The following is a 144,179-nucleotide window of genomic DNA, read 5'->3' as shown; positions in this document are numbered from 1 at the left end:
GGTTATTGGTGAGTAAGTGCCGCTTGATAGCACTGTTAACAACACCTTCCATCACTTTGCTGATGATTGACTGATGGGCGGTAATTGGTCGGATTGGATTTGTCCTGCTTTTTGCGGACAGGATATACCTGGGCAATTTTCCACATTGTCGGGCAGATGCCAGTGTCGTAGCTGTACTGGAACAGCTTGGCTAGAGGCGCGGCTAGTTCTGGAGCACAAGTCTTCAGCTGGCATGTTGTCGGGGCCCTTAGCCTTTGCTGTATCCAGTGCACTCAGCCGTTTCTTGATATCATGTGGAGTGAATCAAATTGGCGGAAAACTGGTTTCTGTGATGGTGGGGATATAGGGAGGAGGCCGAGATGAATCATCCACTCGACACTTCTGGCTGAAGATGATTACAAATGCTTCAACCTTGTCTTTTGCACTCACGTGCTAGGCTCTGCCATCATTGAGGATGGGGATGTTCACGGAGCCTCCTCCTCCCGTCAGTTGTTTAATTGTCCACCACCATTCATGACTGGACGTGGCAGGACTGCAGAGCTTTGATCTGATCCGTTGTTTGTGGAATTGCTTAGCTCTGTCTATGGCATGTTGCTTCCGCTGTTTAGCATGCATGTAGTCCTGAGTTGTAGCTTCACCAGGTTGACACCTCATTTTTAGGTACGCCTGGTGCTGCTCCTGGCATGCTCTTCTACACTCCTCATTGAACCAGGGTTGATCCCCTGGCTTGTTGGTAATGGGAGAGTGAGGAATATGCCGGGCCATGAGGTTACAGATTGTGCTGGAATAAAATTCTGCTACTGCTGATGGCCCACAGCGCCTCATGGATGCCCAGTTTTGAGCTGCTAGATCTGTTCTGAATTTATCCCATTTAGCACGGTGGTAGTGCCACACAACATGTTGGATAGTGTCCTCAGTGTGAAGACGGGACTTTGTCTCCACAAGGACTGTGCGGTGGTTTTAAATTTTCATTAAGTGGGACTTGAACCCACAACCTTCTGATTCACAGGCTACCAACTGAGCCACAGCTGACACCGTGAGTGAGCCTAGACTGTGAGTGCTCGTACTCTATTTGACTGGGGTGAGGATGGGCATCACAACATAGCCTGATTCTGTCCTCACCCAACTGTCTAGTAGGGGCCAGCATGTAACGATCAGGAGCATGGCCCTAGATGTAATATCCCCTCTTGATTCCAGGGATACCGGTGCCGACTGTAGCATAATCTGCCCACTCATCGTAGATCCAATATCGATCCTGGGACCTTTCTGGATTATACGGTTTCACTAACCTGAGCTATCAAGGGAGAACAGCAAACAAGACTGCCACCCCTAAAATTAAATAACTTTCTGCCTTGATTTAATCTCAACAATTATTCAAAAGATTATTACAAAAATAAATGTTGGATTCTATAGCATGAATTAGCACATTGGAATTTCTTACTTGCAATATATTTTTCAAGTTGCCCCTTTAAGAAAATAAACAAGGCAAGCATCATCTTTTTAATTCATTTCCATGCAGTATGTCAATTTATGTGTCATGTATGATGAATTCCGATTCTCCTATCTTTCTTTGGCTGCAGTCCCAGAAACAGACCTAATGCAATTTCACACACTGAGGAGTTTATTGTAGATTGTTAGTGATGCTGCGTTTGATAAATGGTGGGAGAGGAGCCGCGTTCTACTTTACTTCATCTCTCTCAGACCTGGGCAACCTTTCCTTTAAAAGAATAAGTAAAGTATGTCCTGACCTCTCCACTTATCCCCTGCATTGAAGGAAGCTGATCACTAATAGAAAAGCAAATGTGCAATGGCCATACAGAGAGATTTGGTCTCTGCAGAAATGTATTCTACTACATTGCCACATAATTCCAAAATATGTCTAATTCAAAAGGAGATATTTATAACATCAGCATTATCTACTTCTAACATTCCAGATTATGGTCACAAATTTGTAGAATACACTTCCTCTTTAAGAACAGATTTTGGATGCCATGTTGATGGTCTGAAGAATCTGTATGTCTTTGGAATAAAAAAGCCCTGAACAATCATTGTGATTGGGACTGAATATTTTGGCATTATCTGCAAGGCACAGGTAATGCGACAAAGGCCTGAATCTTTGAAGAAAGGTATTACTGTGTGTTTTTTTCATCTCAATAATTTATTTCTGGAGGATTCCCAACAGCATGTATTGCTCAACTTTCCTGACTGGAGGGAACAAACTACATAAATCAGATTTCTGACACTGTCCCATATGCTGCGGTAGGATTTATGCTTTTAGCTCTTCAGAGTTACTGAGTTTCCTTTTTTCCTGCCTTTTTTCAGTCAACCATTGTAAAATATCTGGATTCTGAAAACTCTTATTGTTGAATACTGTTCAGTAGAATTAGGAAAATAAAATAGAAACAGAAGATGCTGGAAATATACTGTAGGTTTTTTAACATCTGCAAAAGAAAGATAATGTTCCATGTGAGACTCTCCATTAGAACTTATAAAAGGTTTCATCTGAATTGTTGGCCTAACTTTTCCCTTTTGGATGCTGACTAGCCTGCTGTATGTTTCCAGCAATAATTATTTTGACTCAGAATTTCTAGCAATCGTTTTTTTCTTTACATAGCTCAATAAAAAGAAAATATTTATCAACAGAGCTTTCCTATATTATCTCTACTTACTGCAGATGTTCCTACTCCAGGGTAGAGGTCCTTCTACAAAAGACCAGAAATCCTGGCTGACCATAGCTCTCTAAACTCCTTCTCTGTTGATGGGCTACACGGAGGGAAAAACATTATGCCTAAACTTCCCAAGGCTTTTTGTCCTCACTTTATTTTGATAAACCACTACTAGCTCCTCAAATGTCGTTGCTATTTTTGAATTAAAGTGTTATTGCTTTCTGAAAATTGAATCTATTTGTACTCTGTGTTTTGATAAGTTTGACTGTATTAGAGGATAGCACCCTGTTTCTCTAAGAAAGGATACATCGAAAGAGATTACCTAAACTTGGATAAAGGGAGTAAACTAAGTGTTAATTGCAGGGAACATTTTCAGGAAAAGAAATTAATATTTGAGATTTGTTTATAGACCACAACTAAAGGACGAAATGGAAAGAAAATTAAAATGGATAGCCCACCGATAAGGGAGCAACAATGAGACCAAATGTTTCCTAAGGCACTGGGCCTGCCAAATTCAAACAGATTAACCTAATGGCATAGATTGGAATCGTGTTGACAGTTCCAGTTCTTGTTTTGCATGCTGACCAGGAATCAAATAAGATAGTGGTGGTGGCGGGGGGCGGGGGGAGGGGTGACTACCACACCTTTTATACTGGAAAAATCAGGCCAGTCCATCAACATAACTTAGGTACGACAGTTGCAGCCTGAGTGAGCACAAGAATCCGCAGTGAGGGACACATCACAGTGTAAGTGCTGGCATGCTCCACAGGCGACCTCCATCACTGACCCCCTCAAATGTTTGCAGGGTCAGGGAAGGTCCCTTAAATTGCATGTGAACATATGGTGCTCGTGCGACCAGGGACACAGTTAGGAGGCCCACCTACCCAAACATGGGGGGGGTGAAATGAAAGTGGATGGTTGCCCTCAGGAACAAACTTACCTCTACCTCCCAATGGGTTCCTTTGCAAGGGGACTGTTTCAAAATACATTTTTCTTTAAATATCTCAGTTTTCTTTGGGGGTCCAGGCCATGATCCTGGCCAGGTTGGGCCCACTTCCACATTTTGGCATTATGGTGTGCATGATTATGAATACCGACTCCGCCATTATAGCTTGCCATGGCCACAAATATCAACTTCTCCGCTATGGTCCAACATAAAATTTACCCTGATAAATTCTAAGGGTAAATATATTCTGTCCTTATATTTAAGTTTAATTTTGTATTACTATTTATAGTTAGATACAACTATGGCAATTTGGGAAACAGAGAAGTAGAGTTGGTTGGAACTTCTTTCAATTAGACCAGGTAAGGTAGTGGAGTGGTTATAATGCTGGACTAATAGTCCAGAAAATGTGAGAACCACCATGGCAGTTTGAGAATTGGAGCTGTCGGATTGTCGTAAAAACTCAACTGGTTCACTGATGTTGTTTAGGGAATGAACACTGCCGTCCTTACCCAATCTGGCCTATATGTGACACCAGTCTCACATCAATGTGGTTGACTCTTAACTGTCCTCTGGCTTTGTAGGCCACGTCATTCAGTTGTATCAAACGTTAGGGATGGGCAATAAATGGCGGCCTTGCCAGTGATGCCCACATCCCGAGAATGAATTTTTTTAAATTACAGGTATGAGGAGCTGGTGTACACAAAACCAAGACAATACAGCAACACCACCAGCAGGAGGTTGCAACTACATCCTGACAAGTTTACACAGGTAGTTTGCATGATAAATGTGGATAAAGGAATTTATAAATGGAAGTGCAAGTAATTTTCAACTTCACTTCATGTGCGGTAATCTAACGGAGCAGATCGCCCACCATTTATGGAACCCATGTGATTTTCATTCCAATGATTTCAATGGAAATGAAAATTGGGTGGGTTCTGTGACAGATGACCAGTTCACTCAGCCAATTTAGCAGTAAACAGTGAAAATTACCGCCAAAAAAAACCAAACTTTTTGTTGATCGACTTAGAAAAAGAAAAAAACTTGCATTTATATAAAGCCTCAACATATCTTCAGGACATCCCAAAGAGTCACTGTTATTAAGAAGGCAAACATAGCAGCTAATTTGCACACAAAGCCCACCAAATAACAAATAAAATGAATACCTAGTTCGTCTGTTTTTGGTGATGTTGGTGATGATTGAGAGGGGAATACTGGCCAGTGCACCAGGAGAACTCCCTGCTCTTCCTCCAATCGTATCATCTACCTGAACAAGTAGGCAACACTCCCTCAATACCTAGATTATGTGTTCAAATCTTGGAGTGAGATTTGGAACCCACAATTATCAACTGAGTCATGCTGACACTTAATAAGAAGAAACACTTTCTAGATGGGACTTTGGTATATTGACCCTCCATTGCGTATACTGTTTCAACAAGAGGTGTAAGGGACTTTTTTTTTTGAGAGTGTTGCACATATGAATACCAACTCCGCCGTTATAGCTTGTCATGGCCACAAATATCAACTTCTCTGCTAGGGTCCAACATAGAATTTATCAGGGTAAATTTTAAGAATTCATGCTCCTAGCGTGGAGCTTCACCTGTCGGGAGCACATATCAAGAATTCGTATCTCATGGATAATGAGTAGGAAATCCCATGGGGGCCTACTGATGGCCATCCTGAATTACAGATTGTGCTCCCAGTGAACGAAGCTCTGCAACAGGGGTATATTTCATAAAATATGCAAAAGATAAAGTTTACAGCACAGAATGAGGCCACTCAGCCCATCATGTTTGTGCCAGCTCCACACTAGAGAAATTTAAAAAAAACAATCCCACTGTCCTGCTCTCTCAGTGTATCAACCTGTACTTCAAATATTTATCTTATATTCCCTCAACCATTCCTGGTGGCAAAGCATTCCAGGCCCCAACAATCTTGTGTGTAAAAGCTTATCTTTGAACCTCTTTCCTCACTCTTTTAGTGACAATCTTAAATTGATGATCTCCTTGTTACTAACTCCTCAGCCAGAGGAAATAGTCTTTCCCTCTTCACTCTAACAAAATCTTCCACAATTTAAAAAAAACTCTACCAAATCTCCTCTTAGCCTTCTTTGCTCCAGTGAAAATAGTCCTAGTATCTTAAATCTCTTCTGATGACATCACCTCTCCCCTCCTTATGGCACTCAATTTCAGATAAGGGGAAGGAGTACTCTTGCTCTGTTGCGATTTAGCATGATTTGATTGCTCATGTAAACTATAGAACCTGTTTAGATTTCACTTGTTCTTGCAATGATTTTCTTTTCAATCTATAAAGAACCTACAAGCAGATTGAAAAGAATGTGTTGTAATTACTTAGTTGGTCCTGTATCACTAAAACTGTCACTGTCTTCTTTCCTAATGATAAATAAGAAACAATTTATCGTTTTATTTGGAAAACATGACTGACCTATCAGAATAGTTTTGTTTAATAAATACTATGAACGTCCCATTTAATATTGTACTTTGTCACTATGGAAATCATAGATTTATACAACAGATCTTAGAAATTTGCTTTTTTCATATTACCTGCATAAGTTACTTACTCTGACATTTTGTACCATCAGAATTTTTTGTGCCACACATCAAATAATACATACTGTTTTAGTGTACCAACAGGGAAGCTGAAAGTTTCCTCTTTCTAATGGTTATAAACGTCCTATGTGAAATAACTTGAGGACAAATTCATCCATCTACAACATAAAACAGCCCATAATTCAGCACAAATTGGCAACTTCATTCAGAAAGACCATAAAAAATGGCTGCTCCAATGGAGAAATATGTACTGATTCAGTACAGCATGTGGTTGTGAGGTTGGAAGTTAAGTACAGTTTGCTACGTCAAACCTTGGATTGGTTGGTGCTGAAATTAGGGGGCAAAAGTGAAATCACATTCCATTCACCAATATTGACCTCTGTCACCCTGCTGAGCACAAATATTCATTTATTTTCTTTGGAAACCCAAAAAATTGAGTTTGTGATATTAGGAGGGTGGGGAATTATATTTCATTAGGACCTCAACTCCAGTTTATCTTGTCCTTCAGTCTTTCCCATATCCTCAGCTAGATAACGCTACTATTTCTTTATTCCTTCATTGTATGAGGATGATCTTGAGAGAACTGTTGATTGCTAAATAAGGAGTGGCCAATACATACGTAGCAAATGTAATATATTGTAGATAGATGGGGGTGCTGATTGCTACATACCTCAGGAATGGGACAGATGGATGGTGAGGCAACAGAGTGTACTTCAGTTCCACAACACTATTATGAAACTGCAATGTACACTCTGCACAAAGTTCAATGATAGATTAAAATCTTTTAGCTGTGCTTTATGATATCGACTTTACCGATATCTCCCTTTTTATTCTGTGGCTTGCTGTTAATCTCTCCATACCCACAGGATTAAGTTCTTACCTTGCTTTGCAATGTAACACTGGTGTATCACTGTAAATCAATAGAAAGTTAATTTAAAAACAAGAACTAAGCTAAACAATTATGACAGTCCTTGCAATCCCAAGGAAAGAAGCATCCTCTTAATCTGTGGTAAGGCTGCCTCACTTGTACATCTATTTTCTGGCCTATTCCAAGCTATTAAAAATATTAACAATGTTTATTTCTGTGGGACCCAAGGTATAAATAGAAAACACATCCAAAGGGAGGGCCCATCACAACCCATGACCATTAATCAATCAGGTCCACAGAGCGGACAAATATATTGGGTCATACTGTGTATTCTTACCCCATGTGCAACCATTTTACTGAATAATAACTTCACTAGCTAGAGTAAAAGAAAGAAAGACTTACATTTATATAGCACCTTACATGGCCTCAGGATGTCCCAAAGCGCTTTACGGCCAATGAAGTATTTTTGAAGTGTAGTCGCTGTCGTAATGTAGGGAAACTACTAACACCCTCCTAAAGTTGGTGTTTCACTGGCTTCTTCTGACTAAAACTGCAGCTGACAGCAAAACTAAATGGCTCCCACTGATGCTATGTAACATTATGTCTGTCATCTTGATCACAAACCTAATGGCAGCCAATTTGCACACAGCCAGGCCCCACAAACAGGGATGAGGTCATGACCAGATAATCTGTTTTTAAAGTGATGTTGATTGAGGGATAAATGTTGAGCAGGACCCCAGGGAGAACGCCCCTGCTCTTCTTTGAAATAGTGCCATGGGGTCTTTTATGTCCACATGAAAGGGCAAATGGGGCCTCAGTTTAACGTCTTATCCCAAAGACAACACCTCCAACTGTAGCACTCCCTCAGTACTGCATAGAAGCATTAGCCTAGATTTGTGTGCTCAGTTGCTAAGGACTGTGGTTTCTAATCTCAATAGTAGGAGCTGCTAATTACATCAGTTGAGGTTATGGATGGATAAGAGCAATTAGAGTCATTTGTAGACTATGAAGGTGGGGGTTCTAATCATAGTTGGCAAGGTACATAAACTGGGCCTCGGATTGCTAATTAAAGTAGGTGAAGTATGGGGCTCCCAATTTTCTCCTTCTTTAATTCTCACCCTCAGTATGATAATTAGAGCAAGAGAAAATGTGCTTGCTAAGTGGGGTAGGTGAAGCTGAGATTGCGAATTAGTATAGGTAATGTCACTTTTATATTGCCAAACTTTCGGTTGGAAGCACTTCATTATTTGAGCTGGATCACTTGCTGCCTTGTTTATACCATGGTGTCAGTGCAGCAACAATAGACAAAATGTACATGCAGTTAGTTCAAGGTCACCTTTTTAGTCAGTCTGACCAAGACCTCCAGCCTTTAGCCACAAGTCAGTCATCAAGATGACAGACCTAATGGTACATAGCACCAGTGGGAGCCATTTAGCTTTGCTGTCAGCTACATTTTTAGTCAGAAGAAGCCAGTGAAACACCAACTTTAGAAGGGTGTTAGTGCCTCTGTCAGCAAGAGTGCTGGGTCATTTATACTACTAGGTTGCCTTCGATAGAGCTCATCAACAACTCTGAAACATGAAGGGGGGCTGAAGGGTATGTTGCTAATTGATGTAAGGAGACAGTAATGAGCCTGGGGCTGTTCATCTAATTTAACGATGTGTTAAATAGGTGGCATTTGGAGCAGTGTAAATAGAGTACTTAAATAATGCTGGTAACATGATACATCATATGTACATGTCATTAAAACAAAGTTATTGTTCAGAGTTTTCTGGTTGTATATGGTGATGCAGTTTGCCCCTTCTGTTTTGTTAATGTGTTATTGAATGGAACCATTAACTGAAGACTCTTTTATACTAGACTTCTTTTGCTTTTCTTAATAAAAGAAACAACTTCCTCCATTTTTATTCCTGATGTGGAGATGCCGGTGATGGACTGGGGTTGACAATTGTAAACAATTTTACAACACCAAGTGTTGTAAAATTGTTTACATTTTTATTCCAGTATAGGTGACAAGACAGAGCAGTCACCATATACAATGACTGGACCAAATCAATCTGGACTAGATAAGTGTATATGAACCAGCCAAACAGATATATAGGGCTTATACCAGACCAGAGATTGATTTCAGAACTAAATACAGATCTGGGCTAGAAATAGAGCTCTGACCAAATCATCCTTATACAACTAAGGAATAAAGAAATAGTAGTGTTTGATGCTCACCATGTCCATAGAAATCAATGTTGAACAGAGCTATGAAATCAACCCATCTACTGAACCATCCCCACTCCTCCTTCGAGTGAGATACATAGATCTTGCAGCTGAAGTACACAGCCCAGATAACATCAAATATTTGACTATACACTCCCATAGTAGGAAGAAATAAAATTAATAGGGCAGCTGGCATGTTAAACAACTTCTGGGACACTGTACATGAGAAAGACAAAAATAACTGATTCTTCCTTCATTGTATGAACCTTTGATCTCAGAGATGTCAAGAGATTGAAGAACAAAAGGTGCAAATGGATAACTACTCAACATATCACTGAATGCCCTATGTAACTCAACAAATCACCTATTCTTCATTAATGACATTGGCATCTCCTTGGTGAGAGTGTAATGGTCAGATCACAATGAAATAAAACAAATTAAAATAAAAGAGTAAGGAAGCAATAAAATTAACTCTGGCTATGCCTTCAGAAAAGTTCAGTAAAACTAGGAAGAAACTTAAGAGTTGGGAAAAAATAAATAATGGTTTAATTAATTTTTTTCCATTGACTGATAAATTAATAGTTTCTCTGAAACACCTTTATAAATACTCTCTGCAGTAAACCATCTTACTTGACTGTCAAAATATTGATAAAATAGCTGGGTGAGAATTAATTAGACCTGCCGCTCCTTAATTACTAAACAATGATGCAATGTTGCTATATAGAGTTGTAAACAATTTTACAACACCAAGTTATAGTCCAGCAATTTTATTTTAAATTCACAAGCTTTCGGAGGCTTCCTCCTTCGTCAGGTAAATGTCAGGTAAACGAAGGAGGAAGCCTCCGAAAGCTTGTGAATTTAAAATAAAATTGCTGGACTCTAACTTGGTGTTGTAAAATTGTTTACAATTGTCAACCCCAGTCCATCACCGGCATCTCCACATCATGGCTATATAGAGTCACTGACCTGCACCAAACCTGACCTAAAAGGAGCATCATTTCACTGGACACAATGTAGCTATGTCGTTGATTCTTGAGTACTGAAGCCCAATTTAAAAAACCTCTGCTACTACCTGTGCTCTGTAACCCAGGAGAAAGGAGTTAAATTACTAATCTGTCAAAGGAAGCCTCGACTAAATTGAATCTAAAAGCTCACCCAGTGAGAGAACAGACACAAGCCTGTGAAAATTAATGAAACCCCTGCCAATTATAAACCACAAATTATGAACTAAAATTCATTCGATTGATGCATCCCCTGGGTGCACTGCACACCTCGGGCATGTTTGAAAATAATGGCAGGGTCAAAAAAAATTTCATGCTACTGTGTTTCATGTTTCTCTCAGATCGATGCCACACGCCTCAGCACTGTGCTGCGTGTCAGCCAACATATCCTCGGTTCTCTTTAATTCTACTTAAATAGCTGTCTGCCACCGCAGCTGAAAGATGGACAGATGTCAACCCATGTAATTATCACCCTTGTCACTGCACCGGGGAAGTAAGGTGACTCCAACAGAGGGCCAAGACTGCCGAGTCCGATTTATTTTTCATTTCTGTAGTTTGTTATTTAGCAGATAGCATCGCTTTGTATATCACAGTCAGGGAGTGCAGGCTGTAGACCTTTGCAATGCCAGAGATTCTCCAGTCTCTCTGTGCTTAGGCTTGTCTTAAGATTTTTAGATTAAGAGACACATGAGCTGAGTATATTTGTCAAAATGCTCGTTGTTTTCTTCTCTTTTTAAACTGAACAAATTTTGAAGATCACTTCATAATGATTTGTGAAACTTACCCGCATGATCTTTTCAATTAAAAATGCAATTGTTGCTTTTCAAAACTAAATGCCAAAAGGTTTCCATAGTCCCAGTCGAAATATGTTTTTTATTTTACACCATAAATATAGACCGAACCTGCTGTGATGGAGTCTTGTTTACAGGGGATGAGGTCAAACTGGAGGTGAAATGAATTATCGCAGGTCAACTCCATTAGAGTCGAAAGCAGCCAATAAAAGAGCAAGCAGATCATTTACAGGCAGTCACAGCAACAATATTCTGCTTGAATCCCTCTGACATGCTTTGTTCTCCCATCAATATATAAACACAATCCTGCTGTACAGTTCCAGGTATCTAAACTGCAGAGTAGCAGTTGGGTGACATCCAATATTTCATAAAAACTTTTGTTGAACATCACAATAATTGACCTGCCATCGTTTCACTAATTAATTGGTAGTGCACAGACTCAAATGTGCATTTACATTGCAGCTACTGGTCTGAGACCAGTGTGGGTACAGTTCAAGTTCCAGCCAGGCAGAACTGTGTTCATACTGCCTGTCTCCTAACTGTAAAAGTCCTGCCAGGAGAGAGTTGTGCCCATGCATGGATACAGTCATGGGCAGAGCTCTCTTCCGACAGTTAGAAACTCCAATGTTTAGAAAGCAGGAGTGGAGAACCCCTACCGTCTTAAAACATTTCAAATTAAAGTTAAGTGGGTTTACAAAATGCACTTTTGAAACCAGGTTTAAGACTGCACTGGATTTACAACCCATGAGGTGTCAAACAGAAGCAGTGCAAGACCTCGCCTTCCAATCTCATTCCACTTCACTCTGGTGTGAGGTCGGACCCTGACTCTGAATTTACACTGCCAGTTTACTTGCAAAGTCAAAATCCCTTCATGCAGGTGCTAAATTTGCAGTGCAAATGCACCCTAAATGGACTCCATTTCAAAAAATGTTAGCCAAACTCCTTTTTGTTAGAGAAGGGAGGAAAGCCAGCAGAGGAATATATCATTTTTACTGTGATGTCATTGCATTTAAGTGAAGTGATGTGCATTCATGTAGTTTGTCATTGAGTCCGTTTTATAGACAAACAAGAAAAGATTTGGCAAACATCTCTCATGAAGACTGTGGCCATTTGCATTTTTAACTTGCATAATCAAAAATAATCTGCACATCTCTTATCCTTATTTTTCCAATTTATCGATCATGGTCTGTGTGAGGTTTAGCCTTTTTTCTATGCTTCCTGCTATGTGGTTGCACTTCTATCCTTTAGAAACAGTATGTTCCTGTCAAATGATCATTCCTAGACAGGGAAATCTCTCCAGGTTTTTCACTCTTGCACTCTTCAATGAATACTTGCAAACTCCTTGCTATTTCACAGGCACAACCTGTTACTAAGGATGATGAGGAACTGGATTATTGGGAAGTTGAACAGACTCAGTGCACATCTTCCACTCCCACCTCCAGTTTAACTTTCTTTTTTAAAAAACTTACTTTCACTGCACATCCCCTATCCCATGAGATCAAATCTCCACTCTTTATTTTAGTTTAGGAGTGAGCCTCCTGTTTGGTTTCTTTTAAATTCCTGCGCTTTGCTTAATTGTGCTCTCACTTCTGCCACTTTCTCAGGCCTGTCTTCATTATCCAGGCCTGCCAGAGCATTGTATGACTTAGATTGATGGGGCAATGTATGAGGACTCTTGAGTGCTGCTGATTTCCTTTATTATTTTCGTTATTTATCCGAGTAGTCAGGGGTGCCATTGGATATCAGTGGCCAGAAAGTGAATGGCATCATTGTTGGGAGTGAGGATGTGGTTGCACCATCCGAGGGAAGAACCAGGAAATAGGAGCTTGGAGCTGGAGCTGGAGCTGGGATCTGAGACTGGAAATTGTGGTCCAAATGACTCATAGAGGATGATACGCGGAGACATGGGTTCCCCCAAGGAGTGTTGTTCAGGGGCAATGGAAGGTGATGGCCAGGGCAGTGAGTGCCAACATCAACAAACACAGCCATTTGGCACCACAAATGTTTAATATCCTTACCAAATCCGACAATGTAAGAGGGACCAGCCACAGTTTTCAAGAATGTACCGTGCTAAGCATGTCTGCCACTTACAATGACTTCCTTCTCACAGTATTAAAGTTCCTTATATTCAAGGCCTTTCAGGTTGTGTGGTACCTTGTACATCCCCAGCCTTTATCTGCAAGCTTTCCTTCACTCCAATCCTTACATGCCTTTGCCTAACAAAAAGTCTCAGGTGGTTTGTCACTGCCTTTTTGTATGCACATGTCAGTCATCGCTAGCTGTTACAAAATTAGGTTTTCCATCGATACCTTCTCAATTTTGGTGGTGTCCATCATTTCTGTAAGTGGTCAAAGAATTTTACTTTTATGGAAGCTGACTGACACTACCTTATATCCACTTATATGATAGTGTAATCCAGAGCCACAACCATAGCATCCCTTATGATCTAGATATTAGTATCTTTCACATGTGTGCTTCTTCAATCACTCCAAAGGTGGGCTGTGCTGCACTTAGTGAAACGATATCTGATACGAATCGATAAGCCGCTTTATTTCACAGTAAGTTCAACACATGAAGAACAGCGATTATGATCGGACTCACTTCATTCAAATAGTACAACTTACCTTCATGTAATGATACAAAGAACTGGCCATGCCTTCCCACGTCAGTGGGTCATCTTATTTTTGACTAAACAAGATGATTGCTAACTGTTCCTCCAGGATTTCTGACCTTTTATTCTGAGCAAAAGATCTCACAGCTTTCTCTTTAAAAACTTAACTGCCTGAACAGCAATCTGTTTCACAAAGCCTCCCTGATTATCTATCAATCACTGTGTTTTTATCTCTTTCTGTTCACAACCAGAAAATGGGGTCAGAGAAATTTCAATAAAATGGATGCAAGGTGTTTATCGATTATTGGGACAAGCTAACAAATTCCTTATTATTCACATTCTATGAAGAAACATCAAAGAAACGTTTTAACTACCTATAAACTCAGGCCCCTTTTTTATTAACTTGTAGGAATCCACAATGCTTTACCAACATTTAAAGTAGCTCATTGCCCAATTTTTTTTCAGTGGGAAAATGGTTAAAGGATCGCCAAATGCGACACATACCTTATGGGCTGCAGGCTGAGAATGGTCATGGTATCCAAAAGTAAAAGAGACATTTTCTGCTTTGTGTTTTAAAATGACAAGATAATCCATAACAGCCCTCATGTCACTGCTTTTACTAAAAGGGACATGTGAGCTCAGCTCCTCAGAAAACCACCCGATCCTTTCTTCCTTCTCTTGATGTGCAAGAAGAAAAGAAAGGAGGATGAGGAGGGATAGCATTCCATGGTCACAGGCAAATAAGATGAGTTTGGTGACTTTGACCAAGATGGTCTCTGTAGTTTGGACAGGGCGAAAACCAAATGGGAGAGACTGAAACAGGGAGTAGTGGACATGGGGTTAGGTGTCAAAGATATATTGCAGGTTCTTAAAGCAGATGGATTAGTGGAGATGGAGAGGTTGTTCCAAAAGGACAAACGGTTGAAGGCAGACTTTTTAAGGGGTGGTGACAGCTGTTTTGAAAGGGGAGAGGGAAAGAATGATGCCTAAGGAAAGGGAGACATTGAGCATGCCGGCAATCATTGGCCTAAGAAGTGGTTGTTAATTGGTGAGAAATTGGGCTGGGAGGAGAACTGAAGGAGCAGGTGATGGGTCTAAAAGAGGAAGTGAGTTTGTTAACAGCTGAGGAGTAGATGGCCATGAGTGATATGCACTCAAGATTTGCTCAATAGCACTACAATGAAATCACAGAAAATTCAAATGTGTTTTATATATATGTTATAAATAACTAATACTAAAACTTGGTGTTCAATTATTCTAAGTATGCAATGGAATTTTGCCCAACACATTGTAAAAGTTGTTTCTTTGATGTCAATGTATAAATGAACCATTCAATTGCATCAGTGTCATACTAATGATAAAATGTAGTGATCTGATTCAGCAATGGATTGATTACACTAAATGATAGAATTTCTAAATATTTTTAAAAGGTTTACAATGTGAAGCCAGTCATAACGACAGGCGAATCTCAAGTGTTGTCTATTTTAAGGTTTTGCAAGGGAAATATAGACTTAAAATTGCAATTCAACATTACAAAAAATACAACTGAACTTTTCGTAAGACTGCCAAAGTTGCAAAAACTACATTTTATAGATTATCTACATCTACAGAAGTATAAGGGTGGCTGTCTTTTTCTAACCTAGCCTAGTATTCTACATAGGAACATAAGAAATAGGAGCAGGAGTAGGCCATAAGGCCCTTTGAGCCTGCTGTGTCATTCAATAAGATCATGGCTGATCTTCAACCTCAACTCCACTTTCCCACCCGATTCTCATATCCCTTGATTCCCCTACAGTCCAAAAATCTATCTCAGCCTTGAATATGCAGAACGAGTCAGCATCCATAGCCCTTTGGGGTAGAGAATTCAAAAGATTCACATCCCTCTGAGTGAAGAAACTCCTCCTCATCTCAGTATTAAATGGCCGACCCCTTATCCTGAGACTATGCCCCCTAGTTCTAGACTCTCCAGCCAGGGGAAACAACCTCTCGGCATCTACCCTGTCAAGCCCACTCAGAATCCTAAATGTTTCAATGAGATCACCTCTCATTCTTCTAAACTCCAGAGAATATAGGCCCATTCTACTCAATCTCTCCTCATAGGACTACCCCCTCATTCCAGGAATCAATCTAGTGAACCTTCGTTGCACCGCTTCTAAGGCAAGTATATCCTTCCTTAGGTGAGGAGACCAAAACTGTACGCAGTACTCCAGGTATAGTCTCACCAAAAGTCCTGTACAATTGTAGCAAGACTTCCTTCCTCTTGTACTCCAACCTCCTTGCAATAAAGGCCAACATTTGTCTTCCTAATTGCTTGCTGTACCTGCATGCTAACTTTGTTTGTTCCTTGTACCAGGACATCCAAATCTCTCTCAATACCAACATTTAATAGTTTCTCACCATTTAAAAAATATTCTGTTTTTCTATGCTTCCTACCAAAGTGAATAACCTCACATTTCCCCACATTATATTCCATCTGCCACCTTCTTGCCCATTCACTTAACTTGTCTATATCTGTTTGCAGACTCTGTGTCCTCCGCACAGCTTACTTCCCCACCTAAATTTGTATCATCAGCAAACTTGGATACATTACACTCGGTCCTTTCATCTAAGTTATTAATATAGATTGTAAATAGCTGACGCCCAAGCACTGATCCGTGTGACACCCCACTAGTTACACCCTACTAACTTGAAAATGACCCGTTTTTCTCCACTCTGTATTCTGTCCATTAACCAATCGTCAATCCATGCTAATATATTATCCCCAACCCCATGAGCCCTTACTTTGCGTAACAACCTTTAATGTGGCATCTTATCAAATGCCTTTTGAAAATCCAAATATACTACATCCACTGGTTCCCCTTTATCTACCCTGCTAGTTACATCCTCAAAGAACTCTAATAGATTTGTCAAACATGATTTCCCTTTCATAAAACCATGTTGACTCTGCCTAATCATATTCCAATTTTCTAAGTGCCCTGTTACTACTTCCTTAATAATGGATTCCAGCATTTTCCCAATGACCGATGTCAGGCTAACTGTTTTTTGTAGTTCCCTGTTTTCTCTCTCCCTCCTTTCTTGAATAGAGGTGTTACATTTGCTACATTTCAATCCACTGGGATCGTTCTAGAATCTAGGAAATTTTGAAAGATCACAACCAATGTATCTACTATCTCTGTAGCCACCTCTTTTAGAACTCTAGGATGTAGGTCATCAGGTCCAGGGGATTTGTCAGCTTTTAGTCCCATTAGTTTCTCCAGTACTTCTTCTCTACTGATATTAATTACTTTAAGTTCCTCACTCTCATTTGCCCACTATTTTTGGTATGCTTTTTGTGCCTTCTGCTATGAAGACAGATACAAAATATTTGTTTAATATCTCTGCCATTTCCTTATTCCCCATTATTTCTCCTGTCGCAACCTCTAAGGGACTAACATTTACTTTTGCTATTCTCTTCCTTCTTACATACTTGTAGAAGCTCTTACAATCTGTTTTAATATTTCTTGCTAGTTTACTCTCATATTCGATTTTCTCCCTTTTTAATCAATATTTTGATCTTCCTTTGTTGGTTTCTAAAACTCTCCCAATCTTCAGGCTTACTACCATTCTTCGCAACATTATAAGCCTCTTCTTTTAATCTAATACTATCCTTAACTTCTTTAGTTAGCCATGGATGGATCACTTTTCCCATGGAGTTTTTATTTCTCAATAGGATGTATATTTGTTGTGAATTTTGAAATATTTCTTTAAATGTCCGCCACTGCTTATCTACCATCATACCTTTTAATCTAATTTCCCAAACTATCTTAGCCAACTCGCCCCTCATGCCTAGGTAATTGGGTTTATTTAAGTTTAAGACTAGTTTCGGACTTAAGTATGTCAATCTCAAACTCTGAAATTCTATCATATTATGATCACTCTTCCCCAGAGGATCTTTTACTATGATATTACTAATTAACCCTGTCTCATTACACAATACAAGATCTAAAATAGCCTGTTCCCTGGTTGGTTCCACGACGTATTGTTCTAGGAAACTGTCTCGAATGCATTCCACAAACTCGTTCTCCAGACTACCTTTGTCATTTTGATCTGCCCAGTCTATATGAAGATTAAAGTCCCCCACGATTATTGCATTACCTTTGTTACAAGCTCCTATTATTTCTTGATTAATACTCTGTCCAATGGTATAGCTACTGTTAGGAGGCCTATAAACTACTCCCACCAGTGTTTTCTGCCCTTTGTTATTTCTTATCTTCATCCATGCTGATTCCATTTCCTGATCTTCCGAGCCAAGATCCTCTCTCGCTACTGTCCTTTTTTGTCATCCTTTATCAGGGCCACACCGCCCCCACTTTTCCATTCTGCCTGTCTTTTCGAAACGTCAAGTAACCTGGAATATTTAGTTCCAAATCTCGGTCACCTTGGAACCACGTCTTTATAATGGCTATTAGATCAAACCCATTTATCTCTATTTGTGCCACTAATTCATCTATCTTGTTATGAATGCTTCATGCATTCAGATAAAGAGCCTTTTGTTTTAACTTTTTACCATTATTCCCTGCTTTGACCTTATTCGCTGATGCACTATTTCCAGTAAACTCTGTCCTTTCCTGTTACACTCTGCTTATCATTACCCAAATCGCTACACTGCTCTATTGCCTGGTCTTTTCTCTTTAAGAATCATAGAAAGGTTACAGCATGGAAGGAGGCCATTCAGTCCATCGAGTCTGTGCCGGGTCTATGCAAGAGCAATCCAGCTAGTCCCACTCCCCCGCCCTTTCCCCGTAGCTCTGCAATTTTTTTTCCTTTCAAGTTCTTATCCAGTTCTCTTTTGAAGGCCATAATTGAATCGGCCTCCACCATCCCCTCGGGCAGTGCATTCCTGATCCTAACCACTCGCTGTATAAAAAAGTTTTTCCTCATGTCACCTTTGGCAAAAGAACCAATCACCTTAAATCTATGTCCTCTGGTCCTTGACCCTTCCGCCAATGGGAACAGTTTCTCTCTATCTACTCTGTCTGGACCCTTCATGATTTTGAATACCTCTATCAAATCTCCTCATCTCTGTTCCAAGGAGAACAACCCCAGCTTCTCCAGTCTATCCATGTAACTAAAGTCCCTCATCCCTGAAATCATTCTAGTAAATCTCTTCTGCACCCTCTTAAGACCTTCACATCTTTCCTGAAGTGCGCTGCCCAGAACTGGACACAATACTCCAGTTGTGGCTGAACCAGTATTTTATAAAGGTTCATCACGACTTCCATACTTTTGTACTCTATGCCTCTATTTATAAGGCCCCGTAGCTCTTATGCTTTTTTAACCGCTTTCTCAACCTGCCCTGCCATCTTCAATGATTTGTGCACATATACCCCCAGATCTCTCTGTTCCTATACCCCTTTTAGAGTTGTGCCCTCTAGTTTATATTATATTTCTAAATTTCCCCTCACCTGACACCTTCCCCCCCTTTTTAATTTAAAGCCCTATCTATAGCCCTAGTTATTCGATTCGCCAGGACACTGGTGCAAGCCCAGTTTAAGTGAAGCCTATCCCAACAGAAGAGTTCCCTCTTTCCCCAGTACTAGTGCCAGTGCCCCATGAATCGAAACCCCTTCCTCCCACACCACTCTTTGAGCCACGCATTTAACTCTCTGATCTGCTTGACCCTATGCCAATTTGCTCGTGGATCAGGTAGTAATCTTTATTACCTTTGGGGTTCTGTTTTTTAATTTGGACCCGAGCTCCTCAAACTCCCTCAGCAGAACCTCATTCTTAGTTCTACCTATGTCATTGGTTCTTACATGGAACACGACAACTGGATCCTCCCCCTCATGCTCCAAGTTCTTTGCCGGCCACGAGGAGACATCCTTAACCCTGGCACCGGGCAGGCAACACAGCCTTCGGGACTCCCGCTCGTGGCTGCAGAGACCAATATCTATCTCCATGACTATACTATCCCCTACCACTACCACATTCCTTTTTACTTCCCCCACTTGAATGGCCCCCTGTACCATGGTGCCGTGGTCAGTTTGCCCATCCTCCCTGCAGTCCTTGTTCTCATCCACACAGGTAGCAAGTACCTTGTACCTGTTGGACAAGGTCAAGGGCTGAGGCTCCTCTATCACTGCATCCTGGGTCCCCATACCTGCCTGACTCGCAGTCACACCCTCCTGCCCCGACTACTGACTAACTCTAAAGTACTACCTAACCTAGTGGATGTGACTGCCTCCTGTAACAATGTGTCCAGATAACTCTCCCCCTCCCTGATGCATCGCAATGTCTGCAGCTCGGACTCCAGCTCAACAACTGCGAGCCAACTTCTCTCTCTATAAAATGAACAGCAATCCTTATACTTTCTGTTTATACTAACGCTACATGTTTATCCATAGCATTATTCCCCATTTTATCTCGGTTAGATTGCTGTTTGCTTTTAAGTCTCTTGCGATATTTGGAAATATATTAAATATTTATATGTGCAATCAAGTTTTGCAAATCTTGACAGCAAATCTCACAAATCACCCAGAGGAAAATCGTGTTCAATGATTAGCAGTCATTAAAATTTACAGTAAGTGTTTTATCCACAAAAGAGGAAATTGTGACCTAAAGTTCTAAAACTTTGCAATATTCAGTCTTTAAGATTTTCTGCTTTTATCTCTTTTAGTTATAGTCATGCAATTGCACAGTTAGAATGTATAAATAAATCAGTTACAGCATTGTATTAGGTTTCATAGAAATCTGCTTAGACTCAGTTTAACATTCGCTGAGGACTATTTACTAGGCCTCAATGAAGTTCCACTGGGAGGTAGACAAGTCTATTTTTTCCAGATTTATTTGGGAAGAAAATGCTTTTTGCACAGTTCGAAACTGTTAATTTACCTATTGTTAGAGCACATATACAATCACATGTAAGCATGACACAATGATGCCCCGGCATTGAATAGGACCAGCGTATCCAAAGTGCTCTGCCCCTGTCCCAAGCCATTGACATGACCCGGGGATATCCCCCCCCCCCCCCCACTCCACTGCAGACCCAAACCCACCCCCTGCCCCCCCAGCTGAGCTTTGCACCTAAAGAATGGGCAGCTCCACGCCAGGTGTCAAATCATCCTAGGTGGGAAAAGCAAAAACTCACTTGCTGCCACCAAGGATCTTCAAGAGTGCCCCCGGACACCCTGTGCACATACTGGTCTGCAGAGAGTCCTGGCGCAAGTTTCAACGCCAGTTTTTTGGCATTGCCTTCCATTTTAGACACACCATAGATGTTTGCACAGGAAAGCAAAGCAGAAAGCCATGGGGTACTCCCTTTCCCCTTCTTTTGCATACCACTGCTGGGCCTCTGCCTTTCCTAGGGCAATTCAAAGGGGATGGAGAGCCGGCAAAATGGGTTCTTTCCTGACCTTTGCACCCAGGAAATGGGCCTTCACCAGGGAAGAAGATGAGAAAAATCTCAGATCTAAGACCACAGAGAATCGTCACCTACCTTGGAATAGCTGTAGTTGCTGTCCTTGCATATAAAAAAACAGCACCAGAAGCAACAAGTGTGAGGATAAAAGAGGAAGTAATTCCGATGTAAAACTTTCAAGCGAAATAATTTAGTGACTGAGGATAAAATGTTCTTTGTTCATCAGAGAAACACAGTCAGAGTAAATTGCAACTTCATCACCTGGGCAAATAATAGAAGATTATGGGGGCAATTTTCATCATAAAGTGTAAATCAGTTCTATCCACTCCAGAGACTTGAGCCCGTAATCCAGGCTGACACGTCACTGAAGTACTGAGGGAGTGCTACACTGTCAGAGAGGACGTCTTTCGGATGAGACATTAAACCGAGGTCGTGTCTACCCTCTCAGGTGGCCATAAAAGATCCCATGACATGACTTGAAGAAGAGCAGGGGAGTTTCTTCAGTGTTCTGGCTAATATTTATCCCTCAACCAACATCACTAAAACAAATTATCTGGTCATGATCTCATTGCTGTTTATGGGAGCTTGCTGTGCACAAATTGGCTGCCGCATTTCCTACATTACAATAGTGACTACGCTTCAAAAATACTTAATTGGTTGTAAAGCCCTTTGGGACATCCTGATGTTGTGAAAGGCGCTATATAATGCAAGTACTTTCTTTCTATTCTAGTTTGGACTGCTTCGAGACATACCATAATCCCACGTGTTAATAGCACTCGGTGTTCATGCCTAGCCTTATTTGTATAATGACTCACAATTCCAGATGCAAACTCCATTTATTTTAAGGACAATACCACTGGTAGGAGGCTAAAATTGCGTGTAAATCAAATTTAACGGGATGGAGGCAAGTTTTCTCCGAACATATCGACTCAGGATCCCTGATGGTATACCCTTTGATGCCAAATAAAGGGAGCTCGAGGCAAAATAAATAAATAGCAGCATCTGGCCCCGAGGCTCGTGAAAGCCTAAATGCTAGATGAAAACAAAAATAAACTACAAGAAGGGCCTTTTAAAAGCCTAATATGTTTACCATTAAAGTGTAGGGGCCTTTTAAAAAAAGCCCTCCTGCCTGCAGGTCCACCCAAGGCCTTGCCCAAATGAGGTTTCACTGGCATATTGGAGATTCGGCATCCAGCATGCCCATGGAGCTGAAAATGACGCGGAGCCCTCTTCTGCTTACAATGACGAAGCCCCCACCTGCTTTGAGCAGGAGCCTCAGACGCGTGCCCCGGCCTAACCCACAAATTGAGTGGGCCCATAACCAACGGTGAATGCACAGAACTGATTTCCGAAAGATTTCTGTTCCTCTGCCATCTCACTATTGTCTGAAATCAGGGCGGCAGCCAGACATAATATCACCCCCATGATTCTGAATACCGTGACAATTCTTTGCTCCACAAATTATTATTTCATTATTAATAAACTCAGGTGATTCCAGTGTCTCTGGGCTTGCTATTTTTTTTAAACACATCAGCCCATGTACTATGAAGCTAAAGCAAACCCGAGTATTACTGTAATGAAGCTCCCTAGATTTCAGGAATAGCTTCACTACTGTGATACTCGCCCTATATAACTAAACATAAGTAGATAACAATTGGAATAAAATACATAATTCTGATTATCCCCTTTTCCCCCTTTATTTTAATTTTACTTTCCTTTCCTTATGTGCTGATTCTAATTTTACTTATTATTTATCTATTACCTATAAATCTTAAACCTTAAACGTTCATTTGCTCCTATGTCACTGGAGTCGTACCTTCCATTTGGGGGGTGGGATCCACATTATAAAAATTGGTTTTCAATCGCCTAAGAACAATTGCAAAGGCCAGTTTTGCAGCCAATTGAGACAAAAGAAAATCAATGTTAGATCAACGTTTGGTGTAGTTTTCGAGCATTGACATTGCTCTGTAGGGTAATCCCACTGCAGTGGAATAACTTGTGAGAAACATACTGAGCATAAAACATGCAAGTCGGAATGCTGTGAACAATTGCAAGGAAGGCTGTTGGGAAACCAAGAGTATGTACTAAAACTAGGCTATAAATTAAAACGAAGGAAAATTACAACCGTACAAATAAAATCACTGGGATTGAGCATACTTTTGGACTAATAAAACAAATTGCATAATCCAATAAAGGTATTGAAAATATCTAGTTTACTGTATGTTGTATTGTGCAATCTTGGAATGAAGAGGGGACTGCAACTGCATATCAATGAGAAATATTTAAATTTTATAATGGGGAACAGAGGCTCCAGGACTGATGTCTTGGCATTGGCTAGGAAGATACAAACCACTGATAGCATAACCTCTAGTTAATCTATCTACAATGTACATCATTATTGTTTACAGACTTCCTTTTCCTGGTCCCCCCTAATCTGAAGGTACTGGCACGATAGAAGAAAGGCCATTCAACCTTTCTGTATGTGTATGTAAATCAAAGGAAGTTAAATGGTTTGAAAGTGCTGGAAGTTACAATATCAGCAGTTCTGTCTTTCACTGAACACAGCTCCCTCGTCTTCTACTATCTAACATCCCCAAGTGGATTTCTCTCAGTTGGTGATTGGGAGAGATGAAGTGAGTGAGGGTATGTGCTGCAGAGGAGTCGCATGGTCAGATGCTGAAGGGCCTGCTTCTTGGTGTTGCATCATATCCAAAAAGAGGAAGAGAGGTTGTGATAGCTTCATGAGGAGCAGAACTTGCATATTACTTTAAATTAAAGAAGTGACATAATGGTTTCATGATATGGTTCACTTACCAATGTCGCAGGATGAAATAGGAAAAGAAACAGAATTTCACGACAAGCCTTCAGCTGGCACATGTTCTACTACTTCCCCCTTTCTGACCATCTCTACAGCCTCCCCATCTATGATCTGCATGATATCTTTCTCATAGAGAGTGAGAGGTTCGGGTCCAGGGGCCTCCTATCATCAATATTTCCCAGCTGTTATATATATAGGTGTGAGGTGGTGCATTTTGGTAGGAAGAATCAGGAGGCCACATACTGCTTGGATAATAAAAATCTAAATGGGATAGAGGAGCAAAGGGATCTAGGGGTACAGATACACAATCACTAAAACTGGTGACGCAGGTTAACAAGCCCATAAAAAAGGCAAACCAAGCACTAGGGCTCATTTCCAGAGGGATAGAATCGAAAAGCAGAGAAGTTATGTTAAACTTGTATAGAACCTTGGTTAGACCACACTTGGAATACAGTGCACGGTTCTGGTCTCCATATTATAAAAAGGATAGAGGCATTGGAGAATGTGAATCTTTTTTGCACTAGGATGATACCAGAACTGAGATGATGTATTTGTCAGGAATGGCTGAACAGGCTGGGGCTTTTTTCTCTAGAAGAGAAGACTGAGGAGTGACCTGATAGAGGTCTTTAGGATAATGAAAGGGTTTGATAGGGTAGATGTAAAGAAAATGTTTGCACTTGTGGGGGAGTCCAAAACTAGAGGCCATAAATATCAGATAATCGCTAATATATCCAATAGGGAATTCAGAAGAAACTTCTTTACCCAAAGAATGGTTCAAATGTAGAGCTTGCTACCACAAAGAGTAGTTGAGGCAAATAGAATAGATGCATTTAAGGGGAAGCTAGATAAGCACATGAGGGAGAAAGGAATAGAAGAATATGCTGATAGAATTAGATGAAGCAGGGAGGGAGGAGGCTAATGTAGAGCATAATTGCTGGCATAGACCAGTTGGGCCAAATGGCCTGTTTCTGCGTTGTAGACTCAATGTATTGAGCTGTCTTGCCCTAGGAAATGAAAAAGGACCCAAATTAACCCGGATACCCAGGAGATGTAGTAAAATCCAGATCTCTGCATGCAGATCATGACAGTTGTAATGACAGGCGAATGCATGAGCAATTGTATTCCATGGGAGGCTTTAGTAAGGTGATTGCAGGTAAGGTTGAGAGTGAAAGAACACTTTCAAGTGAAGGTGATAGGGGAGGTTGTGGTCTAGTGCTTGGGATGGGGATCCCCTATTGGTACATGGCCGGTGAGGTCGTCTGCACCCTTGGTATTTACCTGCTTTTACTTCCGCCACATTCCCGGGCCACTGGAGTCTTCACTGCTTTACCAAATTTTCCATGCTTACCTCCCCCTCTGCTATTCTGCTGTAACCAGAAGTTCTTTGCACTGAGCTTGAAGAACAGAACTAAGGTAAAGAAAGGAAGAAATAACTCACATTTATATAGCATGTTTCATGACCTCAGGACAGCCCAAAGTGCTTTACAGCCAATGAAGTACTTTTGCAAGTGTAAACACTGTTATATATAATGCAAGTTAACAAGGCCATAAAAAATGCAAACAAAGCACTGAGGTTTATTTCTAGAGGATTAGAATTGAAAAGCAGGGACATTATGTTAAGCTTGTATAGAACCTTGGTTAGACCAAGGGTACTGTGAACAGTTCTGGTCTCCATGTCACTAAAAGGATATAGAGGCACTGGAGAAGCTGCCAAAAGGATTTACAAGGATGATACCAGAACCGAGGGGTTATACCTATCAGGAAAGACTAAACAGGCTGGAGCTCGTTTCTGTAGAAAATAGAAGGCTGAGGGGTGACCTAATAGAGGTCGTTAAAATTATAAAGGGGTTTGATAAGGTAGACGTAGAGAAGATGTTTCCACTTGTGGAGCAGTCCAAAACTAGGGGCCATAAATATAATATAGTCTCTAATAAATCCAATAAAGGATTCAGGAAAAACTTCTTTATCCAGACAGTGGTTTAAATATGGAACTTGCTACCACATGGAGTAGCTGAGGTGAAAACCATAGTTGCCGTTAAGGGGAAGCTAGATAAGTACATGAGGCAGAAAGGAGTAGAACAATATGCAGATAAGATTAGATGAAGTAAGGTGGGAGGAGGTTCGTGTGGAGCACAAACAGACCAGTTGGGCCAAATGGCTTGTTTCTGTGCAGTAAATCTTTGTAATGTAGGAAATACGGCAGCCAATTTGAGCACAGCAAGATCCCACAAACAGCAATGAAATAAATAACCAAATCATCTGTTTCTGATGTTGGTTGAGGGTTAAATGTTGGCACCAGGAAAACTCCCCTGCTCTTCTTTGAATAGTGCCATGGGATCTTTTATGTCCACCTGAGAAAAAAGGGGCCTCGATTTGACATTTCATCTGAAAGATGGCACCTCTGACAGTTCAGCACTCCCTCAGTACTCCGCTGAAGTGTCAGCCTAGATTGTAAATTCAAGTCTCTGGAGTGGTACTTGAGAAGCATTTCATAGCTCATCAGGAAACATCAGCCTAGGCTAACTTAAGAAGTGACAATTTAATTCCTTGTTGTTAAACTTATCAAATGAACTGCAACTAGGACAATGAATGTGGACTTCATTTGAGAGTTCCAAAATGAAATGACAGATTCCTGATTGAATAGGGGATAGAGGTTTAGTATTAATACAAGGAGAATTGAAAGGGGATGAAATATATCTGATTGGATCCTGAACATGAATAATGAGTAAAGGAGGAAAAGGTGCTAGCTGCTACTGTCTTATGTTGCATTATTATTATAAAGTAGGTAATTTCTATTGCTGCAGTGCTTGTAGTATTTTGTTTGACTGTGTAAGTTCTTATTAGTGTTGGGTTCGGCAGAGTTCAATACCTCTTTTTAATCTGTGCACAAACAGCATAGTGAGAGATTTGCAAATCTGTAGCACAATCAGCAAGTTCTAAATAATTCTTACATTCATTAGAAACCAGGTATTATATAATGACCAGTGATCTAATCCCATACAATTACTGCTTTTATATTTGCAAGACATTATTTTCTTTTTATCATTTAACTAACTTAAATAAGGACACTGTAAAACATTCTCTCATATAGTGCCTTTTCATGATAAACAAAATATACTTATTCTTGTATCAGGATATAAATGATAATTCTCTTTTACAAAATACCTATATTGTAATATTTTATTTCAGGCGCTTTTAAATTTTTCACATTTATTGACTACAGAAAGACGAAAGGTTCAGAAGGGAACCTGTAAATACTAATTTAGAAAACCCTGAATTCTGTTGACTTTTTTTTTTAATGGCTTTATCTATCTACACTTAGACTTTCAGGGAGTTGTGTATTTGAATCCCTAGGTCTCTCTCTTCATCCACAAGCATCAATATCGTTCCATTGAGTGTATTACTCCCATTCCTTGTTTTTCCTCTCAAAATGTATTACCTCACACTTACCCACATTAAATGACATCTGACACCTGCCTGGCCATTTTCTGAAGTCTTTTATAGTGCTCCTTGCTGTTTGCAGAACCTCCTACTTTTTTGTCATTATGTCAATGGAAAATTCCAGGATTGTGTTCCTTTTACTCAACAATACTCATAACAAATGGTCTCATGGCTGAACACAGGTCAGTTCTATTGTACTGATGCTCTCTGATATCAAACCTTACGTAATACCAACATTTGGCTATCAAGTATTCTTAGCTTTGAGACACAACCTCGTATCTATAAAATGAACACCCCCACATTCTTCAGAAGCTCTCAATGTAACGTTTTAACTAATATATATTAAACTACCTGTCTGATGGTTCCACAAGCGACAAACCTTTTTAAATATATGAATGCATATCTTAATTCATAGGATCACAGTCAACTTTTTACTGAATAAGATACCAATGCTCAAGACTTCATTCTCCTATCCCCAGAAGGCTTCATATTGACCAAGTTACATTCCCATCAGCTACTCCATATTGCCCCCTAATTAAAATAATGGACAGGTGCTGGGAGCATGTAAAGGAATCTAAATTTTGGTCGATAGCAATTGAATCAGTATTAATAAGTTATTAATTAAAACAGGGTTACTGAACCAAGGGCACATTGAGGATCTGGTCAAGGTCCCTCTGCAATGTTGTTATCAGCACAAATTACTAATCTGGTAAATTAACTTTAATTATGGTGGGATGTAATAGATAACACACCCTACATTTTGAAAAGCTTTCACAATATCCTTCAGTCTCAAATTTTTCAGGTATGGGAAGTGCACTTTTTTTTATATAGGGGTGGGGGTTTAACTTCTAGCAAATGCCATTGTCTGTCCTAATTCCTTAGGTTCACCACACAATCATTCACAACTGAAAGGATGACTAGTAACCTTGTTCCCAGACTTCAGTCAATGCCACTCTTTGACTAAGAGGCGCACAACAGCAATGCCTGTTGACTTGTCATCTTCCTTCTTCAGAACAGACACCTTTATGATACATAGAGATGCTCACCCAATGGCTCAGTGGGTATTGGTCCCAGGTTTGATCTATGGCCTGCACTGAATTAACTGATCTCAGTGCTGGAAAGTGGGGGGGGGGGGAGGGGGCAATGGGGATAAGAGTGCTTCAGCATCCCTGGGCTAGGGTGGTGGTTTTGATTGACAGCTGTGTCTGAGACCAGTGAGAAAAGGCAGGATCCATGATTGGCTGTGATCATTTGATGGACAGGTTTGTGACCAGAAGTTTTTAATATATGTTTACTTGTGGCTGAGAAAGCCTAAATCACCAGTCAGTTTACAGCAAGCAGAGAGTATGGGCTAGTTTTACTTCATGGTAATGCATGTAACAAAACCTTTACATGGTTCTAGCTATGTATTATTTATTTGTTCTCCAGATGTGGGCAATACTGGCATTTATTGTCCTTCCTAGGTGTTTTGTGAAGTCGGGGGTGGACCTTCTCTTTGATCCTTTGCAATCCTTATGGTGATGGTGCTACCACAGGGAATTCCAGATATTGACTCAGTGATGATGAAGGGATAGCGATATATGTTCAAGTCAGGAATGGTGTGTCCCTTGGAGGGGAACTCGGAGGTGATGGTGTTCCCACCTCCTTGATGCTTTTGTTATTCTCAATGGTGGAGCTTGCAGGGAAGGGAGATGTCATGACTGTACTAGAATAGCTTGGCTGGGGGAGCAACTAGCTCTGGTGTACAGGTCTTCAGCATCATAAGCAGGATGTTGTTAGGGCCCATAGTCTTTGCCATGTCCAGTGCAGACAACCACTTCTTAATGTCACATGGGCTCAACCAAATTGGTTGGACACTGGTATAGAGAATGGTGGGGATCTTGGGAGGAGGTTTTTGCTTTTGATATATCATGAAGGATAGTAAAATTTGTAAGTTACTATAAATACATTATTTTGCACTGAGTACTGCTTCTTTACCTGTTATTTATTCAATAAATTTCTGTTGGTTTATAACCTGAGTCTCATTCTGTACATATAGTCAATCTGCTTACCAAAGATGAGGAGAATCACATGGTAATATTCCAGTAAACCACAGTACAGTGGCAAGGGTTCTTTTTTCAATCCCTGGCTCTTGTTATCATTTACCTTGATATTCAGACAATTAAAGGCACAGTCTGATTCATAGGGGACATAAGGTCCACTTACAGGAATGGTTGATGAGTATCTAGCATAAAATCCTAAAGCATAACATACAGGAACACTCTAAGGAGGATGAGAATAGATCAGAGTCTTTGCAGCCAATGTCAAAAGACAAGGAGAAATGCAGTGTGACAAGGAGAATGTGACACCTACAGGTCAACCTCCAAAAGATGAAGGATATTGGGCAACTGATCTGCAGAAGAGAAAGCAACACATCAGTCACAGTGTCCATGAATTGGATCCTCAATCAGAGATAGAGAATGCTTTTTAGGATTTGAAGCATTGAAATTAAAGCAATTACTGTTGAGACTATCTTGGGCTTTGGCCATCAGATCTCCATGAAGTTATTTAGCAGTCACTTTGATAAAACTGAGGGGACAACCTCAAGTGGCAAAGTGGCTGATGTGCCATGTTCTCTGAGGTAGATCCTGTGAAGGTTCCTACCGCATAAATAGTTAAAGTATTTTATGTAATTTAACTGTACAGATTAATTAAATTATTTATAATTCAAAATAACAATTTTTACATTTGGTTTCACTGTGCAAAAATAAATGCATTTATTTTCTTTTAATTGAAAACTTGGAAAAAGAGTCTGTTGACTTTCATTGCTTCAACTTCCAGAACATCTTTTCTTCAATATGGGCAGGTAACTACTATTTTGTAGATCAAGAAGAAAAATACAAAGCCTTTGAAACCCTCCACCTCCTCTCGCTGCTGTGCTTTCAGTTTCTGTAATTCTTCCCCATTTAGCAATAATTTATACTTAATAAATTGAAAAAAACAACCTAAACACATAGATGGCTTAACTAGTGCTACTTCATTATGCAAAAATGTTCCAAGCAGTGACAGATCAAATTAATAACATTGTTACTACCACTTTAACCCATCAGTCAAGCATAACAGTAATTAATATTCAAACAAAAATTAATACACATATGTGTGTTGAACTATCAGCATAATAGAATGGAAAGTATTGAGTTCTACTTCAAATCTGACATAAAAGATCAAGACTGAGGGCTGATTTTATTGACCTTTGCCCCAGAGAATGGCGATTCCCTGGGAGCGGAGGTCAGGGAAAAGGGGACCTAGCATAACCAAGAAACGCCCCTCAGAGTGGTAGCAAGCCAAAGAACATAAAAGAACATCCAGCAGGAGCCTGAAGGCCCTGAGGCCAGGAACGCAGCTGCAGGTGTCTCGGGCCTGCAGTTGTCTTCAGAGCTTTCCTGCCCTGTTTTCTGGCACTAGATCCAGCCATGTAAATTCTGGGGCAGGAAACTCGGGTGCACCTGGGCCTGGTCAGGTGCAGCGCTCTTTGAGTGCACTGATCCTTGTTCTGTGCCAGAGCAGAGGAAGCCAGGGGAAATAAAATAGCCCCAAGAATTGTCCCTTTGTTGGGGGATTATCCATTCTCTAATAATTGATGCTTTGGTATTAGTTAAACTGATGTTTATTAATAAGCAAATGTTGTAAGGTGATGGCAGTAGCCAGAAGTGTACTTTACCACTGTAGTCAAACACCACAATTGGCAGTAAATTAGCAATAATATTACTACTCACAGGATGTTCCCAGCAATAATAAAAAGAACTTGGTGATCTCTACAGGAATGTCAGAGCTAGTTTCTTTCTATCATTTCGGGGGAATGAATTCTAACTGCAACATTCAAAATATGGATGTTGCTTTTATTAATTATACACAGAGAGAACTAATGCTTAGGAACATAGGAACAGGAGTAGGCCATTTAGCCCCTCGAGCCTGTTACGCCATTCAATGCGATCATGACTGATCTGTGACCTAACTCCATATACCCGCCTTAACCAAAGGTATTAAGGGATATGGGGCTAACAAAAATCTATCAATCTCAGATTTAAAATTAACAATTGAGCTAGCATCAACTGCTGTTTGCAGAAGAGAATTCCAAACTTCTACCACCCTTTGCATGTAGAAATGTTTCCTAACGTCACTTCTGAAACTTTAAGTTATGTCCCCTAGTCCTAGACTCCCCAGCCAGCAGAAATATTTTCTCTCCATCTACCCTATCAGTTCCCCTTGGTGAACCCAGAGTGCCAAACATTGTAACTATAAATTAAGGAAACACAGATGGAAGCAGAAAGTGTCTCAGGTGTTCACAGAATTCTATGAATAAAACCAAAATGTTGTTATGTTTTCACAGTGGAAATTTCTCCTGCAGTCCCCAAAGGATTGCATTCATTCTGTTATCCCAGTAGATGAGCAGGCACTTGAGAGATTTGAGCTTGTAGTGAATGTAACAGCAGTTTAAATTAGTGCATCTGGTATATACAGAACTGTTCCAGCATAGCATATGGATACCAAGGGGAAGATTTCATCTGCTCACCATGTCTATCAAAATAATAAACCTTTTTACAAAGAATGGGTTTACAATTTTGTCACAAATAATATGCAGAGGAAATCTTCCTCCCCAAGTCTTCAAATATTACTGAAGTGTATGTGTGTATGAGGGTGGTAGGAGTACTGGAGCTACACATACACACAAAACTCAAACCAAATCAGGCATATCCTTACAAACTCAGTGAGAGGCAAGGTATGCTTATTACAGAAAAAGAGCGAGTCTTATTAAGGTTCAAATCCTTCACAGAGGGTAATAAATCTTCTCCCAAGTGTAGGGCAGAAAGCCTGTTTTAACAAAGTTTGTAATAATGAGACTCTGTGTACAGCAAATCCTGGTCTACACATCTAGTTAGAATGGAGACATTGCAATCCAGTTTGTACAGATCAAGATGGAATAATAGTGACATTTTAGTCTAAATAATAGGTTAGCATAAATGTGCAGCAAAAGACCTGGGGACGATTTTCCAACAGGGCAAGTTCGCCCTCAGTAGTGGGTCAGGGTGGGATTTCTGCTCGCCAATCTGACCTGCCATGACCCCTTCCCTGGGTTGGGATCAATTAAGTATGCTGCCTGGACTCCTAGTGGGATCTCTGCTCTGCATGGGGAATCTGCCAATGCAGGGGAGGAAAATGTTGAACTGTTGTAGCATTGCACACGCTGCAGCAGCTTAAAAGGGATTGGTCTGCAACTGCCAAGCCGACAAATGTAGAGCAACCAAAATGATCTCTAGTCCTGCTGCAATGAATCTTAATGGAGAGGGGCAGGAAACAGGTGAAGTGATAAAAAGGGGGAATTGCTGGCCTCACCATTAATGGCACGTAGCCCCTGACAACAAAGATCTCCCAAAGTCTTTTCCAGACACGTAATGTTTGAGAAGTGGAGGAAAACCTCTGAGTCAGCTTTTTAAGGCAGGGATTCAGTGGAAGACCCTCTTGCTCCTTTTGCCAACATAACTGCTACCAGAAAATAGGCAATTTTCATGGAATCAGAATGTTACAACACAGGAGGCGGCCATTCGGCCCATCATGCCTGTGCCGGCTCTTTGAAAGAGTTATCCAATTAATCCCACTCCCCTGCTCTTTCTCCATAGCCCTGCAATTTTCTCCCTTCAAGTTTTTATGCAATTCCCTTTTGAAAATTACGATTGAATCTGCTTTTTTGCCCTCCCATGAGAAAAATCCACCCCTTATAGCCTATACAATCAGCTGGGATGAATACATTTGGAATCTTGGTCTAATCAATGGATCAGAATGAACACACATTGAATCATGATCTATCCCGCTAACTGGGGCAGAATAGCATCTTTGATCTATGCAATAGGCCAAGTCAGACACACATCTCAATCCCACAGTGGGTTAAGCCCAGACATGGAGCAGAATCATAATCTCTTCATACAGTTTGGCATCAACACCCAGTGGAATTAAGGTCTGGAGGATGGGACAAGATGGATACACAGATAAATCTGATGATAGTAGAAATTCAATCTGTATACAGTGGAATCCTAATCTTAATCTAAATAGTGAAAACACAGTAGAAATTATTCCATGTAATTGGACCAAATAAAAAGATGGCTCATAACCTGACTTACATGCGTAGCACTGAGTCAATTGTGTCAGGAATGTTCCCAGATTTGATTCCTGCTGTAAGGGGTATGAGAAGAAAACTAGAGAAAAAGCAAGGAGAAAATTATAGATTAATCAGTTGAAATACTTTCTGACTAATGTCTGATCATTTCGTGTCTAAATTTGTAATCTCAAAGGGGCAAAACTGACTGTTCTTAAAAACACTTGGGAATTCTTAACCGAGTTGCTAGGGAGTAGGACTGACAACACAAAACACTCCCTTAATTCAGCACCAATTGCACTAAATTGGCAATCTCACTCAAAGGCCAGGGGAGAGCGGCAGAGTACAGTACGGGGTGTTCCGAGGTCGGGACTGACTTACATCATTGAGACAGGGAAGGGGAGCTTTACACTGTATCTAACCGTGTTATACTTTTCTAACTTGATTCTGATACTGAGTGCTGAAAAATGAGGAAGTGTCCCAATTCCCAGCACCAACATTCCTCACCTTGATGTGCACAACATTTACAGAAGTTAGTTAGTGTTTACTGGAAGATTTCCTTCATTCTTTGGAGGTGTGCATGAACTTGTTCAAAATCACCCATTCTAGAATGTGCTATTATTACTGTACGTGTATACAGTTTTTAAAAAAAAATCACATGCATTGCATACCTCCACAATGTCAAATAAAATTCAGGAACGCACAAAGGAAATAGGTCTGATTTGAGGATGCAGTAATCTAGTGGCATATTCACGTATAAAGAGGGAAACATTAATGGCGATTCCAGGAATTGGAGCAGGAGGGAGAAGGTAAACTAAGCCATACCAACAAACCATAAGGTGGTGGGAGACACATCTCCCTCAATCACCACAGTGAGTGTGCCTAAGCAATGAGGTACGCTACATTATGTCTTGTAAACACCAAGGAAATGGACTTAGTATGTGGAGAAGAGAGAGAGATGGCTTGGGTTAAGCAGAGAATAACACAGGAGATGGATCTTACCGAAAATACTGTTGGTGCAGGTTGATGGGTTATTACAAGGTTTTGCGTGTAATAAAGCCTGCTGGCTTAAACACAATTTTGCTTTATCAGTTACAAACTAAAATATGGCCTGCATTTCCAACACTGTGGGCCGGCCAATGAAAAGGAAGAAACACTAATCCTCTTAATCAGCTTACCCAACAGTATCTAAGTGTCAGCTAGGCTCAGTGGTAGCACTCTCGCCTCCAAGTCAGAAGGTTATGGGTTCAATCCCCACTCGAGACTTGAGCACATAATCTAGGCTGAAAATTGTGTGGTACTGAGAGATTGCTGCCTTGTCATTGGTGCTCTCTTTTGGAGGAGACATTAAATTAAGGCCCATCTGCCCTCTCAGGTATGTAGGCCAATAAGATTCTGCTCAGTTGGCCAGCATGCCTAGTGCTATTATAATTTCCGAATACGATAGGAAAATTATCGAATGGTAGTACCAATTTTAAGACAATCTGTATGTTAGCATTGTGAGGTTGAGTAATGTCTGTATGTGTACTTTTTAATAGTGAAAGTTTTTGCTCATGTCTGTTACAATTGTTTGGAAGGAAGTGTGTTGTGGTAGAAATTTAACATTTGGAATATAAATGGAAGATACAGGATGATCTAATAGTGACCTGACCACATGGTGGTTATATATGGAATAATGTCTCAATCTTAAAAAATACACTGGGCTGGAAGTGTAAGTTAGAATTGTGACTTCAATGTCAAATCAGGTACAGAAAGCGAAATAAAGAGAGGGAAAGAAAAACTGAATTAAGAGACAGAGACAAAAGAAACAAAGAATTTTTTTTTAAATTTAACTTTTTTTTAAATGTCCAACAATAATTAAAATCTGAAGGAATGAGACTCCATACTTGTAAAAGTTAATTTTCAGTGCCAGAGAGGTCGTTTGGCAGTAATTAAGACTTACCATGCTATTAAATGGGCACTTAGACTTGAAATGACTTGACTTAACTTTTTTGGTGAGTTTAGTCTGTATCTATCAGGTAAATGCAGGAACTTCACACGGTTCAATACATTTGAACGGGGAGCCAGACAGCGAGATGCCATTTCCGCGCAGCTTTTGGAGGAGCATCACATCTCGGACAGCAACTTCTGGATTTCTGCGTTTCTGCATTTAACTGCGTACGTGCTGTCGCCAGAGTTACTGTTCGATTTGCACTTGAATAATGGTGAACGCTGTCAGCCTAACTGTTATTTTTACAGCAAAATCCGGTCCATTGGAATTGGGAAGTAAAACAGATGTACGAGCATTCCCCTGAATAAGTAGATGTTGAGGAGGGGGTCTATAGACAGGGAAAATGAAAACAAGGTGTAAAGACAAGTGGCATAGTTAGTTCTGTTCTGTCAGGGCAAACCCTAAGAAGATAGCATGTTGAAGTCACTGTACTTCTGTTCTCCGGGCTGAGGTAAATACTCTTTCTGTATCTGGCAGTCTTTGAAAACAATTTGTTGCTGTGAGCTTGATTATCTGATGTCCAAAACCATAAGATACCTATCTCTAGAGTCAACAGGTGGATTTGGCTTTAGTTTGGAAAATTGCAATTGTCACTCTATTATTTAAGAAGGGAGGGAGAATCCAGGAAACTACAGACCTGTAAGTTTAACGTCAGTTGTGGGGAAGTTACAGGAATCTATCATCAGCGACAGAGTGTCTGAGCACTTGAACAAGTATAAGAGGGTCAAAGAGAGTCAGCATGTTTTTGAGGAGGTCACTAACACGGTAGACAGGGGAGCGTCTAAGATTTTGTCTATATAGACTTCCAGAAGGCATTTGATAAGGTTCCACACAAGAGATTATTAGCAAAAATAAAACTGCAGGGTATTGTAGATAACCAATAACGTTTGGTTGGGTGATAGGAGACAGAGGGTAGGAATAAAAGGTTTGTTCCCTGATTGACGGGATGTGACAAGAAATGTGCTCAGGGATCAGTACTAGGGCCTCAGCTTTTCACTATATATAGCAATGACTTGGATGAAGAATGAGAGAGTTGTATATCCAAGTTTGCAGATGACACTAAATTAGGTGGCACAGCAAGTTGTGTAGATGGGAGTAAGAAGTTACAAAGGGACACTGATAGAGTAAGTGAGCGGACAAATCTGTGGCAGATGGAGTTCAATATGAGGTCTTCCATTTTGGATCCAAGAAATAGTTTATTAATGGTGAGAGACTAGAAATTATAGAGGAGCAAAGTGATTTGGGAATCCAGGTACACAAATCACTTACAGTTAGAGCACAGATACAAAATGTAATCAAAAAAGCTAATGGAACGTTGGCCTTTATCTCACTGGGATTGAAATTCAAAAGCGAGGAAGTGATGCTTCAGTTGTACAGAGCCTTGGTCAGTCCTTACCTGGAGTACTGCATTCAGCTTTGCACTACAACACTAACTACATTTCAAAAATACTTCAATGGCTGTGTAGTGCCACCGGACATCTTGAAGTCATGAAACCCACCACATAAATGCATGTTCTTTCTTTATATTAGTAGTAATAGCGTGTCCCTTGTATTTGAAGATGATGTTACCAACAATGAAGGGAGCATAAGTTCACGGTAGATGGGCGTGTTGATGGCTATGCAGGTCAATACATAATAGACATTGTCAAGCCCAGAACTTACTTACCTTGGACCATAATGACGTCCATCCCAACCGCCGTCGAATCCATCGGAGCAAGTTCGCGAATGCACACGTGCGCATTGAAACCCAGAAATCGCCAACTAGCTCTGATTGGTTCAACGGCATTTTGACAGTCCTGAATTAAAGGACCAACTATGCCACAAATCATATACAATCAAACACAATCACCAAACAATCGTAAACTCACCCATCTGTCCAACTGGAACGAAGATACTTACGCCACGAGAAGGTACGCTTGAAAATACCAGCCCTACACTACTTATTAAAAGCGCAGAGACTTATAATGACTGCAAAACAACAAAAAATTAAATTTTAAAAATGTGGAATGTCTAATTATTCCTATTTTAACATTTTTTAATTAAAAATTAAATATATTTGTAACTTTTAATTTCTGTATTTTTCAGTACATTACAAATCATTTCCTTGCCTTTTTATAATAAGGTATGTTATGTTAAATTTTTATTTAGACTAACATAGGGAATGTTACTTTAAATTTATGAGTTTAACTTGGCTGCTTGTGGGCAGGGCTTGCAGTCCCACAGTGCTTCCATGCGCACATGGCCTGTGCTGTATCAGAACGCACCACTGAGGAAGATCTGAGAATCCAGCAAATTTACATCATGGACCACGCAGTAAGTACATCCGTACTTTTTAATCTGCAGGAGGTGCAGAGAGGCTTGCCACGCTGGTCGAAGCAAGTTCTGGCCCATTGTCTACCACAAGCCTCACATAACCACGTTCCTGGTCAGTTCTCCTGTCAGTCCCGCTGATCTTGTATCTTGCTTCCACACTGACACACCATTGTAGCTCAAAACCCTTCACTCCTTCTTTTGCCCTTCAGCCCACCATTGCAGTCTGTCAGAGGGCAGTATCTCCAAAGAGTCAACAGCAATGTTGCACTGCTTTAAGTGAATCTTCAGTGTGTCTTTGTAGGGTCTTTGTTGTCCACCTTGCTTTCTTCTGTCATCCACCAGTTCTCCATAAAGCACCTGCTTTAGCAACTATATGTCATCTATCCTAACAACATATCCAGACCAACAGAGCTAACCATTGATTAACATAGCCTCAATGCTGTTGTTGTAAGCACGTTCCAGTACTGGATTGTTAGTGATCTAGTCCTGCCACTTAATGCAAAGTAAGATGCGAAGGTATCTTTGGTGAAACCTTTCCAGCTGTTGAGTGCACCTTCTATAGAGTGTTCATGTTTCACATTCAAGCAGGAGATTGGTAAGGACAACTGTCTTGTAAACCTTCAGTTTAGTGGTAACCATAATACCGTGCCGATTCCAAACATGCTTGGACAGTCTACCAAAGGCCACATTTGCTCTCTTTACGTGAGCCATCCTTATCAATCCTTGTGTCATCAGATTTTCTTTATATTAATGCCTAGTGCACCAGTTTTCCAGGTTGCAATCATGCCAATGGTTGTAGGTTCAAGCTACGTGACAGAGTTGAGTACCTAATCTATGCTAACACTTCAGTGTGGTACTAAAGGGTTGTTGAATTGTCAGAGGTACCGTCCTTCAGATGGGATGGCCCTATCTGCCAGCTCAGATGAACAAAAAAGAGCAGGGTGTTCTTTGGGTGCTGATCCAACATTCTTGCATCTCTGCTGACCCTTCTTATTTCTGCTGATCTTACTCAATCAAGTTAAATGCTAAGGCAACACTGAATGCAAACACCATTGCGTTGCACGTACAGAACAATGTGGTGTATCTGGTGGAGGACAACCAGGCAACTGACAGAAGGAGAATACTCCGTGAATATGTCCATTCTCAACTGTGGCAGAGCCCAGCATGTGAATGCAACAGATAAGGCTGAAGTGTTTTCAATTTGGCTTCTTCCCCTGGTCCCCACCAAAGCTGCTGATGACCAGCCAATTCAGTTCATGCCACATGACAATAATAAGCAGCTGACTGCATTGGACACAACAAATGCTATGACAACCTGGCTTTAGCACTGAAGATCAGTGCAACTGAGCTAGCCAATTCCCACTCCCCCCACCTCCCCAATCAAGTGCTACTAGTACAGTCATGACACTAGCATCTACCCAACATTGTGGAGGATTGCCCAGGTATGTCCAGTTCACAAATAACAGGATAAATCTAATCAAATACCACTCAATCATTAGTAAAATGATGTAAGGAGTCATTAATAGTACCATCAAGTGACACCTATTGACCAATCATGTGCTCACTAACACTCGGTTCAGGTTCTGCCATAATCAAGTCGCTCCAGACCTCATTACAGCCTTGATCCAGACATGGCTGTAACAGCTGAATACCACAGGAGAGGCGAGAGGTGAGAGTAGCTGCCCTTAACAAAGTATGATATCAAGGCACCCTGGCAAAACTGGGGTCAAAGTGAAATCTCTCCAGTGTCCGGAATGATACTTGACACAAAGGAAGGTGGTCTTGGTTGTCGGAGGCCTAGCTCACAGTTCCAGAACATCATTGTAGGGGGTACCTGAGGATGTGTCCTTGGTCTAACCATCTTCAGCTGCATCATCAGCAACTTTCCATCCATTGTTTGATTAGCAGTGGAGCTGTTTGCTGATAATTCCAGTGTTCAGCTCCATTCACAACTCCTCTGATAATGAAGCAGCCTATGCCAGCCTACAGCAGGGCCTGTATAACACCTAGGCCAGGGTTGACATGTGGCAGATAACATTCATGACACATAAGCACCAGGTAATGACCATCTTAAACAGGAGAAAGCCCACCCATTCCCCTTTGAACTTCAATGACATAATTATTGCCAAGACTCCAACCATCAAGATCTTAAGAGTCACCAGTGAACTGAAGCTTAATTGGACTAGCCATGTCAACACCATGGTTACAAGAGCAGGGCAGACCCTGGATATTCTGCAACAAGTGCCTCATTTCCAGACCCCTAAAAGCCTCCCCAACATCCTCAATGGCTCAATTCAAGAGTGTGATGGAATACTTATCATTTGCCTGTATGGATACAACTTCAACAACATCAAAGAGGCACCACATCATCCAAAACAGAGCAATTAGCTTTTTTGGTCCCATACTATTGGACTTAATATCCACCCCCTCCACCACTGTGGCTGCAATAATTATGATTTACAGGATGCACTCATCAAGGTTACTTCGACAGCACCTTCCTTCTTGTGACCTCTACCACTGAAAAGGACAGAGCAGTAACATTGCGGGAACACCATCACCAAGTTCCTTTCCAAGTCAAGCACCATCCTAACTTGAATGTATATTGCCACTGGGTCAATATCCTGAAATTCCCTATCTAACACCATCACCATAAGAACTGCAGTGGTTCATAAAGGTCCACTACCGCCTTGTCAGGGCAACTAGGGATTGGCAATAAATGTGGTCTTGCCTGGGTTGCCCTTATCCTGAGGACAAAAAAAACTCAGTAAAGCAACAGTTTCCAGGTCAACCCTCATAACAGGGAAGTTGTATCAGCTGCAACACCCAAGTGAGATGAACAGCAAGAACAGAATGCATGTGCAATGCTCAAGCTCTACGATATGCTTCGTTCCCCAGGTCAGTGCTAATTATGCTGGCATTAATAGGGATAACTACATTGGTGCATACATTATGTGCTTGAGTGCACAAGAAGCCTTCTCACCTGGCCAACCATATGGGATGAACCATAAGCTGATTATGGAACATGTACTATGCCACACTTCTGATCTTACTGCTGCATTGCCCTGAATTGTCAAAAGCATAAGCCTTTATCTAGACAGTGATTTCATGGCTTATTTTGCCTGGGTGGAAGAGAAAAGCTGAAAGTCCTAGTTGTGAACATTTCTCTTGTTGTTTCAGCATTTACATTGTAGTTTCATTTTCATTATTTCCTGGTATCTCAAGAGCTTACATGTACTCATGTTGAGACAATATACAGAATATGCATCAGGGAGGTATTCAAGTTGAAAAGTAGTCACTGAGCAACCTGGTACAAGTAAATGGTGTTGGTTAATTAAGAGCTGAATATTTTTAATTACAGTGGATCTTGTAATGCCAGCCATTGTGCCTAATTTATTTTGATGACAAATTAATAAAAATTACATAGATTGTACTGCCTTTCATGGGAGATAAAATGGTGCCTGACTCTTGCAAATGGTGGGTATATGTTGTTCTATTTAATATTTTGCCTATTTTGTGACCTTAAAAGTGAAAACTGTCGGTGTTGAATGGAAAATATGTCTTATCTTTTACACTTAGTTCCAGTATCAATTACTCCAAGAACTGTCATGCCCCAGGTTAAATGCACACTTTATGGTGCCAATTGTGTGCACCATGCACATTTACCACAAGCTACGTGAAAAGTATTTTATAAATTCTAACATTCTATATTAGGAGTGATAGTAAGATACCCATTGAATCAAAAAGTCAATGAAATAATCAAAATTTAACAACCTTACTGAAAATTAATTAGCTGGGATTATTGATTCATCATCTGTCAGTAATTTTGATGTCACCTTACTGACAAGTGGAAAATATAACTCTAGGTGTAAAGTCTCATTTGGACGCTGTTAACCCCAATAAAGGTTTAAAATGGCAGTAAAGCTTTGTCACAACAAAAATCAGCAGTAATAATTAAATCCATTATTGCTTATGATGGTTCCAATTTATTCTAGCCAGACATTTTCCAAATACCTGTGTGCTGTGCACATATAGGTAAAAAGAGGTGAAGTTATTTTGAAGTGACAGCCCTTTGTAATTACCTCGGATCATAGCCTATTGCATTGCAGCGCACACAGTTTGCAGTTTACCCAAGCATTAACTTTCCACATGATGTGTTTCAGAGATGTGATACTTATCTCTGCAATAGATCTTTCCATTTCTTAGTCCATCATGATGTCCAGCTTGGCCATGGTATTATGGATACCTGTCTATTCCTCCAATAGCAGTATATCTTTGTAATGCACTATACAAATTTGATACATACCAGTCACTTGGCAAATTGGCTTTACAATCAATCTACTGACTAAGCTGGCTTGCGGCTAGCTTTTCTCCTCCTCACAACTCAGGAATATCATCAGTAAGTCGGTAATCACGAAATTCTCCAATGGCCAATCTCGTGAGATTGCAGATACCCTCAAGTGCCAGGGTAGCTGGTGTCCTACTATGCTCAAAAGCTGAATCTGTGGATGACCCTTCTAGTCAATCTTGCTCTCAAAGTTACATTTCAAGTAACTGTCGATATCAATCTACATCAGTGGTGAAGTGAACCTCTAAGTTTTGAACTTGCTGTGTAAGATCAATGGCTATATCTATCCATATTACGTAGAGCAGTGGATCTCCCATTGTGTTGTTTGCGGTGAAAAGATGAGGTGGGTTTGTGTGTGGCGGGCCTGAGTTTGGGAGAAGCAGGGCTGGAAGCAATGTTTGGAAATGGTCAGATCACACAAAGCAGATCCTCGAGTGCCCCAGGTGCAGCTTCGCATTTTGCTTCTGTTGCAGGTGTGCCCTGAACACCCCAGCTGTGTCTCTGCTTCCTCTCCATTCCGAGTTCTGAAAAATATTGATATTCTGCTGATGTATTTCCCTCTCTTCCTCTATTTCTGTCTTTTCTCCTGGATATATGACTGACTCTCCCTCTCTCTCATTTCAGTTGCCTTAGTTTTTTAATTTTTTCTCATCCTGTTTATTACCTCTATCTATGAGGTGGTAATGTGCTATCACCTAATTGTAGAAAACTTGTGCCAAAAAAAATATTCGGTCAGGCCAGAGGTTGTCGCACATGTGCAGAAGCTCGCAAGATTGTGTATATAAAAAGGCCTGCCAAACTCCGAGGAAAGCAAATAGGAGCAAGGTGAAGGTTAGTAAAAGGGGGTGGGGGTGGGGGTGGGGGTGGGGGGTGAGGCCCATTGAGGGCTCCTCAAAGGAAGGTATAGGGGCAGAGTGGGAAACTCAGTTGGTATGCTAGAAAATCTAAACACAGAAAACTGAGGAGAAGGAACGGAAAACTGTCGTGGCATTTAATGGCTTTGAGAGGTTTTTTTGCGATATGAATGGTTCCTTTTTTTATTCAATGGAAATCTTTTTGAAAGATGGTGAAATCCACTGTGTGTATATGAGCTCTACCTCACCGTCACCTCTCTTAACCCTTCCCTTGCCTCCGTGTTGTCAGACTGCTTGTCCGACATCCAGTCCTGGATGAGCCGCAATTTCCTCCAATTAAACATTGGGAAGACCAAAGCCCCTTGTCTTCAACCCCTGCCACAAACTCCGTTCCCCCGCCACCGATTCCATCCCCCTCCTTGGCCACTGGCTCAAGCTGAAACAGGCTGTTCGCAACCTCGCCATCCTATTTATCAGTGTTGGAATGCTGATCCATATCCTCTCCATTGCAAAGACAGTCTACTTCCAAATCCATATCACCCGTCTTTGTCCCTACCTCAGCTTATCTGCTGCTGAAACCCTCATTCATGCTTTCTTACCTCCAGACTCAACTATTCTTTGCCTCCGTATTTACTAGGGAGACAAACAAGGTGGGCAGGATATTAGAAGACAAGATCGAAAAAGATATTAAAACATTTAAGATAGAAAGGGGGGGGGGGGGAAGATAATTGAAAAACTAATCAAACTTAGGAAGGATAAGACCCCTGGTCCAGGTGGATTGCATCCATGCATATTGAAAGAAGTTAGGGAGGAGATAGCAAAGGCACTATTACATATATATAAAAATTCACTAGAAAAGGGAATAGTGCCAGAGGACTGGTGGACAACTAATGTTATTCCTATATTTAATAAGGGAGATAGAACAAGTCCAGGGAACTATAGACCAGTTAGCCTAACGTCGGTAGTAGGAAAGATATTGGAATCTTTACTCAAAGATGTAATAGAAAGTCATCTAGAGAATGAAAATATAATAATGACTAGTCAGCACTGATTTCAGAAGGGAAAGTCATGCTTGCCCAACCTTATTGAATTCTTTGAAGAAGTAACAGAAAGTAGACAAGGGTAATGCAGTGGATATAACATTTGGATTTTCAAAAGGCCTTTGACAAGGTACCGCATTGTAGTCTCATGGCTAAGGAACATGTGGCATCTGGGGACAGGTAGCAGGACGGATATCAAGTTGGCTAAAAAAACACAGAAAACAGAGTAGGGGTTAAGGGCAGCTACTCAGACTGGAAAAAGGTGGGAAGCGGTGTTCCACAGGGATCGGTGCTGGGACCACTGTTGTTTACAATTTATATTAACGATTTGGATTCAGGAATCAGAAGTACAATTTCAAAATTTGCAGACCACACCAAATTGGGAGGTGTAGTTAATACAACGGAAGAATGTGTCAAAATGCAAGAGGACATTAATAAACTGACAAAACGGGCATGTAATTGGCAAATGAATTTCAATATAGGTGTGAGATGTTGCACTTTGATAGGAAGAATAAGGAGGCCACATGCTGCTTGGATAATAAGAGTCTAATTGGGATAGAGGAGCAAAAGGGATGAAGGGACACAGATCACTAAAAGTAGCGACGCAGGTTAATAAGGCCATAAAAAAGGCAAATCAAGCACTAGGGTTCATTTCTAGAGAGATAGAATTGAAAAGCAAAGAAGTTATGTTAAACTTGTATAGAATCTTGGTTAGACCACATTTGGAGTACTGTGTACAGTTCTGGTCTCCATATTATAAAAAGAATATAGAGGCATTGGAGAGGGTACAAAATAAGATTCACAAGGATTATACCAGAACTGAGAGGATATCCTTTTCAGGAAAGGCTGAACAGGCTGGGACCCTTTTCTCTAGAAAGGGGAAGGTTGAGGGGTGACCTGATAGAGGTCATTAAGATAATGAAAGTGTTTGATAGGGTAGACGTAGAGAAAATGTTCCACTTGTGGGGGAGTCCAAAATTAGAGGTCATAAATGTAAAATAGTCGCTAATAAAACCAATAGTAAATTCAGGAGAAATTTCTTTACCTGAAGAATGGTAAGAATGTGGAACGTGCTACCACAAAGAGTAGTTGAGGCAAATAGCAGAGATGCATTTAAGAAGCTAGACAAGCACATGAGGGAGAACGGAATAGAAGGGTATCCTGATAGGGTTAGATGAAGTAGAGAGGGAGGAGGCTCATGTAGAGCGGGAGGAGGCTCATGTAGAGCACAAATGCTAGCATAGACCAGTTAGGCCTTTTTTTGTGCTGTAGTGTCAGTGGAACTCGATGTATTGCACAGCTGTCCTGGGCAGCCTCTCTTTTTCCACCCTCCATAAACATGAGCTCATTTAAAACTCTGCCAGCCTTATCTTAACCCCTCCTTATCTTTGTAACCTTCTGTAGCCTTACAACCATCCGAGAACACTACGTTTCTCCAACTCTGGCCTCTTATTTAACCCCCGCTCCCTTTGCCCCACCATTGGCGGCCGTGCCCTCAGCTGTCTGGGCATTATGCTGTGGAATTCCCTCCCTAAACCTCTGTGTCATCCCATCTTTCTCTTCTCCTTTAAAGATCCTCCTTAAAATCCAACTCTTTGACAAAAATTATAGTCACCTCTCCTAATATCTCCTTCTTTGGCTCAGTGTCAATTTTTGTCTGATTACGCTCCTGTGAATATTTCCTAAATTAAAGGCGCCTTGGGATATTTCCTACATTAAAGATGCTATATAAATACAAATTTTAGTTGTTGGGTGTTATATGTTCCTTGATCATTTGCTTCTGAATATGAAATTTGATCCAATCAATATGCTTCATATTCTAAGAACACATCGGACACTTTCCCCCACCCTATAGACAAATACCAGATGTAAAACTTTCAATGACATATAGATAGATAGATAGATAGATAGATAGATAGATAGATAGATAGATATACACACAAAAAAAATGAATGATATATGTTTGGCACATTTTTGCCCTCACACCTTTGTTGTAACACTATTAAAACAACAGCAAAACTGAAAAGGTAGGGAACATACAAACGAAAAGTAAGATAAGCAGCCAGAAAACTGCCAATGTGAAACTACTGAAGACTTATGAAAACATTCCTGAATGACCACTCAAGCGAACCTACCAATGAAAAAGAAAAAAAAACAGGGGAAAATGGTGTACTAATCAAATCATTCAAAATGCATTTTGAAAAAAAAGTGTCTGTCATTTTTCTCAGTAACTGAAATTTCCATAGTCCAAAATAAAATTTAAACCAAAATAAAGATATCAAAAACTTACAAGTTATACAATAACATTATTAAATTAACAAAGTGAATTGTCTTTTTCATCTTTCAATGTGTTCTTTAAAGTATTTTCTTGAATGCCTCAGCTTCTCCCAAAAGCCTAGACTTAAACTTGGTATTTTTGCTGGGACCTGACATAGTTGTAGAGCCTGCAATCACAGCATGCGCAATGTGCACATTTCCCAGGACATATGTGTAACATACAGTTAACCCAAATGATACAATGCCTCCCTTCAGTCTCTAACTAATTTGTTTTTCAAAATTATTTAAAGAAAAGCTAGAGGACAGATTTCAGAAGCTTTATTCAGATAAAGTTTGTAATTATTTTTTGAGAAAGAGGCTGTGGATGTGTATCTGAGACGGATGGGGAGGAAAAATGACAAAAAATTTATTTTTAAAATTATAAATAATCTAGAAATGTAAGAAAACATGCTAAGCTGAGAAACAGAGACAGAGATAGACACAATGGGATATATTTTTTAAGTTGTTGCCCAAGTGTAAAATTGGCATTGTAGTTCAGCTGCCTGATATAGGACCAATCCAATTTTCATTTCTTGGGCAGCAAGTTGAAATTCAACCCCCAATATCTTTCTTCATCCTAATTTGAGTTCCTTTTTTTAAAAAAAAATGAATTGAACAACAAGGCGACTCAGATTAGTACCTGTGTTTTGTTGATAGTTGAAAATGTAAATATTCTATTTAGTGACAGTTGAAAAATAGACTGAGCAAGAGAGACAGAGAAAGAGATAGAGCGAGCCACAGAGAAAGACAGATAGACAAAGAGTCATAGAAAGAGAGAGAAAAAAAAACAATAGAGATACAGGCAGAAGACACTTCATGGAATCAATCACAAAACACCAAATTTAATGTTTAAAATGATCTCTTAGAAACTTACAAACCAGTGATGCTGGATATGAGACCCTACATTTGAATACTGTAAGGCCAATACGCATTCCATCCCTTCATTAAGACTCACCAGGAATCCGACAGTGGGATAAACCTCACAGTTCATCCACAACATCTGCCACATTCCCCTTCCACAGTTCTGATAAACCTTAGTATCCCCCTCCACAGCGACACCAGTACAAAAGACCCCATGCTGCCAAACTCCAGCAACGCGACTACAATATTGCCAAAGCCCAGAAAATACCCCATTTCAGCAAAACCCCACTTGCCCCTTCCAGTGCTCCCACAATTCAAGTGCACCCTCCCAGTGCTCCCACAACCTGGGAATGCCAACCCAATGCTCACACCCCAACAATCCCCCTCAGTGCACCCTAACTCCAACCCCTTCCCCATTACTACTCCACCCAGACCTTCCTCCCCAGGGCTACCACGGCTCAGGCGCACCACTCCTATCAAATCCTAACACACTCCAGTGTTCACTTCGTTTTCCACATACCTGCATCTTCACCAATGCTGTGACCCTCCATCACAGTGTTGGCAGACCCTGATACCACCCCCAATGCTCCTAGACCCCAGAAACTCCTCTATGGACCTCAATAAACCGCATTCCATCTCCAACACGATCAAAAAAGAGCTTCCCCCTCTGCACTATCACCATACCCACAACTGCCCCTAATCCTACAAACGCTGAGTACCCCCTCATTACTGCTAAGCCCCACAACCTCCTCTCCCTCCCCACTACTGTTAAACTCTTAATAACCTGGGCTTTCCCCAGAACGAGGAGCAAATTTACCTCATCAACCACAATTAGCCCAATCTATGCACCAAATCTAACATTTATTTTACTAAGTAGAAAGTTCAAGGAACGTCACACGAGTCAACTCCACACGCGCCTGCTGCAGAGCAGGCTTGGATTCGGACTTGGGCTCTAATCGCTCGGATACTTGGGAAATGTAGTTCCGACAAAGTTACTGCTTACATTTTAAATAAATGAGTAAACGCCGGCAAACGCACTGCAATTCCCAGAGTGCAGCTTTCACCTGCTGGCAAGCAAGCCTTGCAAAAATGTCAACAAAGTGCGTGAACCAATAGGATGAGGGGAAGGGGCGGGTTTTGCGAGATGAAGTTTTTTGGGAGAGTGAGAGTTTAGAATTACTGCAGTAAAAAATCCCCATAACTCAACTGCCAACACAGTAATGTAGGGCAAATAGGAAAGGGAAGGAGCCAGACCCCCACCATCACCAAATGCCATGAAACCTCCCCTCGGCTTTTTCTCTTCAATAACCCCAGGCGTTGGGACTTTTTTCAAATCAGCAATAATATCGGGGTTGTTTTTTCCTGGTAAAAAAGCATTGAAACTACTAAATGTTACCTGGAACAGCCGTAGCTATGTCTGAATCCAGAGCCATAACGAATACCTTTGGATGTCTCTCCCTTCGATAAAGTGATTTGGAACTGGAGGAGCGATAAAGGAGCTGTCCTGGGAGGAGGAAACTTGTGGAAATCTTTTTTTTTTTAAAAAACCAAAATAAATAAAAATATTAATTTTAATAATAATTTGGGGGAAAAGGAAAAAAAAAAGAAATCACCCCTTTGCTGGGGCTCAAACATCAACCGATCTAGCAGTCGACCTGTCTAGCGTCCTGAAAACATCACGTTGTTATTACCTATCCCAGGACGCTGAAAGAATCGAGATCTTGGAGGGAAGAGAGAGAGGGAGAGAGAGAGAGAGCTAGCAACAAAAAAAATACACCAAGACTATTGGAGATTCCTAACGACACCTACATCAAAAGCACTTTCTAATACCGTCTAGGCTTCAAAGATGTACAGCCTAGCCGCTCTCCGCCTCTACCTGTGGGAGACAATCGTATTTTTCAGGTAAGATTTTTTTTTGTTGGTAGTCATTGCTCTGTTGTGGTTATTACAATAACTAACGGCATGGAAGGAAGCACGTTTTTTTAAAAATTAAATAACAATACATATAAGTGCTGACAGAATTGTGCACCATTCAGATTTCTAAAAAAAAATGCTGAGAATTTTTGTTGGTTCGCCGTTTGAGGATGGTACCCGTTTCAATAAATTTGCTTTACCAAATCACCATTAAGGAACACACGGTAATCTCATTTCGGTTTTATGACCGTGCAGCCAAAGCCACAATATTAATTGTGCTGCATTGGATTAGACCGCAGTGATCTGTAGCTCGCCGAAGCTGCAAGCCCGGCCCAGCTCGGTGGGCAACACCGCCAACTATCGGCAGCACACGGACTGCACCACACGTCAAATGTGCAAAGAAATATTAACAATAATCTTCGAAAGGAATACTTCGAGCGCCTTGTTGTAACTGGTCTAACTGTTTAGATTAGACTAGAATAGAACAAACACGTCCCAAATCTTCTCTTTTGTGCAAATCACGCCCTGCAATCATCCGGAATTCACACTATTAAATCAGTGTTGATTATTGTATATTAAAATGGGTTTCAAGGACCTTTTTTTTTACATCTGCTGCTGCAATGGATTTGGTAACTGGGGTATGTATATGTGAACATGAAAGTTTCAGTGCTTCTTGCACCAGTTGGAAGCTGCACTGACGTGTGCCCGGCTCATTACTCATATTAATACCTTGACCATTTCTTCGCATCAGTTCTGATAAGTTATTCAAAATGATACGAACTTATATTCTTGACTCGCTTGTCTCTGGTCGGTTGTAGATCTAGTGTCATCTCCTTTGATTATTTTGTTCCAATTTTTGAAATTATTGATTTCAAACGGGCAAATAGCGCATTGATGCTGATGCTGCAATTTGAAGGTGGCTGTTGGTGTAAAGCGTTCAGAGGCAGTGCATTATACAGGTAGCGCCCCTTCAATGGACCACCTGATTCTCAGGAAATAAAGGTGAAGCATTTGGTGGTGAGGTAATTGAAATCACCTGGGCTAGTTTGCATTCTTTGCACATTTGAAGTTAATGTCGATGATCAAGACATTGGTCTCTCATTACTGGCTTCTGCACAATCCCGATTAATTGAAATCTATCCTCCAACCATCCCTCAATATCACTTCTCATTTGGAATAGCGATTTGTGAGCAGATATTGATTACTTTGACAAATAAGTTGTGCTTCAGAAATACAAATTATTATTATTATTTTTAAAAATGGAACGCTCTGCATCTCAGCAAGTCTCTGTTGCGTAAGCGTTGCCTTGGCTAATACTCCGTAATGACTCTCGTTTGGTACATATAACAATTCACGCTAAGCAAATTCCACAGCAGTAAAGATTAGCTGAGTGCAAGGCAGTTTAGAATCGAAACTTGTCCCATTGCATATGCACTGTTACAGAGAGGGTTTGAGGTCCCTAATATTTCTGGACCGGTAGATATACTGGTGATGGAGTTAGACTGTTAAAGACAGAGAACGTGCTCTGATTTTGGGACAATCCGAGTAGAAAGGCAATTATTTAAAAGCTATTGAATCGCCCCGCCCGTTTATAATAACGATTTTCATCTTTTTAGTTGCAGTCGAGAGGGTTATAGTGTTTAAACAAGCGACAGTTTGTGAGCTGCAGGAAAGAAAAATTGCATACATATCAAAACGGACATTATTAGAATATATTATTGTCACTAAGGTCACACTTAAAATCAAGCCCATGGAGTTTGACCATAAGACCCTCACGTTTCATTTTATAAACAGCAATCGTCTGCGTGACTTTAATACTAATTATTTATTTTGCTTTGATTTTGACTTCAGTCAGATATGTTGCTGCTTTTGCAGTTTGATTTCTAATAGGATTGAGACGCGATAGAGAATTTTGGATTTTTATTTGACATTTCTCTTTCTTATATGAATGTATTTCCTTCACACAGTTTGGCAGCGTCCAAAGAAGTGCAAGCCGCGAGAGCTGCCGCTAAACCCCCGTCACCGTCGGACTTTCTAGATAAATTGATGGGCAGGACATCAGGATACGATGCAAGGATCAGGCCGAATTTCAAAGGTATTATTTACAAACACTGAAATGTTTGTAGCAATGCAGCGAAATATAGATCACTAGTTATAACTCAACCGAAAAAAAAAATCACCAACGCTGAACTCGTACCAGTAGCCAATGTCAAAACATTGCTGTTGAAAGTCAACAATGGGACAAGCTGCTCTTTTAATAATGACCAGTGAACAAGGTTCGTGTACAAGGATGGCTGCCCTTTACTCTTAATATTATTTTTGGAAAGGTTTAGGATGAAGCAAAGAGCCATACAAGATGTGTAGTGGCTAGCCCTGTGATATAATAAATATGTCTAGATGTAATAAAGCCAATGGTGAGTTAGGGCCCGTCTCACTAGCTGACAAAGAAGTACATAATTATACTGCCGCTTTCCCCCAAAGTAAATTGGTTCTGTTTGCACATTATGCTAAAAGTAACCGTATAGCTCAAGAAACTATTGAGTGTAGTAAAGTCCTAAGGACTAAGTTTGCACTAAATGCAGTATAACTCTATCTTTATTTGTCATGGCACACTTCTGGTCATACTTGTAGTATGATTTCAACTGATTTTTTTTTAATGAACATTTTAGCCCAATAAAATCAATTGAAACTACCTTGTGCTGTCACTTTGTCATTGTAATACCTTGTTGGAATATGTTTATTTTCACTGGCATTGAACACACCGTTATAAAATGCCATTTACTGTTAGTTTGCATTTCTGCAATTCTTTTTGAAATGCCTTCCTGAATTTTATACTTTAGTTTGGTAATTGCAATACACTAAATATTTTCTTTTGAATGAAGTCTTCTGCTTGCCTCACTGTCAGGGACAATGTACTGAATATCAACTTAAATATCCCCACTGCATTGCCTCAGCAATCTATATTCTGCTCTTTACCTTGAAGAGTTTATGAAAGGTGGGTTGAGCTCCCAACTTCTGTAAAACTCATGAGGTTATATTATCAATGCTAACAATCACTGGTTTATCTACATCTGCTCCTCACTGGCCAATTAAAAAGTCTCAGACCTTTATCCGATAATATATATAGGTCAGTAAATCTAAAAGATTTGAACCACATGGATGACTTACAGATCCACTTTCAGTTCCTAAATGTTTCTACAAGCCCTATAAACAATGAGCCCCAACACATCAATAGTTCAGCTGACCAGCTGATTTTAATCATTATTGACAAGTACCTTCACTAGGGAGCAGAGGTCACATATATGTTTGGAGAGTGTTATATGCTTAGCTGAAGAAGTGATTATGTCTCTAATTCTTTAAAATTTTTGTGCTCATCAAGATATGTGGAAAATTTCCTACTTTTGACAGCCGGTGTCAGTGTAAAACATTCCCAAACCAGTGATGAAGCTCCTCTGCTCTGCTGAGCAATGTACCTGAATCCCATCTCAGAACAACATCCCCCTACTGCACTAGTGATATTTCCATTTTCATTCTAACCATTCTTATTGTCTATCAGGGTGATTATAATCAATTTAATGGGAAGTTATACCTAATTTTATGCTTTGGACTTGTGCTGGCTCGAAACTGAGTTGAAGTTGCTCAAAATCACTTTATCTAAGACCCTTACAAGAAGACTTTTATCCCATGAATATGGGTTTGATTTTAATCCAAGAGGGGGAAAAAAGTGTTAAAGCCCACCATAGGCAACAACAAATTGGGTGACATTCCAATGATTGGTTTAACACTCTGATTTGCCTCATACTAAAATAATCACTGATGTGGTAAAAATTCTTCATGCATGCAGGTCTTGAATAAATAATGGAGTGTATTAATAAAGGAAATGCAGTAAATGCTGTCCAGATGATTTTTTTAAAAACATGTATGATAAGGTGTGCCATGGGAGGCTTGATGATCAATTTAAGGCATATGGTATTAAAGGGAATCTAGCAGCATGGATAGGAAGTTGGCTAAAGAATAGAAAATGGCGTATAATGGTTAATGGATGTTTTTTTAAACGTTGATGTCTTCCAGGGGTTAGTATTCGGAGCTTTACTTTATGTATATAAATGATTTGGCCTCGGGTTTAGGGAGCACAGTATCAAAATTTGTAGATAACACAAAAACAGGGTGCGTGGCGGACTGTGACTTCAAGAGGATCAAGTCACGTTAGTGGATTCTAGGTTCTAGTAGATTGGGCAGATAAATGTAAGTTGAAATTTAATGCAGAGAATTGCGAGGTATTACATTTAGTAAAGAAGAAAAAGGAGAGGAAATGTATACGATGATAAAAGTTTAAAAGGAGTCAGAGAGCAGAGAGACTTGGTGTTCAAGACAGCAATTTTTAAATTAGTTTGACAACTATTAAAAAGGATTTGGGATCCTAGGTTACAAAACTAGGGGCATAGAGTACAAAAGCAAAGAGGCAATTCTAAACCTATGTGGATCCTTAGTTAAGCTGCATTTAAAGTATTGTGTCCAGTTTTGGCTGCCCTATTTTAGGAAGATTGTCAAGGCCCTAGAGAAGGTACAGGTGCACTTTACTAAGATGACACTGGGGATGAGAGGCTTTCGTTTTGAGGAGATACTAGGGAAATGGGGATTCTTCATCAGAATAAAAAAGGTTCTGAGGAGATCTTATAAACATGTTCAAAATTTGAGGGATTCTGATAAGGTAAGTAAAGTTAATTCCTTTGTTAAGTTTATAAGCTACAGTAGCGTAGTGGTTATGGTACTGAACTAGCAACTCCGAGGTATGAGTTCCAATTCTCCCATGGTGATTTATGAATTCGGTACATCTCAAATTGACAACAAAAAAAATGCCTGGTTTGCCAAATAATCATGGAGAGACTAGAGAAGTTGGGGTTGTTCTCCTTAGAACAGAGACGGTTAAGGGGAGATTCAATAGAGGTGTTCAAAATAATGAAGGGTTTTGATAGAGTAAATAAGGAGAAACTGTTTCCAGTGACAGAAGGGTTGGTAACCAGAGGACACAGATTAAAGATAATTGGCAAAAGAACCAGAGGCGAGATGAGATTTTTTTTAAGCAGCAAGTTGTTATGATCGGAAATGCACTACCTGAAAGGATGGTGGAAGCAGATTCAATAATAACTTTCAAAGGGGAATTGGATAAATACTTGAAGTGGAAAAACTTGCAGGGCAATGGGGAAAGGGCAGGGGAGTGGGACTAATTGGATAGCTCTTTCAAAGAGCCGGCTCAAGCCCGATGGGCCGAATGACCTCTTTCTGTGCTGTATCATTCTATGATTCTATAAATACGACTGGTTCACTAATGAAGAAAACTGCCAACTTACCTGGTTTGATTGCCATATAACACGGTTGAGTCTTGGTGCCCTCAGAATTGGCCTAGCAAGCCACTCCATGATGAAAACAAGGACTACCACTGCCTCTTTAGAGCAGCCAAAGATGGGCAATAAATGGGGACTGCCCAGTATAAATTTCAAAACATCAAAAGAATGAAAGGAGACGTTCGGAGGACTTTTCTATGCAGAGGGTTGTTGGAACATGAATTGTTGGAATATGATGGAAGCAGAATCTATAATAGTTTTGAAAAGGGAAATGGATAAATATTTTTAAAATAACCATTTAAACAATATGTGGAAAAGGCAAGGAAATGGGATGGAATTTATAGCTTTCAGCGAGCCAACGCAGGTACAATGGGTCAAATAGCTTCCTATGCTGCAGAGTTCTAGATTCAAGTTAATTATTAATCAAGGAACAAATTTGCAGGGCTGCGAGGAAAGAGCGGGGAAGTGGGACTAGCTGGTTTGCTCTTGCATAGAGCCGGTGCGGACTCGATGGGCCGAATGGCCTCCTTCCGTACTGTAATCTTTCTATGATTCTAACCTTTCTATGATTCCCATAAAATCCCAAAGCCTGGTCAAGTAATAATAAATTATGCAAGTAATAATAAATCACTGCTCTAAAGTCAAACCCTTAAATAAAAGCGGAAATGGTTTTTAAACAATTTACACTTAGCGAACATTCCACCAATAGTAGCAGAATTGCCAAGGAAAGGAGTGTGGAAGATGGAATTAAAATTCCCAAATCAGCATTCTGAGTGAGAGGTTTTACAATGCTTTGTAGCCAATTATATTGATTCTTAAATGACGTAATGAATAGTGGTGTATAATAGAAGTACCGTAGCACAATGGATGGCTTACATCAGAGGTTCGACTTCCACATATTCTGTTCTAATAAGAGCAAAATTACAAAATAATTTTCAGCAAATACAGTAGTATAAAGGAGCTTATTTGTGTCCTAAGCATTTATTTTCCTTTTTGGAATTCTTTGTTTTTGTGGAGTATGTTGCATATTGAAAGATATTGTGGTTGATAGTTTTAAGTAGCTGCTCAGTTATAATATCCTATAAATATCAGCACAGTTCATTTATGGACAAGGAAAGTTGCCCACAATTATGTAACTTTCTGTAATATAATGCACACAGAAAATTAGACATCAAAATTTAAGATGTATGATTATTGCAGCCATTGAGATTTGTCTTTTACTGTTCAATTTTAATCCAGACATTTTAGCCATGACTGTGTGACAAATTTCTACACAGTACTTTCTACATGACTGCTATGGGATTGAAAAACATGAAGGGGGAAAGTTACAGAGATAGAAACAGAGGGATATGGACAATGAGGGAGCCATAGGGTGATAACAATAGACATAGTGTTAACGATAATAGTCATGGAAGCATAGATGATAGGGACAAATATGTAGAGATTGTTGATGGCCATAGGGTGTTAAGAACAGTGTAAAAGGAGGACAGGTGCAGGGATAATGAGGAAAACCACGACGAGTAAAGACAGACATTGGGTGGCAATAATAGGCATGGGGAAGGGCATAGCAAGGACTGGTGTGAAGCAACGGAGAGATTAATTGCTCCAAACACTAAGAGAATTTGAAGTTCAGCAGCTGGCCCTAAGTCAAATTCTATTCTAATCTAAACTTCAGGTTTTCACAATTTGTACTGTTCTCTGAAATTGAAATTCAGGTTGGCATAAACTCAAAATATTTCAGTTGATCTTTCAAATTGCACCCAATGCCAAAATTCTAAAGGTCAACCCCACTATTGTAAATGTGTCTGGCAAATTATTCTATACTCATTTGGATTTTCATTGATTTCAGTATGAATACTTCTGTTTCTTCTCCTGGTCTTCTAACTAGTTTCAGTGAGTGTAAGATCCCATCTTAACAGAATCTTTAAGCAATTTTTAACATTTTAAATAGCAACAATTTGATCATAAACAAAATTCTTTGAACCTTGCACAACTATGGAAAGTCGAACTAAGGTAATGTATTTTGTTCATAACAGTTTTTTGTATTGCGCAGTGCATTTACCGCGATGGTTGCTATCACTGTGGTTATTTTGTACTACTTTTAAAAATGCACATTTCTATATGAGTTTACTTTGCTAAATAGCCAATCAATAAATCTGTTTTGATTACAAGCCAGAATTTCCTTGAAAGTTTTAAAATGTGGCTACAGTACAAGCTAGCCAAGGTGATGTTGCACTTTTCAGAAGGCAATTTATGGAGATGGAAATTTTTCAAAATATAGTCTTGTGCCAAATTATACCAAATAGATTGGACCATTAATCAAAGTTTCAACAATGTTATTTCTGTGAGGTTTGGATACAGCTTAATCTACATTTCACTAACCACATCAGTGATATGCACTACTAGTTATAAGTAAATGATATGAAATTTCCTTTGCCCTTTTGTGTATGGTGGCATTTCAGTGCAAATTCACCAGTATAATCATCATTCAAGGCATGGCCAAAAAGAATAACACTCACAGATTCCTAAAATGGCTTCAGAAAAGAAGAAATTGTGCACACTGTAACGTGTGGAAAAATTAATTTAAAAAGTTATTAAATAGCTTGCAATCATTTTGTTATTAACAATAGCAGGTTTGCTGGAAATTTGCTGCTATCACAATACTGAAATTTATTAAGATCAATAATCATCGCCATAAATCTTGCATTATTAGTTCAATCTTTTAATGATTTTTTCATTCGACTGGGATTGGATTAAATTTAGAGAAATGTTTTCATCTTGTGTTGGAGTTGATTTTTTTTTTTCTGTGTTTGGTCTCTTGCCTATACTCAATCACTCAAACTTTCATAAAAATGTTTTCCCTGCTTCCATTATCAATATGTCATTTGCCTCTGGTTGAGCATCAACCACAATACAACTACGATCAAGAACTCACTGTGTTAAGAACCATGGCTGCAAGCCTGCAACCTACCCTTCTACACTACATCACCAGGCTTCTCTTCATGTAATAGTTCTAAACCAGAATTATTTGCTTTTTTGAAGGATAAAATTATTTTTTTTGTTTTGTTTGACAACCCTGAGTATTAAATGTTCTTTGCATACAGACAAAGAAGATCTTGTGGTGAGGTAATTGATCTCAGCAGGGACAATAGAATGGATACTACAATTCGGTACAGTGCCCCAAGCTTCAGAGGGAAGAAAACAACCAGGGTTCCCATTCTTGATCACTATTCTGTGATTCTTGGTGTGTGTAGATACCAATTGAGGATCAGGTGTGGATGTGATACTTCCCTCCTTTCCTCATGGTGAGATAGACTGCTAACACTCATTGTCTAGGCTTGCACAGGAAGAATGGTCACTTATGAAACCATATATCAGCATGAGTCAGTGTCTTTAAAAGAGCAGGAGAGAGAATTGAGGAATAACGAGGATGTGCTGTGGTTTTGCATTTTCATATCATTAGGCCAGTAGCATAATTCTTTGGAATAGAATCGTGACACTATGCTTCTAGCAGCTAGTATTCCTTGTTGAATTGGCAAGAGAAATACAGGCATAAATTTTAAGATAACATTGGTTAATATCTAAAATGGCTTTTTCATAAACTTCAATAATGCCATTTTATCTCCACTCAACTTGGTGAAATGGGAAGCAAAACTCTTTAGATCCTGCCTACTGATAACCTTATCACTGTTACTGGTCTGTTTGGAAATCCCTGTACCAGTTTCAGAGAGAAAGAGCTCCAACATCCTAATTGTCTGCACTGATACTTCATGTTTTTGTAAAGCAAGTGATAGATTTGCTACAAAATGTGCTGGGCTGAAAATCCATTCAGATTGATATGACCTTTGTTGAAACAGCAGTGAGACAGAAACAGTCCTTTTCCCTTGTCCCTATGGAGGTGCACGAAAAACATAATTCTCTAACAATAGATGGGTAATCTCTGGGAAAAGTCGAGGGAAGTGGAGTAATCACTGGCTATGGGCAGTTTACAAATTTAGTCCCATATCCCGGAAGTAAAAATTAGCATATGCATCAGAGGAAAGAAGCTTTATTAGTCCATAACAGTACAATCTCTGGCAGTAGCTTTATAAAAGAATGTTGTAGTGTTAGCCACTATTTTGGCAATGGTAACAAGGAGCCAACATTTGGGACGTCACAAGATTCTGCTGGAAATGAGAAACCCAGAGGATTTATGACCGTGATGTTTAGAATTTTCCATTCTTCAGACACCAATAATTTGAAAGATATTTTATGTCAGCAGGTAAAATAAAATAAGCAAATCAAAAGCAAAATACTGCGGATGCCGTAAATCTGAAATTAAAAACAGAAAATGCTGGAGACGCTCAGCAAGTCAGGCAGCATCTGTGGAGAAAGAAACAGAGTTAACGTTTCAGGTCAAAGACCTTTCATCAGATCTGGAAGATGTTCACGATTTAACAGCTTTTAAGCAGGTACAGAGCCAGACAAAGGGGAGGGGAGGAAAGAACAAAAGGGAAGATCTGTGACAGGGTGGAGGGCCAGAGTGATTAAATGACAAAAGCAGTGATGGTGCAAGGCAAGGAAGATGCTAATGGGACAAGTACAGAAACAAAAGATGGGTCTAGAGGAGCTGTAAATGGCAAAAGAGGAACCATTACCAGCACTTGCAGTCGAAAAAAATGGGTGCAGTGGTTATGATCTGAAGTTATTGAAATCAGTGTTGAGTCCAGAAGGTTGTAAAGTGCCTGAACAAAAGATGAGGTGCTGTTCATTAAGCTTCCGTTGAGCTTCATTGGAACAGTGTAAGAGGCCGAGGTCGGAGTGGGAGTGAGATGGAGAATTAAAATGGCAAGCGACCGGAAGGTCAGGATTACATTTGCAGACTGAGCGGATGTGTTCAGCAAAGCGATCACCCAATTTGCGTTCGGTCTCCCGTGTAGAGGAGACCGCATCATGAGGAGCAATTACACTATATTAAATTGAAAGAAGTACAAGTAAATCTGTTTCACCTGGAAGGAGTGTTTGGGGCCTTGGATGGTGGGAAAGGAAGAGGTGAAAGGGCAGGTGTTGCATCTCCTGCACTCGCACAGGAAGGTGCCAGGGGAAGGAGAGCGGGTTTTAGGGGTGATGGAAGAGTGGACCAGGGCGTTGCTGAACACCTCCGCTCAATCCGCAAGTGTGACCCTGAGCTTCTAGTCGCTTGTCATTTTAATTCTCCGTCCCACTCCCATTCTAACCTTTCCGCCCTCTGCCTCCTATACTGTACAATGAAGCTCGAGGAACAGCATCTCATCTCTTGATTAGGCATGGCATGCCTTCCGGACTCGACATTGATTTCAATAACTTTAGATCATAACCACTGCTCCCATTTTATTAGGCATTTTATAACCTTCTGGACTCAACGTTGATTTCAATAACTTCAAATCATAACCACTACTCCCTTTTTTTTTGGACAGCTGGTGCTGGTAATGGTTCTGCTGTTGCCATTTACAGCTCCTCTAGACCCATCTTTTGTTTCTTTACTTGTCCCATTAACACCCTCCTTGCCTTGCACCATTATCCCTTTTGTCATTTAATCACTCCTGCCCTCCACCCTATCACAGAACTTCCTTTTTCTTTCCTCCCCTTCCTTTCCCCCCACCTCCCACTTCCCCTGGCTCTGTACTTGCTTAAAAACTGTTAAATCTTTAACTTCTTCCAGTTCTGATTAAAGGTCATCGGCCTGAAACGCTGTTTCTTTCTCCACAGATGCTGCCTGACTTGCTGAGCATTTCCAGCATCTTATGTTTTTATTTCAGATTTCCAGCATCCGCAGTATTTTGCTTTTGATTTAGTGTTTAATTCATGGCCACTTCTCCTCCAGGAATGCCCATCTTGAAGAAGTTCTGATCTTCTCTCCGACGGGATTTCTGTTTGTCTCTTTTTCCTTGTTCACCTTCATTGCTTTCTGTTTCCCGTCTCGTGTTTGATCAGGAATCTACTAAAACACGCTTTCACAGCCACATCTCTTTCCTCAGCAACTGTCTCCGGCTCCTACTTAGTCCACGAGGATCCCAACTTAAATTCCACCCCTCATGTTTCGGATCCACCCATGATTACAGATATCTCCTTGATAGTCAGCGTTCCTCGAACCACTGCTCTCGTCACTTCCTGAGATCCACGCTCAATGCCATGCACTGCCACACGCACGCTCTTGACTCTCTCTTCAGCAGCACTGACTCGCTCTATTTCAGGATTGTCCTGGTCTGCAGATCCATTTCGTCTTTCACCTCATCCAGCGCTTTAATAAAAAACTTTTTTTCTTTCTTTCAGGTGTCAAGGACCGCAAGCTTCAACAACCGTTAGATACCAACGCCCCTCCTGATCCTTCTTCCCCTTCACTTTCCTCTGACCGTATCCCTCCTTCTAATCTCACCCTTTATTGTATTTTCACTATCCCCTCTGACCTTCTTCTCTCTGACCCCAAATGATCGGTCCTCAGCTTCATCCTCGTACACCCCACCTCAATGAATTTTGAGTTCAACACAAAGCTGAGCTCTTCTTCCATCGCCTTCGTCTCCGCGCCCACTTCTTTGACCAGGAGTCTTCTCCCGCCCCCCACACAGTGAACCCTTTGACCTGTCTTCAGAATTCTCGTTCCACCTGGACCCCTCCCTTTGGCCTCTTACCCCCTCTTGATCTTTTCATTGAGAACTGCTGGTGTGATATCAGCCGTCTCAATTTCTCTGCTCCCCTCCCTCACTCTAACTTACCCCCCTCTGAACTTGCAGCACTACGTTCTCTCAGGTCCAACCCCAACATTGTCATTAAACCTGCTGACAAGGGCGGCACCGTTGTTGTTTGGCAAACCAGCCTCTACCTTGCAGAGGCCGAACGCTAACTCTCTGACACCTCTTCCTACCTCCCCCTGGAGCATGACCCCTCTGCCGAACATCAAGCCATAGTTTCCCAGACCGACATTGACCTCATCTCCTCTGGAGATCTTCCCCCACGTTCTCCAACCTCATGGTCCCCCAACCCTGCACAGCCCACTTCTACCACCTTCCCGTGGTACACCCATCGTTTCAACCTGTTCTTGCCCCGTGGATATTTCTTCCTATCTCGGCTCTTTTTTCTCCCCTTGTCCAGTCTCTTGCACCCTACATCCGCAACTCTTCTGACGCCCTCTGCCACTTTAACAGTTTCCAGTTTCCCGGCCCTAACCATGTCCTTTTCACCATGGGCGTTCATTCCCTCTACACCTCCATCCCCCACCAGTACGGCCCTACAGTGAAGGGAAACCTCGGTTAAGGAAAAAGGAAGACATAGCGGAAGAAGGTGGTATTGTCTGAACAGATGCGATGGAGATGGAGAAACTGGGAGAATGGAATAGAGTCCTTAAAGGAAGCAGGATGGGAGGAAGTGTAATCAAGGTAGCTGTGGGAGTCGGTGGGCTTAGAGTGGTTATTGGCGGACAGCCTATCTCCAGAAAAGGAGATAGAGAAGCCGAGGAAGGGAAGAGTTGGAGATGGACCGTGTGAAGGCGAGGGAAGGGTGAAAAGGCCCTCCGCTTCTTCTTTAAACAGAGGCCCACATCCACCACCACTATCTCCTGGCCTGGCTGAACTTGAACAACTTCTCCTTTGACTCCACTCACTTCCTCCAAATAAAAGGTGTCGCTAAGGGAACCCATATGGGTCCTAGGTATGCCTGGCTTGTTCCAGTCCTACTGGGGTCCCCTCCCTCACCTCTTTTTCCAGTATAATGATGACTGTATCGGTGCCGTTTCCTGCTCTCGCCCTGAACTGGAAAATTTCATCAACTTTGCTTCAAATTTCTACCCTTCCCTCGCCCTCACGTGGTCCATCTCTGACTCTTCCCTTCCCTCCCTCGACTTCTCTATCTCCATTTCTATGGATAGGCTCCCACAGCTACCTTGATTACACTTTCTCCCACCCCGCTTCCTATAAAGACTCTATTCCATTCTCGCAGTTTCTCCATCTCCGTCGCATCTGTTCTGACGATGCCACCTTCTACACTAGTGCTTCCTTTTTCCTTAACCGAGGATTCCCTTCACTGTAGTTGACAGGGCCCTCGACTGTGTCCGTCCCATTTCCCGCACTTCTGCCCTTACCTCTTCCCCTCCCTCCCAGAACCACGAGAGGGCGACCCCCCCTTGTCCTCACCTTTCACCCACCAGCCTCCACATTCAACATATCATCCTCCGTCATTTCCGCCACCTGCAACACAATGTCACCATTAAACCCATCTTGCCCTCCCCCGCCCCTTTCAGCATTCCAAAGGGACAATTCCCTCAGCGACACCCTAGTCCACTCTTCCATCTCCCCCAAAACCCGCTCTTCTTCCCACGGCACCTTCCCATGCGAGCGCAGAAGATGCAAAACCTGCCCTGTTACCTCCTCCCTTCCCACCATCCAGTGCCCCAAACACTCCGGGTGAAACAGCGATTTACTTGTACTACTTTCACTTTTATATACTGTATTCGCTGCTGTACGTTGGTGGGACGAAACACAGATTGGGTGATCACTTTGCTGAACACCTCTGTTCAGTCCGCAAGTGAGACCCTGAGTTTCCGATCGCTTGCCATTTTAATTATCTCACTCCCACTCTGACCTCTCTGTCCTCGGCCTCCCACACTGTTCCAATGAAGCTCAAAGGAAGCCCGAGGAACAGCGCCTCATCTTTCTTTTAGGCACTTTATAACCTTCTGGACTCAACATTGATTTCAGTAACTTCAGATCATAACCACTGCTCCCATTTTTTCGGACAGCTGGTGCTGGTAATGGTTCTGCTTTTGCCATTTACAGCTCCTCCAGACACATCTTTTGTTTCTTTACTTGTCCCATTAGCACCCTCCTTGCCTTGCACCATCATCCCTTTTGTCATTTAATCACTCCTGCCCTCCACCCTCTCTCAGACCTTCCCTTTTGTTCATTCCTCCCCTCCCCTTCCTCCTCTCCCCTTCCTCCCGTATTTTGCCTGGCTCTGTACTTGCTTAAAAACTGTTCAATCTTGAACAACTTCCAGTTCTGACGAAAGATCATCGACCTGAAACATTAACTCTGTTTCTTTCTCCACAGATGCTGCCTGACTTGCTGAGTATTTCCAGCGTTTTCTATTTTTATTTAAAATAAGCAAATGGTTGTCACTAATCACTGCAGCATGCCTTTTGGTTTTCAGGATTTATTATTGGTAGTCTGTATTTTCCCTTAAATCTGGCCAACCAGAACAAATAACAAAGGAACTCAAATCACTGCTATCACTGTCCTTGCTGGAGATTATTTAAAGTACTTGTATCTGGAAAATTGCTTCAAATAAATTTGTTTTATTGGTTCCATATATTGTTGTATAATTTATACAAAGTAGTGAATTCCCGGTAACACCGTTTCATTTTTATTGCTTCCACATGATGCTGCCTCACTTCGTTGTCCAATTGTTACATTCCTCATTTCAGCTTGGGTTTTCATATCAATTCTTATCTATAGCACAGTTCTTATCATCTCCTGGTTACTGCAGAAACAATGTGTTATGCAACTGGATACTGTTGGGATTGTTTGATGAGTCACAATATTAATGAAGATGCAATATGTTATATCATGGTATTTGACTCACATTACCCAAGCCACAGTCCTTAACTCACTCCTACAATACAACAGCTATGGAAGGAAGGAATCAAAATAGTGCATTTTGAAGAGTAGAAGATTCAAGCCCATGTAGCTAAAGTTGGTAAATCTGCAAAGCAAAATATGAACGTTTTGCTGAACTGGAATGTGTATTCATTATTTAATCAACAGCTGTCTGAGGATAAGTGCTATAGGCTAGAAGAATCCTAAGGACTGAATAATGTTTTAATCTGCTTTGCTATCATGATTTAGGGATATTATCAGGCCCTTTGTCAATACTGCTTATAATATAATTCGAGCAGGTTTTTCTGTGTCACTTATCAGGCATTCTGTTTCAAAAGAGCGAAAGGTCATTAACACTGATCCATTTTCCAAAGGAGGTACATCATAAACATTCCAATTCACTAGCATTTCTCTAGTAACAGTTGGATATCTCAATGATCACATACATGTCCACCTTTATCTGATATGAAGACAGAAAAAGGACAGGTTAACATTGGGTGTAAGACCATTCCTCAGAACTAAAAGATATTCAAGAACTTTATTGGATGGAAGAGAGAAAATAAAAAGAGGAAGATAACAGATACTCCAATCACAGAGAAGTTGATGGTTTGACTGCAAACTGCTTAATTGAAAAACAGGAACCGGTGATGTACAGATCATCTTAGAGAGGGAATGAACATACAAAAGAATATGTAAATAATTATGATGGTGAAAAGCACAGGAGAATCCCATGCAAGAAAAATTGGGTTGGTGTGGTGGGGGGGGGGGGGGGTTAGAAAAAATGTGAAAAGATAGAGGATCCAAATGAAAACAGAAAATGCTGGAAGCACTTAGTAGGTCCATTAATCATGAAAAAAGAAAAGCACAGAACAACATCCCAGCATAGAAACCCACACCAGAGCTGTGTTTTCATAAGGGGCTTCTTTACTCTTCCTCTTCCCGTTTGCCAAGGCAGACCCACTGCACAGGATATGGTAGTGTAGTGGTTATGGTACTGGACTAGCAACCCAGAGGTCATGGGTTCCGACTCCACCATAGCAATTTGTGAAATTGAACTTAATAAATTCTAGCACCAGTAAAATGGCCATTAAAAACCCAAATCCTTCAAGGAAGGGAACCTGCCAACCCTACCCCATTTGCTCTACACATGACTTCAACTCCAGGATTGACTCATAATGCCCTCTGAAGTGACCTAACATAACTTCTGAGGAGCAACACGAGATGGGGAATAAATGTCAATATCTACCATCCCCACTATCAGTGTACTTTGGCTGCAGTATGTATGAACTACAGGATCTATTGCAGCAACTCACCAATGTTATTTCAACAGAATCTTCCTCTCCTCCAACCTCTGCCACCAGGTCATGCCCCATCTGAATTGGATGTACATTGCCGTTCCTTCATAGTTACTGAGTTAGAATCCTGGAATTCCTTACTTAACACTATATGTGGGAGCATCATCAGCACAGAGACTTCAGCAGTTCAAGGATAGGGCCCACCATCACCTTCTAGGGTGTCGAGGGATGGACTGTAAATGTGGCATTGCCCGCATCATCCACATCCCAAGAGAAACAGCCTCGTCAGTATGCTCAGATTCTGAGAACAAGTTAAGAAACACAAATATCTCCACCACCGCTGGATTCAAAAGATATAGCTAAGGTCTGAAGTTACTAAAGTTGATGTTCAGACCAGAGAATAAAAATAATATACTGATCTAGAAGCACCTTTTCCCATTACCTGCCTAATTCAAGACCACGTAAGCAACAATACATGTCTGTGTTTGATTGTTTGGAACTGCAGATGAACTGGCATATCTGAAATATTTCCGATTAGTTATTGTCTTACCTCCATATTTCCACTGCACTTTTGAAAATAGTTTAACGTACTATTTCTAGGTTGAAATGCATGAGTTTTTATTATGGAATGTTTTTTAGCATATGTTACCCTCTAAAAATTTCTCCCCTGATTTTTCTCCCCTTCCCATCTTCCTGAGCCATCCATTTCCTGTACCTGAGAGGAGGTGGCTAACACACTTCCAGGCCTCCTCCTACGATGCCCTTTGTGCCTGATGCTAGTTATACATTTTGGGCACAAGGACATCGTAGCAGGAGATGATGACTTAGCGACAATACTCCCATCTTCTGGGTAAATGCCTATCCTTTGCTTAGTAGCTCCCCAATGCAGTGTAATTGATACAATACTCAGTGAAATGGGGAATTAAACCTGAGTTCAACTACTTTGTGGTACTACGTATAGTTTTCCAACATCCCGTACCACCGCTCCCCCATCCAAACCTCTATTCAGCTAGTCTTTGATCTGTTTGTTGCAATGAATTGATAAAAAGTACAACATTCCATGTCAGAAATCGTAATCTATTGGTTTTGTTGAATCTGTAATAATGTGCATTTCACGCTTACATTTCAGTATCAAAAGTTATTACTTCTGGACTCAAACTGATTTTGGTTGGTATTCCTTACAATCTGAAATCTGTAGCCTGGTAGATTGTGTCCTGGGGATTAACAATTATCTCAACTGCAGTACTGCTACAGATTAAGCATAGCCTCATGCTACGATCTCACACTCATTTCGGATAGATGAGAAATATTACACAAAGGCTAGAGATTTGAAAGGTTGAAACAACTAATCAAATAAACCAAATTAAACTAACTCTCGCGTACAAGACAAATAGGATTTATAACTCTGATAGTGCATCAGAGCACTCATTAGTTTTTCTCCAACAGTTAAACAATCTCTTGGACTGAAACTGTCAAGGTCTTCAGCGCTCACATAGTGAATGATACTACTTCAGTCTTCTTGGTTGCAGAATGTTAACAAGATCACAAGATAAATATGGACAAAGAAGACCATTTGTCCCATTTCACTTAAGCCATTCAGAAAGATTCAGTAACTACCCCACCCCTGCCCTGTGGCAAGCAAGTCTTAAATAATTCCAGGGTTTTCTCCTCCACTATTTTACCCAGAAGTTCATTCTATGTGTTAATCACTTTTTGCGTGAAGAAGACTTCCTGACATCAGTCTTAAATTTACTCTTCTTATTTGAGCCTGTGTGCCAATGCGCTATTCTTGCAAAGTGTGACCTCCAAATCAATGAAACACCAGCACCGAGACATGCCAGGTCACTTGTTTACTTCTTACCTTCTCAGGTCTTTTTCACAAAGGGTTTCTCACAGGTCCAGATAAGGTAGGACATGTTTATGCCCCCTTTAATGAGCCTTCTCCGGGCCTGTGGTGTTGATGACTTGCCTTCTATCCCTGGTAAGGAATATTTGTATAAGCCTTCATGGTTTAATTTGCATTATCTCTTTCCTCTCCTAGCATTCAATCTGACCACTGAGTCCATTTGAGGACATTTAAGGAAATTCTCTTACAGCGTACAGATTTAGTTGCCAAAACAATGTGCAGAGAAGAGCTGTTAGGTTGATCCTTAGCGTCAAAGAGCTGTGATATGAAGAAAGAGTGCAGTGATTTAGATTTTTCAGCCTCAAAATGAAGCATCTGAGAGGTGATCTTGTTGAGGTATACATAGAATGTATAGCACAGAATTAGGCTATTCGGCACAACATGACAGTGTTTATGCTCCACATGAGCCTCTTCCCTCCCTACTTCATCCAACCCTATCAGCATAACCTATTCTTTTCTCCCTCATGTGTTTACCTAGCTTCCCCTTAAATGCATCGATGCTAGTCGCCTCAACTATTCCTTGTGGTAGCGAGTTCCACATTCTAACCACTGTCTGAGTAAAGAGGTTTCTCCTGATTTCCCTATTGGATTTATTAGTGACTATCTTATGTTTACGACCCCTAGTTCTGGTTTCCCCTGCAAGTGGAAACATCTTCTCTACATCTACCCTATCAAACCCTTTCATAAACTTAAAGACTTCGATCAGGTCACCCCTCAGCCACAGCCTGTTCAATCTTTCCTGATAGGTATAACTTCTCAGTTCTGGTATCATCTTAGTAAAGCTTTTTTGCATGTTCTCAAGTGCCTCCATATCCTTTTTATAACATGGAGATCAGAACTGTTCACAGTACTCCGAGTGTGATCTAACCAAGGTTCTATACAAGTTGAACAGAACTTCTCTGCTTTTCAATTCTACCCTCTAGAAACAAGGTGGTTAATGGAATTGAAAAGTTAAATGCAGAATATTTTAAACCAAGTTGTGAGAGTAAGACAAGGGAACACAACTTCAATCTATTAATATTCTGGAATGATGTCAGAAAATTCTTCACATAAAGAATGCTCATTGTATAGAACAGAGTTCCAGAAAGGGAAAATCCTGGAATTTTTAAAAAATTAATTCGATTTTTTTTTTTATTCATTCATGGGATGTGGGCATCACTGGCAAGGCCAGTATTTATTGCCCATCCATAATTGCCCTTGAGAAGGTGATGATGAGCCACTTTCTTGAATCGCTGCAGTCCGTGTGGTGAAGGTTCTCCCACAGTGCTGTTAGGTAGAGAGTTCCAGGATTTTGACCCAGCGACGATGAAGGAATGGCGATATATTTCCAAGTTGGGATGGTCTGTGACATGGAGGGGAACGTGCAGGTGGTGTTGTTCCCATGTGCCTGCTGCTCTTGTCCTTCTAGGTGGTAGTGGTCGCGGGTTTGGGAGGTGCTGTCAAAGAAGCCTTGTCGAGTTGATGCAGTGCATCCTGTAGATGGTACACACTGCAGCCACGGTGCGCCGGTGGTGAAGGGAGTGAATGTTTAGGGTGGTGGATGGGGTACCAATCAAGCGGGCTGCTTTGTCCTGGATGTTGTCGAGCTTCTTGAGTGTTGTTGGAGCAGCACTCATCCAGGCAAATGGAGAGTATTCCATCACACTCCTGACTTTTGCCTTGTAGATGGTGGAAAGGCTTTGGGGAGTCAGGAGGTGAGTCACTCGCCAAAGAATACCTAGCCTCTGACCTGCTCTTGTAGCCAAGTATTTATGTGGCTGGTCCAGTTAAGTTTCTGGTCAATGGTGACCCCCAGGTTGTTGATGGTGGGGGATTTGGAAATGGTAATGCCGTTGAATGTCAAGGGGAGGTGGTTAAACTCTCTCTTGTTGGAGATGGTCATTGCCTGGCACTTGTCTGGTGCAAATGTTACTTGCCACTTATCAGCCCAAGCCTGGATGTTGTCCAGGTCTTGCTGCATGCGGGCACGGACTGCTTCATTATCTGAGGGGTTGCGAATGGAACTGAACACTGCAATCATCAGCGAACATCCCCATTTCTGACCTTATGATGGAGGGAAAGTCATTGATGAAGCAGCTGAAGATGTTTGGGCCAAGGACACTGCCCTGAGGAACTCCTGCAGCAATGTCCTGGGGCTGAGATGATTGGTCTCCAACAACCACTACCATCTTCCTTTGTGCTAAGAATGACTGCAGCCATTGGAGAGTTTTCCCCCGATTTCCATTGACTTCAATTTTACTAGGGCTCCTTGGTGCCACACTCAGTCAAATGCTGCCTTGATGTCAAGGACAGTCATTCTCACCTCACGTCTGGAATTCAGCTCTTCTGTCCATGTTTGGACCAAGGCTGTAATGAGGCCTGGAGCCGAGTGGTCCTGGTGGAACCCAAACTGAGCATCGGTGAGCAGGTTATTGGTGAGTAAGTGCCGCTTGATAGCACTGTCGACGACACCTTCCATCACTTTGCTGATGATTGAGAGTAGACTAATGGGGCGGTAATTGGCCGGATTGGATTTGTGATCTTTGGATGCTGAAATGGCAAGACTTTAGGATCTCTCTGGCTGGTGAATTAAGATGGGCTGAATGGTGCTCCTTATTCATAATTATCTTGTGATCGTGGTACAAATTTCATGATTTTTAGCAGGGACATAATGTTGACTGGGTGTAGTTGGGAATGTTATAATATTGTTTATGTAATACTATTAATGTAGTGTAGCAATAATAGGGTTTAGAATGAGTGTGCACCCAACAATGCACGTTCAGGAATAATACGGTTATATGAAAGACACTGATATGGGAAAGATAAGATAGTTGAATGATGGGAGTATAGGGAAGATTGCTATATCATTTGAAGCTGCAATGCAGTAATTGCATGTATTATATGTACATATTGTTACCGCCTTTTCCTGTTTTGATACATTTATAATCTTGTGAGCAGTACTTATTCAAGTCTCGTGGATAGATAGACTACCCTGCATGAATCGATTTCAATGAAAAGTCCCTAAAAGGTTGGCATAATTTTATTTTTAAATGTGTTTTTAAAGCAAAATTGAACATTTAAAATCCAACTCTAACTTTTTCTGATATTGACAAGATTTGTAGAAAGCTGAGATTTAACAAATAAATTTGACTGAGATTGGAAGAATACTATCTGAATAATAATATAACATTCCCAACAACATCCCACTTGATCTTTAAAGCTTTATTCTTACAATTATTTGGGAGAAGAACAATTCTTTCAGGAGTGATCAATTTCAAACTCCTCTCATCTCTGTACTTTATCAAAAGAAATTCATTTTCAGTGGAAAGATTCTACTTAACGAGTCCCATAACATAATTCAAAAACCCTGACAAAATCTGAGTTAATATCACTGGAATCATTCAATGGAATGTCTAACTTATTTGTGGCATAAAGATTACCATCACTGCAACGATTAAGTGGATTGGCCTGTTGATTCTCAATAGGCAGAAATTTTATATTTGTCAGTTATTGCAAGTTGAAAATTACCAAAACTAGTCCAAAACATACTAAGAGATATATAAAATCCTCCAACCTTGTTAATAGAGGTCTCCGCAGTCTGTGAAAATGATGTGTGAATGTTCCACCCCACAGGGCAATGGTCATGTGGCTGACTTGTGCTGTACAACTGCCACATCTTGTTTGAATGGGCTGTTTTAAAAATACCTCAACCTTTATGACCAGGGTCAACTGAATGAACAATGTTGTTTTGCAGACTTAGTTTTTCTGATCCACAAAATTGTCCCTACAATACACGTTGAGTATTTGGATGTCTCTCTAATCCACTTCCAAATTATTGTCTTGTTGACCTAAAATAAATATCAGAGAGTGAAATAGCCTTTTTATGATTGCCATTCAGCAATGATGAAGCTCTTTAAGAAAGAACACAAGAGGGTAGATTGTCACTCTTGGGTGGCCAGTTGACAGAGCGCGCAGGCTGGCCACCTGCTTCTGCCAGTGGGAGGCCTGTTCCATTTCAAGGGCTGACGAGCTTCACGCCCTGAACGGGGGTCCTGCTGTAACTCGACAGCTTTGGGCCCGGCGCAATATCGTGTGGCTTGGAGGCTGACCAGGCCAGCAGGCAGTTAGGTCCGGTGGAGGTAGGGGGAGCCAATCGCAGAGGGAGAGATCCTGGGGCAGCAGCGGCCCACATTATACTTGTGGAGCCCAGAGGAATGCTTCTGCTCCTCCTGGCCCCACAAAAGTAATTTTTCACTCACCCGGTTGTCCCTCGTTGGGATCCTATATACTGCGTAGGACCCTGGCTTGCATACAGTAATGAGGCTCTCGCCTAATTCAGGCGAGTGTCTGTATGGCCAAGGGGTTGGCCCCAATAAATATGACAATGGAGCGGGAACTGTGCCATAAGTTCACCACAGCTATTTTAACCATTACCCTCCCCCCCCCCCCCCCACCCCCACCCATTTCCGTTGGGCTGGCCAATTTAAAATTGGACCTAAGATATCTCCTGAAAAGGTACAAAATTTTAATCTGTAACAAACTAAACAAGTAAATATGAATGCAGAATATAAGATACCAAAGTGTGAGTTACAAGGTTGTAATCACAATTTCCTGGGAATAAGTTCAATATGAATTCAAGTGAGGTGTTCAGAAGACGCTCATAAACTATTCACACGCTTTGCTCCCACGGCTTATGAAATCACTTGCTCTTGTCTTCAAATCAGATTGTAGCTCAGTTCCAGTAATCTATTATAATACAATCTGCTGAACTCCTCAATGAAACTACAACCTTTAATCATTTCACAGGCATCCATTATCTTCATGTGCTTGTGAAAAACTAGGAAGATTAGAGCTTAGCATAGGTAGGAACAGAAAAGTCTGTGACCTTATTGCTAATCCATTGTAATCTGTTATGAGCCACTGTCTTCATGAACTGGACGGGTGGTAGAAGAAAGTTAGACTGAGGACATGATAAAAGGAAAACTTGGAGAAAGATTCTACAATCTAGAGTGATAAGGCTTAGTTGTTCTTCACTAGTCTTACAAATAATCTTAATATGCCACCAAAGGAAAAATAAGTAATTTGATCGAACATATAATAATACAAATTGAACAGCTTCGTAACTCCAATTAACTCACTTATCCTTTCTGAGTCATAGTGATGGCTGATGTAGAAAAATGGTATAAAAATCTATACTTGCATATCAATTATGTTTTAGGAAGAAAGGGTTTTATATGGCGCTGCTATAATTCATAAACAATAAGATGAAACCATGGGCTCAAAAAACCAGTTACCTAGACTGAGTGAACAAAGAAATGCCTATGCTAAAATACCTCCAATAATGAAGCTTTCCTAAATGAAAAAGGATGCAGAGAATTGCAGAAAGTGCCTTAGCAGCTTCAAAAGGGAAGCATGGGTGGTGGCCCATAATAAAGGCAAAGGCGAACTAGTGCCATCAGGAAAAATATATTTACTGCTACTGAAATCAAAGTGGTCACATACTGTTTAACCTCATAAATGAGAACAGCAAATTTACCAGGTCTCCTGAATCTGGGAAATAGGTAAGTTTTGTTTTTAAAACTCAATAAACTATATCATGTAATACAGTTCGTAAAATCTTATGCATAAGTAATGTAGGCTGATATATATGCAAATGGGTTAGCCTTGGTTCAGTGGTAGCACTCTCACATAAGTCAGAAGGACTGAGGGAGTACTGCACTGTCGGAGGTGCCCTCTTTCGGATGAGGCTTTAAATCACAGAGCTTGGTGAGAGTTGGGTGAATCTGCTAAACAGAGTGATAACGAGAATTTGGTGAGAGTGGGAATTTGGTGCAGAGGGGGAAGGAGGTGCTAAGTAACTTAAACCAAGGGGCAACAGTAAAAAGCAAATATATAAATAATCAAAATAATTAATTAGATCTAAGTGGATAAAATTAAAATGAATTAAGTAGAGGATTCCAACATTAAAGGGATTAGAATTACATTAAATAAAAATTTGGTATACATAAATAATAAATCAATAATAAATAGAAGTAAGGGGATACTAAACTAAAAACATATATATATAAAACACAAGAGATATATACAATGTAAGTAGATAGACTTTTAAGCACAGTGATGAGACAGCTGAAACCCGTTGCCTGTAATTCCTGTGCCATGTGGGAACTCTAGGACACTTCACGTGTCCTGGATAACCATGCATGCAGGAAGCGCTCCCAGGTGTTCGAGTTTGAGTTCAGGGTTTCTGAGCTTGAGGAGCGGTTAGTGTCACTGTAGGGCATACGGGATGCTCAGAATTTCCAGGAGCGCACGTTCCAGGTGGTGGTCACCCCGCAGCTACAGAGAGCTCAGGAGAATAATAAATGGGTGGCCATCCAGCAGGGTAGGAAGAGGCAGGCAGTGCAGAAAGCCTCCGGCAGTGTGGCATTCTCAAACCAGTTTTCAGTGCTGAATACCGGTGAGGGTGATGTCACCTCGAGGAAGTAGAGTCTAGAGCACATCCACAGCACCGTGGGGCAAATGACTGCATAGGGGGGCAAAGCAAAGTGTAGAAATGCAGTGGTCATAGGGTATTCAATAGTCAGGGGGCGTTTCTACAACTGCCGACGTAAGTCTCGCATGGTGTGTTGCCTCCCTCATGCCAGGTAAAGGACTTCACTGAACGGATGCAGAACATTTTGCAGGGGAAGGCGAACAGCCAGAAGTCGTGGTCCATGTTGGAACCAAAGACATAGGTAGGAAAAGGGTTGAGGTCCTACTGAGTTACAGTTTCAGGAGCTGGGAGGAAGTTGAAGAGCAGGACTTCAAAAGGTTGTAATCTCTGGATTACTCCCCTTGCCACCTGCTAGTGAGTATAAGAGTAGTAAGATAAAACAAGTTTTTTTTTATTCATTCAAGGGATGTGGGTGTCACTGGCAAGGCTAGCATTTAATGCCCATCCCTAATTGCCCTTGAGAAGGTGGTGGTGAGCCGCCTTCTTGAAATGCTGCAGTCCGTGCAGTGAAGGTTCTCCCACAGTGCTGTTAGGTAGGGAGTTCCTAGATTTTGACCCAGCGACGATGAAGGAATGGCGATATATTTCCAAGTCGGGATGGTGTGTGACTTGGAGGGGAACGTGCAGGTGGTGGTGTTCCCATGTGCCTGCTGTCCTTGTCCTTCTAGGTGGTAGAGGTCGTGGGTTTGGGAGGTGCTATCGAAGAAGCCTTGGCAAGTTGCTGCAGTGCATCCTGTGGATGGTACACACTGCAACCACGGTGCGCCGGTGGTGGAGGGAGTGAATGTTTAGGGTGGTGGATGGGGTACCAATCTAGCGGGTTGCTTTGTCCTGGATGGTGTTGAGCTTCTTGAGTGTTGTTGGAGCTGCACTCATCCAGGCAAGTGGAGAGTATTCCATCACACTCCTGACTTGTACCCTATAGATGTTGGAAAGGCTTTGGGGAGTCAGGAGGTGAGTCACTTGCCACAGAATACGCAGCCTCTGACCTGCTCTTGTAGCCACAGTATTTATATGGCTGGTCCATTTAAGTTTCTGGTCAGTGGTGACTCCCAGGATGTTGATGGTGGGGGATTTGGTGATGGTAATGCTGTTGAATATCAAGGGTAGGTGGTTAGTCTCTCACTTGTTGGAGACGGTCATTGCCTGGCACTTGTCTGGCACAAATATTACTTGTCACTTACCAGCCCAAGCCTGGATGTTGTCCAGGCCTTGCTGCATGCGGGCTCAGACTGCTTCATTATCTGAGGGGTTGTGAATGGAACTGAACACTGAGCAATCATCAGTGAACATTATGATGGAAGGAAGTTTGTTGATGAAGCAGCTGAAGATGGTTGGGCCTCGGTCACTGCCCTGAGGAATTCCTGCAGCAATGTCCTGGGGCTGAGATGATTGGCTTCCAACAACCACTACCATCTTACCTTGTGCTAGGTATGACTCCAGCCACTGGAGAGTTTTCCCCCTGATTTCCATTGACTTCAATTTTACTAGGGCTCCTTGATGCCACACTCGGTCAAATGCTGCCTTGATGTCAAGGGCAGTTACTCTCACGTCACCTCTGGAATTCAGCTGTTTTGTCCATGTTTGACGAAGGCTGTAATGAGGTCTGGAGCTGAGTGGTCCTGGCGGAACCCAAACTGAGCATCGGTGAGTAGGTTATTGGTGAGTAAGTGCTGCTTGATAGCACTGTCGACGACACCTTCCATCACTTTGCTGATGATTGAGAGTAGACTTATGAGGCGGTAATTGGCTGGATTGGATTTGTCCTGCTTTTTGTGGACAGGATATACCTGGGCAATTTTCCACATTGTCGGGTAGATGCCAGTGTTGTAGCTGTACTGGAACAGCTTGTCTAGAGGCGCGGCCAGTTCTGGAGTACAAGTCTTCAGCACTACAGCCAGGATGCTGTCGGGGCCCATAGCCTTTGCTGTATCCAGTGCATTCAGCCGTTTCTTGATATAATGTGGAGTGAATCGAATTGGCTGAAGACTGGCTTCTGTGATGGTGGGGATCTCAGGAGGAGGCCGAGAAGGATCATCCACTCGGCACTTCTGGCTGAAGATGGTTGCAAATGCTTCAGCCTTGTCTTTTGCACTCACGTGCTGAGCTCTGCTGTCATTGGGGATGGGGATGTTTACAGAGTCTCCTCCTCCCGTTAGTTATATAATTGTCCACCGCCATTCACAACTGGATGTGCCAGGACTGGAGAGCTTTGATCTGATCCGTTGGTTGTGGGCTCACTTAGCTCTGTCTATAGCATGTTGCTTCTGCTGTTTATCATGGTTGTAGTCCCCTGTTGTAGCTTCACCAGGTTGGCATGTCATTTTTAGGTACACCTGGTGCTGCTCCTGGCATGCTATTCTACACTCCTCATTGAACCAGGTTTGATCCCTTGACTTGGTAGTAATGGTGGAGTGAGGAATATGCCTGGCCATGAGGTTACAGATTGTACTGGAATACAATTCTGCTGCTGCTGATGGCCTACAGCACCTCATGGATGCCCAGTTTTGAGCTGCTAGATCTGTTCTGAATCTATCCCATTAAGCACGGTGGTAGTGCCACACAACACAATGGACAGTGTCCTCAGTGTGAAGGCGGGACTTCTTCTCCACAAGGGCTGTGCGGTGGTCACTCATACCAATACTGTCATGGACAGATGCATGTGCGACAGATAGATTGGTGAGGATGAAGCAGGTTTTTCCCCTCATGTTGGTTTTCTCACCACCTGCCGCAGGCCCAGTCTGGTAGCTATTTCCTCCAGGACTTTGCCAGCTCGGTCAGTAGTGGTGCTACCGAGCCACTCTTGGTGATGGACATTGAAGTCCCCCACCCAGAGTATGTTCTGTGCCAGTGCTTCCTCCAAGTGGTACTCAACATGGAGGAGTACTGATTCATCAGCTGAAGGACTTCATGGAGCCTGGAGTCAATATTGAGGACTCCCAGGGCCACTCCCTCCTGACTGTATACCACTGTGCTGCCACCTCTGGTGGGTCTGTCCTGCCGGTGGAACAGGACATACCCAGGGATGGTGATGGAGGAGTCTGAGACGTTAGCTGAAAGGTATGATTCTGTGAGTATGGCATGTTGCTTGACTAGTCTGTGGGATAGCTCTCCCAATTTTGGCACAAGTCCCCAGATGTTAGTGAGGAGGACTTTGCAGGGTCGACTGGGCTTGGTTTGCCTTTGTCGTGTCCGGTACCTAGTGGTCCGTCTGGTTTTATTCTTATTGTAGCAGGATTGTACAACTAAGTGGCAGTTAAGAATCAACCACATTGCTGTCGGTCTGGAGTCACATATAGGCCAGACCAGTAGGTTTCCTTCCCTAATGGACATTAGTGAACCAGATGGGTTTTTATGACAATCATGCTCACCATTACTGATATTAGCTTTTCATTCCAAATTTTATTTTTTTAATTAACTGAATTTAAATTCCCCTGCTGCTTTGGCAGGATTTGAACTCACATCTCTGGATTATTAGTCGAGGCCTCTAGGATTACTAATCCAGTAGTATAACCACTATGCTACCATGCCCACGGTTAATGTGTGACTGGAGAAATGGTGTAGGAAGAAGGGCTTCAGATTCCTGGGGCATTGGAACCAGTTCTGAGCAGGAGATGGATGGGTTGCACCTTAACAGGGCTGAGACCAATGTCCTCGCAGGGAGGTTTACTAGTGGAGGAGGGTTTTAATTAATTTGGCAGGTGGAGGGGCACCAGGATGAAGACGTAGCGAGGGGATGCAAGTCGCACAGAGGACTGGGAGAGACAAACAGCATTAGAATAAAGAGTAGTTCAGAAACAGGAATCAAACAGGGGGGGAAATGTGAGGCAGACTAACATGGGTCTAGAATGCATATGCGTAAATGCACAGAACGTGGAAATTAGGTTGGTGAGCTGCAGGCACAAGTAGCCACATGGGATTATGATATAGTGGCAATAATGGAGACTTGGCTCAAACAAGGTAAGGAATGGGCATATAATATTCCTGGTTTCAATGTATTCAGGAAAGTTAGGGAAGTGGCAGTATTGATCGAAGATACTGTTGCAGCACTAGAAAGGGATAATGATTCAAAGACAGAATCTATTTGGTTAGAATTAAGGAACAATAGAGGAGCTATTACACTGCTGGGTGTATACTATAGACCACCAAAAAGTGGGAAGGAGATTGGGGAGCAAATTTGCAGGCAAATTGCAGAAAGCTGCAAGAACTGTAGAATAGTGATAGTTGGGGACTTCAATTTCCCAATATAGACTGGGAAAATAACAATGTAAATGGCAAAGAGGGGGAGGAATTCCTGAAATATGTGCAAGAGAACTTTTTTGATCAGTATGTTTTCAGCCCGACAAAGAAGGAAACAGGGCTGGATCTAATTCTGGGGAATGAAGTGGGGCAAATGGAGCATGTTTCAGCGGGGGAGCATTTGGGAAACAGTGATCACAATATCATTAAGTTTAGAGTAGTTATGGAAAAGGACAAGGGAAAATCAAATGTGAAAATACTCAACTGGAGGAGGGCTAATTTCAGTGCGTTGATAAAGGATCTGGCCCTGGTGGATTGGAATCAAAGATTGGCAGGTAAAACAGTAAATGAGCATGGGAGGACTTCAAAGAGAAGATAGTTTGGGTAAATACTAGACACATTCCCATGAGAGGGAAAGGAAGGGCATCCTAAGCTAGAGTTCCCTGGATGACTAAAGATATAGAGATTAAAATGAGACAGAAAAAGGGGGCTTATGATAAATGTTGGGTTCATAATTCAGAAGAGAACCAAGCTCAACACAAAAAGTACAGGCGAGAACTGAAAAAGGAAATAAGAGGGGCAAAGAGAGTGTATGAGAATAGATTAGCGGATAACATAAAAGGAAACCCAAGAGCCTTTTATAAACATATAAATATTAAAAGTGTAGTCAAAGGAAGGGTGGAGCCAATTAGGGACCAAAGAGAAAATCTTCATGTGGAGGCAGAGGGCATGGATGAGGTCCTAAATGAGTACTTTGCAGCAAAATGCACTAAAGAAGAGGATGCTGCCAATGTCACAATAAAGGAGGAGATAGTGGAGTAATTGGATAGGATAAAAATTTAATGAAGAGGAGGTATATAAACGGTTGGCAGCGCTCAAAGTAGAAAAGTCACTCTGCCCGGATGGGATGCATCCTAGGTTGCTGAGGGAAGAAAGGGTGGAAATTGTGGATGCTCTGGCCACAATCTACCAATCCTCCTTCGATGTGGGAGTGGTGCCAGAGGACTGGAGGATTGCAAATGTTACAACTCTGTTCAAAAAAAGGGAGAGGGATAAACCCAGCAATTACGGGCCTAGTTCGCTTTCTAATATCCTGATAGTCACATGATATAATGATAATAGAGTTGTTGACTAATCATAGCAGTAAATCTATCAATTAATCTACAACAGCCCCAGACATGAGGTGTGAAAAACCCCAGTGGTGGAGAGCTTTGGGAACCATAGGTCCTAAATCACCTGTTCCTTTCTTTCTTTCAAAAAAATAACATTTTGGGATACAGTACCTGAGTAATTTGAGACATGACGTGGTAAGTGTAGCATACTCGGGAGGAACAGGTGACTTTGGACCTAATGTTGCCATACACTTTTAATTTTTTATTTTTCAAATATTTATCCACTTTCCTTTTAAAAGCTTTTACATGTTCGACTTCCATCACTGTTTCTGGTAGGGTATTCCATGTCCTAACAACCCTCTGCATATATATATATATATATATATTAAAAAATTCTAACCATTCCCTTGGTACTTTTGTTGGTGATCTTAAGTTTATGTTCCCCTGGTAGCGACTCACCGACCTGTGTTTAAGTAACATATTTTGGCAAGTTTGATAGCAGACAAGACCCAGAAGTTGCTGCCAAAATAACAGCGAGTTTAATAGCACTCGTCGTTATTAATGTGTAAATCATCCAGCATCATGTGGCGAGGAGGAGATACCCCGTGAATTGCGAATCGTCACCAGTTGCTGGATGATTTACGCCGCTCCACCTTTAGCCTCGCGAAAAGGGCATCTCGCCCTCAACCTCCTCATGAGTTTCATGAAGTTGCTGCATTTGCACATTAAACTCGCCGTAGAAAGTTAGGACTTAACATTTTTAATGAGATTTATGTTCCTGAAATGCCAATCAACCTTTCTGGCCCAGAAAGGGAGCAATTTAAACTATGGTGTCTCATTCCTACAGGTAATAAATTGTTGTTAGAGATTTTTTAAATTTAAAATTTTAAAATGTTTTTCTTACTTTTCTGACTTTTTTTCCCCCTCTCTTAATCTAATATTTCTTTCCCTCTCTTTATTTCCGTCTATAATTTGACTCTCACCCTATATCTTTCTCTGTTGCTCCCCTGTTTTTTTTCTCAATCCTTAAATTGCATTTGTTAAGGAGATAGACTATTGGTTCCGTCGTTCACTAAGGTCCCAGATGCCCAGTTGCCCTCATCATGCCGTTATCAGCTCGCACTTCCAGCAACTTAGAGGGCAAAAAAATTTGAGCTGAAGGGTGCAGGAAAATGTCTAACTAACAGCGAATGCCGCGAGATGCCCCGTTCCAGCAAGATCTCGGTCAATATGTAAAGGAAGCTTGAATACCTCACTGTTGACCAATTGCCACTATTGAACTGTTACAATTCTAATGTTATGTAATCATGAGGCAATCCTGGCTCTGGATGTCACAGCACACCTGAGAACTATCTTCTGCTAAATATTTTAGACAAATCTTCATTTGGACCTTGTGCTGTGGAGCACATCCGAGAAAAGAATGCATGTTGGACAACTGTTCACCCCATGGGAGGAAGGTCTGGAAGCAGTGCATGAAAGGGTTGCTAGGAATTGTTGCTAGGAAGACTGGGGCTGTTACCAGCAGATGATGGCAATGGGTGTGGGCTGTGAGGAATTATTGGGTGCTTCGCTCACACTCTTCCTTAAGGATGCTAGACTCATGGACAGGTAACAGAGGATCATTCTTAGGGAAAAAAGGACATGTTGCAGGAATGGGAGCTGGGTTCTTCTGGAATAGATGTAATACAGTAAGGTCACAAGGCCCACTCCCATGACATGACACAAGTGTTGTGGACTTACTGCACTGATAGGTCATGGGTTTCATGGATCGAAACCTTTGCGATGTCTGACACCCAGCTGATGATCATGAGTGGCACTCATCCTAGGTTGCTGAGGGAAGTAAGGGTGAAAATTGTGGAGACTCTGGCCACAGTCTTGCAATCCTCCTTAGATCTGGGGATGGTGCCGGAGGACTGGAGGATTGCAAAAGTTACACCCCTGTTCAAAAAAGGGGAGAGGGATAAACCCGGCAATTACAGGCCAGTCAGCCTAACGTCAGTGGTGAGGAAACTTTTAGAGACATTAATCCAGGACAAAATTAATTGGCACTTGTAAAAATATGGGTTAATAAATGAAAGCCAGCACAGATTTGTAAAAGGCAAATAGTGTTTGACTAACTTGATTCAGTTCTTTGATGAAGCAACAGAGAGGATTGATGAGGGTAGTGCAGTTGATGTTGTGTATATGGACTTCCAAAAGGCATTTGAAAAAGTATTACATAATAGACTTGTTAGCAAAATTGAAGCCCATAGGAGTAAATGGGCAGTTGCTGCGTGGATACAAAATTGGCTATGTGACATAAAGCAGAGAGTAGTGTTGAACGGTTACTTTTCAGATTGGAGGAAGTGTGCAGTGGTGTCCCCCAGGGGTCGGTGTTGAGACCACTGCTCTTTTCGATTTATATTATTGATCTGTACTTGGCTATTCAGGGGATAATTTCAAAATTTGCCAATGACACGAAACTCGGAAATGCACTAAATAATGTGAAGGATAGTAACAGACTTCAGGCCTACATAGACAGACTGGTGAAATGGGCAGACACAATGACGGATGAAATTTAACTCAGAGAAGTGTGAAGTGATACATTTTGGTTGGAAGAATGAGGAGAGGCAATATAAACTAAATGGTACAGTTTTAAAAGGGATGCAGGAACAGAGAGGCCTGAGGGGTGTGCATACACAAGTCTTTGAAGGTGGTAGGACAAGTTGAGAAGGCTGTTAAAAAGCATATGGGATCTTGGGTTTTATAAATAGAGACATAAAGTACAAAAGCGAGGAAATTATGCTAAACCTTTATAAAACACTGGTTATATTGAGTACAGTGGCCTATACTCTCTGGAGTTTAGAAGAATGAGAAGTGATCTCATTGAAACATGTAAGATTCTGAGGGGGCATAACAGGGTAGATGCTGAGAGATTGTTTCCCCTGGCTGGAGAATATAGAACTAGGGGACATAGTTTCAGGATAAGGGGTCAGCCATTTAAGACTGAGATGAGGAGGAGTTTCTTCACTCAGCGGGCTGTGAATCTTTGGAATTCTCTACCCCAAAGGGCTGTGGATGTTGAGTCGTTGAGTATGTTCAGGGTTGAGATAGATCAATTTTTGGACTCTCGGGGAATCAAGGGATATGGGGATCGGGCAGAAAAGTGGAGTTGAGGTCGAAGATCAGACATGATCTTATTGAATGGCGGGGCTGGCTCAAGGGACCATATGGCCTACTCCTGCTCCTCTTTCTTAATTCTTATGTTCTTATGTTAGGCCCCAGCTGGAGTATTATGTCCAATTCTGGGCACTACACTTTAGGAAGAATGTCAAGGCCTTTGAGAGGGAGCAAAGTAAATTTACTAGAATGGTAGCAGGGATGAGGGATTTCAGTTATGTGGAGAGACTGGAGAATCTGGGGTTGTTCTCCTTAGAGAAGAGGAGGTTAAGGGGAGATTCGATAGAGGTGTTCAATATCGTGAAGCGTTTTGATAGCGTGAATATGGAGGAACTGTTTCCAGTGGCAGAAAGGTCAGTAACCAGAGGACACAGATTTAAGGTAATTGGCAAAAGAACCAGAGGCGACATGAGGAAAAAAGAATTTTACATAGCGAGTTCTTATGATCCGGAATGCACTGCCTGAAAGGGTGGTGGAAGCTGATTCAGTAATAACTTTCAAAAGATAATTGGATAAATTCTTGAAGTGGAAACATTTGCAGGATTATGGGGAAAGAGCAGGGGAGTGGGACTAATTGGATAGCTCGTTCAAAGAGCTGGTACAGGCCGATGGGCGGAATGGCCTCCGGTGCTGTATCATTCTATGATTCAATGATTCTATAAACCAAGGCCCTGTCTGCCCTCTCCGATGTATGTAAAAGATCCCTCGGCACTATTCAAAGAAGAACAGGGGAGTTCTGCCGGTGTCCTAGCCAACATTTATCCCTTGACGAACCCCTAAGACAGATGATCTAATCATTTATTCCATTGATATTTGTGGGACCTTGCTGTGTGTAAATTGGCTACCACATTTCCTGCATTACTACAGTGACTACTCTTCAAAAGCACTTCATTGGTTGTAAAGCACTTTGGGACGTCTTGAGTTCGGGAAAGGCACAATGTAAGTTCTTTCTTTATGTGCAAACCAAGAACACATTGCATGTAAAAACATATTGATTCTTCATTGTCAGCTTTGATCTGCAATCCAAAAACTTTGACCATCAAAAATTAATTCAATATCTTAAGCAATCATTAAAACAAACCTCAGATTATGTACAGCCCAAAGGCACATGTTCACAAATCATACCTTGATTTCGGCACAGGTGGTCCATCCAAAACCCTGTCTCTGACTGAATCTTCAGAAGAAGGCTCCATTGTTGTGTCTGAGGAAGAATCAGTGGAAGAGGCACCAGACAGCCTACCTCAGAGGGGCATAATGCAATCAAAAAAAAATAGCCAGGAGGACATCACCAGGGCCATCTTACAAAATGATGATTTTTTTTTTCATTTCCCACACATAGAAATACAAATAGGCACATCAGCTCCAAGATCAGGAGTTGCCTATGCAAGCTGCTACTGTCCACCCCATATCTTGAGAGAGCAGGCGACAGAGAGTGTTGTGAGGGCTCAGAGCACTGAAAATGCATATACAGATTGGCCTCAATTGTCTGCAAAGTGGTTGGCTGGGCACAGTTAGCTGAGCAGGATGGCTCAAACATCAAAATGACAACAACACAGTCCATAATCAGCTACTCCCCTCCAAGTAGCTCAGAGACCCTGTCAGTCAAATATGCTTGGAGTCCTCTGAAGGCCAGCATAGAAAAGTTGGTGGATTATTTCATGTGCACAGCAACCAATGTATCACTAACCACTACTCAGATGATACTTAAGGGTATCCTGTAGTGATGTTTTGCATCAAGTATTGTTTAGATTTTTTTTCAATAGTGATAATCTGTACTGAAGTTAACCAGATTTTTAAAAAAATATGAACATAGACTTTACATTTTATTGAAGGCATGTTACACAAAAAATGTATCTCATCACTTCTACATCCTGGTCCTTTTCTTCTGAATACTAGAAAATTGAATACCATTTTAGAAAAAAACAAATATAGAATATGTGTTGGGACATGCTCTTTGCTTTACCCTTAATGTATGTATATAGAAGATAGATGGCAATTTCCATTTGTTACTTGATGGTGTCCCTTAAAGTAAACTATATACTATAGTTGGTAGTTGGCAAAAGTCAGAGATCGTTTAAAAATTCTAAAAGTCAGCTGTAAGTCATTTATGATTGCATCATAATAAGCGGTGATGAATCTCGATGTGCATCATAGTGAATCATAATGAATCCCACTGGTTCTATAAATCACAGCAGTTTCATCTGCAGTAGAGACAGATTTGCGACTAATCATTTGTCTAAAGGACTGGGAGCTACCAAATGTCCTGTTCAAATGTGTTTGTCGTATACATATAAAAACAAACAAACTGAGAAATGGCTAGTTGGTCAGTTCCTCCCCTGGGTAGAGTGGAATGAGATATACGTCACTAGCACTCAACCCCAACAATTCTGCTAGGTTATCTGTCAGTTAGTGAATCAGACCCACCACTAATAATCTATTGACCCATAAAAAATTAACCAAGGATCAAACCTGGGGCCTTTCCAGTCTATAGTACCCAGTGCCAGGAAGTGAAAGGGACTTGATTACAGCTATGCATAAAGAGAAATGCAAGCTTGAGATAACAATATGAAAACACTATCAGCCTTTTTCTTACCCCTGCGTGACGACCACACTGGACCTTTTTCTGTCCGCTTCAGTATCCCTTCTAACCTTTCCTCAAGATATACTGGTCTAGCTCTAGGTAGACAACTCACCATCCTGTGCATATTGTCTTTGTGGCACACATGGCTATCCACTTTCATGAACAAGGAATCCCCTATGACTATAATCTCTCTGTAACTTGCAGATCACACCGTTAGTCTACCTATCTTCATTGGTTTTCCAGCTTCCTTCTCTTCTGTGATCTTGTGTTTTTCTGCATTATTGGACAGTATCTGTGAGGCTATGGCATGTACAGAGTTAATGATTGAAAGAGAAACTGTGTTAACATTTAGTTATAGCTTAGGTAGGTGGTTGGAGCAATGTGGGATAAAGGGATATGGGAACAGAGTGGGCAAATGGAATTAGGACTACTGCCCATGTGGAGGATAAACTCTCAATATAGACTGCTTGGGCCGAACAGCCTATTTCTGCGTTGTAATTTCTGTGTAATTCTATGACTCTGATTGTTAATGTAATCTCTTAAGAAGGTTGATAGACTGCCTTACCTTTTTGCTACTAGAATTACATAGAATGTACAGCACAGAAACAGGCCATTTGGCCCAACAGGTCCATGTCGGTGTTTATGCTCTACATGAGCATCCTCCCTCCCTACTTCATCTAACCCTATCAGCATATCCTTCTATTCCATTCTCCCTCATATGTTTATCTAGCTTCCCCTTAAATGCATTTATGTTACTCGCTTCAACTACTTTTTGCGGTGGCGATTTCCACATTCTATCCACTCTCTGGGTAAAGAGGTTTTTCCTGAATTCCCTATTGGATTTATCAGCGACTATCTTACATTTATGGCCCCTAGTTCTGGTCTCTCCCACAAATGGCAACATCTTCTCTACGTCTACCCTATCAAACCCTTTCATAATCTTAAAGACCTCTATCAGGTCACTCCTCGGTAGAGAAAAAAGCCCCAGCCGGCTCAATCTTTCCTGATAACCTCTCAGTTCTGGTTTCATCCTAGTAAAACTTTTTTGCACCTTCTCCAGTCCCTCTATATCCTTTTTATAATCTGGAGATCAAAACTGTTCACAGTACTCCAAGTGTGGTCTAACCAAGATTTTACACAAGTTTAACATAACTTCTCTGCTTTTCAATTCTATCCCTCTAGAAATGAACCCCAGTGCTTGGTTTGCTTTTTTAAAATGGCCTTATTAACCTGCGTCACTACTTTTAGTGATTTGTGTATCTGTACCCCCAGATCCCTCTGCTTCTCTACCCCATTTAGATTCTTATTATCCAAGCAGTATGTGACCCCTTTATTCTTCCTACCAAATAGTAATACCTCACACTTATCTATATTTGAAATTCATTTGCCAAATATACGCCAATTCTGCAAGTTCATTAATGTCTTCCTGTATTTTGTCGCAGTTCTCCTTCGTATTAACTATACCCCCCAATGTGATGTCGTCCACAAATTTTGAAATTGAACTTCCCATTCCCGAGTCCAAATCATTTATGTAAATAGCGAACAACAGCGTTCCCACCACCGATGCCTGTGGAACACCACTTCTCACCTTTTGCCTGTCTGAGTAACTACCTTTAACCCCTACTCTCTGTTTCCTGTTTTGTAGTCAGCTTGCTATCCATTCTGCTACTTGTCCCCTGACTCCACATGCTCTTGCCTTAGTCATGAGTCTACTATGCGGTACCTTATCGAAGGCCTTTTGAAAATCCAAATATATTACATCTACTACCCTTGTCTACACTTTCTGTTACTTCTTCAATGAATTCCTGAATTCCCTATTGGATTTATCAGCGACTATCTTACATTTATGGCCCCTAGTTCTGGTCTCTCCCACAAATGGCAACATCTTCTCTACATCTACCCTATCAAACCCTTTCATAATCTTAAAGACCTCTATCAGGTCACCCCTCGGGAGAGAAAAAAGCCCCAGCCGGCTCAATCTTTCCTGATAACCTCTCAGTTCTGGTTTCATCCTAGTAAAACTTTTTTGCACCTTCTCCAGTCCCTCTATATCCTTTTTATAATCTGGAGATCAAAACTGTTCACAGTACTCCAAGCGTGACCTTCCCTTTTGAAATCCGTGCTGATTATTCTTTGTTATATTTTTGGTTTCTGGTTGTTTTTCTATTACATCTTTGAGTAAGGATTCCATTATCTTTCCTACCACCAACACTAAGCTAATTGGTCTATAGTTCTCTGGATTGGTTCTATCTCCCTTTTTAAATATAGGAATCACATTAGCGTTCCAACAGTCCTCTGGCACTATTCCCTTTTCTAATGAATTTTTATATATATGCAATAGCGCCTCTGCTATCTCTTCCCTAACTTCTTTTAATATGGATGGATGCAATCCATCCGGACCAGGGGTTTTATCCTCTTTAAGTTTGATTAGTTTATTAATTATCTCCCCCCTTTCTATCTTAAATGTCTTTATATATTTTTTGATCTCTTCTTCTAATGTCATGCCCACCATGTTAGTCTGCCTGGTAAATACTGAGGCAAAGTAATTATTTAATACTCCTGCCATTTTGCTGCCATTACCTGAGAGTTTATCGTGTGTATGCCTTTGTGGCCCTATCCCTATCCTGATTTTTCTTTTGTTATTTATGTCTCTGTAGCAGACTTTACCGTATCTTTTTATATTCCTTGATAATTTAATTTCATAGTTTCTCTTTGCCTTTCTAATTTTTTTTAACTTCTTTCCTAACCTTTTCATATTCCCTTTTGTCATCCTCTCCTTTGTTGTCTATGTACTTAGTGTATACTTTTTTCTTTAGTTTCAATTTTGCCCTTATTTCTTTGTTCATCCATGGTGTATCATTACTGGCTAGTTTGCTCTTGCTTTTAAGTGGGATATATTTCTCTTGGACTATATTGATCACCGTTGTAAATGTTTCCCACTGCTGTTCTATTTCATAGTTTATCAGTAAATTTTTCCAGTTGATTTTCCCTAGTTCCATTCTCATCACCTGAAATCGGCTTTTTTCCTATTTATTACTTTGGTCTTTGTCTTACTTATGTCCTTCTCAATCTTTATCTTAAACTTTTACCAACTTAATCCATCCAGTATCCCCATTTCCTTGGTTTGCTGCAACACACAACTCCATTTCATGGAAATCATATACCTGGTTGTACTGACCTCTAGCTCTAATCCACTATCAAAGTCTAATGATAGATGGTCACTTCTCAGACTTGTGGTGACTCACTTAGAAAGTCTAGTACTCACTGCTGGATAATCCTGTCACTTCATCTGCCCTTCTAAGTCCCTGTACCTTCCTTTCTAAAGCCATAGCTGTTTCTTTAAGCTTTTTGATCAACAGGCAACTGTTGCCTCTCTTCTGTTATACCCAGTTTTTTCATTTATAACCATTCCACACCAAACTTATGTCATAGCAACCATCTTAATTATATTTCTCTCAACTTTGTACAATTACTTCTCTCAGGTGGCCATTTTTAAATTTATTTCTCTAAGATGCTCCTTTTACATGTATATAATCTATATCTAACTGATAGAGCAATAGTCCCAAAACTGACCTGGACAGATCAAGACATCTGCTCAGCTTAAAAAATGTAAAGTATGTTAAATATTTTCTTATTGGGCAATTAAGAATTACAATGTTCTTTGTACCATTACAAGACTGGGGCTGAATGCTTAGAACAATGTATAGGATTTTAATGGAATATTAGACAATATATCACCACTTTAAGCAAAATGACCAATGTTCAATTCAATGATCATTTACACCATGCATCACACAAAAACAATATGCTGATATAGTGGAGTTCAGCTCTGTATTCCAGGATACGTTTCAGTCATAAAAACAAAAAATATTGGAAACACTCAGCAGGTGAGGCAGCATCTGTGAAGAGAGAGGCAGCATCTGTGAAGAGAGAAACAGAGTTAACGTTACAGTTCGATGACCTTTCATCAGAAGCACTGTGTGAAAGAGAAGAGCAGAACTTCTTCAAGGTGGGTTTCCTTGGAAGAGAAATGGTAGAATAGAGAAATTAAACAATAAAACAAAAAGCAAAATACTGGTTCTGGTGAAACGTCATCAACCTGAAAACATTAGCCCAACCTTTCTCTCCACCGCCTGATCTGCTGAGTGTTTCCAACATATTCTGTTTTTACTTCAGATTTCTAGCATCTGCAGTATTTTGCTTATACGTTTCAGTCATGATCACTATAATTCTTCTCTTCCCCCCCCCCCCCCGCACCCATCTGCCATCCCATCATTTAGTGCCGAACACAATTGCAGTACTAACAAAACCAGTTTATTGAAACAAAGAAATGCAAGTTTTTTCACTACATTTACAATCCAGATCGCAGACACGGAATTACACCGTACTGCGTATAATCTTAAATCTACATATTATTAGACCTGTTTCATCAAGCTCCACTTTGGTAAACATGGCTTAATGTATTACACACAGAGACGCCCATTTCAGCAATTTTCTGATCTCCAATACAGTCCGCAATTATAACATGTCAGTCAGACTCATAGCGACCTAAAGCTGAACTTCATTATTTCTTCATGTTTATCTGGGCTCAGGGCAAAGAGGATTAACCTCTCACTTCAATGCATGTGTCATAAAGTATAATAAATCAGAATAGCCCTATCTGCTCACAGAATGCAGCTCATAAATTTGCATTGGCTTCATTCATTTAATCTTGGTTATTTCTGACGTACATTACATCCAAAACAGATATCTCCCTGCATTACTATTCTCTTAACACATTACCATTAGATTCCTATTCATACACATTACAATTATAGTCACAGAAAATTTGAGCCAGTGAAGCCTAATATTTCATCCTGTGATTAAAATCTAAAATAAGATGAAGTGAACTTAGTTGATATCGTAAACCCATTTATAGGCTGGTATCTGCATAGCCTAAACAAGGGTACAGTGCCTTTCTGTAGTCTGCCAACCAGACTTTGCAAGAACAATCACACCAATAAGTTACAGTTATTGTTTGCAGAAATTCCTTCAGCATGGCAACAGCACTGTATTTTATGAGTGTGTGTTGGGTAATTTCAAAACCATCCAATCAGCTTAACCTGAGGGTGATCCATTTCATACTAAGTTGAAGTCTTTTAATTTCCCATCAACAACTGTTGAGTGTAAATGTCTTCCCCATTATCTTTACACCAACTGCACTTATTTTCCTGGACACAATTGATAGGTCATTATACAAAGTTTTGAATTCAGCTAGATTGTCTGTACATCCATTTTTTGCTAAGTCCAGTTTGATATATCGCATTTCTCACATCTGTAGGGCTGAACGTTCATTAAGAAATTTTAATCTGAGTTAATCCCAATTGAGCTACTTCAGATTAATTAATACAAATTCAAAGCCCAGCCCAATTCAGACCTTACAGACTTGTCATTTTTATGATAACTTTGTAGCTTCCATTTTATGCTATTGAGCTCTCTGAGTTAAGAACCAGTTTGCAGTAGCTACAAAGAGAGGAATACATGCCATAATCTATTGAACTATCAGCAATTGCGAAAACAATTTTGTCAACCTAGAAGCTCTAATTTTAGCCTGTGCACTGAACAAATACGCTTAAAAGATGAATTTACTGGCAGCAATGACATCTCACAAATGCAGTGGAACAACTGTTGTTTTTCCTGTTTCCCTACTGAACCACTAGCCTAAAGAGACACCCTCCCCTCTTCAGCTGTCTATCTCTCAGCTCAAGTAAACCTTCAAAGATCTTCTCCTCACTGAAGTGCTGGACTTGAGAAATTGTGCCTCTCTCCCTTCTCAAGTACCAGTGTCTGGAAACATTCCATCCCAAATTCTGCACCAAAATCAGTTTACCCATTCAGAGGTTTACTAAATGCTGAATTTGTAGGAATTCTCCTCCCAATCAGTCTTTTATCACTTAAAATGACATACTCTGAAATTGTGAGGTATAATTTAAGAACCGTACAGAAACCTAGCTACTTATAATACAACAGCGCACAGAAAATAAGAAAACATTTATATTTTGTTCTATTTAATATCAATTATCCAACGGTAGTGGAGTTCGCACTGCTCTTCATTGTACCTCACACAACAAAGGTTTTTTGAAGATTTATTTTTCTTAATGCTAGTTTGCAATTGATTTTTTTTTCCCTTTTAGTAAATCCCTTCTTCCATGGTTAATGGTTGTGTTGTATTTTTCTTGGTGCATAGGTTGGTGAGACAATCACCACAGTTATTTGAACATTAAACAATGCTCAATGTGTTTGACCAAAATCTGTTTTCTCCTTCAATGACTTCAGACCAGATGGATAGGTAAAGGTGGAAATGAAATAACTCATGCACTCTCTCCATATATATTACTTTAGAAATTAATGTTCGGTGTCCTCGGGCTTCCACCCATTAATATTACAGATTGAGAGTTGGAGGAAAATGCATCAATATTAATACATTTTACCTTGTGTTTGTTTTCAGGCCCTCCAGTTAATGTCACATGCAATATATTTATCAACAGTTTTGGCTCAATAGCAGAAACCACAATGGTAAGTGCTCCCCAAATCCCTTTATTGAACAAAGATTTTAAGTTTTTTATATAAATAGTATGATAGAACTTGTTATTTCCATAACACTGATGCTAAACTCAGGTGTTCTTCTTTTGTTACGCAGTAGGCCTATAGCGCGCCATCTGTAGATATTAGAGGTAAAATTTCTTTTCAGTGGACAGGAGGATGGCCACCATTTAGATTTAATTACTTCACACAGAGGATGGCGAACATGTGGAACAGGTGGGAAAGGCAGAGGGTGTCAATAAATTCAAGAGAGTTCATAGTATCATAATATGGTACAGCGCAGGAGGCCATTCGGCCCATTGTGCCTATGCCAGCTCTTTGAAAGCTATCCAATTATTCCCACTCCCCTGCTCCTTTCCCATAGCCCTGTAATTTTTTCTCTTCAAGTATTTATCCAATTCCCTTTGGAAAGGTACTTTTGAGTCTGTTTCCACCACCCTTTCAGACAGTGCATTCCAGATCATAACAAATCACTGGGTAAAAAAAAGTTTCCTCATGTCACCTCTGGTTCTTTTGCCAATCACCTTAAATCTGTGACCTTTGGTTACCGACCCTTTTGCCACTGGAAACAGTTTCTCCGTATTTACTCTATCAAAACCATTCATGATTTTGAACACCTCTAACAAATCGCCTCTTAACTTTTTCTGCTCTAAGAAGAACAACCCCAGCTTCTCCAGTCTCCCTGCATAACTGAAGTCCCTCATCCATGGTACCATTCTAGTAAATCTCTTCTGCACCCTCTGTAAGGACTTGAAATCCTTGTTAACGTATGGTGCCCAAAATTGAACGCAATATTCCAGCTGAGGCCTAACTAGTGTTTTAGAAAGGTTTAGCGTAACTTCCTTGCTTTTGTACTCTATGCCTCTATTTATAAAGCTCAGGGTCCCATATGCTTTTTTAACAGCCTTCTCAACTTGTCCTGCTGCCTTCAGAGATTTATGTGCATACACCCCCATGTCTCTCTGTTCCTGCACTCTCTTTAAAATTGCACCATTCTTCCTACCAAAATGTATCACTTCACACTTCTCTGCATTAAATTTCATGTGTCTGCTCATTTCACCAGTCTGTCTATATCCTCCTGAAGTCTGTTACTATCCTTCACATTGTTTAGTACATTTCTGAGTTTCGTGTCATCTGCAAACTTTGAAATTATACCCTGTATACCCAAGTCCAGGTCATTAATTAAGAGCAGTGGTCCTGGGGAGCACCACTATATACTTCCCTTCAGTCTGAAAAATAACCGTTCATTACTACTCTCTGCTTTCTGTCCCCTAGCCAATTTTCTATCCACGCTGCCACTGTCCTTTTAATTCCATGGGCTTTAATTTTGCTAATAACTCTATTATGTGATACTTTATCAAATGCCTTTTGAAAGTCCGTATGCACAACATCAACTGCACTACCCTCATCAACCCTTTCCGTTACTTCATCAAAAAACTCAATCAAGTTAGTCAAACATGATTTTCCTTTAAGAAATCCATGCTGACTTTAATTTATTAGTCCATACTTTTCCAAGTGCCAATTAATTTTGTCCCAGATTTTTGTCCCTAAAAGTCTCCACACCACCGACATTAGGCTGATTGGCCTGTAATTACCGGGTTTATCCCTCTCCCCATTTTTGAACAAGGGTGTAACATTTGCAATCCTCCAGTCCTCTGGCACCACTCATCTGAGGAGGATTGGAAGATTGTGGCCAGAGCCTCCACAATTTCCTTCCGTACTTCCCTGAGTAACCTAGGATGCATTCCATCTGGACCGGGTGACTTTTCTACTTTGAGTACTGCCAATCTTTTAAGTACCTTCTCTTTATCTATTTTTATTCTCTCCAATATCACTACTGCCTCCTCCTTTACTGTTACATTGGCAGCATCCTCTTCTCTAGTGAAGACTGATGCAAAGTATTCATTTATTACCTCAGCCATACGCTCTGCCTCCACAAGAAGATCTCCTTTTTTGTCCCTATTTGGCCCCACCCTTCCTTTGACTACCCTTTTACTATTCATATATTTGTAAAAGACTTTTGGGTTCCTTTTTATGTTAGCTGCTAATCTATTCTTATACTCTCTCTTTGTTTCTCTTATTTCCAGTTTTAGATCTCCTCTGTATTTAGCTTGGTTCTCTACTATATTATGAATCTTACATTTATCATAAGCCTCCTTTTTCTGTTTCATTTTAATCTCTATATCTTTAGTCATCCAGAAAGCTCCAGCTTTTGATGCCCTTCCTGTCCCCCTCGTGGGAATTTGTCTACTCTGTACCCAAACCATCTCCTCTTTGAAGGTCTCCCATTGTTCAATTACTGTTTTGCCTAACAATTTCTGATTTTAATTCTCCTGGGCACAATCCCTTTTTAACTCACTGAAGTTATTCCTCCTCCAGTTATGTATTTTTAAGCTTGATTGTTCCTTGTCTTTTTCTATAACTATTCTAAACCTGATTATAGTATGAACACTGTTCCCCAAATGCTCCCCCAAGGATACATGCCCCACTTCATTCCGCAGAACTAGATCCAGCACTGTTTCCTTCCTTGTTGGGTTGGAAACACAATGATCAAGAAAGTTCTCTTGTACACATTTCAGGAATACCTCCCCCCTTTGCCCTTTACACTGTTACTATCCCAGTCTCTATTGGGATAATTGAAGTCCCCCAATATCACTATCCTATCATTCTTGCATCTTTCTGTAATTTGCCTGCAAATTTTCTCCTTTCTCTCCTTCCCACTATTTGGTGGCCTATAGTATACATCCAGAAACATAATAGCTCCTCTATTGTTCCTTAATTCTAACCAAGAGTTGTACAGTTTTTGTCAAAAGAAACTGTTGTAAGAAATTCAGTATAGTTGGTATTTCTTGAACGCTGGAACTGGCCAAAGGGTATTTTAACCAGTCCTGTACATTCATATGTAAATGAACCATTAACTAAATTGTGAGAACTCATAGCTTTGCAGAATGTGCTTTCTGAGAATTATATTGCATTGCCAATTCGTTCATTATATATTAAAAGGGGAATTTTGCCCTCAAAGTGCTGTTTCTCATGTCCGGATTGTTTACTTTTTAAGGCATTTTGCAAGTTAAATGAAGAGGAAAAAGGGGCAGAGAACCATTCCATCAGGCCTCCACCCCACTGCACTGCCAAAGGATTTCCTGAGGTTTCCCAACCTTGTGTAACTAGGCCTGTGCCTGTAGTAGGCACAAGCTCACGATTGTCTGCAGAGGCTCAGTGGGGTAAGCTGAAGGGCCACGCAGACAAATTTAACATTTTTTGGGGAAAGTTTTCCCGAGGACAATTAGAAGCACTCGTTGCTTTCTGGCTGCTGCACTCCAGCAATAACCAGAAGGCCCCAATCTTGGCAACTCAGTGTATCTGCAGGCCTCAGAACTGTAAAAGTGGAAAATCCACAGTTTTATTCAAGTGGAGCACAGTCCTGTGAGGAGAAAAGTAACTGGTTATCTCCATTTGGATGTGCCGTGCGCTTTCTCCAGATTTGACTGAGTGTGTGTCAGCAGTTTCCAGGTCGACTGGTCCAACACAGCTCTTCTTCTTTTCATCCAGTTAATCCTTTTAAGTGATTAGTCTAATGTGCGTAGCTGTTGATCTCTACATGTAAAAGGAAATTGTGGCCAAGAGGGTAATTCTGGCAACATGATGATGAGCAATGTACTTGCTTGATGCTCTTGTTCTTTGACATGCCTAAAGCAGAACATACTAACGAAGTGTGTGTTGAATCCTCTGAGATTTGTCGCTGTATTCTTACTCAACCGCAGGTAGAGAAGAATCTTCACGTTTCCTGTCTCATTAGTTATGTTGCTTTTGTATCTTCTGGAAGATGGCATCTATCCAACACATTTTGGATTCAAAGTCAATAAGTCTGAGCGGATTTTATTAACAGTTTGCCTTCAGATTGTACGGCTAATCCTGAAATGCGCAAGATTTTATGACAAATTCAAAGCCCCGTGGTTTACTAAAACCAAGATAAACGTTTCTCTTTAACCTTCCAGCTCTATGGGTTTGAAGAAATTGATATCCTGATCTGCCCCATATATATTGTTTTCAAACATCAAATGGCCTGTGATAATCTAACAAGAGCATTTACTTTGCTTTTACTTCAAATATTTGGATTCATGATTTTTTTTTAAAGTTAGTTTGTCTAAAATATTAATCTGTGAAAATAATGAGACATTTTTAATATCAGCATTTTTAATTTCATTACAATGAATGTTTGTTTCCTTTCTCGCACCCCTGAGTCACAAAATTAAGTGCACTGGCCTGTGAATTTCTGTCCTACCTAATGGAACATTGCCTTCAAGTTTAATGGGACTTCAGGCTCAGTTAGGGTTGGCTCTACCAATGCCCATACAAATGCAAGCAAAATGCTAACTGTGATTGGAGCACCTGGCTTTGTCAGGATTAAAAGTAAGTCTACCTGGACAGGAGACCAAGCTGAATCTTGTCTGATTGCCCACCAAAGTTCTGGACAGGTACTAAATTTCATACAATTTACGCAACGTCTACATGTGTTGTCAATGTGAAAAAGTTCTTGAACCAATAGACGTATTTTCCAACCAGCGCTATTTCTGTTTGAAGATTAATGCATTTGTACTAAATCCAGGTTAAGATAAGGAATCTTTGAACTAAGTGCAACCTAAATAATAACTTAAGAGTTGTTGGGGAAGAAATTATGTTAGGCTCACTTTCGGGCCTGAAATAGGTGCACATCAGAAGCTGCAGGCCCGATGCTCATCCCAAATTGGGCCTGGGGCCTCATCAGCATATTTCCAGCCAGTTGTGGCCACCAATCGGGTTTCCAGTGGCGGCTTGTTGCTTTGAGGACCAATTTGGGTCGACTGCCTCGCCAGCAATGGCCCTCAGTTAAATCCTAGGGAGGAAGGTAAACGGGGTGGGAGGAGTGGGGTTGGCATGGGCTGGCAGTGGTCCGAAGTAATGCTGTGGAGCCGAGAGGAGCACTCGTGCTCCTGCTGCCCCTGGCTCCACATGAAGGATAATCTAAAAGAGAAAACGTAGCTTTTAACTGTTGACATCTAACAGTCCCCTTAAGGACTGTTGGTTATGCCGCTAAAGTGCCTAAAAAACTGAGCAGGTCAGGTTCTGCTCAGTCCTAACAAATTTCCGGGAGAGTTCCTAATGAGGCATTAGACCCCCTCATTAACATTAATTCAAGGGGTCTAATGGGTGTTTTGGGCAGCTGCCAGGGAGGCCTGAATATGGCCCGACCCAATATGGCGTAGGATATATTTCAGGTGTCTTTGAGGTGCGGGAGACAGCAGCGGGAAATTGGTGCTTGTTGTCCCCATCCTGCACCCACAAAATGGGCATGGTGCGGTCCAATTTTCCCTGGTTAACTTATGGATTGAACTACCACCTAATGCAATGTATGTTAACTCGATTCAAGCATTAAAAAGTAAATGTATAAATTCTCAGTTCAATGGGAAGTAGAACGATACCTGCCAAAATATACAAGTTCTTTTAGAAATCATTTGAACATAAGTACAAAAGCAAACAAACATAAATGATGCAGGCTGCACTTGCAATCAACTGACACTCATAATGATGTTGTTTTAATATCTTTCTGTATTCATATAGCATGACTGTCAATGATCTGTTAAATTACAAATGCCGACAGCCTATGCCTTAAGATAAAAGCACATTAGCCAAAAACAAGAGTGAAATGCTTAAATGAATTGTTCCAAGACTGTGGCCAAATCTCAATACTGAGTTATGTCACAAATGGTTACTGCTTATAGTATTATCTAAGCCTCTGCATTACATTTACCATCTTTATAAGCGAATGCTACCAAATTGAGTGAATTTAAAATTTGCTTTTGTAAGAAACTGGACTTAATATCGACCTTACCAGGATCATATTTGACCTTGACAGGCAGGTTATACGAGGGGTTAAAATCGTTAAATTCGAAATCCCGCCTCCAACCCGCCGCGTACCTGGCCGCCATAACATTAATGGTGAACATTCAGGCCCTGGTAAACTTCTTGATTTTGTATCATGTAATTTTGTGCAAAATAAGGTGAAAGGGGTGGGGGGAGGGGAAACAAACAGAGTTGTATTCAGATCACCCTGTATGAACATTGTGGCCAATGTACTTCATTGAGATTTGAGAATCTCTCATATATAGTTATCTGTCTTCTGTCTCTAAGTGCACTGAAACCACCAGTTGTCATGTCATGGAGTGTGGTCCTCGACACCTGGCCAACATCTGGGACTGTGTTTTTACCCTGTGTATCTGAAGTTTTCACTGCAGGATCCACTGATGCAGCTATTGCTGAGTCAATGTTTGCTTTACTGAACCGTGTGGTAGAATCCACAAGTCTTTCTATCCCTGTTGCCTCTTCCAATGGACTGAAAAAAGAGCCTTAGTCTGCTGCTGTAACTTATGTACTTACCTGCACTCCATGGGTAGCGCCATGTGAAGTGACTCAGCTGACCTTCTGACCATGCTAAACCTCCAGTTAGTTTTCAGCACTTTGTACATCTGCCCCTTCCTCAACTGTGATCAGTTACTCACCTGTGTACCCTCCTTAGACTCACAACCTCCCCCACCCCAAAACATGTGTTGTTGGACTGGTTTGAATAATGTTGATGACATGGGCCTAGAGTTTCTGCTTTGGGCGCAATCGACATTTGGGCGCAAATTGCACCCGAAAATTGCGTCGGAGTATTTTACAGAGTTATGCCGAGTTTCTGCTAAAATGCATTAACATAATCACAGACGTAAAATCTGTCATGAATCAGCGCAATTCAGCAGCTTAACATAGCGTAATTGTTTCTTTATTTTTTTTGCAATCAAAAATATTAATTGATGTATTTATGAGCGGTAACCTGGTGCAGTTTTATTAATACAGCTGAAAATGGGTTTATCACCAAAAATAAGCATTTTTAATAAAGGTCTCCAGTCCTTTGCCTGTGAGTAACCTAATTTAAAATCACTGAAAATGATTCAAGAATCTATACTGAAGCATTTCCTACTTTCATTGGTATACACTAGTCGGTTTCTTGGTAAATTAATATTTTTTAATATTTAACAACGTTTACTGATGCCTGTGCGCCTAAGATAACGAGCTTAATTTTAAAACCCTCTTCGAATGGGCGCAGTCGGTGGAAACTCACCATCTTCATTGTTTCGATCGGGGGCGTGGCCAGTTTTGTGGGCAGGGCCAGCTTCAGCACGATTTTTTTTGAGCCAGCGCAAAACATCGCGGGAAGTCAAATTACGCTGGGTGCAAATCAAAACTCCACGCTGTTTTGCGCTGAGATTGCACTGAAAAAAGCCAGCGCGATCGAGCGGAAACTGCGGGCCACAGTGCGCTGTGGTGGAGATTTCAATCCAGTTGATCTTGGGGAGTGGAGGGTTCTTGCTCTTTTTTAAGAATAAAAACAAACATGTTAGTTCGAGATTTTCAAGCATTTTGTTGTTTCAATACAGAAATTCTGAGGCTTGGAGGAGCTAGATGGGAATGCGTGGAGATAAGCCCCCAATGCTCACAACCACCCAAGGCTCCACACCTTGCAGGCGCTGCAATTTCTGGCCTTACATGCAATGGGTGCCAAAACATTTTTAGCATGATCTAAGTGACAATGATTGACAAATAAACATGATTAAACTAGCATAAATCCTGAATATTTGAGTACATACAAATTTCTGCATCACCCTGGCCATGTACACCCATCCCAATGACCTCTATTGTGCTGTTGGCTTGATGTTTCACAACCAAATCCGCAGCACCCCACCCCCACCCCCACCCCGCCTTCACTAATTGAGGCATGCCTTTGAATGCTGCTTTTTTTCTGGAAAGAAAATAGTAGGCGTTCCACAAGATGAATCTTAAAGAAGTGAAGTCTGCACCACAGTATATGGATTGTTAGGCATAGTGAATTATAAAATGAAATATCTTGCTAGCTGCAGACACTGAATCAGTGAGATTCCTTTGAGATAGCTTGCAAACGAGCTGTCTCAGCTGCAACTCTGCATGCATATTTTATAGCCTGTAATTCTCCTTATACAATATCCTCATTATTAGTGTCTTTTGAACACTTGTATCATGTTAGTGAGTAAAGTTGGATAAACAATAATTTTTCCAGAAATTAGTCATCAACTCATGTCTGACAGTTACTAACACTTTGGATTGACATTGACATAATTGTATGATAAATACGTTTAATGCCCATATACAGCTATGCTAGGTAATTGTAAATCAGACCTATGTATTGCGAAGTAAAGTAATTATCCATCAGACCTATAAAATCATTGGGTAAATAATTGTGACTCAAACTAATAAAAATGACAGTCTCCCTTCCTACTTTGGTACTTTTCTTTAAATTGGACATGTTCTCCCTTATATCTTTCCATGCACAGCAGGTGTGACATTTTGCATCAACCCTGGTGGGATTTAGTCCTATACCTGGTACACAAGTTATTTGTTGGATGCCCTTGATACCCGTAAAGGACTCTCCTATACTTCTTCCAAGATTATCGTCTGCAGGGCACCATCACTAAACCTAACCTGCCTCTGACTTGCTGCCTTCATTGCACCTCAAACCTGCTCATTCCACAACTTTATTTATTCACTGTCAGCTATTTCTAACCCTTGTGGCTAAAGAGTAATTAAACACTTTAGCAGCAGGCTGCTCTGTTCTACATTAATACTAATGCATCAGACTTCAAAGTTAAATCAATTAAAGTTGCACAGAACTGACAGTGCACTAAAAAACTAGAATTACAATTAATTCTCATCTAACATTTCGGCCCAGAATTTGTTTAAAAAAGAATGGAGAGCTCAACAGCGCTCACCATTGCTAATGGCGAAATCGAGGAGCAAGTTCCAGCATTCGCATATGCTCAGGTAAAGACGGAAATTCAGAACTTGCTCCTCCTGGTTTGTCGGCAATATGACAGCTTTGCATTAAAGGGATATCACCGGCTGGAATCAACAGAATCAACGGACCAGCGCCAACTTGCTCTTTTGCCTAGCTGGAAAGTAACTAATATTGCCACAAAACAGGTACGCTTAAAAGTACCAGGTCTAAACAATTGACTGCCAAACAACCAAAAATTAACTTTTAAAAATATGGAGTCTCATTATTCCTTATTTTAATAGTTTTTGGACATTAAAAATTATTTTTTGAAATAAATTAAAAATTTAAAACTATTTTTTACTTTTTCCTTCTGTCATAGAATCATAGAAAGGTTACAGCACGGAAGGAGGCCATTCGGTCCATCGAGTCCACACCGGCTTTGTGCAAGAGCAATCCGGCTAGTCCCACTCCCCAGCCCTTTCCCCATAGCCCTGCACATTTTTTCTTTCAATTACTTATTCAGTTCTCTTTTATTTAATTCAATTATTTCTTACCCTCTCTTTTGCTGTCTATTTCAGTTTTTACAAATGATTTTAATGTTGTACCTTTCACTTCCTGGATGTTACCTTCCAGCTTGCAGTAACAGTTTCGCAGCTTGTCAAAAATGTTGCAATCTGATTGGTCAATTGATCCTCTCGCTTCTCCCATGGGTCCTAGCTTCGCTGGAGCTAACACTGGACTCTTCTCCGCTTCCTATTAGAGGAAGTGCACCCAGTAAAGACCGCGGTAAGTTAGTGGGTTAGTATTAATCTATGGAGCGGCGAACATTGTTGGTTCGCTGCTTGGAGCAATTTCTGGACCATTATGTACTAAGAGTAAGTAAGACCCCAAAGTTATTATCTTCTGGATTAGATGACCAGCCAGTGCAGTGAATTTGTATTTAGCTGAAACAATGAGTAGAGACTGGTGCTAGTGCCTTCTAGTTAGAAACTAGAAAATGTATTACCTAAACTTTGAAGCTTAGCCATTGTGTTTGTTTCTTCTGGTTTGTTCCCTATCTCATGTTGGGGTTATTTGAGTTGAAATACATATGCGGTTTTGGGCACACTTTGTGCCAGTTCTCACAGTTGTCATCCTCTTGGTGCTCTACCATTCAGATTTTTCCTTACACAGTCCCAACCATGTCAGCTTTGGTCTTCCACGTGGCATTGTCCTGGCTGGCTTCTATTCCATCACTATCACAGGGCACCAAATGGCCTGCCCTGCCATTCCTAATCCACTTACTACAGCTGTCCACTTTGTCTCATTGTCCTACCATTTCCCCACACCTTTTTAAATTTGTCTTTTTCAATGATTTATCCACTTCCACTTCTCTTTTAAAAGTTATTATCAATTCTGCTTCCTCCATTGTTTCAGTTTAGCATTTTATGCCCTACCACTATGCTACATTGAAAAATGATTCTCCTAATCTCTCCCTTTGTGTTCCTTTAGTGGTAATTTCATATTTATACCCTCTAATTACTGACTCACTGACCAGTGGAAATAATTTTCCCAATTTGCCCCTATCAAAACCTTTCATAATTTGAACACCTCTATCAAATCTCCTCTTAACCTATGTTAACGTCAAGAGCCCCAGGTTCTCTAGTCTTTTCTCATACCCAAAACTTCCCAGCCCTGGTATCATACTGCTTGCACCACTTTTTCTGCCCTATCAACTTGCCACATATAAATCTCATCCTTCCAAGAATAAGGTGCCCAAAACTGGACACGGTATTCTAAATGTGGCTGAACCAATAATTTGTATAGGTTTAGCATTATCTCTTTCCTCTTCCAGATCATGGAGTATCCCCACTGTTTTTTATAATCTGTCAAAATTCCAGCCTTGGTCATGCATTTCTTCACCTCTTTCTCGCATCCTCCTTCGTTGAGTGTATGAAATCTAGGAATGTACTCTTGTGCACCACTTTCACCTACTCATCATCGATGTCACCTTTCTACGATATTACCTATCATTATGTACTGTTGGTCTTTAAGAAACTGATGTTGAACCCTCACTTTCCTTTAGCATCTAACTACTTAGTCATCATAATCCACGGATTCAGCAAGAAGACTATCTGCATACTCTTTGCTTTTTGCCAGATCCCCTTGGTTTTGCACAGCCAAGTCACAGGTTTGGACTCCAAGATTTTGCAGTGCTATGTTATTTCAGGAAAAAGACAAGATTGACAATGACTAAGTTGTAACCCCTTGGCAGAGAAATGCTACTGGTTTTGGGTCTTCAAGCCTCAAACTAAATGGCCTCTGATGCTCTCCATTCTCCCAAACTTCTAAGATTCCCTTCCCTCTCTGAACCACCCTCTGAGATCCCCCTGGATAGCTGTTCTCTTACTGTCTGTTTCCAGCCTCCGATCATCTGTTAAAATAACTCTCCCCCTGATATCTCCTTCAAAGTTTCCTCCTGTTAACTTCAAGCCATTCCTCCTTCTTGATGTCTTCTTCAAACTATATCCACCTTTTCCAAATCACCTTCAAACCCTTTCATCCCACTCCTCTATGTCAACTTCCATTTCCTTGATGTCTTCTTCAGACTCGTCCTGGTATTTACTCCCCCTCCTACATGCTCCTTATCTTTTTCTCAATTGCTGCTGCCTCTTGACTTTGTTCTTGCAACAATAGTGAATACTATGGGAATATTCCATGATCTTGTAGAGACAATGAAAGCACTCCATTCCCTTTGTTTGCACTAAGGATGATAATATACTCCCATCATGGTTTTGCAGAGAGGGCAAGCGGAGAGGAAGCTAAAGTAATGATGAAAGGCAAGATAGGGAATGGGAAAGTGGCTGATACCTTTAATCAGGCTTTTACTCTCATTAATGGTGAACTGTTCCTCTACTATTGCTCTGAGCCCACTGTAAACAAGCCCTGTTTTTCTCTCGCTTCCTGTAGGATTACCGGCTAAATATTTTCCTACGGCAGCAATGGAATGATCCGCGACTGGCTTACAGCGAGTTTCCTGATGACTCGCTGGATCTGGATCCATCTATGTTGGATTCTATTTGGAAACCAGATTTGTTCTTTGCTAACGAGAAAGATGCTCATTTTCACGAAATTACTACAGACAACAAATTACTGCGAATTTTTAAAACTGGTAAAGTCCTCTACAGTATCAGGTAAGTGGCAGTCATATGGAACTGGATGAGGAGAGTGCACAGGCTATTAAGAGAGGGGTAATCATGGAGTATCCATCATACGCAGCATTGGGCAGGTCACAAGCATGTGATGCTGGGTAAAGGATGTAGGCAGTATAGGATAGGTGGCACCTATATGGTATTGAATAATACATACATAAATATACGTATTTAGTAAGGAATGCCAATATCACGTCAGGCAAGAGGCAGATATACACCATTGAGTAAGAAGCAGGTGTGAGGTACAGAGGGGACTGTAATACACTATTGATTAAAGGTGCCTATACAGAATTGAGTAAGTTGCTAGAAGCTTACCTTTTAGGCCAAAGGCAATTGGACGCTGTTTTATTTGTGATAACATTCATCTTTACTGACATAAATCTGGCTTATGTTTGAATGAAACCCATGGTATTTACCACTAACCACCCTGGAAATTGGTACTATTATCTGGCTTTAAGAGTGTTACATCACAGGTGCAGGTCTCAGACAAAAAGTAATGCTCAGCCTACATTGTTATATTGCAAGCTGCAATTGCACTTTTCCCAGTGACAAAGGAGCTTTTTATTCTGTGGTCGCTGTCCTCTTTTGCTATTCTCTTCTGTAGGTAGTCTTTTCTGTTACCCCCTGCCTCATATACATAGCTCTGCTCATAGACCAATTAAATTCTAAAATTAGTAGATTGCAGGCAGGTGTGCGGAACCTCCTCTAACGTTAAAAACATTCATACTTAAGTTTATAAATTTTGCATGCACTTCAACAGAGTTATACTGCACCCTGTGCAAAGTGTTGTGTGACTACCTCATATATATAGTCTTAAACAGCGTAGCTCGAGAATCAGATTAGTGATGTGATTCCCAAGTTACGTTACCACTATTGCATTAATGCAAATCTGAAACCACTTCATGTCTACACAGAAGTGGTAGATGTGGTAAATTTCAAATAATGTAGCTCTTATTTATATATTAGAGTAAATAGAGATTTTTAAGACTAACGTAGAAATTAAATTTGAGAAGATTTTTATTGAGAAAATAATGTTTTTGGGTCCCTAAAAAATGAAGAAGCTATACTATGCAAGAGACTGTTTGCACCTCAAAAGGGGATGCTGAGCCCAGGCTGAGTGACAATTGTGTCTCTTATTAGGAATGATAAAAAATCAATTCCTTCTAATCTCAAGACTTGCTGGAGACTTACTAGTTTCTTACTTGTGTCCTCCAGTTGTATGTTCATAGTGCAAGTTAAATCATCTGCTTTCACCCACGGCTACAATGATATTACCAGTTGCACTCAGGAGTCAGCTCTCAATCTGACAGTTGAGCATATGAAACCAAGACTTCCTCCAGGAGGACAGCTCACACCACTTAGGCTTTATATCAGCTAAAGTTTTAGTTCAGTCCAGCATGAAGTCGGGCTTGAAAAGTGCAGCTGCTGCCCAATCTCTCCCAACATTAAAAAAATTGCCACTGGGAAAGCAGATATGTAAGCATGTATCCTCAGCATGGTCTCCTGCTTTGCATTCTACATCGAATTATATTAACAATTCCGTTCAGAATTTTATTTTCATTTCTCCAACAGAAACAAGTTTGCTTCTGTGGGTTTCTCTTCATAACTTAAAGCTCTATGCCCCAGAATCATAATTAGCTTTCTTTTTTCAATCCTTTCCAACACATCAAATGGTTTCACCAATGATCTACATAAGGTTAAGAATAACTTGTTTGGTTTGTAGTCAAATACCCTTGATATGCATGCCAATACTTAATTAGCCATGTTGGTAACTGATGGCTAGATGACATTGACTGGATACTTTCAATGAATTACCAATAATCACACACCAGTCAAATAATCCTTCTTTTCCCACTTTCCTTACAGACATCATGAGGGTAGGCCAACCTCTTCCTGAATTTTTAGTGGTGCCATCCCAAGAGTTAATGTGGGTGGTGACTGTATGTGTGTTGGCGAGAGGAAATCACAACACCAGCAGCAAGATGATCATAGTAGCCTATAGAGCAATGATAGAAGCAACTAATAGTTGGGTCAATGCATTGATTATTGCATTAAACACTGGCAGGCCGAGAAATCATACTAACTGGTGATCCCTAAGCGTGGGATTACAGTACGGAGTGGAGAGGTGATTAATTACAGTAACCAGCAGTTGTTTGGAGTAACTTTAGTTAATGCAATAATTCCTCCTTTCCACTAGTTAATCAAATCATTCCTCACTAGTCACTGTGTTCATCCTTTTTCTACCAATTACTGTGATCACAGTAATTGGTAGAAAAAGGATGAACACAGTGACTAGTGAGGAATGATTTGATTAACTAGTGGAAAGGAGGAATTATTGCATTAACTAGTGGAGGACTTGATAGCAGTAGACATGGGGGTGGGGGAATGCTCAAAGTAACTGGTGTGAGCTGAGCATAATAAGTACTGAGAGGAGATGGAATTATCACAGTAACTAGTGCTAGGCCAAAAATCTTCGTCAAATCATTTAAATTCATCAGCTCAAGCCGCAGCCAGTCGTAGATCAAGTTACCATTCTACTGCTTTCCTTAAGAAGCATGGGTAATTTTATCTACCCATTATTACCAACAGTATAGATTCCACTGGTCAGTGTTATTGGCTAAGTATTATACTGTAGCTTAGTACCATCAACTAGGAGCGCTTGTAGTAATAACTTGGTATGAATTGTAGTGTTCATCTGCATCACACACTCAGAATGGAGGGGAGTATTGACCAGTATTACACACTTGAAGAATGTTGTGTTCACCTATGCTATTATCTTTAGCTCAGTGAATTTGAGATCTGGCTTCAAATTTCGTAGGCTGAGGTCAGTCCCAGTCAAACAGAGCTTAGGCCATTTAACTCGACCATTGTACCCAATGTAAAAATAATTCTTTGCTTCTTTTCAGGTTAACACTGAGCCTTGCCTGTCCCATGGACTTAAAGAATTTCCCAATGGATGTGCAAACTTGTATAATGCAGCTTGAAAGCTGTAAGTATCTTCTATTTATTAGCTCATTCTAATACCAATGTCAAAAACTAACAATCTAAAAAAGAAGTGGGCTTTCTGAATGCAGTCCTTATTACATGTTTATCACTTGACTGTTACCAACTCCTATACTCTGAACTTAAGTCAAAAACCACTTTTCTAAATGTATAATTTTGGAATTGTTGCATGTTTCCAGAATTATTAACATTATTGTTGTAATGTCACCTTTTTCATATAATGGCCTCGACTTTCTGGGCAAGTCTATCAGTTTTCTGGTGGATCTGGGATGTATATATGCTCTAGGACGTGCTCAACCATGTCCCTGCCTGTCCACCCCCATTTGTGGAGTGCAGGCCCATCAGCACAAACTGGGCCGATCCACATACAAAATTAAAATGAAAGAATAGTGACTTCTGCCATGCCCTCCACCATTTTCCGTTAGAACACTGATGTCAGGGTCACCTGGGGTACAAATGTCAGGAGAGGGGATGCTAAAAAAATTAATTGAAGAGGGGCATGTGCAATTGTTGCCAAAGCCATGCCATGCACAGGGCCCAGAAGCAACTTCAAAAATTTTGAGGAATAACATTGGTGACTAGATGTTAACTCTACAGCAGGCCCGCAATTCCCCACTGTAGTAAGTTTCTGGCTGCAATTTAATGCAACTTGCTAGCAGAGGTCAGGGTTCCCGCTTTCAACATGCAAATGACCCGGGGCCAGAAAGTCAGCTGAGGTCAAGGGTCAACTCCCACCCTGCTGGAGATGTTCCCCCCCCCCCCCCCCCCCCGCCCTTATCAGAAAACCCTGGTACACTTCTAAACAATAAAGGAGTTACCTTATCTTGTTTTGTGCCTTGTTCTTACTCTCCACAGCTACCTTATATGTTACTCTGTATTAAACACTTGTTGCTCTCCCTAGGTTTTATCTATGTTGATGCTTTGTTCTGACTGTGTTACTCCCTGTAGTTATCATCCTTTGTTGTCACTCTGCTGTTACTGTGGTATGGCTACCCTTTGGTTTTCCTCATACCTTGTTACTTGTTGCTATTTGTTGTTCTTCTTTCTGGTTGCTAGCACTGCTGCCGCTGCTACTCTTGGTTGTTACACTCAGTTGCTCTTACCTAGTGTGGTATTTATTGTTATTATTGCTTTCTCCTTTGTTCTTACACTATTATTAGCTTCTGGTGCTCCCACCCTTCTTGCTGTCCTCTGTTATTTTCCGTTTATATCTTCTATTATTCTTAATTCCTGGTTCTACTCACTGTTGTCACTTATTGGAGTTAACATCCTCAGTTATTATTATCCTGTTTTATATTTTTGTCCTCCCTCCTGTTTTCACTAATTGTCTCCCTCAACACAACATTCCATGAACACCAGACACCCTGAGCTAGACAGTGACTGCCAAACATGGGGGGGCATCACTGCGGAGCCCACGCTTCCTCACCAGATGTCCACTCTCATGCACTTTCAGCAGATGATGTGGAGATGTCGGTGATGGACTGGGGTTGACAATTGTAAACAATTTTACAACACCAAGTTATAGTCCAACAATTTTATTTGAAAATCACAAGCTTTCGGAGGCTTCCTCCTTCCTCAGGTGAATGTCAAGAAATCCTCGAACCTTTCGCATTTATAAATCACAGAACAATACCTGGTGATTACAGATAATCTTTCCAACTGCCCGTTGCCAAGGCAATCAAAGTGTTCAGACAGAGAGGTGTTACCTACAGGACCACCGAATATACAAACAACCAAAAAAAAACAGAGAGAGAGAGAGGCAGAAACATAGAAACATAAGGAAGGAAGAGAAAGACAGCAAATGACACGTTATATTAAAAACAGATAACTTTTGTTCGCTGGTGGGGTTACGTGTAGCGTGACATGAACCCAAGATCCCGGTTGAGGCCGTCCTCATGGGTGTGGAACTTGGCTATCAATTTCTGCTTGACGATTTTGCGTTGTCGTGTGTCTCGAAGGCCGCCTTCTGCAGAGGTTATTAAATAGTTATCAGCAGCAGGAATCCTTGCCAATTTTTCTCTGTCTAACCCAGAAATGTTCAAGCCAATTATATCCTCATACTGCCCCAACTGAGAGCAGCTAACTCAGCATAAAGCCCCGAATCTGCTTCCTCTCTGCCCTGTATGGGATATGGGCGTCACTGGAAAGGCTGGCATTCATTGCCCATCCCCAGGTGCCCTGAGGTTTGTTACATCTGAGTGTCTTGAGAGGCCACTTCAGAGAACAGTTAAGAGTCAACTATGTTGGTGTGGGACTGGAGTCACATATAGGCGAGACTGGGTAAGGACAATAATGAACCAGTTGGGTTTTCACGACAATCCAACAGCTTCATGGATACTTCTACTGATACCAGCTTTTTAATTGGGTGAACATTGGGGGTATCCTATCCTTCCTTATTAATTTCCAGTTATTATCCTGCGTTGCTGGTCCTTGTTGTAGCCAGCCTCTACTGTTACTATGTAGTTATTACCCTCAATTAATCTTTATATTGTTACCCTCTGTTATAAAGTTCTGTTGTAAATGTCTGTCCTTTTCTGTAGTTATTGAGTTATCTTCTTTTATTTTCTGTTGTTTCTGTCTGTGCCTAATGCCATCTGTTACAGTAAACCAGACCATTTGCAATACTAACATACAAACAGTTGGCATCATAGTATGACATCCCTCTGTTCACTATTTTAAAACAGCATTAACCTGTTTAAAATAAGTGGGTTAATGCCTCACTTAAAATAGCAGACAAGAGGAATGTTATACGAATGGGTATGATGGGCCAACTGGCCTTGTTCTGTGCTGTAAATTTAAAGTTAAACATTTGTATGCTAATTTCAGTCATTTCTAGCCCCATATGTTACTATTAATCCTCAGTTATTGTTGTTGTAGCTAGTTGTAATTCTGTGTGGTTACCCACTGTCTTTATTACTCTTCGTAGTGATCACCCTCTGAAATTATTCTGCATCTATCCCCCTGCTGTTATTCTTCTATAATTACTACCATTTATAGTTACTTTTTCATTGAATTCTATTGTTCTGCTTTGGTTTCTTATCACCTTCTGTGGCTGTTGCTTTCTACCCTTTCTTTTTGTATTTACTACACATTCATCCAAGATCAGACTGATAAGAGAAAAGTCTGCTCTGACGTTTACCTGTAAGGGGCCTGTATGAAATGAATTTGGGAGGGTCTCAATCCTGTTCTTAGTGTGAAGGAATCCCCAACACAACATATGCCCCTAAATTGACACTTAATTGTCATTAAATCGGCAATCTCATAGAGAGGCAAAAGAATGGCCAGTGTGGAAATTGAAAAATGTCATCCTGGTGCAGTATTGGTTCACTTCTAAGGTCGGGGATGAGACACGTCATTGAAGCAGAGTAGTGGAAACTTCACTCTGCATTTAACAATGACGCACCTGACCTGGGAGTGCTTGAAGCAAACATTAAGTGCCTGAAATCAAAAATGTTCCTTTCCCCCAACATTCTCTCTTGTAATTATTACTTTCTGTTATTATCGCACTCTGTAATTACCCCTAGTTGATACTAACTTCCCTTGCTATTGTTCTCTGTTTTTCTCCATTGATACTCTTAGTTGTTTGTTACTCTCTACTTCATAACATCTGTTATTAGTCTTTGGTAACCTTTCTTTCTACCCATCAAGCCAAGGGATATTAATGCTGGGAACTGTAACACTTTCCATTTGGATACCCCCAATGCAGGTATAGCGCAGGCTAGTTGAACAATAAAGCTTCTTTTACTCTGCCCCAACAATATGCTTTAGTCCCACCCTTACTGCATCTGTGTGGCATTTTTCTGTTTCCCACATCAACCATCCTGTGGCTTTATGAGTGAGAGTTGAATTTTGAGCTGTGTGTCTGACACAACTAGATATTGGGTTGAGACTGCTCAGACTCATTTCACATAGGACCACTACAGCTAACAGACAGAGGAGATTTCATCCCATCCTGCCCCTCCTCTTGTTTATCATTTTGTGTAACTATCTTATGTTTTCACTCTCTAATCCTCCTTGTTGCTACACTCAACTGTTGTCCTTTGTACTTACTGGCCTTTGCTGTATTCTCTGTTATTATTCTTTGTTGTTACTCTTCTCTGTGTTAACTGTGTCGTTACTCCCCTCTGGTGTTACTCTCCACAGTCTTTATTCTCCACTATGATTACTCTCCTCCGTTATTAACTTCTGTTATTCTCTGTCCTCTGATGTCACTCTCTTCTGTTGTTTGCTTTGCTTTTCTTCTCTTCTGTTATTATCTTATGTTCTTATCACATTAGGTTGTTAATTTCTGTCATTATTATCCTCTACTATTATTGTCAAGTACACATTGTAATTATTACATTCTCTTGGTTTCTCCTTGCTGTTACTGTCCTTTGCTTTAATTCTCTCATTATTTGCTCTCTCTATTATGGTATATTGTTCTTTTGTAATCATTATCCTCTGTTGTTATGTGTTGTTACTCTCCTAATATTACCTCCTTTGTATTTTTTAAAATCTTCTGCTATTATCTTTTTTGATGTTCCTTCTCTCTGTTCAGTTGTTTCTGTCTGTTACTGTTAGTATTTAATGCTTTAGTTATCCAATGTTGGAGGCAGCCCTGTAGGATAAAGCTGGTAGCAATGCCATCTAATGAGGTACCAAAATCCTCCAGAGACACAGGCCTAGATTTGCTTCCTGAATACCACCTGTTTTGGGATACCAGAGGGGATAATAGGGGAAAATGGGGCAGGGGGAGCTGCCACCAAATCCCTGCCCTTCAATATGACTGCCAGAATTTTCCTTTGCCATCTTTGGGGGAAGGATCTTATCATCCCATCCATTGCCACATAATGGTGAGTGGGTGGGGCTTGGGTCGTCATGGGACTTCCCTCCGTTTCCATCAAAGTTCTGCCTATCTGGTATTCAAGAGGCACTTATAGGCTTTAGGTGGTAGGAGACTTTTAAGAAGTTCTTTTTGAATGCGTCTTCTTCTACTTCCAGACCCTACCCATTACGATTATTTGTAGCATCTGGGGAGACTGCTCATTTTTCCCCAGTTGCTTGCCTGCCCCTTTAATCAGTTGCAATGAATGCATTAAAATAGAAATGTATTGACAGAAACATGAAAAATAGTGCACAGAGGGAATTAGCTATATTTCTCCGTTACTTCTTTATTTTTCTTGGAATTTTCAAATCCATAGCAGCCCAGTATTGGGTGTCTGGACTGGTCATTCAAATACATTGAGTTTCCTTTTCCGTTTCTGTCTTTCAGTTGGATACACAATGAATGATCTGATATTTGAATGGGATGAAAATGCTGCTGTACAGGTAGCTGAAGGGTTAACTTTACCACAGTTTATTCTCGAAGATGAAAAGGATCTAAGATACTGCACAAAGCTCTACAACACAGGTCAGTGTCGTAACTAATACCATCACCACTGTGATACTGCACAAGGCATTACAACGTATGATCAGAGCTACCTTCACTACAACAGTGACATGTGACATGATCAGAGTTACCTTCACTACAATAGTGCACAAACCACTTAACACCGCATGGCTCAATGTTAGCTGTTCTGAGCACATTGTGCTCAATAAGTTTCACCTGTCCAAATTAATGAGTTGATACTATTCTCTATGGTCACTTCTAATGTTTTTCCCATTGATAGTCTCCCACTGCATAAACAGTGCTGTGGTGTAACTTACCCATGGGGCATGGAATCCAGTGAATAAAAAAGAAAAGTAAATGATTTGCCTTTAATCATTATTAAGCGTTGTTTGAGCAAAGTTATTTTGTAAGTAATATTACTCTCCTTTGTTTTGGTCGACAGAGAGTTTATTATCAGTAGAGCAAGTGATGTGGTACAGCATCCTACAGATTTCTACACTTCCCACTTGTACTGCAATTTAGTACCCAAATATTGCAATTTTACACAGAAGGTCCCAGAGGCAGCAAAAATGCTGTTGTCTGTGTGGAATTAAATGAGAAATCAACTTGCTGTAACAATTCATTTGCCCTACTTATAGGGTGATTGATTTGGGGAAGGGGGGATGTGATTTTTTACAGTAGTTGCTCTTTATGTATATACATTTTTAACAAATCTCAGTCTTTGTTGCCTTGTATACATGGTTTTTGACCTCCTTTCCTTTAAGGGTATTGGAACCCTTATACCTCTCACGAAAGGGAAGTGAAAGAGTTGCGTCCTGAACCCTAAAATGATGGGTTAATTTCATGAGGTTTCACTTCTGCCATGGAGCCGTGATACTAGTAATATCAGAATATTGGGGCTACAGTGTTATAGCCGTAACTCCACTGCCGTACTCACCACTAGTGAGGCACTTCACCAAGAGTTCCGCCTCACAAAATTACCCCCTCTGCCTCTCGTGGTCAGAAAGAAAGGAAACTAGATATCTGAAGGTGGCCTTGTAACGAGCTATAAGGATGAGCACATGATTCCCTTAAACAACTGACGTTCCTATTTCCTCTAGTTGCTAACTATCTGTTCATAGTATGTCTTCATGCGAAGATGAATAATCTACCTTTTCACACCATCATGAGGATATATATAGTAACTATGAGTATGTAACTTCATTAGAAAAACATCCGATTTATATTTATAATCGGATACTGTGACTGTATGAAGTGAATGTGATACTTAGACTGGCTGCATGCTGACACATACTGGAAAAAGCACTGTTAAACTAAACTAATTAGATAGAAGTGAACAAATTGACATCTTCAGAGGGGAGAATGGCGACAATAAATAAATAAGGACAATGAATAAATAGCACTTGACCATAATATTTGATTTGAGCAGGGTTACAGAGAAATGAATGAGGGACAATGTTGACTTTAAAGAGGAAATTTTCCAATTTCACACTACCGGCGGAGAGCCTTGCCTGCTGGAAATGCATGGCGGAAATTTGGCTGCACACTGTGCATGATTTTCCGACCATTGTTGATAGTCAGAAATTCATGGGAAGCACATTTCCAGATTTTTGAGATATGCTGCTGATGGGCGAGGAGCACAAAGTCAGGAAATTACCCATAAGAAACTGGGCAAAGATATAATCACTTGATGAATCATAGAATCATACAGCACGGAAGGAGGCCATTCAGCCCATCGTGCCTGTGCAGGTTCTTTAAAAGAGCTGTCCAATTAGTCCTGCTCCCCTGTTCTTTCCCCATTGCCCTGCAAATCTTTCCATTTCCGTTGTCTATCCAATTCCCTTTTGAAAGTTACTATTGAATCTACTTCCACCACCCTTTCAGGCAGTGCATTTCAGATCATAACAACTCGCTAGGTAAAAAAAATAACTCCTCATCTCCTCTCTAGTTCTTTTGTCAATTATCTTAAATCTGTGTCCTCTGATTACTGACCCTCCTGCCAGTGGAAATAGTTTCTGTGGAACACAATGAGTGTTCCTTGAAAAGATGTAGACTATGTTTGGAGACTTTATTGACATTATAGTATCTGAACTAATCTAAATAACAGCACTGTAACTTTTCTGTCCCACTCCAGGGAAATTTACTTGTATAGAGGCACGTTTCCACCTGGAGAGACAGATGGGTTACTACTTAATCCAGATGTACATCCCTAGTCTCCTTATTGTTATCCTGTCCTGGGTCTCCTTCTGGATTAATATGGATGCAGCACCAGCGCGTGTTGGTCTGGGAATTACCACTGTGCTTACCATGACTACACAGAGCTCAGGATCCCGAGCATCACTACCAAAGGTAACAGAGTGAGAGATACCAAAGTGGACTTTTGTAGCATCAAAAACGCTTCAATAAGAGGAGCATAACCCAGCAATTTCATATGTAGTTTTAAAGTTTTGTTTATGTAACAATGCTGCATTCATATTCTGTCAGGGATTTTATATATATATATATGTTAATCACTGAGCAACCATGATATTTCCAATAACTCACAAGTATTTTAGAAAGCATTGTGCAAAGTTCTACATGTGAGGCTTTTGAAGATTATCTCTTGGTACCGGTTCTAAATTGCTTGAATTGAAAACTGGTTTCACAACCGAAGGCTAAAGGTAGTGATAAATGGAAATGCTGTATCTGGAATGCCCTAACCAATGGTGTTTCACAGGGATCTACCCTGGGTAACCTGCTGTCTACACTATTTGTGAATCACCTCGAGCAAAATATTACCAGTACGATCAGAGAATTTGTTAATGACATGTCTGCGGGCAGTTAACAAGCAGAAAGAAGACAGATAATATTTTAAGGTAGTTATCCCAGTTAGGCAGATGGGTTGAGAATTGGCAGAGGCGTTTAATGTGAGTGGATGGTAATGCATGTTGGACTGGAAACATGTGTGCGACATGAAAGAGCCCTTGGGACAAAGTTAGGCCTATGGGATTGGACTAACCTAAACCCCACCGGGAAAGATCGAATTTTTTCCCATAAAGAGGAAATACCATTAACATTTTAGGGAGGGGTGGCCACTCAAACTAATTTTAAACAAAATAAAGTAATAAAATGTAACAAAATTAAATCAAAATGATGAGACTTGGGAAATCAAAACAAAAATTCCAAACAATGTCCATTTGTCATGGAAGACGCTAAGGGAGACACACTGCATGCTGGTGTTTAAGGGTCACCCAATTGCACATTATGGCTTCAAACATGTGCAAGCAGTCAGGGGAATCCTGGACCTGTGGATGGTGGAGTTGGCCAAGCCCAGAAGTGGACCCACCAGGTGATCCTCCTCTAGACTTGCCCTATGCATCAGGTGACCAAAAATAAACAGAATAGAGACCAAACCAAAAGAAAAACCTTACAAACAATCTCCTCAAATAATGGAGGAGCAATGCAACCCCTGGCACTGCAAATAGAGATGGAACATAGAATAATGTGAAATGGCATTCATTAGGAAGGATGGAAAAGGAAAGGGATTTGGCATGATAATTAATCATATCCAAAAAGTATCTAGCTGACGTGAAGCAATTGCCAATTGAGAAAATTGGGTAGTTGGCTACATCTGAACAGTACTGGATTACAAATCAGAACCATTATAATGACTTTGCATAGGTCGCTACTGAGGTCAACTGTGCACCATACTTTGCATACATAACTGCGCATTATGGTGCGCAGTTTTGATCACCCTCAAAAAGAAATAGATAAACTGGAAAATGCTCAAAGAAGAATGACAACGATAATTCCAGGCTTTAGAGAACTACATTATAGAGAAAGACTCAGGCAATTGAATTTATTTTCACTGAGAAAAGAAGACTGAGAAGAGACATGATATGGGTCTTTAAAAGAATGAAAGTTACAGAGATAAGGTAGAAAGAAGCAGACTATTTTGCTTTGACAGTGAGCCAAGAACTTGAAGAACAAGTACAAAATTCACAAAGCCTCAAGCACAATTAGAAATTAGAAGAATTTTCTCCCACAGAATAATGGATATGTGATACAAACTACCAAGGCCAATTGATACCTTTAAAAAGGAATTGGATCAATACCTATTGAGAAAAGGGATTTAGAGTTAATATAGATATTAATAGATCTGTTTGAGTCATTTGAGAAATATAAAAAGAGTATCGAGATCTTGTGACGGGCAGGGGAGATTCATGGTTGAGGTAGTCATGCACTGACTGTGGAAGACTCGGCTTCATGGGCACATGATTTCTTATTCCAAGCTTTCTTGAGTCCTTTGGTTCTCAGAACGTGTGAAGTATTCCCAACAATATCCAATATTTCCAGTACCTATTGGCCATTCCCAACGTTTCCTGTTCCTACTTTCCCATCTCTTGTTTTTATCTTTTTCTATTTCTTCAAGTTTTTCTTGTTTAATCTAATTGCCTTTCCATTCTTGTTTTATTCCTTTTTAATTCTTGCGTGATGGCAAAATGGCTAAATGACTTCTTCAAATGAAACTCCCTTGAATGGAGCAGCGACCAGAGCTTGGTTATTTGACGTATGTGTAGTTCCTGTGCTACAGCAGCGTGAATAATAATTGTCTTTCCCTACTTCAGGTATCCTATGTAAAAGCCATTGACATCTGGATGGCTGTCTGCTTACTCTTTGTCTTCTCTGCACTATTGGAATATGCAGCTGTTAACTTTGTATCTCGTCAACATAAAGAACTACTGAGGTTCCGCCGGCGAAGGCGCCTCCACAAGGTAGGGGCTAGAGAGATAAGGACAGAGGCCCTCCCCACTATATACACAAATACTCACATATACAGTCAGGGTATAACTCGAGAGACAGTGACAGAGCACTGCCTCTCATCTATATACACACAAACAATATAAACCAGAGATCAGGGACAAAGAAATTATTTATGGGCGATGTGTCACCAATAACAATTTGCATTTATATATCACCTTTAACAGAGAAAAATGTCCCAAGGTGCTTCACAAAAGATTAATCAGACCAAAATCGATGCCGAGCCAAGAAAGAGATATTAGGAGGGGTGTCTAAAATCTTGGTCAAAGAGGTGGATTTTAAGGAGGATCTTAAAGGAAGAGAGGGAGGTGGAGAGATTTAGGAAGGGAATTTCAGAGCAAAGGGCCTAGACAGCTGAAGGTGTAGCCACCAGCGGTGGGATGAAGGGAGTGGGGGGTGCACAAGAGACCAGAATTGGCGGAACGCTGAGTTCTCTGATTGTTGTAGGGCTGGAGAAGGTTTCAGAGCTAGGGATGGGTGAGATCACGAGGATAAGAATTTTAAAAATATCTCTTACTTAAGGATGTTTACTACTAGAGAAATAGTTTTCCTTATCAGGGTGCGTTCTTTACTTGAGGGCAGAGGACTATTTGCACATGGGGGAAGCATCCCTAACTTAATAATAATTTCTCCTGATATGATTTATAAATATTGGACTTATTTAAATGACTTAGGCCCTGAACTCAGATCCATATGGAAAACAAAGCAGCCTCAATACCACAAGTTATGTATTTTATTACTCATATACCACAGACATTGTGCTAACCACAATGAGTTCAAAGCAGTCATATCACATTCTCTTCTTTCTGTTCTGTGACAGATGGGAGTGAGAATGGAATGACTAGGTTGGAGATAGAAGTGTATCAGATTTATGTTTTGGTCAATTTTTGTGCTCATCAAGGTGAAGGGTTAGGGAACTTAATTTCTCCACATTTACATCCAATGTCAGCATCAAGCTTTCCCGTGCCATAGTCAGATGTAGAATACAATTCCCTTCACTTAAACCCTTAAATCCAATCTCAGAATAGCATCCTTATCCCACACCACTAAGAGCTTTCCTTTTCCTATCCACTCATTCTTGTAGATTCTCTATAATCATAAAAATACTTGCAGCGTATTGCACCAAAATGTCTCAAAATGCTTCAGGCAATAAATTACTTTTTGAAGTGCAGTGACTTATTATGTACACAAATGCAATAGCTATTCTGTGCCAGCAACATTGCACAAACAACAATGAGATTAATTACCAGTTTTATTGTTGGTATTGGCTGAGTAGGATTTCTAATTTAGTACCAGTAATACTGAATTTTGGGCAGTTTTGTGCAACGGAAACTGGGTTGAGACTCTCCAAAGCGACTTCACATAAGGCCTTTACAGTTGGTAAAGAGAATAAAATTCCACCTTATCAGCCTTGATTTGAATCCATGTCGCAGAGGTGCATATGAACTAGATCATCCAATCCCCAAGATAATTTTATTTTAATAAAGGAGTTGATTTGTAAGGGAGTACAGTGATGCAGTCCATTGGAACTCCACCATGTAGGTCATCATGTAGTCATAAGAAGCAGGTTCATATCAGAAACCCTCCACCCACTGAATTCCCCATCTGTAACTCAGAAGGCAAGCATCAATCAGAAACTAGGGGTAGGAATTCCTCTGGTCACTCTGTATGGTGTTCGCGTAAATGTGTCTGTGAAGATCTCTTCCGTCAATATTTCTAGTTAAATCATAAACAAGAATACGTAGATTTTCCAGTCCATCCACAGACCTGGTGGGCACTCGGTTGTGATGGGTGTCACAGCCATCAGGTGTTGACCCTGTAGGAACTTAATATTCTCAGTGAGCTCCTGTCACCAGTAACATCTTCCACTGGGAGTGTGCAGCTTGTGCTTAGGTCTGTTGCAGTTCCTTGAAGGGAAGGTTGTTTTGTGGGAACATACCATGCAAACAGTATGCACACATAGTATTATGCGAGCTATGTTGAAAAATGTCTCTTGGAGCCAACATTGTAACGTTTGTCACTTTTCTGTCATTGTAGGCCTGAATATGTCACTGCACCAGAAAAAGACAGGCTGCATCCCTCTCACCAACATTTGCAAGTCACCAGCACAGCTACACACATAACAGAGGCTTCAATTAGTAAGCTTGAGATGGTAGCACAGTGTAAGGCACAGGGCATGAGTAGCAACTGATGGTGGCAGACAAAGAGCAGGAACATTTTGGACACCCTCCTTGTTTCCTTATACGTTGGGAAATTCAGCAATCCAGTGAAATTGGGCAGCCTGGTGCTAGTAAATAACAAATGTAAGGAATCTTACAACACCAGGTTATAGTCCAACAAATTTATTTTAAATCACAAGCTTTCGGAGATTATCTCCTTCGTCAGATGAATGAATGAAAAGGTTCTCAAATCGCATATCTTATACTATGTTGGGAAATAACAAAGGAGATGAAATAGCTGGTTATTCCGACTGAAGCATCAGTCACTTGGTTCATACACGTTGGCAGGCAGTGCAGATGATCCCTATACCAACCTGGAAGAAGGTGGAGGCCAGAAAATTGAGAGTACTGGTAATCTTGTGTGCCACTAACAGTGATGTCCCTATAGTTCAAGTTGACTGCAGGTGCCCTTGCAGCAGATGGAATTCATCTGCAAGTCATCCCATGCACAGCTGGAGCCTGCAGAATCAGTGCTTCATGGTCACTGCCACATACATGTGATAAGGCCAGCAGACATAACTGGAGGCATAATGGCAGGTTCTAGCAGTCTGGCTGTGGTGACTGCTAATCTCCCTGGCATGTTTTATTTCAACCAGTACACTTAAAGCATGAAGTACTGTGATTTGGTTGCTTTCAAAGCAAACCCTAACATTAAGCTAATAGTGACTTGCCAAAGGACGATGCGCTTGATGTAGCTTCCAGTTAGATGCAGTGGCTCACTGTGAGGTGGAGAGAGCATTGGTATTCTGGGGAAAACGTGATCGATCTCATCTTCTTTAATGATGTTCCTCATCAGAACTTTTGGAAATAGTTTCTTTATAGTCAGTGTCTTTGCGATATCAAAAACAATGATTCCTCCATAGTCTAATCTGGAATAGGGGGGAGAGGGGGTCAAACAAAATCTGAGTTGGCTGAGTTGGCCCCCAGATTTGGCTGATTGGATGGATAGTTGCAGAGTTGAAACCATTTTTCACATGTCCGCTATGAAGTTGAAGCCAATTGCTTTTAGTATGAGGAGTGAACTTAACCAGAGACAAGAGGAGAGTTTCTCCGATACCTCAAAGAGTTTGCCCTGTCAGTAGCTGAAAGAGTCAATGAGATGGACTGGGGAGTCCCAAGTCTTAGTCACTAGATCTAAGTCCCAGAATATTTCTTGCAAAAACAGCGAGTCAGTCCCCTTAAAACGTTGGACTATCTGCTGCCATTTCTAATCCCTCCGCTCCCCCCCCCCCACCCCCGCTCGGCCCTGACTGATTAACTGATACCATGGAGATCATCACCCATAGTCAAAGTTTATCTAGTGAACTCATCTAGACTCTCCCTTCTCCACTCTGTCCACCCTCCCTTCTCTCCCCTCGGGCTGCTGCTGCCAGTGTCCAGGCCCACTTCTTCTGCAGCCACCTGCTATATTTCACCTTGGACCTCTGCAGTTTCAGCCTCTTCCTCAGATTTAAAATAAACCTTTTGGTCACTCCTTCTCCCTGGTGCACCTTTCTGATTGCCGCTTTCCGTGCATCCAGCCCCCCACCAGCCTCCTCCTTCCCCATTTCCACCAGCCTGACTTTCTCGCAACCCAGTCTCCAACTCAGCTACGGTTACTCACCCCTTGATGTAATCTAATTCCTGGTCCCTCACTGTCACCCCATCATCTTCAGACCATGTTCCACTCCTTTCCACAACTGACCACCGGCTGCTCCTCACCTCCCCCCTCCTCTCAGGGCCTCTGACTTACTCTCCGAGGGCGGGACAGTTTACCTCCACTAGGCACTCTTATCTGCCGTCCCTGAAAAATCATCCTCTCGCCCTTTAGCCGCCTCTCATGTCAGCATTGAGGGGTCAAGAGGTGAGCTACTTATCACAGAGTACCCAGACTCTTTCAGCCACAATGTTGAGTAGGATGGACCTATATTCTCTGGAGTTTAGAAGAATGAGAGGTGATTTCATTGAAACATTCAAGATGCTGAGGGGACTTGACAGGGTAGATGCTGAGAGGTTATTTCCCCTGGCTGGAGAGTCTAAAACCAGGGGTCATAGTCTCAGGATAAAGGGTCGGCCATTTAAGACTGAGATGAGGAGGAATTTCTTCACTCAGGGGGTTGTGAATCTTTGGAATTCTTTACCCCAGATTCAAGGCTGAGATAGATGGATTTCTGGACTCTTGGGGAATCAAGGAATATAGGATCGGGTGGGAAAGTGGAGCTGAGGTCGAAGATCAGCCATGATCTTATTGAATGGTGGAGCGGGCTCAAGGGGCCATATGGCTTGATCCTGCTCCTGTTTCTTATGTTCTTATGATATGGCGGGTGCAGTTCAGCTTCTGGTCAACGGTGATCCCTTGGATGTTGATGGCAGGGGACTTGGCAATGGTGGTTCCATCATGGTCAAGGGGAGGCGCCTAGGCTATCTCTTGTTCGAGATGGTCATTACCTGGCAAAATTAATGTGACACAAATGTTATCTCTTGTTCGAGATGGTCATTACCTGGCAAAATTAATGTGACACAAATGTTACCCGCCATTTGTGAGCCCAAGCCTGGATGTCCTATTGTAGGCCGGCATGGGCTGCTTCATTATCAGAAGAGTTGTGAATGGAGCTGAACACTGTGCAATCGTCAGCAAACAGCCCCATTCCTGACCTTATGATGGAGCATAATGAAGCTAATGGAGGGAGCAAGGAAATCCTGAAAAACCTGCTTCTCAAATGAGGTTCTGCCAATCATTGTGGATGTCATGAAGAAGTGGCAAAATGCCTTCTTCAGGTTAGAAGGGCAACCTACTATCAAACAGAGGGTCCAGCAGGCATGGGAGGCAATCACCTGGGAGGTAAATAAAATGTGCATTACGTACTGCATTTGGAAGGATGTGCGGATGAAGGCGTCCAATTTGAAGAGAAGTGACAAGGTAAGCAATGTGGATCGCAATGAATTATCTCACAGTGATAGATATGAATAAGACTCTCAATTACCCTACATTGGTAGAAATGGTTATCTAAGGAGGTTACAGCTGTCAACCCTGTTTGCTGACTGGTTTTACTAAGAGGTATTGTTAACCCAATCTACCCAGTAACTTGCTGGAAGTAGATGACAATAGAGAATCATAGAGTCATAGAATCATACAGCACAGAAGGAGCCCATTCGGCCAATCGTGCCTGTGCCGGCTCTTTGAAAGAGCTATCCAATTAGTCCCATTCCCCTGCTCTTTCCCCATAGCCCTGCAATTTTTTTCTCTTCAAGAATTTATCTAATTCCATTTTGAAAGTTATTATTGAATCTGCTTTCACCACCCTTCAGGCAGTGCATTCCAGATCATAACAACTTGCTACGTAAAAAATTTCCTCATTTCGACCCTGGTTCTTTTGCCAATTATCTTAAACCTGTGTCCACTGGTTACCGACCGTTCTGCCGCGGGAAACAGTTTCTCCTTATTTACTCTATCAAAACCCTTTATGATTTTGAACAGCCCTGTCAAATCTCCCCTTAACCTTCTCTGCTCTAAGGAGAACAATCCCAGTTTCTCCAGTCTTTCCACATAACTGAATTCCCTCCTCTGCACCCTCTCCAACGCCTTGAAATCCTTTCTAAAGTGTGGTGCTCAGAATTGGCCACAATATTCCAGCTGGGGCCTAACCAGTGTTTTATAAAGATTTAGCATAACTTCGTTGCTTTTGTACTCTATGCCTCTATTTAAAAAGTCCAGGATCCCATATACTTTTTTAACAGCCTTCTCAACTTGTTCTGTCACCTACAAATATTTGTGTACATATACCCCCAGGTCACTCTATTCCTGCACCACCTTTAAAATTGTACCATTTAGTTTATATTGCCAAGAGGTATGATAATATTTCAAAAGTATTACAATAGGCAACAAAAGGCAGAGATGCTTACTAACAGCTGAAACAGGGAGATTGATTTTAGCTCAGGGCAGGAACGGTGTAAGGTGGGGTCAAAATGGGCGGTACACTTGGAAGTTGCAAAGGAAGCAAGGTCCAGTTGATTTTAACAGCCAGCCCTTATCTTAATATTTCACACCTGTCTCCCGCCCAAAGCCAGCGGGAATGACATCAAGGCCGGTGGATGGAAGCGGGAATTAGGATGGAAGTCAAATACCCGCCAGAGCCCCAAGGGAATTTTCCCCGGCTTGAGGTAAGTGCTGGCAGGGGTGTCGGGGGTGGGGGAGACATTCCTAAACATATGCCGGTGTGGCAAGGGAAGCCCAAGGATTCCTTCCGGGAGGAGCCCCTGCTCTTCCTGGCCCCCAATGAATCCTCCTGAAGAGTAAAAAATAGAATCATAGAAATTTATGGCACAGAAGGAGGCCATTCAGCCCATCATGTTTGTGCCGGCTGAAAAAGAGCTATCCAGCCTAATCCCACTTTCCAGCTCTTGGTCAATAGTCTTGTAGGTTACAGCACTTCAAGTGCACGTCCAAGTACTTTTTAAATGCATTGAGGCTTTCTGCCTCTACCACCCTTTCAGGCAGTGAATTCCAGACCCCCACCACCCTCTGGGTGAAAAAATTTCTCCTCAACTCCCCACTAATCCTTCTACCAATCACTTTAAACCTTTGCCCCCTAGTTATTGACCTATCTGCTAAAGGAAATAGGTCCTCCCTATCCACTCTATCTAGGTCCCTCATAATTTTATTCACCTCAATTAAATCTCTCCTCAGCCTCCTCTGTTCCAAAGAAAACAACCCCAGCCTATCCAATCTTTCCTCATAGCTAAAATTCTCCAGTCCTGGCTACATTCTCGTAAATCTCCTTTGTTCCTTCTCTAGTACAGTCATATCTTTCCTGTAATGTGGTGACCAGAACTGTACGCAGTACTCTAGCTGTGGCCCAACTAGTGTTTTATACAGTTCTAGCATAACCTCCCTGCTCTGATATTCTGTGCCTCGGCTAATAAAGGAAAGTATCCTGTATGCCTTCTTAACCATCTTATCTTCCTGTCCTGCTGCCTTCGGGAATCTGTGGACATGCACTCCAAGGCCCCTTTGTTCGTCTACGCTTCTCAGTATCCTCCTATTTATTGTTTATTCCCTTGCCTTTTTTGCCCTCCCCAAATTTATTACCTCACACTTCTCCAGATTGAATTCCTTTTGCCAATTTTCTGCCCATCTGACCAGTCCATTGATATCTTCCTGCAGTCTACAGCTTTCTTTCTCACTATCAGCCACGTGGCCAATTTTTGTACCATCTGCAAACTTCTTAATCATGCCCCCTACATTTAAGTCTAAATCATTGATATATACCACAAAAAGCAAGGGACCATGTACTGAGCCCTCCAGAACCTCACTGGAAACAGCCTTCCAGTCACAAAAACACCCGTTGACCATTACCCTTTGCTTCCTGCCGCTGAGCCAATTTTGGATCCAACTTGCCACTTTACTTTGGATCCCTTGGGCTTTTACTTTTCTGACCAGTCTGCCATGTGGGACCTTGTCAAAACCATTTGGACTACATCAAATGCATTATCCTCATCAACCCTCCTTATTACCTCCTTAAAAAATTCAATCAAGTTAGTCAGACACGACCTTCCCTTAACAAATTCCATGCTGACTGTCCTTGATTAATCTGTGCCTTTCTAAATGACGATTAATACTGTCCCTCAGAATTTTTTCCAATAATTTGCCAACCACCGAGGTTAGGCTGACTGGCCTGTAATTACTCAGTCTATCCCTTTCTCCCTTTTTAAACAACGGTACAACATTAGGAGTCCTCAAATCCTCCGGCACCACACCTGTAGTCAGAGAGAATTGGAAAATGATGGTCAGAGCCTCCGCTATGTCCTCCCTTGCTTCACTTAACAGCCTGGGATACATTTAATCCGGGCCTGATGATTTATCTACTTTCAAAGATGCTAAACCCTTTAATATTTCCTCGCTCATTATGTTTATCCCATTCAATATTTCACACTCCTCCTACTTAACTACAATGTCTGCATCATCCCCCACTTTTGTGAAGACAGACGCAAAGTATTCATTAAGAAACTGACTTTGAGCTCTTCTGGCCACTCTGCTGCCTCCCACCGGTCTTCTCTGCTGGGTTTGTCAGCAGGCAGGCCTCCTTGTGAGTTCTAGTTAAAATAGCATTGCGGTGCCAATGACGTTATTGGGCTGCAACTTCCACGGTTGAATGAAACCCCCGCCCCCCTGTAGTCAGAGCCTTGGCTGACTTGAAAGTCGGCAAAAAGGAAATGGTGCTGGGCGGAAACGGAACAATCTTGGGGCCGTTAAATCAACTCGCCTGATTTTAATCCCTCCCACTCACCATTCCCACCCAGTTGCGGTGTTTTCTACCCACACCCAGATCGACCCAGATTGTTTGCTAACTATTCTAATGGACAGATCAAAGTGTCTAAAGAAAAATATTCTTTCTGCTTTGCTAACTTCAGCTATCAAGAAATATTGAGCAATATGAATAAAATGCTCATGTACTCATTCTGTGCCATCTTTTTCTTTTACAGAGAGGTCTCAAGCCTCTAGGAAGAAGCCAGTTCTGCAGTCCATCACACTCGCCTCAGCACTCTGTGTCCCCCCCCCCAACCCAAATAATTTCAAGCACGCATCAGCCCAAACACACACATTTCAAAGGGTTTCAGTAAGTTTGGAGAGCATGGGATCAGTCACTGATCACGGGTACAGAAGGTGCATGGATGCTGGTTGAAGAAGGCACAGTTGTTACTCTGCTGAGTTGCTTTATGACTCTGACCTCAAAACCACCAATAAAATTAAGTATATTTCACCAGCACGAAGTGGCGAGGAAGTCAGCTGCCTCTTTGTATCAGACAATGGAAATTGGGCTGGGTGGACTTCTGGATTCCACCATCAAGTTGGATAATGCCTTAATGCAAAGGTTCTACATTCTGCAGACTGCCATCGAGCAGCACAAACAGGAAAGATCTCAAGCACTCACAGTGTGAGCAGAGTTGGAATATCCCTCTGGAATGCTCCCATGGATGATGCTGAGGTGTTGAAGTGCAAAATCCCAAAAAGCCTGGTTTCGAAGATCTTGGAAATGTTCCCAAGACAACCAAGGGTGGGATTCGGAGACTTAAAGCAGTGCAGTAGTCTCTGCTCCCAGAGACCAGTGGTTGCAGTCAGGATTCAGGCTCCAATAACTTCATGCAAGTAGAAATATAGGATCAGGATGATGGCTCTCAAGTCACCAGTCCCTCAGCAGCATGTGTCTCTGAACATGTGACAGGAGAAACAACCGAAACATACAAACCCCCACATCTGCAACAGAGCAAACTATTGCAAGCCCACAGGCAGAACCACATAGGTCTACAACACATAGAAGTAGGCAATCTATGGAATCACAAGCAGCTCATGAAGAGATCTCTGAGGAAACTCCTACACCTACTCTTTTCAATATGTATCATTTAGGAGTAGTACTTGGAAAGGAACAGGGCAGACTGGTATACATAAAACAAAGGGACAAAACAACGGCATATCACATAAAATATAATGCACGGAGACACTCTCACATTATTAAGAACAAATGATCAACACTGTAAAGATTGAAAAGAAAGGACTGAGTCTGATGTACAAAAGTAAACCGCAATAAATAACCAAGCAACTTTAGTGAAAATGTCCTGATAAAGGTCTGCGTGCTGACCTTCTGTGTGCAGGCCTCAAGAAAACAATTGTTGATGAATGCCCATCACATTGTGCTACTTTGGGAAATGTGTGGAGTGTTACTGGGGATCATATTCTCCTTAATCTTCCTCTTCAGCAAGCATTTGAATGTCTCTTTCAATTACAATATTGTGGAGCTTGCAACACATTAGAATTATTCTGTCAATTCACTCCAGGTCAAACTGAGTGGTCCAAACACTGGAAACATTGTTTCACCAAGCAAACGGTTTGCTCCATTACATTCCTGCCCCCTGAGCGTGTCTCATTTAGGACCTTGTGGGGCCTGGGGATGCTACAGAAATGCCATTAACCAAGTTTGGAGCTAGTTTCCCAAGAACCAACCTTCCATTTTGTCTTCCCTCAGGAACAGTTGGGGTACCGTGGGTTCATTGTGAGTGCTTCCTAGAAAAACATTAACTTACATAACTTTTTGTTGGTGGTCACATACCATCTGAATGTTAAGGGAGCAGTAATCCTTTCTGTTGATAAAATAAAAAAGGAATAAGTTGCATTTATATAAAACAGGAGGCAATGCTTATAAGTGCATATTGCAAGTGTAATCATTAATGCTTTGTACTCGGGGAATGCGACAGTACTAAAAAATATTGGATCTATCTTCCCGGGTGGTGCTGTGTGCCGTTAGTGAACTTGACGTATGTGGACACATGGTGAAGGAGGGCATCTGTTATCTTTGATGCAACATTGAATTGCATATTGGTTGATATGACTTATGTCCCCTGTTGGTGCTTCCTAGCAAAGAGAGATTTGATGCTACACCCATGTTGCTGTGTTCACTAAAAGCCTTCATTCTGTCTTGCTGTATAAGTAGGTCCTACTCTGCTCATCTCTTGAATTCTGTCTCTCTTAGGTGTCTTTATATCAGTTTCAATTGGGCAAAATTAATTCAAAGTGCAAATCAAATAAATCCTGACTAAATTTGCACGTTTACCATTAATTGCTGTTTAACAAGCACTTAACAAGCAAAAAAAAATGTTCATGCTGAGTCGATATGTTAACGTGTTTACTTCCAGGGCCAATTCTAGGAACAAAAGTTAGGGCAAACATTATGGTGTGCATTATGCCTGTATTTCGTGTGTAAAACGGACACAAGGCAGTTAGCAGTGGGATGGCCCACCCTCAATCTGTGCATGCACTCGGGCCACTGCTAAACTCATTGAGTCTATTTTTTGGGCGTCCCATGAATGTGTGAATTAGGGACCTAAGGCCTGCTTAAGGACCTCTGTGCGAAATTTTTTTTTCAATCTTCCTATGGAGCCAGGGGGAGCGGGAGTGCCCCCACCGACTCCACAGTCATCATGATCACACCTCCCGCGTTGCCCGCTCCAACTCCCCTCCCAGGAATTTACTTTACATTCAGTATCTTCATTGCACAAGCTGTCTGTGGTAATGCAACAGGCGCTGTTTATGTGGCCTGAGGCCCAATTTTGGGCCCTCCTCAAGCCTGCTAGTTTGGGTGCTAAACTAAGTTTAATCCATAGAAGTACTAATTGTCTAAAAGTACTGCACCTTAGTGCACATTTTAGCATGTGTGCTAGCTCTACAACTCAGCAAATCAGACCTCTCAGTGAGTTACTGTTTTGACATGATCAATTAAAAGGGTCAATAAGATTGTGTCATAGTTTTGTGATAAAAATGGACCATTAGTTTCTAAAAATATCTGGGAACCAGTGACCCTATAATTATTGTTACTTTGGATTTTTAAATTTGATCATAAATTTAATTCACAGGCATTATTTTTTATATCTTGGTGAAATACTATAATTTTTAAAATTTTGTTTATTCAGATAAGATAGCAGCCTGCTATGAAGAACGAGCTATCTGATTCCGTTGAATGTGAACGATTCCCTTGTAGTGCCCGCCCATCTGTGTTTAAATTTTAACACCTACAGCTTGTTCACCAGTGAGGTCCATTTAAAGATCAGACATGCCATCACTTTGCTTCTGATTAATGTTTTTCGTTAGTTTCATCATTAAAATTTCTTGTAAATTCTTATGAATGTCAAGATAACATAAATATTATTACATTATTATGGGATGCATAATAATTTTATAACAAACCCCACATTAAAGAAGCTAAGTTGGGAATGGAAGTACCACTAAATCCAGGTGAAATTTAAAAAAAACATACAAAAAAGTCTCACCTGGCAGTTTTAAAAATGAGGGTTTCTTTCCCTTCCATTACGGAGCATCAGTATTTGCTGTAACCCCACCTAAATTCCTTATCACCCAAAATTGGGTGTGATTCCAGTGATGCACAGCGAAGGTACACCAGAATGGAGAGGCCCAAGGACCGAATGAAATTGGCCCAAATTGTCAAAGCCTCATCAAAATAAATCAGGTAAGCTGTGGGTGCCAATCAGGCACCTTGACGCAGCTCGCCTGTCGGGGCTGTACAAATTTTGCTCCACGCCGAAGCCCAAAGGTAAGTCTGGGAGGGGAAAGGGGTTTGAGAGGGGGGACAAGTTGTTTTGTGGAACTAAGCGGTGCATTCCTGCTCCTTCCAACTCCACAAATACAAAAATTTTCAACGGTTTCTGGCCTTTTTTGAGTGCCCTTCATTGGGCCCTTTAAGGAGCGCTAGTTAGGCTGCTCAAGACACGGAAATGCAAGCTCTGACTAGGGCAAACCAATTTGCCAATCCGTGTCTGAAAGTTAATTTCAGCCACCTAAAATAAGCCGCCGACCAATATAGCAGTGGCCCGATTGCCTGTGCAAATGCCCTGCTAAATTGGTCATCGTTGTGCCCATTGTAGGCCCATAAAACTATGTTAAATTTAGACCCACCTCCAGTTTTTTACAACTCAATAGTATAAATCAGTCCAACATGATATTAATGCAACATAAATCTGGCAAGCCATGTCCATTTGCATCATAATCTGCAACTGGCTCTAATCGATTTTTCAAGGTTGGAAATATTAGTGCTAAGGAAAGGCACCCCATGTCATAGGAACATAGGAAATGCTGGACAAAAAAAGACCAAGGTCTTTTTAGTTCACCTTCTATCATCTTGGTAGCCGCATTATGCAACAATAATGGAGTTGTTGACTAGTCATAGCAATCAATCTCTATCAATTAGTCTACAACAGACCCAGACGTGAGGTCAGCATCAAACATCCCAAGGTTAAGTGCAACGTAAAGATTTCTCTCTCTGCCCCAACATTCACCTTGATGAGTTCATAATTTGACACAAAATAAAGTAATTAAAGCTGGAGATTTTATTCTGTGGTTAGTTTGTCCCATATTATCCCCAACTTGGATTTAGAGATCGGAGGGTTAGCCTTAGGCTGGAATAAGGTTGCAAGTTTTCTGGCTATCTGTAACAATATGTGAGTGAAATTCTTGGGAAAAAGCAAACAAAAGAGTAGTGAAAGGGATCTAAAGAGGGAAAGAAGAAAAATATAGTCCCATGATAGATGTGGAAGTTAAAAGAAAATGGAAACTATTGGATTGAAATCACACAGATACATTAACACATTTATATGAAATTCCTCTGTCTACTATTTTAATGCAATGCCTCAATTTTAAAATTCTCATCCTTGTTTTCAAATCCCTTCATTGCCTCACCCCTCCCTATCTATGTAACCTCCTCCAGCCCTACAACCCTCTAAGATCTCTGCCCTCCTCCAATTCTGGCCTCTTGGGCATCCACGATTTTAATCGTTCCACCATTGACGGCAGTGCCTTCAGCTGCCTAGGCCCTAACTCTGGAATTCCCTCCCTAAACCTCTCTGCCTCTCCCACCTCCTTTAAGACGTTCCTCAAAACCTACCTCTTTCACCTCATCTGCCCTAATATTTCCTTATGTGGCTCGGTGTCAAATTTAGTTTCATCACGCTCCTGTGAAGCGTCTTGGGATGTTTTATTGCGTTAAAGGTGCTATATAAATGCAAGTTGTTGTTGTTGAAGGTGATTTCACACCATCTCTCTTTCAGTCTGCATGAGAATTAACCCACTGTGCTCAGTATTTCCACTGCTTGTACACAGTATTTATACTGCTTGTGCTCAATCTATTTACTGCTTGTGCCCAGTATACTTCTTATGACTTCAGTGGAGCCGAAAATCGATAATGTAAATCATGTCTGACCCAAACATGCCATTCTCTCCGGGTGCATTAGGTTAAAATCAGGGCTACTATTTCTGCTGCTTGTGTACGGTATTTACACTTATTATGCACAGTATTTATACTGCTTGTGTACAATTTTCCTGCTTTTTGTGCTTGATATTTCCGCTGTTTGTGGCCCTTATTTATACTGTTTATGCATAGTATTCCCGCTGCTTGTGCTCGGCATTTCTAGTGCTTCTGTCCAGTATTTCCACTGCTTGCGCTTGATATTTCCGCTGCTTGTGCACAGTATTTCCACTGCGTATGCACAGTATTTCCACTGCTTGTGTGCAGTATTTCCACTGCGTATGCACAGTATTTCCACTGCTTGTGTGCAGTATTTCCACTGCGTGTGCGCAGTATTTCCACTGCTTGTGCGCAGTATTTCTGATGCTTGTGCACAGTATTTTCGCAGCTTGTGCTCAGTAGTTCTGATTCGTGTGCACAGTATTTCCGATGCTTGTGTACAATATTTCCACTGCTTGGGCGCAGTATTTCCACTGCTTGTGCGCAGTATTTCCGATGCTTGTGCACAGTATTTCCGATGCTTGTGTACAATATTTCCACTGCTTGGCGCAGTATTTCCACTGCTTGGGCGCAGTATTTCCAATGCTTGTGTACAGTATTTCCACTGCTTGGGCACAGTATTTCTGCTTCTTGTACACAGTCCTTCCATTACTCGTGCACAGTATTTCCACTGCTTGTGCATAGTATGGCCACTGCTTGTGCACTGTATTTCTACTGCTTGTGCATACTATGGCCACTGCTTGTGCACTATTTCCGCTGCTCGTGCACAGTATTTCTGCTTCTTTTACACAGTCTTTCCATTGCTCGTGCACAGTATTTCTGCTTCTTTTGCAGTTCTTCCATTGTGTGTGCACTGTATTTCCACTGCTTGTGCATAGTATGGCCACTGCTTGTGCACTGTATTTCTACTGCTTATGCTCAGCAGTTCTGGTGCTGGTGCCCAGTGTTTCTGTTGTTTTTGCGTGATCTTTCTGCTGCTTTTGCTCAATATTTCTGCTGCTTGTGGCCGATATTTCACTGTTCCTATATTTCTGCTACATGTGCCTAATATTTCATTGAGTCTGGATTGTCACTCCTTGTGCCTGATATTTCTGCTGGTTGTGCCCAGAATTTTCACTGTGTGTACCCAGTATGACTTTGTATCTAACATTGTTACTTCTTTTGCCCATCATTTCTTTGTGCCTGCATTCACATTGTTGGTGTTTGGGATCCCCATTGCTTGTGCCCACTATTCCCTCTGCTTATGCCTGCTATTTCATTGGACCTGGTATTCCTGCTACCTACACCAACTATTTCCCTCTGTTTGCTGCGTGGGACTGCGCTCACCTGGTTCCGTTCTTATCTATCTAGTCGTAGCCAGAGAATCACCTGCTATGGCTTCTCTTCCCATTCCTGCACTGTTACCTCTGGAGTCCCCCAAGGATTTATCCTTGGCCCCCTCCTATTTCTCATCTACATGCTACCCCTCGGCGACGTCATCTGAAAACACAACGTCAGATTTCACATGTACGCTGATGACACCCAGCTCTACCTCACAACCACCTCCTTCGACCCCTCCACTGTCTCTCATTTGTCACATTGGCTTGTCCGACATCCAGTACTGGATGAGCAAAAATTTCCTCCATCTAAATATTGGGACGACCGAAGCCATTGTCTTTGCCCCCGCCGCAAACGCCATTCCCTAGCCACCGACTCCGTCCCTCTCCCTGGCCACTGTCTGAGGCTGAACCAGACCGTTTGCAACCTTGGCATCCTATTTGACCCTGAGAGCAGCTTCCGACCACATATCCACTCCATCACCACAACTGCCTACTTCCACCTCTGTAACATCGCCCTTCTCCGCCCCTGCCTCAGCTCATCTGCTGCTGAAACCCTCATCCATGCCTTTGTTACCTCCATACTGGACTATTCCAATGCTCTCCAAGCTGGCCTCCCAATTTCCACCCTCCATAAACTTGAGCTCATCCAAAACTCTGATGCCCATATCCTAACTCGCACCAAGTCCCATTCTCCCATCACCCCTGTGCTTGCTGACCTACATTGGCTCCTGGTCCAGGAATGCCTTGATTTTCAAATTCTCATCCTTGTTTTCAAATCCCTCCATGGCCTCGCCTCTCCCTATCTCTGTAACCTCCAGCAGCCCTCCAACCCTCCGAGATCTCTGCATTGCTCCAATTCTTGCCTCTTCTTGCGCATCCCCAATTTTCTTTGCTCCACCATTGGCAGCCGTGCCTTCAGCTGCCTAGGCGTAAACTCTGGAATTCCCTCCCTAAACCTCTCTGCCTCTCTGCCTCTCTTTCCTCCTTTAAGATGTTCATTAAAACCTACCTCTTTGACCAAGCTTTTGGTCACCTGTCCTAATATCTCCTTATGTGGCTCGGTGTCAAATTCTGTTTGATAATTGCTCCTGTGAAGTGCCTTGGGACGTTTCACTATGTTAAAGACATTATATAAATGTAAGTTGTTGTTTGCAGTATTTGATTCTGCTTGGGTTTCCCTCTGATTATGGTCTGTATTTACTGTGCTAGTGCCTGGTATTTCACTGTGCCAGGTTTTCCCACTCCTTTTGCCTCATTTTCTCTCTCAATGTGCCTGATATTTGTCCTTCTGGTGCCTGTTACTTTGACTGCTTGTGCCCAGTGTTTCTGTGATAGTATATCCAGGTCTGACATGCATAGCAGTCATATAGGGCATGCATTACAGAGTGGATTATTTCTGATTTCAATCAAAGGTGAAGCTATGAATCAAAATTAGGACCTGAATGAATGTCTTCTGAAATGAACTGCCGGCATTGCAGCTATTTATAACTGCACATCACAGAGGTGACAGCTGGCATAAATCAGGCACCATCACAAGGACAGCTCATTGTTCACCTACCAATAGATATAAATGGTTGGAAGAGCAGACAAGGACATGGGAGCAAAGAAGAGGATTGGGGAGAAAAATTATACAGCATTTTTAAAGTATGGAATGAGAGGATAGCACAATGCTGAAACATTAGTCTGTGCCTTGTAGTGATAGGACACAGCTTTATGACTTTGAATCCCAATCAAATAGAGATCAAGCAGATCCCCACAAGGACAAAGGAGCAGAGTGAAGTGAATCTGGCAGGCTTTGTGTGGAGCGAAGATTGGGGATCAGAGTGAAGTCACTCTGGCAGAGTCTAAGTGCGGAAAAAGGACTACAGGTCAGAGACAAGCAAACCAAGTGGAGAGAAAGCCAAGCAGTCAATGGTCACAACTGCCATAGCCTGCCAGAACCTCTGATAGAAAAAAAAAATCCTGCAACGTTTTAACTGTCACTCTATGGAATATTGTCATCCCTCAGTATTACTCTCAAAGGAATGATTAAACACCTCTGCGTCCAAGTAAAACCAGTGATAATATAGTGAGGCAGCGATAGATAAAGACTGAGAGGTTATGGAAGAATTGCCATAAATTCTCCTAGAAGGAGGAGCTGGTATGAGTTCTATTTGGATAAAGGATGAAGGCTTTGAACAAATTGATATGAGTTATAACTGGCTGAGGGCTGATCGTCATCTAGGAGCTGCTATGAAATCTCCTAGCCAGATAAGGACGCATTGATGGTGAGGAGCTACAAAAAAGAGGCAGTAAAGTTTCTTAGAATTAAAAAAGGGGCAAACCAGCTGGAGATGATCAGGAAGGGGCTAAACTCATGGCAAGCCATGGGAGTCATCTTAAGTTGCTTTCATGTACCTACGATTGGTTACAGATCAGTGAAACAGATGTTTTCATCATTGTGCTGTTTATCTCGGTCTGCACATTGACTGGTTATCTTAATTACACTTTTTAAAGCAATCATTTGAGTTCACCTGCTGGAACCAATCTAGATTGGAGACAGTTTTGTAAAATATTCAGTCAACGCCAGGTCAGGCTCACAACCTGAAAAAACAGAGAGACGTTGAATCAATGTCAATAATGCAGCCATTTTGCATTGCACTAAGCTGGTTATTGTACTTGAACGTGTTACTTTTCCCAATATGAAGTGCCACTTAGCTGACTCCTGGTCTATTGAAACTTCTCATATGGTGAAAGGTCTTAAAGCTTTCACTCTAAGACTATTCCAGTGTATGAAGTAAATTCTTCTTGTTTGTTCCAGGAGGATGAGGTAGTAGAAGGCCGTTTCAGCTTCACTGCATATGGGATGGGACCTGCTTGCCTGCAAGCTAAGGATGGAGTTGCCATTAAGGGCAATAACAATACATCAAAGTCATCTTCACCTCCGGCCAAATCATCGGATGAGATGAGGAAAATTTTCATCCACCAAGCGAAAAGGATTGACACAGTATCGCGAGTGGCTTTTCCCCTTGTCTTCCTGATTTTTAATATTTTCTACTGGGTGATCTACAAGATCGTGAGGAGTGAGGATGTCCACAAAGACTAGGTCTGGAGAGAGAAAACACTCCACTGCCAGGAAGAATAACATCATCTGGCTCATGAGCAATGCAGTAAGGCATGAATATAATGGAAATATGGCAATATATAAAAAAAAGAATTTCTATATACGGTCAGACTGAAAGGAGGCATCCTTAAAAACTGCAACACAGATGCATTACAGAGGAAAAGATGCAGTCAAAAAAATCTTTCATATAATTAAATATATTATATATAAAAGGTTCATTAGATTCCTCTATGTGAGCATTTGATCTGTATAAAATCTGAGAAAAATGGAATGACTATATAATATAAACCTCATGTGCTTGATCTAAAATATTCAATTTAAGGTCACACTAATTTTAAAAAATTCTTTGAATACTGTCTTGTTCCCTGTGACGCTTTTTTTAAATCATATGCCAGCATCCTTTAAGCATTCTGTGTCCCATTTACATCACATTACTGTAGCCTTTATCTCAATCTAAGAAAACAGTTGCATTTTAAACTGTGAAACCTACTCCCTTTAGTACTGCATTAAAACAGTACTGAATCACACCCACTATATATAACATCAGCTTCATTTCTCCAATTTATCAGTAGAGTACTAATAACAGGAAGGATAATAAGCTGTTTCAAAGGCCATTTGTGCATTTTAAATTCATAAGTATATTTCATTTCATTAAAAGAAGAAAGAACCTGCATTTATGAACATCTTTCATGTTCTCCAGATGTCCCAAACCACTGCCCAGTCAATGAATTACTTTTGAAGTGTAGTTACTCTTGTTAGGTAGGCAAATGCAGCACCTAATTTGCACACAGCAAGGTCCCATAAACAGCAATGAGATAAATGACCAGTTAATCTGTTTTTTTTGGTGGTGTTGGTTGAGAGATAAATGTTGGCCAGGACACCAGGGAAACTCCCCTGCTTCTGTTCCAACAGGGCCATGGAATCTTTTACATCCACCTGTACAGGCAGATGGGGCCTCCGTTTAATGTCTCATCCAAAAGGCAGCATCTCTGACAATGTATCACTGCATTGAAATATCAGCCTAGGTTGTATGTTCAAGCCCTGGGATGAGCCAGAACACATAACCTTTATGGCTCAGAGGTGAGCGTGCCACCACTGAAGCAGGCTGACACTACCTTTTAGTACTGCAGCAGAATAGTGCTTAATCCTGCACACTACATATAATGTCAGCCTCATTTCACTCATTTATCAAGGAAAAACAAACAACAGTGGGAAGGATAATATTATTGTACCAAAGGGATACTGAACAAGACATTGCAAAATCTAATTGCAATTGATCCTAAAGCAGGGATGGGTGTCATTATTGGTCTAATATTAGTAATGGGTGTGGTATTACTGATCCAATATCAAGAGTAGATCCATTATTATTGATTCATTTTCAGCTAGGAAAATCATTGTTGATCTATTATCAGGGATGGCTATTCCTTATTTATCCAACAGACAGGATTGGTATATCATAATTGATTTGAGTTCAGGATATCAGAATTGGGCACATTATTATTGATCAATAGTAAGGATGGATGAATCAATGCTGATTCAGGATTACTTTGTTATTGATCTGACAACAGTCAGTTTAGATCAATTTTAGCTCTTGGTGATGGGTGATGGACAGTTTGGATAAGATCAGGTAAATTAAGCTTTAGAATCTACACAGACATTCAGCCTCCAACAAAAAGAAATTATCTTACAGTAGCCAATCACATGAAGTTCATATTCAGAGCTCCCAAGATTGTAGTTTGGAATAAGAATCTTTAACTGCATTCAGATTAGTTTCATTGGAAGACATGTTCTAATAGAAGAGTAATGGCCTACCATGATGATTTAGATTAAATCATAGGAGAACACAAATAACCTTTACATTTTACAATGGGTTTCACAAATGTTGGTTGAACTTCAACAGGCTCACGTCTCTGACGTAAAAAGATTTACGTTACAATTTATTGCAGGCAGACTTAAACTATGTGTGGACAGTGTAATATGAATGACAACACCATAAACAGGAGCTCTAAAAGCACAAAGCTCCTTCAAAATGACTCATCAGGCCAAGCATAGCTTTCAATTACACACAAGTGGTTAGAATCAAATTGAATGGAAAGTGAATTGGTTTGAGCTGATGCCAATAATTAGCTGTGCCAAAATGCATAGAAATCAAAACAAGGGAACAGTTAAAAGGAATAATTAAAAATTGATGTAACCTTAATTAATCATTTTAAATTTTCTTAGCTGAAACCCACCAGCACGAAGTGAAGTAATTTGCATCAGGCAGATTTGTTTCACTTATATACAGTAATAAATCCTGTACATTACACATATGTAATTTTGCATGAATATGTGATAAACAGAATATGAAATATTTTTTGGCTTGTATAAATGAAATAGTAATCTGCCCATTGCTAATTCTTTGATTTTGAAGAGAATGTATGATTTAGGCAATCATTGTATATAAAGATATATTTATGAAATCTGATCCAACCCAAATTAAACATTTTCAGAACTATTGTGTTGGCGTCTTTTAGAATGAGTGTTTAACTCCAGCCTCCTGGTGGTTCTTTGTTTTACTTTAGATAGGCGTGCAAACACAGCCACCAAGACAATCATAAAGATGTCTAATTGAGCTAGTTTTTAAAATCAGTTAATTAGGGAACTGTTTGGTGTAGTCATTTGGAACATTCTCCCTATACCACAGGAATTTGAGTTCAAGTCCAGCCTAAGTAGAGAGAATGGAGATCTACTCATCGCATTGGTCCAGGCTCATTTAGTTTGAGAATATGTTCAATAATTTTAGCCAAAAATAATGACCTTATTAAGGCCTTTATTGATGAATTCGTGCAGCATTCCACCGTTGCACAGTAAAATCGAAAAGTGAGTCTTTAGCTCCAGACCTGAACTGGAGTTAATGAGCTTAATGGACAGGACAATTTTGAAGTATCAGCGCAGCAGTGACAAAAATGAACGATACACTGGAAGTTTTTTTTTATATATGTGTATAGTGATCACTGGCAGATGTACTATAGTGGAGAGAAGGACTGGGAAAGCAGAGGACATAGAAGGCGCATGACTCACAGTGGGCACTACCTCATGAAGCAGGTTTAACAACAACAGAGCTAGCCACCTGGGCAGGGCAGAGAAGTGGTGTATGAAGAGCAGAGGCTTGCCATGGAGGCTGTGTCTGAGGTGTGCTATGTGGTCCATGAAGACCTGCAGGGACAGTTAGTCATCTGCAGCGCACTAGCAGCGACAGTGAAAATCGCCAGTGTCGTCAACTTTAACACCACTGAGTTCACCCAGGCAGCTGTGGGGGAAACCTCAGGAGGCAAATGCTTTGATTGCCTTTTGGACAACTGACATTTGCTTTTCTGTACAGTGATAATTCACGGACTGTAAGATATAGTAAACGTGAATTAATCTTATTCAGTTGTAGAGTGATGATAAATGTGTTTAATGTATTTTGAAGATGCTTCTTGTGTTTTATGAATTTCTCTGTGGATGTGCATATCCTCAATTATTAAATGATCCCCCGAGCTGAAGGATCGGCATTAATAAGTGGCTGTACAGCCATCTGAAAAGCTGCAAAGTTAGAGAAGGCTTGCCACTTGTAACTGTGAATAACCCTGATGGTTCTCTTTGCTAGCGTCATAATGCAGTCACTGGTTTCAGGCGTGACATGTACTTTCACTTTTGCAAGGCATCATGATGGCATAGCAATGGTATTGACATGATTGCCAACCAACTGCATCTGTGCTGGTCCATGCATGTCACTGCTGGAGGGCATCTTGGAATTTGAACCCCCAATGCCTCCATTTTGGTAATCGGAGCATTAATGAATGATGCTCCTAATGTATCTTTGGCTGCTTAACTGGGATCTCCACTGCAGATGCCACAATTGCAGACTGCAGTCCAGACAACCTTTCCTCCCTTGACATAACACAGGTGGGAAATGGCAGTACATGTCTTGGTGCTGGACTCCCCACATTATACAGACCACATTACAATGAAGTATGCAAGGAGGCAAGTAACTCCTTAATATTATCTTGGTTCTGTACCACCTTCCATTGAAAAGTAGCTTAATACAGCTGAGGAGGGTACTCAGCAAGCTGGGCCTCCACCTTGTACCAGCTAGTTCCTCCTCAATCACCACTGCTACCTCTTCCTCACCAGTGTTCAATGACTCACCTTGTGCCTCTTCCTCAAAATCTCTAGCTACTTCTCCCTTAGTGTGCATATCCCACAAGATAACATGGCTTTCAGGTGGGGTGGGGAGTGTATGTATTGTGATGCACAAGGCTTCGGAGTTGTGTGGGACAGGCTGGATGGACCAGTGGGTCCTTTCCTGTCTGTCATTGTTTGTATGTTCATATTAATAAATAGCTGTAGAGTTGAGCTACAGGAATATAGAAGGCTTGCTACTTATAACCAAGACTACCTCTGATAGTCCTCTTGACTGGCTCCAAGCTCTCCCTATAAACAGTGAGTATGTTTTCTGCTTTTGTTATTTACACTGCTAATAACTTTATTCTGTTGACTTAAATAATAAAATACCCCATTGGAAATCCTTCATGTTTTCTACATTGGAGCTAAAGTTAACACTGGAAATCTGGTTAATTCCAAGCTACCTGTGATGGTGCTGGTTTCAATCTTCTCCAGTGGTTTAATAGCTATTCAACTAATAGGTAAAAGCACTGTAGAAAGTAGAAACTATAGCACGACATCATAGAAGAGAAACCAAATTTTACTGACAGCATTTTGTCACAATTAGTTGGTGCACTGTTGGAGTATCATGCTAGTTACTTCTGTGGGGGTCACAACCACGAAGGCCAGACAGCAGCACGCATAGAAAGATGTTGCTACCAGGGTGAACGGCAAAATCCCAATTTCCCAGCCACACGATGAGAAATGCAAGAAATCTGACAATTTTTGGAATAACCACTTAGAGAAGGTATTAATTATAGACTTATAGTTAAAGGAAGGATAAGAAGACAGATCAGGACCATAAACTTATATACTGTGAGTGGCTCGTAATGTAAGCCATCATGTCATGATCCAAATGTGGTGTGATGGTTTGAATTAATGTGTAAATGGTCTACAAAGAATACTGCCCCATGGGAGCAAATCGACCTTGCTGCTATTGTAAAGGCAGATTTGTAATGAAAGCATCCACAGTCCTATAAAAGCAGGTACCTCCCAGGAAACAGAGAGGGTGGCTTCAGATATGTATGCTATAGGTGTTGTCATTCATGTTCATGTATGAATGGGTGTCCCACACATATGATTTGGCACAGCAAGTCAAACAGCTAATGTTGTCCTGCATCCCTGACTCAGCCAGACATATAAAGCATTTGCATATCCATATCTTTCTCTGACTGCAAAATTTTGTACAACTATAATTTTCCCTTCTTCTAGATTGTTATCAGGGAGAAGATAATATGTTCCTCCTGTTTAGTAGAATTGTTTAGGCCTGGGACCCTTCTAGGAGTAGGTCACCCTCATGATGGGTTGCTGACAAACCCAAGAAGGTAAGTGCTCAACATAACACACCTATGCTAAGTATCACAGCATGCAGCCATAAAAGAAATATGCATTCGGGCACCTTGTACTTTCATGGTTACACATTAGTAGAAGCAAGCTTTCCTTTACTCGTGTTGTTCCATGTGCATTCTTCACAGGTGAAGGGTCCAGAAATCTGGTCCCTGTCGCCTTCCAAGACCATGACGCAAACGAGAGTGAGGAAATTTCTCTTTTTTCACATTTAGGTAACGCATTTCACTTAGAGGAGGGTTCATTAGGTGAGGTGAGTCATCAGGAAATTCCTACAAGAAGCTGTGAGACGCTGAGTAGACCCCGAGCCACTCAAAAGCTTCCCTCGAAGATGTAGACCTCTCAGCAGACCCCTTTGAACAGAGGTTGCTGGCCTATTTGTGTGGAATGCCAGCTTCATACAATGAGCAATGGAAGGCAGTGTCTGGAAACTGTGACAGAGTCTGAGCAGCCTGAACAACATGGGCAAGGCAATAAGGCAAGGTATCTCCTGAGATCTGAAATGCACCAAATGTCACAAGTTATGCCATATGTTTTAGTAGCCTCAATAAGCAAGATCATAGGCACAGAGTGTGCATGCTCACACGGCAGCCGTAGAAGCTTCAAGAGACCAACAAGTTCTCGGAGCCAGCTTCCACTTTTTAGGGACTACACTGCAAACCAACATACAGGAGATATTGCAGGAGCTCATTCAGGTGCACCATTTTGTGCCAAAACAGACCAGCACACTTTTTAAGCCCATACCCTGCAGCACTATAAGGTATATTCTGGTTTGTTCACATGTTGGCAGTAGTCCCATACTAACAGGAAACCCAGCACAGGTGTCAATGGAATATGTCTCTGACCACTTGGTTGCTTGGGAGATGACATATCAGGAAGTTCCTGGGACTGATGGTGATACATCAGGGTTGAATACCATTAGGCGTAGAGAACCCTCTGGAATCCTAGAAATAAATGGGGTACTTTGCGGGCACCAGCACTAGTACATCACTAAGGACTACAGCAACTGGAGCTAGGATAGGACACAGAGGTTTCAGAAGAAGTTTTAGAATCACAAGAGCCACAATATCACAGTGATATACACAAGCATAAAGTAATCTCAGCCATTCACATGATAGCACCTATTGCTTTACTCATATACAAAAATCTCTGCACACAGATAAACATTTTCACAGCATTACAGACACATATTATAGACACAGAGATCAACAGAGTAACATGTTAGTGGAAAATAAATGTCACTAATTAAAGCATCGTGCTGTGTATGCCAGTACTGTTTAGATGAAAAAATATTAGCACATGCTCAGTATGAGCCCTTATTATAAATGTGTAGAATAGCACTTACTACAGCAGCCACACTCAACTGTAGCATCTTTAATGTAGCCACCATTGGCGTAATTTTATCCTCTAGTGGAATACAGCAATAATTGGCATGACTAACCCTTATCAAGTCCTTAATTGGCATTAATTATCAATGGGTGATAAAATGAATCACAATGCTAGCGTGAATAATTGATTTTCACAAGAGGGAAACCTTGCTAATGTTTTTCTCCATCAGTATGGTGTTCTTTAATAGCTATGATATTACTTCATTTTCATACATGTCCTATTTTGTTACTTTACATTAACAACAACAACTTGCATTTATATAGCGCCTTTAACATAGTAAAACGACACAAGGCGCTTCACAGGAGCATCACCAAACAAAATTTGACACTGAGCCACATGAGATAATCGAACAGGTGACCAAAAGCTTGGTCAAAAAGGTAGGTTTTAGGGACTGTCTTAAAGGAGGAGAGAGGTGGAGAGGTGGAGAGATTTAGGGAGGAAATTCCAGCACTTAGAGCCTAGGCAGCTGAAAGCACGGCCACCAATGGTGAAGCGATTAAAATCGGGCATGCGCAAGAGGCCAGAATTGGAGGAGCGCAGAGATCTCGGAAGGTTGTAGGGCTGGAGGAGGTCATAGAGATAGGAAGGGTCGAGGCCATGGAGGGATTTGAAAACAAGGATGAGAATTTTAAAATCAAGGGGCCCGATATTAGGAGGGAAGCGGGTTGCCAGCGGGGGTTCGACTGGGCACGTGGGTAACCTGCCCAGTAAAATCGATGGGTTTCCCACGCGATCGTAAGTAAATTGAAGCCACTTACCTTGGCTTCCGGGTTTTGCGCTGGAAAGCTTCTCAGCGGGCGGACTGCGCACCCGCATCATAGGCTGTCAGCTGGAGGAGCCCTATTTAAAGGAGCAGTCCTCTACTGACTGATGCTGCAGAAAGGAGCCAAAATTACAGCATGGAGCAGCCTAGGGGGAAGGCTGCTCCCAGGTTTAATGATGCCTCACTCCAGGTCCTACTGGATGCGGTAGGGAGGAGGGGGAGGACAGAGATCTTCTCCCCGGCGGATGGGAGGAAGTGGCCTGCCTCTGCCACCACGAAGACCTGGTTCGAGGTGGCAGAAGAGGTCACCAGCACCACCAACATATCACGCACCTGCATACAGTGCAGGAGGTGCTTCAATGACCTAAGTAGGTCAGCCGAAGTGAGTACACTTACTCATTCCCCTACACTCCGTCTGTCACAACACCACCCCCACCCCATATCTCCTTCTGCACTGCCAACACTACTCTATCACATCACTCCTCACACCCACTCAAAGCTCATCCTCATCTTACCTGCACTTACTCACCTCGCCAGTACTCATCCCACCACTACCACTCAACCCAATCCTCATACAATCTCATGACTTTGTCTCATACTCACCCTCTCATGCATCTCTTTCACGGTCAGCCTCACCCCACCTGCCACTACCTGTGCTGCAGCCACAGGGCATGCATCACAAATGTGTAGTAGTAAGTGTAAGGCAAACATGTCGTGAGCATGAAGGGGATGCACAAGGGTGTTTGAGGGTTTGTCATGGTTTTTACTGATATTTGATTTCTGATCAACTCACATTACATATTATATTGTCACCACTACTGCCACGTCTTGGCCATTCTTGACTGGCTTGTGCAATAACGCCCTTTCATGAGATTCTCCATGAACACCCTTGATGCCACCCATTGGGTCACCCTACAGTGGGTGTATGTGTAGTTGCACAACTACTTTATGCAGGTGCCTGTGGCGTAGCACTGTGTTGTGTAGTTCCACGTGGCACAGATGGATGGCGTGCCTGGCGAAGCTGGTGATGTTGCTCGTCCTCCAATGGAGTGATGAATGCAGCTATGGACTCCCCCCCGCCCCCCACATCCTGACGGTGTGAGTGTGAGGGGGTCCACAAAGTAGGTAAATGTGTTTGGACAGCAGAGTTTAGGGTATCATTTAATAATTTGGAGTGTGGAGACAAAGGTGTGGCAGGCAAAACTTTGTCTGAGGTGACAGAGTGCCCTGCTGCAATGAATGAGGGTTTACCCTGCACCTGTTAAATGGACCTTTGCAGCTACCACTGGCTGCTGGCTGTAACACGTCTCTGTAAACAGGGAGTGCTTCCCCCAGCATGGGAAACACGCTCTGGGTAGTCCAAAATCCGAATCCTCCTAAAATCTCCAACTAATGAGGTCTGTAAATGACCTCAAGTACCCAGATAATGATCTTAAGGGGGATCCCGCCGGCTTTGATTGTCAGTGGGAGTCCCGCATGCGGGGGCTGCGCATGAACTGAT

The 144,179-nt window shown here is 41.2% G+C and overlaps 1 protein-coding gene across 3 annotated transcripts; it reads left to right on the top strand.

The window, feature by feature from the left end:
* Positions 1-48,339: 48,339 nt before the first annotated feature.
* On the top strand, positions 48,340-137,459 carry glra1 (glycine receptor, alpha 1). 3 transcript variants are annotated; one of them, XM_067996092.1, is made up of 9 exons: positions 48,340-49,067; positions 51,047-51,174; positions 91,281-91,348; positions 103,152-103,375; positions 106,300-106,382; positions 111,648-111,785; positions 113,899-114,113; positions 116,372-116,518; positions 134,689-137,459. In XM_067996092.1, exons 1-9 carry the CDS (start codon positions 49,012-49,014, stop codon positions 134,971-134,973), a joined length of 1,344 nt encoding a protein of 447 aa, XP_067852193.1. In that variant the 5' UTR covers positions 48,340-49,011; the 3' UTR covers positions 134,974-137,459. The 3 variants fall into 3 exon arrangements, with proteins under 3 accessions (XP_067852193.1, XP_067852195.1, XP_067852194.1); XM_067996094.1 differs by lacking the exon at positions 134,689-137,459 and adding an exon at positions 128,225-128,300; XM_067996093.1 differs by lacking the exon at positions 116,372-116,518.
* The last annotated feature ends 6,720 nt before the right edge of the window (positions 137,460-144,179 follow it).

Source organism: Heptranchias perlo, chromosome 14 (genome assembly GCF_035084215.1).
Source record: "Heptranchias perlo isolate sHepPer1 chromosome 14, sHepPer1.hap1, whole genome shotgun sequence".
NCBI lineage: Eukaryota > Metazoa > Chordata > Chondrichthyes > Hexanchiformes > Hexanchidae > Heptranchias > Heptranchias perlo.
The sequence above is the reverse complement of the archived record's forward strand: the minus strand, read 5'-3'. Positions and strand labels throughout refer to the sequence as shown.

Coding starts and splice junctions, on each gene's coding strand:
- glra1 (XM_067996092.1), top strand. CDS start 49,012: ATGTACAGCCTAGCCGCTCTCCGCCTCTACCTGTGGGAGACAATCGTA. Junction 51,175..91,280: donor GATCAGGCCGAATTTCAAAG/GTATTATTTACA, acceptor GTTTGTTTTCAG/GCCCTCCAGTTAATGTCACA. Junction 111,786..113,898: donor CACAAAGCTCTACAACACAG/GTCAGTGTCGTA, acceptor GTCCCACTCCAG/GGAAATTTACTTGTATAGAG.